General features: G+C 45.2%; 1 protein-coding gene and 1 long non-coding RNA gene across 2 annotated transcripts; both read left to right on the top strand.

Moving 5' to 3' along the window:
- The first annotated feature begins 7,332 nt into the window (after positions 1-7,332).
- Positions 7,333-11,575, top strand: DUSP1 (dual specificity phosphatase 1). Its single transcript, XM_069244647.1, has 4 exons — positions 7,333-8,099; positions 8,793-8,944; positions 9,659-9,878; positions 10,319-11,575. The coding sequence occupies exons 1-4, from the start codon at positions 7,730-7,732 to the stop codon at positions 10,681-10,683; spliced, it is 1,107 nt and encodes a 368-aa protein (XP_069100748.1). The 5' UTR covers positions 7,333-7,729; the 3' UTR covers positions 10,684-11,575.
- A 21,255-nt stretch (positions 11,576-32,830) lies between these two features.
- Positions 32,831-141,058, top strand: LOC138247295 (uncharacterized). The gene is made up of 5 exons (XR_011194417.1): positions 32,831-32,998; positions 43,329-43,453; positions 44,331-44,435; positions 132,484-132,611; positions 140,590-141,058. It is a non-coding gene; the product is annotated as an uncharacterized lncRNA (long non-coding RNA).
- The last annotated feature ends 3,121 nt before the right edge of the window (positions 141,059-144,179 follow it).

Genomic DNA, 144,179 nt, shown 5'->3' with positions numbered 1-144,179 from the left:
CTATTCTTGTCTTTTCCAATGTGGGTTAATGTTTCCCATTGTATTTAGTTGTTTTTTAATTATTATAGCCGTTCCAATGAGGGAGAGGCTAACTTTAGGGTTAGTATTAGAGCTGTGGTTAGGTTTGTTTGGGTTAGGGTAAGAGCAGTGGTTTTGTTAAAGGTATTCTAAACGTTATAGTCACGGCCACTGGAATTATGTGGCAAGAGACAGACAAATGATGTGGCAGGGTTGACTGAATTATGAGGTAAGATAAGGCAAATATTTTTGGCGTAATTCAGTACATTTTGTGATAGTATTATTTCATTATTTTGTCATTTTTACAAATAATCTGGGCTTAGGTTGAATTGATACCAGTTTAACACCTACATATAGAAATATGCAACAGAAAGGTGACAAGTAAACATTTGCAAAGGGCCTTCCACTATGCAGCAACATGTGTAGCTGCATTTGTATTAGCTTTTGAACAGATTGAGCTACAAAACATATGTTTTGTTAAAATCTGCATATAATTAATTATGTGTCAAATGCAGCAATTCTATTCGTATGCAAAAAATGCCCCAGCAACAAAATCACATAATTCTGTTGGCTCTGGCTACGGCTATCACCTTACTGTGAGGACTTCTGCAGTGAACTGTGTTTAGCACCTTGATATAAAATGTTATATTATTTTTAGTTTCATAATACTTTTTGTTTAATTTACATTCTTAATTTACATTGAAGTGTTTTAATATATTTTTAAGAATCAATAAAGCTTATTATTTTCCCCTACACTTTACTATACGTAGATCTCTGTCCCAGTAGTGGAAAACACTGCCTAAAAAGAGAAACATCACTAGTGGTAACTTTACACTCATAAATTCTTAGACATATCCATCTCCTGGCATCAGGGGGTAGGGATATGTTAGTCTATACGAAGGTGTAAATCTGCCCTCAGAAATAGTGAATAGCAAAAAATTGCAGTTTTACACTGAGGTGCAAGAGCATGAATAAATATAAACATTCAAATTTCCATTTGTGGCTGGAGCGCTGAGCGTTTACAAGCAGACAGCATATGCTGTGGGAAAGATTGGTCTCAGAAGAACCTATCCCTGGGAATTTTGAGAGACTTAAGGCGAAACTGATTCATTTATAGTAGTTGGTCATAACTTGTAAAGACTCTCTAAGGGTGTGTTGCTGGGTATGGGAGTCTACATGCTAACGTGTGTGTTGCAGGGAATGTTTGTAGTATTATCACGGAAACAGCCCCTTCAGAGTGGTGGGGCCTTCGAGCTTCAGGGTGCCCTCTCAGCACAGTACCCTGGCCTGACAGCTCCTGACTGAGTCTGTGTGGTGGGCCCTGCATGCTCTTTGCAAGGTTGGCCCATAGATGTCATTTCGGGGTCGCCAAGGGTCGCAACTGCGACCCCTTTTTATGGGCGAGTGCAAAGCGCTCCGTCCCATGCTGTAATCTCTCTTTGGGCTTCCAACCACACCCATGTCACGTCAGTCACTTACATTGGTTCGTGGGCTTGCCTTTTAAAATCCGCTTGCTTTCATTTGTGAAAGGCATGCATATATCATGTCTTTTCCGGTGTTTAGACCACCTACACAGCACCGGTAAACTACTAAAAACATACAAGGCTCAATGTTTTCAGCACGGTGTCCGGACTACTTTATCTGTTTATTTTCCACAGAGCGTGATCGCGCTGCATTTTACATAGTGCGATCGCGCTGCGTTTTTTTTTCTTTACAACGCTAATAGCTCTAACTCGAGCAAATGCGAGACCAGTTGCATTGAAAATGCTTGTTTACCCTTTGCTACCCATGACACTGCCTTTGCTACCCCTGGCCTCAGAGGTGGCAAATTCAGTGCCAGGAACACAGTGGCAGCTGGGGCTTCACTCTCTTTGTTTTCTGACAGTTTTTATTACACTAATAGTTAACAATAATATATCATTCACTATTAGTGTAATAAAAAATAGAGTACAGTCAGCTGGAATATGCCCTTCCATGGCAGCTGAGGTAATAAAAAATGCTTTAAAATGTATGTTGTGTTCGTGCTTGCGGGTGAGAGTGTATTTTAGTGAGAAAGAGTGTATGCAAATCTGAATTTGTGTGTATGCGTAAGTATGCGTGTAGGGGTGAAAGTGTTCAAAGGGTGTGTGATGTCACTTCTGCAACCCCTGGCATTTCAGTGTCACGTCCCCCTCCCCACACACACATAGGTTTTGTTATGCCACTGCTGCCAACTGTAATATATAGCTGCTTTCAAAAAAAGATTTCAAGACGAAGTGCTTCAATCAGCGCTAACGTGTTTAAAGTGCCGATTTATCTAAGAATGTTACCCTCCATTTTGTGCAAAAAAAGGTGTTTAGTATGAATAAATTCTATTGCACATAGAAAAGAAGGCGGGGACTTTAGCCCAGCACACCAATAACAAATATTGAAAGTGCCTTTGACCAGTAGTCTGCTATGAAGATAAGAGTGCTTTTAAATGGCTTGGCGCTTTGCTTGACAGATAGGAGATGTGGTCCTAGCCTGAAAAAGGTTTCCTTTAATAAAGATATGTATCAACAGTTTCCAGCACCTCACAGCACCACAGCCCATGGGTACCTCCTAAACTTTTTGATGTGATGGTGTGCAGGAAATAATTTTCCCTGGGGAGAAATATTGCCCCTATGGGAAGGGCCGTGTATATATTTGTTTGCTAATGCTCTGCTTTATTTACAGGCAAACACACCTGTTCAGGTTTCCCCCGAGACAGCGCAGTCGCTGTCGCTTGCAGGACCTTTTGTTAACTTAATCATAAAGGTGGCCTAGAGACTGCCTGCTCCTTGCCTCTGGGTGGCCCCATCTATACACTCGTTTCCTTGCTTCTCATTGGACAGCATGTGACGTTTCACTTTCTCGTTGTTTGCCCTTTCGATCGATTAGGGGCCAAGTACTGATACATATCTTTATTAGTGTCCTTCTTCTGCTTGTGCTTGGATGCAGCTACTTTCTTCAGGGCACTGGACTGCTTTTACAAGGTGAGCTCAATTACGTGTTTAAGATAGTGTCTGGAAAGCAGTGACTGGATCACAGTTACCTTTCTGCCAAATTGTCTTTTAATTTCAGAAAATGCTTTTTGGGAATGTCATCTCGGTCAATGTGTAGGTCACCAGATGGAGGCCCCAGTGGCGTAACAGAAACTTGAGGCTCCCCTACCCTAAAAAGTACATGGAGGGGGCCCCTCTCGACTCACTGAGGAGGTCTCAGGCCAAGGTACTGTGCAGAGGGGGGACCTGGAGCCCGAGCCCACTCAGTCGCATGCTCACACACTGTCATTCACTCAAACAGCCACACTCACTGACGGATTTGCACACTTATTCAGCAAGCCACTTGCACACTCACTCACAAGCTACAATACTACGCATGCACATCCTCTCATTCATTCACTGTCAATCCATAACACACTCGTACAGTCACTCATTGACTGACACAGTCACTGCCACCTCAGTCTGGTGATGACTCACTAATGTGCACACTCACGTACACAGTCATATGCTCAGTTGCCTAGTCACACTGTGCCATACACAGTACAGCGCTGGATAGGCTCGAGCCCTTGACAACACCTTCTAAGTTTCATTCTGTTACATAACCTCCCTCTGTGCGCCCTTTGCACAACACCCTGTGTAACACGTCTTTTCACCACACCCCGGGGCACATTCCCTACGCAGTCAGAAACGTCATGCGGGACAGCAACACAGCGCGCACTGGGTGATTTCTCCCCGTGTGTGTTCGCATGTGTACATTTATATGTGAATAGATGTATATAGCGCCTACCAAGGTAAAATGCATCGAAGCGCTGTACAGTGGTGCGGGTAGAGATTAACACGATTCACCTGTGGGATTAAAGTGATAAAACACTGTCCTCTGGTTATACGACCAAATCAAAATGAGTGCACTTTCTGCTCTATGCCAGAAGCAGTGTCTGGAGTACTGCGGTTGAAGGCGCTATCGTCAACGCCGGAGAAGCTCCTTGACACCCGCCAATGTATCTTTGTGACAGGAAATTATAACAAATACGCCGCCTCTGTGAGACTCTCTCTCTCCCCCGTGGCCAACGAAGCGCTAAAAGTCGCTCACTATCAAGACGTGACACAGGGCCATGTACTAGGAATCTGAAGTATAAATTTGACCTTCTGGTGATCGGTAAAGAAATGATCGACCATTTGATCGGAATGGACAGGCGGGGAAAGAGACTGGTTCCCTTTTAAGGTCTCTGAAATGTTTGCTGATCTCACGGTTCTGCATTTGTGGTGTTCCTGTGAGGTGGGAAGTGCTGTGGAATTACACGTTTCCTGTGAGATCATATGACTGTCTGTGGGGCTCGTGGTCGCTAATCCGTGAAATAACACGCATTACCATGATTTGGCATGTGTTGGCCTGGGGTGGAAACAGGGCTTTAAGTGGGATGAAAAAACTAGGTGGGTCTCTCAAAGGGGCGTAGCTGATGTAATTAGGGTAAGGCTTAAAAACGTAAGCTAACATCTCTGCTTAGAATAGTGCGCTGCCCGTCTGGCATTGTGCTGCTTCTTTCTACCATCGCATTCAGATATATAATATAGCAAGTAACATTACACCTACAACGAGCCAGGACTATTGGCTTTGCCAGTGGTTATTAATTGTATAAGCTAGCAACAACAATGGCTTCGATATTGGAAATGCTTCAGTTCTGAAAAGATGTAACTGGGTCTCTTTGAAGTCATTTCAAAGGCAGCGCAGGGCGGTGGTATTCATTGCAGAGTTATTTATTTTTTAACACCCTTAGGGCGAGGGCAAAAATGGACAGCCCGATAGGAACCCGTCTCAGCACCTGCTTCTAAGCACTGGCAGAACCCCGTCCACTTAAAGCCCTGGGTGGAAAATAGCTTTTGCTCTGTTACAGGACCCAGAGGCCGAATGCGTGCACGGAGCTGGTTCTGCTGCTCACGAGCGCCGCGAGACAAGGAGCGGTGGGCGATGGGAAATACACTCTCGGGCACAACGGTACTCCACACTCACAGGGAAGCGGAGACACACTGATGCAGGGAGACATGAGAACCAAATGCATGTGATGGACACTCCGCCTTGTAATCAAACAGGAAGCACACACACAGGCAGGAAAGAAACATACACACTGATACACGGAAGCACACAGGTACAAAGTGACACATAAGCACGAACAGGCACAATTATACAGGGAAGCACAACGCTCTGATGCACAGAGCATACACACACAAACAAACATACTGACAGTGACACAGTGATACACACTCGGGTACATGAAGCACACAAAGTCAGAGGAGAGAAGTCCAAACGCACACACAGACACACATATTAGTACACGAAAGCACGCGCACATACACATTGAGGACAGCATAAACATGCACAATTTGCAGAGTTCACTCACACAAACATATACACTCTGATAAATGGAAGAACGCAAACACACGTTTATACAGTTAAGCACACACACAGATACAAGGAAGCACACATAGAACACAATACACAGAAGCACACAAACACAAAAACGTACACACTCATGCGAATTAGATTACGTTGACGCACACACAAAAAACACATGCAAATGCACATGGCCAGTGACAGAAGCAAACACTCGTACGCGAAACCACACATGCATAAACACACAGAAACGAACGCACACAGCACACGTCCTGAACACGGCTAGGGGAAGCACACATTCCTACAAGAACACGAAGGTCCACAGAAAAATATATACATTATCGTATACAGATGCCCAAACACACACAAACTGCACCATGATTCACCCAGGCTTACTTACCACTCACCTACCCATCAGTACATCTCCTCGCCACCGTACAGCGCAGCATAAACATCACCGTGAATGGAAACACACGGGGACAGTTAACATGGAGTAAGTATGAAAAGTAGACCGACGCAAAGTATCAAAAGGACGAATGAAGTTTAAAAATTACTGGGCTCAAGTGGACTTCTATTTTAATTCGCTTACATGAGAACTTTAGTTTTCTCAATTCCTCCATTACACAATTATTGTTACAAAATGTTTACAAAATAAACACTTTTCATTGTATTATAAGAAAATATTTGTGTTAAAGGGTAAACCACGAGGTTGCAGTGAAGGGATGCTTTATCCTAATTTAAAACAACTGACACGAAAAGTTTGAAAAGGCGTAATGAGACTAACATATCTATCTGTAATACGCAGGTTCAGGCCTTGGGGCATCTGGGCGCTAAAAAGAAGGTGTTTATGAGGAAGTTTCCCAGCTCAACGGTCCCTATTTCATTTTTATTGACCTCTTAGTGATGAAAGGCCGAGGGGACCCGCCGGGATTTGAACCTATGGTCAAGAGGGCAAACACAGCACTGGGGCGCAGATGCAGTAGTCGGCTGAGAAAATAGATGCGGCTGAAATAATATACATAAGATAATTAAATATAAGCAGTATGTGGGGAGGAAGAAGTCAGCTACAATTTCCACTCCTCTGTCCGCTACAATCCCCGTCATACAAACCCTATTACTGAATACATGAGTAGTTTCTGGGCGCTAAGTAATAACAGCTCACGTCTGTCAGAAGTTCAAATGTCAGTCCCACTCACATCTCGTGCGAATATTTTTTTACTGCTCCCACTCCACATTTTCATGTGTAACGTTTTATTCCCAAAAAAACACAATCCTGAAAATAATTTGACGCCTCGGCAGGGGTAGTAAGCGCAATATAAATAGAATTACACATAATTTTCACACAACCATAAAGGCACAGATTTGAAACACTCTCCCGATCGGTCACCCGAAATAAGCCTGTTGTAAACTCTGTTACGAGCTTGTTTCAACACTGAGCTGACTGATGGAGTAAAGAATGTGTACATTCCTGGATGAACAATCATATTAATTTTCCTTGTTTTGTTTTTTCATTCCCCTAATCCTCCTCACATTCCAAAATTATGTTAAAATCCCCGAGCATACCGCTTTGTGGGTGCATTTTTCTGCCGTTGGGTGACTGTCCATAGGACAGTGTGTGCCTTTAAGAGGGGCGAGCTGTCCCAGTGGGGGAGCAGGAGCTTGGGGTTACAGCAGTTTATTTCCTGCTCAACGCGCGCGCCTCTCCCCTCCCCCTCCCCGTTGTTTGCACTGAGTTGACTCGCTGCTATGGGGGAATGACGTGCATTCACTTGGCAAAGGCCCAGGGAGGCGTGTCCTCCCTCGCGCCGCAGAGCACACTGACGTCAGGCAGTACCCCACGTGGCCCTGCCTCATTCACAAAAAAACAACAACCCCGCCTACCGCTTGATTCATATAAAAGGGAGCTCGGAGCGGAGAGAAGCCAAGCCAGAGCCAGCAGAACCCAAGGGTCTGAAACTGCTAAAAAGCAACACAAAAAAGGAAACTATTTTTAAAGCTGGCTCTTGGGACCTTTAATTCACCCAGCTACAATCTATTCAAGGCATCTAATTGAAACTTTTAAATAGAAATAAGGAGAGAGGAGACAAACACCTAGAAATTACACAGCTTGGATTCCACAAAGAAGAAAAAGGAGGGAAAATCAGAGCCGCCAGCCCAGTATCTGAAGACCGAAATTCGCGTTTTCCTGGACTGTTTACACACAAGGCTTGTGAAAAAAGACAACAAGCGAAGAAGTTTTGCGGGGTTTGTTTTTCTGAACGGAGCCCTTGTGACACGAGCCCTGCGCGACCATTGCCCTCCTCGGCGCTCTGAGCTGAGTATGGTCAATATGCAGGTGTGCGCCATGGACTGCCGTACCCTGGGTGCGCTGCTCGCGGACCGGGCCGCCTCCTGCCTGGTGCTGGACTGCAGGTCTTTCTTCGCCTTCAACTCGTCCCACATCCCGGGCTCCACCAACGTGCGCTTCAGCAGCATCGTGCGGCGCCGGGCCAAGGGCTGCATGGGCCTGGAGCACGTCGTGGTGTCCGAGGAGCAGCGGGAGCGCCTGCGGGCCGGGTCCTACCAGGCCGTGGTGCTGCTGGACGAGCGCAGCGAGGCCCTGGAGGCCCTGAAGAAGGACAGCACCCTCCTTCTGGCGGCCGGCACCCTGTGCCGGGAGTGCGCCGGCAGCAGCCTCTACCACCTCGCAGGTAGGTGGCGCTCAGCACCGTGCCAGGGAGGCACCTCTCGCCGGGGTGGGAGACGGAAGAGGGTACTTTGGACTGGGATATGGGAGCCGGGTGCCTGCTCAACTTGTCCTGGGCTGGGGTGTGAGATGCGTCTGCTGCTGTGAACTGTGCAGCAGGAGCCTGCGTTGTCAATAATTCGAGTGAATGTCATTGTACAAAATATTATATGGACGAGTGTCACTTTCATAATTGAATGACACTATCGGAACAATGTAAACGAATTGAATGAATTAAGTACACCGACTAATGTTGCCCTCCCATGTACATGAACGAATGTTGATTTAATAAGTGAATCTTACTGTTTGCAATTATGGATATACTGTCCATAGGAAAGAATGTTACCTCCGTGTATGATCAAACATTACTGTTCGTAGGAAGTAGTGCACAACAAGATTAGTTGTTTGTGTACACAGATAGTTGGCACAAATTTTAAGAATGAAAGTTGCCATTTTGACGACATTCCTGCGGGAAGTTGTTATTTAATTACTCGGATGTCTGGTGAGCTCTGTCTGGCTGGTACAAACTGGCAGCCGCTTCAGCTGTTGTTTTGAGAGTCGGGGGTCTGTACGCATGTGGTGGGAGGGTCGCACAAAAGGTTTTTTTGAATTTCCTGCAGTCTAACGGTCGCCTCTCTCTTGCTTTTGTTCCTTTCAGGCGGTTACGAAGCCTTCGCCAGCGAGTACCCAGAGCTCTGTACCAAGCCGTGCCCCCCAGCCGGGCTGAGCCTACCCCTCTGCGCCCCAAGCAGCCCCCCCAGCAGCGCGGACTCAGGGTGCAGCTCCTGCCCCACCCCCCTCTATGACCAGGTCAGTACATTCAGCAGAGCAAACGCGTTTAAAAACAGATATGAAGTAAACACTGCACTACAACACGTACCCCGTTTAGAAACACCTCACAAACAACGTGGTCCTTTCTAGGGATTTAATACGGTTGACACTGGAACCAGAAATAATTTCATTTTAAACTGGGCAGTTTGCTACAGTAAATTACGTCGATCCTATTTCACAGTAGTTTAGAATTGCCCACAAAATGCTCAATTTAATTCGTTTCACTTAAATCCCTAGCTATGACTAGTTTTTGATTATTAATTATTTATCATCTCATTTTGAATATTATAATTTTGAGAGGGATTATCCATTTGAAATGCTCATTTTATAGCTACAATAATTCCTCTTGATAAATCGGTGACTTGTTTTTAGAGGCATCACACATACTAACATTAATGTACGTCTGTATAGGTACAAGGCGTGCACTTTTCAGCAAACGCCATCAGTAGCAGACTATATATTTTAGTTCATGTTTTAAAATAATTTTGCTCGAATTATATACTTTATAGTGTAGTTTAAGATACATTTGCAGGTGTTAATATGTGAATTATATAATGTTTAAATATGTCGCTTTAATTAGGGGGTTCAAACCGTGGTAACATTTATAGCGCCTTGTGAATAATGTGTATGCTTTCGCTGTTAATACCCGTGCAGCTGTATTAATGGACTGTTTCATTTTTTTGTGTTCTCTAGGGAGGTCCCGTAGAAATCCTGCCCTTCTTGTACCTCGGCAGCGCCTACCATGCATCGCGGAAGGACATGCTGGACGCACTGGGTATCACCGCCCTCATCAACGTGTCCGCCAACTGCCCCAACCACTTCGAAGAGCACTTTCAGTACAAGAGCATCCCGGTGGAGGACAGCCACAAGGCTGACATCAGCTCCTGGTTCAACGTCGCCATTGACTTCATCGGTACGTTGGAGTACAGGCGCCGTAGTCTAAAGCGCTACCCACCCCTCCACTACACCTTTGCCCAAAACAGTTATGAGAGATGGGTGCACGTTGTAGGTAACATAGTGTTACTGTTCCCAATGCCCCACTGCTGTCTCTGCCCCCCATAGCCAGAACCTGGGTTTCAGGGTGTTTTTTTGGGGAGGGGGGTGTTTAGAAGTGAAATTTATTTTGGTCTTGTAAGTCCCCAGATGTTTTCCAGCCTACAGTATTTTTCTTGGGCCTCTTATTCTAGCTCCGTCATCCCCTTCTCCAAGCGTAAAGCAGAGAAGGGACATCTTTGGGTGTTTACTAGGTCTGAGGGACACGGGCACTGATGCTGGCAGAATAAAAATCTTGTGTTAGACTGTGAAGGTGGCATAGATCTGAAATGTAACCCGCTGCACGCCTTCTTTTCCCAGATTCTGTGAAGAACGCCGGAGGCAGGGTGTTTGTCCACTGCCAGGCTGGGATCTCTCGCTCAGCCACCATCTGCCTGGCCTACCTCATGAGGACCAACCGCGTCAAGCTGGACGAGGCCTTCGAGTTCGTGAAGCAGCGGCGCAGCATCATCTCGCCCAACTTCAGCTTCATGGGGCAGCTGCTGCAGTTCGAGTCCCAAGTCTTGGCGCCATCTTGTTCGGCAGAGGCGGGCAGCCCAGCCATCTCGTCCCTCGACCGCGGCACTACCACAGTCTTCAACTTTCCAGTGTCCATGCCCGTTCACGGGCCAGGCAATGCGCTGTCTTATCTACAGAGCCCCATCACCACCTCCCCGTCCTGCTAACGGCCACAGTGCTCTTTCGAGCAGACAATTGACTCATGTTGTTCAAAAAGTGCAATAACTTTCTTGTAAAAGGTGGACGTTTTCTTGTTGTCCTTAGTGCCTTGAATGGGCAGGTCCTATCGGGCTCTAAGCACACACTCCTTTAATTTCAACGTGCTGGCACTTCTTATTAGAACGTCAATGTTAAATGGGACAATATGACATCTCTCAACCGGCCTGCTATAATTTAGCGTGGCAATGCCTGCACTTATCAGAAGAGAGCTGGCACCGCGAGACGTTGAGAACCGCTGCTGCTTTTATGTTTGTTTTTACATGCACTGGTTATTTTATTTCGAGCTTCCCCATGTTGTGGCACCAAAACAAAATGGCGGCTGCACCAGAGACGCGCGGGCGAGGTCAATAAACCCTGACTTACACCAGATACATGCTGCCAGCATGTTCGTATGGGACCAGGACTGCCCTAAACCGAGACCTGTCGGTGTTTCACAACCCCTTGAATCCTTCTCTAAGCACTTCAGTGACTCTATTTGAAAGCTAAGACTGTGTCACTTTTTTCTTGTGTCAACCCCAGTCTGTGTATTTATTTCTATGTGTGTTTGGCAGCTGTAAACCCCAGCTTGTAAATTCTTTCACTTGCAAGGAATTGAAAATACCTCAGTATGTTTTGGTACTGTATTCCTGTAAATATGTATCGGCCGAGGAACGATTGTTTCGCCCGAGCACTGACAGCAGGGCCCCGGACTTAAGGGCCCTCGTGATTTTGCCAAGTGTTGTATATTTGATATTATTATTTATGAATCCATATAATATATTTCCTTTTATGAAGGAAGATGTTCTTTTTGTTACAAGACCTGAATTTTTATACGGATAAAATAAATTATGATATTTGTAACTAAGCTCAGTGTATTTGTTTGGGGACTTAATCACATTATGGCATCCACATGGATACAGTGGGTCCTTGTGTGCTTGTCTGTCCACAGATCGCACTGCCCATCTTTGCATCTATCTTGCTCATTCACATACCCATCGATTAATCCAGCCACAAAGCCCACCGACACCTGCTTTTCTGTCCTTCATACTGCTCAAGGTCAAACATAGGGAATTGTGTCAGAACGGAAACGATGGGGCGCTCTACACCTCATATACCGCTCGGGTTTCCAGAAAAGCTGATGTGACTGGAGGGGAGTCAGTCGCATATAAGGCGGCTTGTCTCTGCCCAGGCTCGATCGCCCTTTCAGCAGTTCCCGCCTCTCATGTCTCCCCATGCAGATCCCTTCCCTTCTGGGTGACTTGTTGCAGTGCTGGGGGTGGGGCGTAACAGGACAACAAAGACAACCCTGGAGACTAATGTGGGGCCTACCGTGCCCTCGCGCGCTGGCTTGAAGAGGAGAAGGGCCTAGCGCACTTACATGCCTTTCAGATCTTTGTGTGCTTCTTGCAAGGAAGGATTATTTTCCCCCGAGAATCTTTTAGCCCATGTCAACCTATACCTCTATCAGCACAATGTATAGTAGACGTTGGCTGATTCGTCCGAAGTGTCGTTTGTTGACAACAATGTGCCAATTCTGATAGGGCACGTGCTTTTTCATATGTGGCCATATATAATAACAACGGGTCGAACAAAAGGAGGGGGGCAAGGAGATTAATAAAGGTCCAGTGTACGACCTCCCATGAACATATCAAAAAGAGTACACTGTTCCTAAGAAGCAACGATGAAAACACAGGCTGTGCACTGGGAGTTCCAGTACTAGAAGGAGCAGGCCCTCACACATCCGTAGGATGTCATGCTTCATCATAGCAGGGCCAGTCTGACGTGGAGCAGGCCCTATGATGAAGCATGACATCCTACGGATGTGTGCGGGCCTGCTCCTTCTAGTACTGGAACTGCCAGTGCACAGTCTGTGTTTTCATCGTTGCTTCTTAGGAACAGTGTACTCTTTTTGATATGTTCATATATAATAGCGGACACATTGTTTACCTATCATAAAGCGCATAATTTAGGAACATAATTGTGTCTGTCATTAAAACTAATATCTTCGCTAAAGGAGGTATTCTTAGTTAATCTAATAATCTCAGTGTCCATAAATCATAAGTCATGGGTGCAGTTACTTTATGTTTTTTTCCATTTAATTTCACAAAAATTCTTCAAACTCCAACACTGCCACCACGTGTTTTGAGGTAAACACCTCCTGTTTCAAGGCATCAAAAAGAAGCTTATCAGGAAATATCTAATGTAGAACGAGGTCATCCATTCTACATTTTGCACTATACATATATCCCCCCAATGATTGTTCTCAGGAGTTTCCCTCAACAACGTAGCAAACTGGTTACAGCACACAAAATATTTTAGGAAGTCCTTGGATAAACTCTAGTCACCCACGTTAAGAAAGATGTGAGTGAATATGCACCTCACCAATGAGATTTGCTGCTTCATATTTAAGATGCCAGGCTCTTTTTCACCTTACACCAGTTTCTCAGAACTTGCATTAAAAGTAAAGCGTGCAGAGGTGTCCGAAACGGTGAGCTAATTTAAAGGCACAGTGGTGTCAAGCAGCCGGCAAATACATCATCTGACATCTATACACCACGCCCCAACATGTAGACACGTCTAAAGGCTCAGGTTATTCTAGCCTCCATGGTTTCAAAGAAGGTCCCAGAATAGCGCTGCCCTGTAGCTCTACACCAGCACCATGTGCCTCACCTCTTTATTTTGAGTCACCAGTGGGCCACCAGCGAGATCAGTATATGGCGACTGATGCAGAGGGCTGCCATACACAGTCCAACCACAGAAGACATAGGCCCGTATTTATACTTTTTTAGCGCCACATTTGTGCCACTTTTTGACGCAAAAACAGCGCAAACTTGCAAAATACAATTGCATTTTGCAAGTTTTCGCCGTTTTTGCTTCAAAAAATGACGCAAATGCAGCGCTAAAAAAGTATAAATATGGGCCACAGTGTCTGGGTGCACGCTCGACCTTACGTGCCCTATGGGTGACAGACCCGCAGAAGCCTTGCACAGCAGCGGGACCCATGACATCAGGATGCAGGCTCCCCAGGAAGGTCTTTCCCATCCCCGCCAGCAGCGCCAGCTGCAACCCTTTTCCAAAAAATACAATCAGAAGCTATGCTTATGATTGTTTTTTTGGTAAATGGGTTGGGGCCACAGGGATGACGAACAAAGAGGGGGAGCGCACCCCCCCTCAAAGCGCATGTGTGGTTGGCCAGCCGTCTGGGCACAGGACTCTCTCCAGCCCAGCAACAGGGCTGGAGAGAGCCTTCACAGGCTCCCAGTCTGCCTGGAAGCTCCCCCAGTCAATCCTGACGCTGCTTTGAGAAGCATCAGAATTGGGCGCAGGGCAGGCTGGAAGCCTGTGCCTGCGTGCAGTGAGACGGGATGAGGCAGAGGAGTGGCACGGGAGCGCAGGTAAGTGTTTTTTTATTATTATTTTTAGTTTCTCCCCCTCCCCTGCACGCGTTGCCCCACCCCTTTTAGTCTCCCCGAGCCGCAATTGAGACTCACCCCATCACACGCATGTGATCAGCCCCCCTCGTGCACACGTGTGATCAGCCCCCCTCGTGCATGCATGAGATCAGACTCCCCATTCTACTGTGTGCAGGCTCAGCCACCTGAGAACGCATGTGACCAGCTCTGATGAATCAGTGTGCAGCCACATCCATTGTGTCGGCCCAGCCTCCAGTGGGTGGGTTTCAAACTCTTCTGTGTGCAGCCGGCCACCTGCAGGGTTCAGTCTCACACCCAGCACGTGTGGTCATCGGACCACCCAAGGCTGTCCGTGCAGCAACCTGCAGGGTGCAATCCCGTTCTCTGGTGCTTGTATTGGCCCGACCCGAAAATCCTCTGTGTGCCTCACTAGTGGCTGTCACCATAAGCAACGAGGCTGGGTCCTGGGCCTATAATACCTTTTCGAAGAGGCTGGCACTGTGTGCCTGTCTAGAGCATAGTAACCTAGACTGGTGGCGAAGCTGCTGCAAATAACAAGGCCTTACGTGTCAAAGCTTGAATGCCAAAGAATCAACACAAGCAGCAGGTCTCCAAGTGACAGCAGCAGGGCTTTTGGAATTCTTTAGAATACTCTTAAGTGAGAATAGTGTCAGAACTCGTATGTTCACTAACTCATCTAACTATCCTTTCCTGTCAGTGAATTAAGCACCAGCTTCAGATATCTGTAACCTACATGTCACTCATGGCTTAATTGCACTGTCTCGGTTAAGGAGGAAAGCTTGCACTAGTCAACCCTGCTGGACCTATTCTGCAGGATATGAAAGATTGCACTTACTGCCTTCTGTGAGAGAAGGAAGCTTGCTTTGCTGCTGCCACACTGTCACTATTCTGTGAAGCAGAGAAGCTTGCACTGCTGCTGCTGGTTATTCCTGTCCTGTGAAGGAAGAAGATTGCGCTGATGTTACCAGGGAGAAAAGCTTGCACCGCTTCTGCGCAAGCAGTGCCTGTTCTACGAAGAGGGGTGTTTCCACTGCTGTTGTCTATTCTGGTAAAAACACAAAGGATCTTTTGATAGCACTTGCATAGCATGCCTAGCCCAGGCAGAAGCTTTTGTTGGACCCAGGGCAAAAAATTGTTGTTGGTTTTGTTGTAGAGGCCCTGGTTTCAATCACCGGTTCCCAGCTTTACCAAATCATATGAACCTGGGCAATTGCTTTTCCTCCCTCTGTCTCCATTTTTATGATCATCACATTTGTGGGCACGTTGAAATAATTCAGTTCAGAATGAGCACAGCGGAAAAACCTCTCTTGCATATGGTTTAATAGACCATGATGTTGTTTCATCTTTAACCAGGGCACTGGAATTATGCATCGGGGGAAGACCAATTCAGAAGGCAATATTGCCTAAATTGTGCGACAAGAGAAGACACATTACTTGGTATATTATGGCACATTTTGTGATGGTATTACTTCATTATTTTGTCACTTTTATACTTGTAATCACTGTCTGGGCATTGGGGGCACTTCATTTGTACCAGTTAACACCCAACTATAGTAATAAGCAACAGAAGGGTGGCCAGTCAACCTTTGCAACAGGCCTTCCACTGCACAGCAATACAATGCTATATTTTCAGTAACGTTTGAACAATTTGAACTAGAAACAACATTTTTTGTTAAAATCTGCAGATCATGCAGCAGATGATGGCCTATGTGTCATAAATGTGGCCAATCTATACTTGTGTGAAAAAGGTCACAAGCCCATAATTCCAGTGGTCCTGACTATAACAATAATGGGCTTGTACAGGAGGCACAAGCCAACTGACCTGTCTCTTGGGTTACTAATAACATTGTCATCAGGACAGAAGGAGGAAAGAATGTGATATCCATATAGGATCTGAATTATACAATGTCTAATCAGCAAATCTGGTTGAAATCCTAGCTTCCAAGCTCGACCAAACAGTGCGACCCTAAACAATTACTTTTCTTCACTGCATCTTTTTTTCATCCTCCTCACTTTTGAAAGCATCTTGAAATATTTCATTTCAGGATGCGCAATGTTCGAAAATCTTGCTTGTGTATGGTTTATTAGACCCCAATGTTGCTACAGGTATAAAAATAAAGACATATAGGAGAAACAAAACATCTGACTTGGCCCTTGATTAGTTAAACAACATTGTTAGAGCAAAAAGAGTGTGTTTCACTAATTCTGATAAAGGCCACTCTGCAGTTATATATTTTAAGGTGCTAAAGCAAAACAATCCAAAATATAATTTTTCACATCAATGTTGGTACCCCAGCTCTAAATAAAGTGGCAGTCATTGACACTTGCAGCAGGGTAGAGTGTCCAACTGAGCAAAGAGCTATTTTCCTCAGCCTTCAGGGTACTACTTTTCCACATAGTGTGCAACACAGATGGGGCCGTGGAGAATTATTGAACCCGTCCGTCACCGCCTTACCAGCACTGCCCTGTTGCCACTGGTGGCGAGGCAGTAGATGCTTTAGTGCTAGGAGCGTATTTGGCGGTCTCAAGACATATGCATTCCCACAGCCCGCACCCTATAAGCTGTGAGTGTGGCTTAGCAGCACTGGCGTGGCCTTTGTTCATAGCACAGGCTACCACTGCAGCGATTGCTAGACATGCTGAGAGCCGCGCCAATAGCGTGTCACAAGGCCTCTTCAAGGAGCCGGGCTGGAGGACACTTGTCCCATTGCACCTCCTTCTGAGGCTGATGAAAATGACCTATGAAGCAGGCACTGTGTCACAATATTTGGTGTGAGGTCTCTATATATTTCTTGAGAAGACCCCTGCCTTCAATGGGGCATATACTTGAGCACAAAAACATGTAGATGAAAAAGAGAATAAGGGTCTTTTACTCAGCCCTTCTGTGTTTAGTCTTGTATTAGGGAGGCAGCGGTGAACAACATTTTTAGCTCCCCGCATACAAGTTTAATATACATCTGACAGTTCAAAAAGGTAGAACATAAATGTCGACATATGTGACATAACGTCACCCAAACAAGGGAAGCTCTAAGAAGGTTACTATACAACCAGTAAACAGTAGTACGCTCAAATTCTTCCCAGTTCAAGATATGAAACCCACTGATGAAGCATGCAATACTAGTTAGGTGAGCAGTCATCCTATACAAGTACATAAATGCACGGTAATTGCATTTTTTTTCCAGGAGTTTTTTATGTCATATATGTTTATGTTTGTTTATGGAAATCATGCAGCAGTCCTTTAGTGCCCTCACTCACTCTGTAGTGTGTTGTACTTGTCCTGTATATGTGAGAATCATGTCACTTTCCTTCTGCCACCTGTCCTTGTCATTTGTGTTAGGGAAGGTTGCGCTGCAGCTGTTCATGTTGCACTTATTTTGTGTTGTGAACTTCAGTATAACACTGCACATAAGAAACAAGTCCCATTGCCAGTGAGTAGACAAGTGAACCCTCTCTAAAAATTCTGAGTTTACTTTTAGTTTTACACCTGAGACAAGCAGTTTTTGAAATGGAGTAGGCCACTTGTAACATAGCTGGGAAGGGACTGCATGTCATGTATACATTCTCCAGCACATTCAGCTGTTTTAGATAACATCACTTTGCATGCTGTGGTTTAGAGCCCATGATGAAACTGGTAAATTCAAAACTACAAGCCTCACAATGCAACATGCTGTTGGCTGAAAAAAAGCAAAAATCAATGAGGACATCCTATGTTGCAGCGCCAAAACGCAGAGTTGTGAAATGCAAAATAAAATGTTGTTTCTGGCTTTCACCTTCTCTACTTCTCGCCTAATCTAGCACATGTGCTGACTCTTGGGACTCCTCATCCCTACTTCTCATCCCTGCTTCTCATCCATCATTCTTGCTTCTCTTCCATCATCCCTACTTCTTATCCATCATCCCTACTTCTCATCCATCATCCCTGCTTCTCGGCCATCACCCCTGCTTCTCATCCATCATTCCTGCTTCTCTTCCATCATACCTACTACCTATCCATCATCCCTACTTCTCATCGATCATATATCATCCGTACTTCTCATCCATCATCCCTACTTCTCACCCATCTTCCCTGCTTCTCTGCCATCATTCCTGCTTCTCATCCATCATTCCTGCTTCTCATCCATCATACATCATCCCTACTTCTCATCCATCATTCCTGCTTCTCTTCCATCATCCCTTCTTCTTATCCATCATCCCTCCTTCTCTGCCATCACCCCTGCTTCTCATCCATCATCCCTACTTCTCATACATCATCCCTGCTTCTCATCCATCATCCCTACTTTTCATCCATTATATATCATCCGTACTTCTCACCCATCATCCCTACTTCTCATCCATCATCCCTGCTTCTCTGCCATCATCCCTGCATTTCTGCCATCACCAATGCTTCTCATCCATTATCCCTACTTCTCATCCATCATACATCATCCCTACTTCTCATCCATCTTCCCTACTCCTCATCCCTGCTTCTCATCCATACTTCTTTTCCATCATCCCTACTTCTTTTCCATTGTTCCACTTATTCCTCATCCCTGCTTCTCATCCATCTTCCATCATTCCTACTTCACATACCTCATCCATCATCCCTACTCCTCATCCATCATCCCCACTCCTCATTCCTCATCCCTCAGTCATACAACACATTTTCAGTTTTGTGAAACACACCTTCATATTGAATGGTTGGCAACAGCCAATCAGAGTTATGAGAGATGGCTACATTCGATTTCACTGAAAAGCAGCCTTCTCATTGCATGTGCTTGGTGAAGACGGAGAAAAGAAAATGCAACTGTGTGTATGTAGCCAGTGAATTGAAGACTGTACCCACCAGGTCTATTTGCGACCCACCGGGAATCGCAAAAGAAACTCAATGGAGTTTCTTACATTTGGAATTGCGATTCCATAATTGCGATTCACATGGAACCGCAATTAGGGAATCACAATTCCAAATATACGTACATGTGGCCCTAAATCTGTAGAATAAAGAACTTCACCTGTGGTGATTGTGGCTACTTTTGAGTGATAAAGCAGTCCCTCATGGATTACTATGAAAGCATCCTTAAGGCCAAAATTATTCATCAAACAGCCAATGGCATTAGGTGAGGCAGTCCTTAGGGGGATGCCAAAGCCAATCCATCTATATTTTAAAGACTTATTAACAATAGGTCCTGGAGACAACTTCACTTTCAAATAAAAACAAGCATTTGCAATGCAATAGGTCTCACATATGCTTGAATTAGAGCTATTCGTGTTGTATATGCATACCTGGACTTTTCTTGCCACATAAATTGGACAACCCTGCCACATAATTTGGTCCTCTCTGATACATAATTCTAGTGGCTCTGCATAAAACGAACATATAACGAACGTACTTCCATTTACCTTCTTCCTCTATCTGCCGCAAAAAATGAATTTATTGCCATTATTTATTATACATTGTTTATATTATTATTTTGCCCCTCCACAACCTAGTGTGGGGACTTAGAGATGACCTAGACAGAAAGAGCCGATCATGTGGTGAGTTATGGTAAAAAGAAAATAGCAAAATGAATGTCCTGCAAACCAAGTGCAACAAATATTGTAGTTTCTTGACTGTAATGCTCAGAACAGCCCCTAGATGTCACCAGTATGAAAATAACACTTGTAAGAAGAATGGTGAGGGCATAACTACACGAAAACAGAATAGCAGAAAATAATGCAGTGTAACTACCCCAAGAGAGCATAGTGCCATACACATTTCAGGCCTACTATAATATTATTACAAACAAGGCCTTTAAAACACAAACTACTCCTAGCTGTGGAACAAAAGTTCCAGCCATGAGTGATCTTAAAAAGACACTGAATAGTGGGAGAAGTTACAATTTTGAGGTCCCCCCACAACCTAGGGTGGAGCCCCAGATATGACATAGATAGAAAAAGCAAACAATGCTGAGCAGTTTGGTGGTGGTCCCATTGTTGTAGGACCACCACAGGCTGAGTTATGGGCAAAAATGTCTTGAAAAAGAAATGCCCTGCAAAGCATTATGGGGAGAGTTTCACAAGTGCCACGAATATTGTAGTATCAGCTCTCCTGCTGTGCCTGGACAGCCGCTTTCAGGTTTTCTGTGTTTATTTGTGTTGTAAATGCTCCAGTTTGTATATTTTGCAACTGCTAAATTTGTAAAGTGGTCCTCATGTAAACCGCTCCTCTGATAGAGGCCGCGCTATGTGAAGCTTCACATAGTCATGTAAAGCGCTCCTCTGATTGAATTCACACTATATGAAACTTCAGCGCTCCTCAGATCGAGTTTGCGCTATATGAACCTTTTAAAAATGAAATATTAAATAAATTAAATAAAAATAACCCCCTCCAGCTTGCAGCCTTTGTGTACAGACACCACAAAGAAACAGCAGCGTGCCCAAAACAAGGAAGCAGAAGAAACAACATATGCCCACGAAGCGCGGAGCAGCGAGGCAAAAGAAAAATATAGGCCCAGATTTATTGTGGCCTTGAACCATTATAACGCCACATTGGTTTCATTTTTTTACGGTTATGAGGCACTGGAAGGGCAAAATAGCTGCACCATATTTACAAAGTGGTGCGATGTGTGCATTGCGCCATTTTGTAATCCCTTGCACCACATTATGCCTGCGCCCGGCATAATGTATGCAAGGAGGGTGTTCTGTCGGAAGGGGGGCATATAAATGGCGCAAGGCAATCCTTTGCACCATCTTTATCTGAATTTTTTAACGCCTGCTAAGTGCAGGCTTTAAAAAGAGGCTCCCATTGATTACAATGGGCCTCTGGGTGTTTTGTAGGATTAGCGTCATCATTTTTGGTGCTAATCCTGCAAAGCGCTGCAGTAGCATCCCAAATTATGACACTAGTCACCGTAACCACCGCCATGGTGCGCCATATTTTAAATACGGTGCTACCATGGTGGTGTTAGGGGGGGCGCTAAATGGCGCACTGGGTGCAGCGCCAATTTTCATAAATCTGCCCCATAGTGCGCCACACTAACATATCTAGATCTTAATACAATAATCCATGTAATAGGGTCAGTCTGCAAGGCATAACAAAGCAGCCTCAAGGTGGAAAAAAAGTAAAGCATTTACCTACAAAATCAAGGGAATTTTGAAAGGCAGATCTAGGAACGAATGAAAGAGACTGGCATGAGATGGGCACGGTTAAAGCCCACCAATAAGATTAAGAGCAGTGCTTATGCGCTGCTAAACTGGACCTAAAAACAAAAACGTTTGTTTTCTATTGGTATTGGATGTGTGATACAAATCATGTAATGTGAGATGATTCTGTATAATTTTGAGCTGTAAAATAGGACACAATGCATTGCAACACAACCTCTTAATAGGGTGGAATGATACACCAAACAACCATTAATTTGAGGTGAGACTAATGCTCATCTGGAAGGAGCCATTTGCAATAACTGTTAAGAATAGGTCAGGCAGAGAGCTGTGCTGGCAAACCAGACCATAAAACTTGGGGACCCTGCACAATTTTTAAAAAACAAATTAAGCACTCAGGGACTTAATTACCAGTGGTGCGCCTGTGCAATGGTACTGGGGCCCACAGGTCTAAGGAGCCCAACGAGTGCCTTGCCTGGGTACTCTTCCTTGAGGATAGAGGAGGGATTTGGGTCGAAGGTGTAGTACAGCAAAAGACGAGCGAGGATCAGAAGAATAAAAAGAAACCAGAGCAAGCAGGAGAGAAAAACAAGAAATGCCAATAGGACTTTTATTGGCTGCGAGCCTTGGGGCTTCGTCAATGCTTGTTTTCTTTTTTTTAAATGTTTTGTGCAAAACATTTGTTTGAAGAAACCATCAGGCTCTTGTTAACGTCCCCCCACAAAAAAATTGACTAAAGGCAAAAATATATATATTTTTATATGTGTATGGGCTCACATACAGTGAAGTCGGTCAGTGACCGAAGTGGACATACCCATTGCCCCATGTTGTATGCTGTGATGAGCAAAAGAACATTGGAATAACACAATAACAGACCATCAGATGAATATGACTTGCTGAAAGCCCCTCTCAGGCAGTATATTATACAAATAATTTTTGAAATAAATCAAAACGTTTTAGCTAAAGCCATACCTAAAATAAATAGCAAAACAATAGAAGAGAGCACAAAGTGAATGAAACAAGAAAGACAATGGAAAAAACAAAACAGAAATAAAGGCGGGTGCAAATTTGAGGGGCAATAAACAGAACAAAATGAGTTTGCACTTAGTTTTTCCACAGCAGTGGCTTTAAACTTCAGCACGTGGCCACACTGGCAGTAAGACACACTGGTTCACTTTGCAGCTGATGATGCACAAAGTCAAACTGAGTAACTAAAGTAGGCCTGGGAAAAATGCTCAACCCAGTCCTGCTTCCCTCTTCTCCTCGCGCATTCTCTCACTTTCCATCCATTCGCTCTCTCTCTCCTTCTTTCCTTCATCTTCTCTGATTTCATACTCTCTGCCTTCCTGCTCATACTCTCTCTCATACTCTCTCTCTCTCTCTCTCACTTCCCACCTACTGTGCTCACAGATCCAGTTAATAAAGGAATGGATTCAGACGTTGCAATCTATGATGATTAAAAGGTCCTTGGTATGATATCATGAGGATTCCTACAGATTACAGTAAAGGTTGTAAACGATGAATTAATAATCTTGCACTTGAAACATCTTTTAGGTGTTTAGAAGTGTAATTATTATTATAGTTTAGCTGTGCCATATTTGTGCAGAGACAACATTTTATTAATATGGATGCTGTTTTATGTTCTGTTCATCTTGCTCCTGCCCATTACCCCTCCCAAACAATTTCGCTCTGCGACTTCTCTCCCCACAGTCTTCGCAGAGCATAGGATTATGAATAAAACTTGCTCCATATACTTAAAGCATCATTCTGAAGGATACCTCAGCTGGAAGGTCTGATGTAGACTGCTAGATACACTAGTGTATGAGTCCTTATTTGAAAATATTTCTTATTGTGTTGTACATCCCAGAGTTGTGTTGTTGCTGTTGTCTTTTTTCCTTATAAATGGGTCAGTGGTATATTTTATATTTTTGTTGAGGCGATTTTTATACTGATTTGCTCAATATGTGCTATTACTAGTCACTCCATGCTGAATTTGCAGTTTTTGCTTATTATCTATTGATAAAATGTATATAAATACCCATGGTTATGGGGTAAACCAGAGGTTTTCCTGAACATTCATTAGCTGGGGTCTCTGTGTCTTCAATTTAAGATTTTTGTTCAGATTTCTGACTATGTACTTTGTATCTGAGCCTTCATAGCATATATTTTGCATTTCTCTGTACTGCCTATTTTGAGATTTTTTGTAATAAAACCCTTTGTCTTTTCATTGATCTAAAACTCGGTTATTGAGTGATCTGTAGCACTATTTTGTGCTCATTGTCAGGCAGAGTGTGTGGCAGATAAAGTTAGCACTTGCGGCTGCAAATTTTGATAGAGAGGAAGGCGTAGGCCTTTGAACCTTTATGAGGCATATTTAAGTGAAGGCCAACAGCCAGGTGTGATCCCAAGTTATTCCCTTGGACTGTGTTGTGCGTCAGTCAGAACTGGAGCCACTCCTGATGTAACAGACTGTCACTTGGACAAAGGGGAGTAGAGTTGAGAGAGAACTTTAAAGGAGCTGACAAGCAAAGCCTGAATTTCAAAGGATCAGACACTAAATCAAAGTTCTGTCTGGAGTTGGACTATAAAGAGGGAGAATGAGACCCACAAGTGGTTCAACAGCACTGTTCAGCAGAAGAGAAGATCCCCACAACATCCCTTTTCTGGAACCAGGACTCAGGAACAAGTTCTATTAGCCTCCCGCTTGGTGAGGAAGCAAAATGTCCTACAGGGGCCAAAATAGAGAACCACAACTTTTTAGACTCCAGCCTTTAACGATTGACTTCTGTATGGAACTGCACAAAATGTTCTGAAAAATGTCCTGTAGCTGCATACACTACGAGAGCCAGATTATGTGCAGAGCCACCCATGATGACTGAAAAAATAGTGATTAAAAATATTTTTGGGAGGATTGAAGAGGTTAACAAATGAGCTATATAGTCTGATAAATAAAATTGAAAAAGGACCAAGGGGTGGCGGTCAACAGAGGAGCAGGTGTGGGGAGGAGGGTAAAAGCAACACACGATGGAAACTGAACAAAAGTGTGGGTGGAGAAATACACAATGAAGAACAACACGGGGTGCGGGGGTCGGAGAATTTGGCAAGTAAAAGAACAAAAGAGATAGATAGAGAGCAGCACATGAGGGAGACAGCAAAACAAGATGGTGGGATAAACACACTAGGACGACAGCCATAGGGAGTGCAGCATAATTTGGGTGAGAAGCACAAGAGAGAGAGAGCACAAGCAGCACACGAGGAACAGAGTAACAGAGTGTATGGGGTATTTGGCGGCAGAGACGCACATGTGGCAGAGAGCTGGAAAGCACATGCAATCTTTTGGAGTTCTTCACAGAAAAGAAAAAAGGCGTTCTCTACAAGTGAGCACTGGAAGGAAACAAGTTAGCTAATCAAAAAAATTGGTAAATGGACTTTGGTCCAGGAGGGGGATACATACAACAAGAGGAAAGCAAGCCACTGAATAAGAAGCAAGTAAATGAGAATAACAACAAAATTAACCCATAGAAAGCAATGGGTTGGCTGTAAGTTCACAATAGGTGTATCGCAAGTAGATACCTTCCACTGTCCAGCAGGCAAAACCTAAAAAGGCTTTCCTGTGCCACCAGACACTGCATGCCCTACACCAAATGGTTCTAGTGAGAGCTTTAGGAGTGAAAGCACAATACATGTGGCCGACAAGCTGGGTGAAACACTTATGGAGGATTTCAAATTCCTTATGCCCATCAGTCTGTGATGTAAAAGGACATTGCAAAATAGTTAGAAAATGTAGAAGTGATGATTTAGCAATCTTGACAACTTTATGATGATTATAGCCAGAACTCGACCTCTTGAGAATTTCCAAGCATGCTGTCATTCTGAGGTGCGCTGACTTGCTTGATTTAGATGCAGAATTCCTTATCAGACAGAATTTGCCCTACTATTCCAGGATGTACCTGTATAAGTGGCAGCAGTAATTCAGGGGGGAGTGGATAAATACTCTCTATTCAGAGATTTAGGGCATAATGTGGGAATCGATTCCCGCATATGTTAAGTATGAGACATATTTGAGAGCTCTAGAGTTGAGACTGAAAGAAGTGCATGTTTTTACAGTGCCTGTTACTGGGTTGGAAAAATATCCAGACTACTCGACCATCTAATCCTTGGCCTCTTTGCAGAGTACAGCAAGAGATGTTGCAGATAAGGAAATGATTACCCCACCGGCCCATTCCCTCAATTTTCCCTCCTTGTTCCACACTCACCCATCCCATCTCACGCTTAGTGAGGCCAGATGGAGCATATGCTGACCAGATGACTCTTGAGACAGAATGATGGTCACATATGGGCCCATTGAAATTCTGATTCTATAAAAACTACAGCTGACCTCATTGCACGCAGGGTGACATAGAGGGGACAGCATCCTAGTGTTGCTCCCCTGCTAAGATGGTAGCTGAGCACAAGGAGCCACCACAGGTAAAGAGGGTTGGTCACCCCATAGTTTTTATTGTTTCAGGCACCAGGAGTGGAGGAGTAATGCCAAGAGGTGTAGGGCTGGCTGTACTTAATGGGAATGTGAGGGAAGCAGAGGTAGGGTTGGTTATTGCATAGTGACATCACCGAGGCTTGGCAGAGTTACATGACAATCCAAAAGCTTTAAACAACTAAAAGGCATTCATTTAGTGAATCTTGGAGCCTAACGCAATCCCTCAGGTCACTGGGAGTCATTACAGTGGGGCCTGGGATGACGTGATGGCGATTCTTAACCCCTTTAATGCGGCACACTACCTCCCTGGTGCGGGTCACGACCAGTGGCCGACACCAGGAAGGGGGTTAATAAATCCTCTGGTGCATCGCACCCGAGGTGTTTTTTTTTTAATACCCGGGAGACATGGAAGCTTTTACGTGTCTCCCCCTGCCCCCCACCCGCCCCTTTGTGACAGCGCACTGACGTCACCTAGTTGATTTCCCCATCGGAGCAGGAAGCGGCCATAAGGCCGCTTCCTGCTCCGATGGGGAAAACGGCCCCAAACGGCCATCCCCACGTTCGGGAAGGCCTCGTAAGAAAGGGGAGATTCTCCCCTTTCTTACGAGGCCTTCCTGAAAGTGTTTCCTGGCCCCCGATCGCAGCACAGCTGCGATCGGGGGCCAGGAAACACCACTAGACACCAGGGATTTCACTTGGGGGGGTCGTCCCCCTCGGAAAATGGGCCAGCCCCCTCCCCCCCCTCCCCCCCGGGGCATATTTTTTTTAACAAAAGGTAGGTGTCAGAGCGATCGCGCCCCCCCAGGGGCGAAATTTTATTTTAAAAAAAAATGAATACAAAAAATAAAAAGAAATGGACAAGGGGTCGTCCGTGGGCAGGGCGACCCCAAGTGGGGGAAATATTTTTTTTTAGTTGTTGTAGGGTTTCCCTGGGGCTCATTTTGGCCCCCATGGAAACCATACAACTACTAAAAAAAATATATATATATAGATCTATATATATAGATATATCTATGTAGATATATCTATCTTCATGTATAGATCTATAGATAGATCTATATATATATATATATATCTATGTAGATATATCTATATATATATATATATGCATATATATATATATATATATATATATAGATCTATCTATGTAGATAGATGTAGATATATGCATATATATATATATATATAGATCTATCTATAGATCTATCTATGTAGATAGATATATCTACATAGATATATATATATATATCACTTTTGTCAATACATGTGTGGTTTCCCTGGGGGCTGCGATCGTCCCCCAGGAAAACTAGACCCACATATAAAAGTGATCTATATATATATATATATATATATACATATATTTGCCACCAGTTGTCTTGCAGTTGCAGCTTGCGTCTTCAAAGCAATGCACATACTTCAACTGACGCATTTCAAATGTAGCTTTTAGGCAGCAATAGAAAAGTCAAGTAAGTATTGTGATTATGTTTCTGCTACAAAAGGATCAGACTTTTGTCTAGTGGCAGTTTTAGTGCCATAAAGAAGCGCAGAAGGTTTATATTCCTACTGCAAAGAGCAAATCTGTATTTTATGTAAATAGCTGAGTACATTAGTAAAGTCAGCCATTACCTGTGCTATAATACAAATGAAATGTATGTGCGGGGTGGGAGATGGCTATGGAGAGATGAAGGGCACTTTTGCTGGGTGGTAATGAGGGAATCCGAGGAGGAGGGAGTGGGAGCACCAATAATGATTGTTGGACTGGGCGCAAGAGGTGCTAAAGACTGTGACGAATGGTATGTGACAAGGTGTTTTTTGAGTGTCTTGAAAGAACGTGCTGAAAGAACGTGCTGGTTCAGGTAAGGTGGCCTCTACTGTTGCACGTATCTCACACACACCATCGATTTTGTGACTGTCTACGTAGGCAAGTGTTTTAGAGCAACAGTTTAGCCAATAGCAGAGATGGCATCTTGATGGATGACTGCTGCTGTCACTCGGGTTATAGAGGACAGCTCTGACATAGGATCAGAGACTGAGACATCAGATACTGAGACAGCATCTGAGGGATAGGACAATGGTGCAGACTCTGTGAGTGATTTTTCAGTCGGAGGAGTCCCATTCGATAACTCCTCTTCCAGTAAATTATGAGGGAGGTGATGAGGACAGTCCTGCTGTCCCTTCGCAAGCACAGTCTGTGCAACGGGGTAATAGTGGGTTAGCCCAACCCAGAGAGCAGGTGAGTGTGGCAGCAAGCAGAGAGAGAGAGTGCTCTCTTGGGAGTTCCCCAATTTATTTAAGCCCTAAATTCCACCGCCCAAATTGTATTGTGGAGACATCAAAATTATCTATCACAAAACAAAATAGTTTTGTAAGGCAGGCAGCTGTGTTTTTGGTCCTGGGTTCGGCCGCCATATAGAGAAACATACTAAACCCAAACATTTCTGGAAACTAGACATCCGGGGGAGTCCACAGAGGTGTGTCTTGTGTGGATTCCCCAAAGTTTTCTTACCCAGAATACCCTGCAAAGCTGAAATATTGAATAAAAACTCTATTTTTCTTGCATTTCTGTCACACAAACTACAGGAATATGCTGGGATCCACAAAATTCCTACCACCTAGTGATTCCTCACCTGTCCTGATAAAAACACTACCCCACTTGAGTGCCTATACTTAGTGCCTGCGTCAGGAATGGATCACCCCAGGGTCAACAGCTGCCAATTGGGAGGACCAACCTTGACCGTTGTGTGATCTATTCCTGTCGCGGGCACCAGGCCTACCCACACAAGTGAGGTACCAATTTTATTGGGAGACTTGGGGGAACGCTGGGTGGAAGGAAATTTGTGGCTCCTCTCAGATTCCAGAACTTTCTGTCACCGAAATGTGAGGGAAAAGTGTTTTATTTAGCCACATTTTGAGGTTTGCAAAGGATTCTGGGTAACAGAACCTGGTCAGAGCCCCACAAGTCACCCCATCTTGGATTCCCCTAGGTGTCTAGTTTTCAAAAATGCCAAGGGTTGCTAGGTTTCCCTAGATGGCGGCTAAGCTAGAGGCCAAATTCCACAGCTAGGCACTTTGCAAAAAACAGGTCTGTTTTCTTTGGAAAAATTTGATGTGTCCACGTTGTGTTTTGGGGCATAACCTGTCGCGGGCGCTAGGCCTACCCACACAAGTGAGGTACCATTTTTATCGGGTCACTAGGGGGAACGCTGGGTGGAAAGAAATTTGTGGCTCCTCTCAGATTCCAGAACTTTCTATCACCAAAATGTGAGGAAAAAGTGTTTTTTAAGTCACATTTTGAGGTTTGCAAAGGATTCTGGGTAACAGAACCTGGTCATAGCCCTACAAGTCACCCCATCTTGGATTCCCCTAGGTGTCTAGTTTTAAAAAATGCCAAGGTTTGCTAGGTTTCTCTAGGTGCCGGCTGAGCTACAGGCCAAAATCCACAGCTAGGCACTTTGCAAAAAACAGGTCTGTTTTCTTTGGGAAAATGTGGTGTGTCCATGTTGTGTTTTGGGGCATAACCTGTCACGGGCGATAGGCCTACCCACACAAGTGAGGTACCATTTTTATCGGGAGACTTGGGGGAACGCTGGGTGGAAGGAAATTTGTGGCTCTTCTCAGATTCCAGAACTTTCTGTCACCGAAATGTGAGTAAAAAGTGTTTTTTTGGCCAAATTTTGAGGTTTGTAAAGGATTCTGGGTAACAGAACCTGATGAGAGCCCCACAAGTCACCCCATCCTGGCTTCCCCTAGGTGTCTAGTTTTGAAAAATGCACAGGTTTGGTAGGCTTCCCTATGTGCCGGCTGAGCTAGAGGCCAAATCTACAGCTAGGCACTTTACAAAAAACACGTCAGATTTCAATGTAAAAAATGTGATGTGTCCATGTTGCGTTTCCTGTCGCGAGCATTAGGCCTACCCACGCAAGTGAGGTACCATTTTTATCGGGAGACTTGGGGGAACACAGAATAGCAAAACAAGTGTTATTGCCCCTTGTCTTTCTATACATTTTTTCCTTCCAAATGTAAGACGGTGTGTAAAAGAGACGTCTATTTGAGAAATGGCCTGTAATTCACATTCTAGTATGGGCACCCGGGAATTCAGAGATGTGCAAATATAACCACTGCTTCTAAACACCTTATCTTATGCCCATTTTGGAAATACAAAGGTTTTCCTGATATCTATTTTTCACTCTTTATATTTCAGCAAATGAATTGCTGTATACCCGGTATAGAATGAAAACCCATTGCAAAGTGCACCTCATTCATTGGCTCTGGGTACCTAGGGATCTTGATGAACCTACAAGCCCTATATATCCTCGCAACCAGAAGAGTCCAACAGATGTAACGGTATATTGCTTTAAAGAATCTGACATTGCAGGAAAAGTTACAGAGTAAAACGTGGAGAAAAATGGCTGTTTTCAGCTCGCTTTCAATATTATTTTATTTCAGCTGTTATTTTCTGTAGGAAAACCTTGTAGGATCTACACAATTGACCCCTTGCTGAATTCGGAATTTTGTCTACTTTTAAGAAATGTTTAGCTTTCCGGGATCCAGCATTGGTTTCACACCCATTCCTGTCACTAACTGGAAGGAGGCTGAAAGCACCAAAAATAGTCAAAATGGGGTATGTCCCAGTACAATGCCAAAATTGTGTTGAAAAATGTGGTTTTCTGATTCAAGTCTGCCTGTTCCTGAAAGATGGAAAGATGGTGATTTTAGCACCAGAAACCCTTTGATGATGCCATTTTCAGGGAAAAAACCACAAGCCTTCTTCGGCAGCCCTTTTTTCTCATTTTTTTTTAAAAAACTAAATTTTCACTGTATTTTGGCTAATTTCTTGGTCTCTTCCAGGGGAAACCACAAACTCTGGGTACCATTAGAATCCCTAGGATGTTGGGAAAAAAGGACGCAAATTTGGCATGGATAGCTTATGTGGACAAAAAGTTATGAAGGCCTAAGTGCGAACTACCCCAAATAGCCAAAAAAGGGCTCAGCACTGGGGGGGGGGGGGGGGGGGGGGGGAGGGGGGTGGGAGGGGGAGGCCCAGCAGCTAAGAGGTTAATCTCTTAAGGGACGGTTGAAATCCTCAGCAACTGTGGAGACTGGACGGGGTCTCGCTCAGACTTGTGAGAAGCATGGCAAAAAAGTAAAGAGTAGGGTGGCAACCCTTTGGAAATGAACGAGCTGTGAAGAATCTAAGGCCCATATTTATACTTTTTGACGCAAACCAGCGCTGGTTTGAGTCACAAAATTTACCGCCAGCTAACGCCATTCCAACATGCCAGGCGGGCGCCTTATTTATGGATTGACGTTAGCCGGCACTGCAGGCTGGTCAGAGTAAAAAAAAAAAGACTCTAACCAGGCAGCGCAGGCGTAGGGGAAAATGGGGGTTGTGCGTCCAAAAATGGTGCAAGTCAGGTTAGAGTCCACAATCTTGGCTCTAACCGGACTTGCGCCATTTTTTGACACACAACCCCCATTGAAATGACTCCTGTCTTAGCAAAGACAGGAGTCATGCCCCCCTGCCCAATGGCCATGCCCAGGGGACTTCTGTCCCCTGGGCATGGCCATTGGGCCCAGTGGCATGTAGGGGGCCCAAGGTAGGCCCCCCCATGCAACTAAAATATATTTTTTTAAATACTTACCTCAACTTACCTGGAATGTTTCCCCCCATCCATGGGTGTCCTCCAGGGGTGGGTGGGGGTGGCAGGGGGTGTCCCTGGGGGCAGGGAAGGGCACCTGTGGACTGCTTCCATGGTCAGAGACCATGGAAATGAGCCCACAGATCCCTTAACGCCTGCCCTCACCCAGGCGTTAAAAAACAGCGCACATCAGGGTGGGCGCCGTTTTTTAAGGCCCGCCCCCTCCTGTGCGTCAAAATGACGCGGGAGTATAAAAAAGGCGCACAGGCCTTAAAGTCATTTTTTGGACAGGAACGCCTACCTTGCATATCGTTAACGCAAGGCGATTTCCCGCATCTAGGAAATGACGCACACGGAGGAATTTTGACGTTTGCGGGGTCGGGCGTCATAGTATAAATATGGTGTAAGGCTTGCGCCAAATGTGCATGCACGTTCGGCACAAACAGAGTATAAATATGCCCCTAAGTGTGCTAGTGCTGAAAACACTGACAGAACAGCTCTAGCTTTCTCAGGATGAGTGTCAGCTGTCTAAGAACTCACCATGGACAAATGGATCACCCATAAACTAACCCAACCTGTGTATTCAATAGACTTGCAACATTTTGTATCCACAACGAGTGTCACTATCATTTATTATGTTTCATGCACTGTATTGTAATTTCAAGGGTCCTCACATTCTCAGGGGCTAGGGGTAGCAAAGCTATGAAGTGTGTACACCGCTGTAGAAGTATGGACAGCACCAAAGCAAAATATTGCATAATTTGATGTGTGCGTGCGGGAGAGGGGAGTGCTGCAACAGAGATGGCTACAACGGTCGCCAGGATTCACAAGCACCATCAAGTCTCCATGGCAGGTTCCCTGCTGAATTAGGGCTGGATCCCTCATGTGTTGGCCTACCCGCTTAATTCTGCTAGCAGGCCAAGGCCGCTCTGCGCAGACAGACTTTCTTGCCAGAGCTAAAGGCAGACTTATTTATAGCAGTGTCTGTCACACCAACCTTACTGCAGTGCCTGCCTCCCACATACACAGTGCAAACAGGCCCCTGCCTCACAATGGCGTGTGTGTGTGTGGTTCGAAGCCGCGCTGCACTCTGCACAGGCTGCTGTTGCTGACTTCTCCTGCCATTGCGTGTCGCACATTGGGTGTGCTGAGACTGACTGAGCTTTCTACTTCTGTGTTCGTGTATCCAATTCTTTTGCGCCTGGTGTGCCCCAAGCAGTTCGAAAGCAGAGCAAGTAACACCTAAAACACACAAACAACCTCGCTCCTAAACTACGGAGTGTACGTGCGCGGCAGGCCCAGTCCTGGCCTACCTTACATAACGTTCTGACTTTCCCCTTCACGTGTAACAACACCACACTGTGACGGCCCCTCCCGCCCCTCCTCCATTACAGCGCCCTGGGCTTGCACGGAAGTGCACCGCCCAGAACCGGTTCTCTCCTTTCACAACACCCCACCTCTCGCTGTACAGAGAGTTCCAGCGCTGGGATGAAGTAATGTTACCCTTAGCACAACAAAGCTGGAATGCGCCATCAATCTGCCGGCCAGATGTGGAGGAAAAGTACACCCTGGCAAGAAATTGCTAAAAGAGAAAGAATGACAACATTTTCTTTGAAAAGTGAGCTAGCTCCGCCTACTTTGCTGTGCTCTCGTTGCTTGTTATATAAGCATTTGATGGATTACGTATTTGAAAAGGTGATGTTGGCTGCGGGCCTCGCAGTGAGCGACCCTCCCGCGTTGTATGTGTCGGCACAGGCACCCCTCTCTCTTTTTGTGTCGGGGGGCTGACAACGTTTGGCTATTGGGGTGTACAGCGTGGTCCGCAGGGTGTTAATTTCTTTATGAGACTAGGTGAAAATGAGTCTGCTGCGGGATGCCTATAGTTATTTTATATTGTACTGAATATTTCTGTAGCACTCTGAAAGGAATAATGGGGAGCCACGCAGAGGCAGTGGTCTTTCCCAACAAACTAATATTACACCAGGCAGAGAGATATATCGTGGCGATGAGCCGGTTTTCGGTGTTGATTGGTTGGGTGGCGAGTGAGCAAGGACCGGTGGTCGAAGGCAGTTGAAGATGGTGGAAAAAGGATGTATGAGCTGGAGTTGGATGTGGGTGAGGAGACTTAGGATAAAAAAAGAGCTAAACACGTGCATTGCTTAAGAGATATTGGACAGACGACAGGGTCTCTCCCGGGACAGTTTGTGTGATCATACCTCACACGCAGCCTCTTAGCACTGTATGACACTATCACGTATATAATTCCTACTCAATCTGCTTCATATATCCCAGAAACAAATGTAAGAATCGATTGCATCATCTAAATAGGTCTCAACGTTTGCATGAATTTACTTCATTTTCCATTGTGTTACATTTCGGTTTTTAGCAGTCTGCATATCATAAAGGCAAGATTGTTTTTTAAATTACAACAAGCTTTTTATTATTTGTCCTTAAAAAAAGGGGAAAGACAGCCATCACCAGTGAGTGATTGTGGTTAGTGTCTGACCTTTAAAGAGTGTGATAAAACATTCTTATATTTGATAAAAAAATGTTTTGGGGTAAAACGAGAACATCATTTCAGAACGTTTTGATATGCCAATATTGAGGGGTCTTGTCCAGGATAGGATCTGGTGCTCTTCTTTTGGAACAACCACAACTTTTATTACAAAAGGGAATATCCTAGATCTCGTTCTCATTTCTATCATGTTTTATTTCACATGTTAGAATATGTTTTAAGCAACCTCAGAGGGATATCGATATGCGATAGGGCACGGGCCTGGACTCAGAGAAAGGCTGATAAAAGAAAGCAGGAGTACAAGATGAGCACCACCAAAAGGGTGGAAAGAAATGAAACTGCTTTAGCCATTGGCCATGTAACCCCAACTGATGAAGCGCAACACACTACCACATCAGAAGAAAGAATCAATGACATTAACAGCTGCTGCATAATCATAAAATAAAAAATAAAGGAAATAAAAATGATGCAAATTCTAGGTCCTGTACACCTTCTACAAAGTTTACTTGAGTGAAGGCTCACAATATTTGTAGAAACTACTCCCTCACTGCTCACCCATCCAGATTCATCACATCTGCATCCACCCTCTTGATCCCTCATTGGCCATTAAAGAGATCAAAAACTAGAGCAGATTCTGTGGTAGGCAGGGCCCTAAAGTGTGGAATACCTTCAATCCCTACCTGAGTTCTAAACACAACTACTTGTAATCCGGGAAAACAGAAAGATTGACACCTGCTTTTGAATAAAGTTCTTTGCTGATCAAGGGTCACCAAAGAAGAACATTGACTACAGGTGTCAAAACATCCTGTCAGAGTAAAATCGCCATTCCTTGTTTTTCAACCAACTGTGTGTTATGAGCTCTTTTAACACTCAGCAGTAACCTCTATATAAAACTCACATTAAATACATAAATATTTTGAGGTGCACAACAAAATATGGGACTGCAGTGAGTTGACTTTCTCCAGTTAGGAGGATTTCGTTTTTGTAGTGAAAAAAACAGCTAAAGTAGGACAAATTAGTGTGAGGGGGAAGTAGAACTCTGGATGTTAGCAGACTAAAGAACTGCCCTAAAGGTTAATCCATTTTGGGAGGACAGCGAAGCAGCCTATTAGTGGCATAAAGCACTGCCTAAAATAGCATTTTGACATAGTATGATCTGTAGACAAAGAAGGGGACACAGAGAGCCCTAGATTGCAAATGTCTTTTCAGCTCTATAAATGTGCGTTTATGACTGAAAATACCTCCTTTTACATCTGCTAGAAATTCACAGCAGGGTTCCCGACAAGCATAAGTGCATTTATTACAGAGGATGTTTTTATCTACAAATGCGAGGCAATCCACAGGTGTAAATCACACTGTAGGTATAGCGAAGTGTGGCTGCTTTGGAAGCTTGGTCATGTCAATAAACATGTATGTTCATTGACTTCCTCAAACTTCCATCAGACCCCTTTCTACCCGGGAAACGGTCAGAGATTTAACCCCTTCGCTGCCAGGCCTTTACCTCCTCCTGTGCTGAGCCTTTTTTTGGCTATTTGGGGCAGTTTGCGCTTAGGCTCTCATAACTTTTTGTTCACATAAGCTACCCACACCAAATTTGCGTCCTTTTTTTCACACATCCTAGGGATTCTAGAGGTACCCAGACTTTGTGGGTTCCCCAAAAGGAGGCCAAGAAATTAGCCAAAATACAGTGAAAATTTCGTTTTCATCAAATAAATGGGAAAAATGGGCAGCAGAAGAAGGCTTGTGGTTTTTTCCCTGAAAATGGCATCAACAAATGGTTTGCGGTGCTAAAATCACCAGATTCCCAGCTTTCAAGAAAAAACAGGCAGACTTGAATCAGAAAACCCAATTTTTCAACACAATTTTGCCATTTTACTTGGACATACCCCATTTTTACGATTTTTTGTGCTTTCAGCCTCCTTACAGTCAGTGACAGAAATGGGCATGAAACCAATGCTGGATCCCAGAAACCGAAACATTTCTGAAAAGTAGACAAAATTCTGAATTCAGCAAGGGGTAATTTGTGTAGATCCTACAAGGGTTTCCTACAGAAAATAACAACTGAAAAAAAAAAATATTGAGGTGAAAAAATCTGCAATTTTTCTCTACGTTTTACTCTGTAACTTTTTCCTGCAATGTCAGATTTTTGAAAGCAATATACCGTTACGTCTGCTGGACTCCTCTGGTTGCGGGAATATATAGGGCTTGTAGGTTCATCAAGAACTCTAGGTACCCAGAGCCAATAAATGACCTGTACCCTGCCTTGGGTTTTCATTCTATACCGGGTATACAGCAATTCATTTGCTGAAATATAAAGAGTAAAATATAGCTATCAAGAAAACCTTTGTATTTCCAAAATGGGCACAAGATAAGGTGTTGAGGCGCAGTGGTTATTTGCACATCTCTGAATTCCGGGGTGCCCATACTAGCATGTGAATTACAGGGCATTTCTCAAATAGACATCTTTTTTACACACTCTCGTATATTTGGAAGGAAAAAATGTAGAAAAAGACAAGGGGCAATAACACTTGTTTTGCTATTCTATTTCCCCCAAGTCTCCCGATAAAAATGATACCTCACTTGTGTGGGTAGGCCTAGTGCCCGCCACAGGAAGTGCCCCAAAACACAACGTGGACACATCCCATTTTTTGACAGAAAACAGAGGTGTTTTTTGCAAAGTGCCTACCTGTAGATTTTGGCCTCTAGCTCAGCTGGCACCTAGGGAAACCTACCAAACCTGTGCATTTTTGAAAACTAGAGACCTAGGGGAATCCAAGATGGGGTGACATGTGGGGCTCTGACCAGGTTCTGTTACCCAGAATCCTTTGCAAACCTCAAAATTTGGCTAAAAAACCCCATTTTCCTCACATTTCGGTGACAGAAAGTTCTGGAATCTGAGAGGAGCCTCAAATTTCCTTCCACCCAGCGTTCCCCCAAGTCCCCCGATAAAATTGGTACCTCACTTGTGTGGGTAGGCCTAGCGCCCACAAAAGGAAATGCCCAAAACACAACGTGGACACATCCCATTTTTTGACAGAAAACAGAGGTGTTTTTTGCAAAGTGCCTACCTGTAGATTTTGGCCCCTAGCTCAGCCGGCACCTAGGGAAACCTAACAAACCTGTGCCTTTTTGAAAACTAGAGACCTAGGGCAATCCAAGATGGGGTGACTTGTGGGGCTCTGACCAGGTTCTGTTACCCAGAATCATTTGCAAACCTCAAAAGTTGGCTAAAAAACACGTTTTCCTCACATTTCGGTGACAGAAAGTTCTGGAATCTGAGAGGAGCCACAAATGTCCTTCCACCCAGCGTTCCCCCAAGTCTCTAGATAAAAATGGTACCTCACTTGTGTGGGTGAGGCTAGCGCCCACAAAAGGAAATGGCCCAAAACACAACGTGGACACATCACATTTTTTCACAGAAAACAGAGGTGGTTTTTGCAAAGTGCCTACCTATGGATTTTTGCCTCTAGCTGAGCCAGCCCCGTGGGGGGAGGGGGGGGGGCAGAAATGGCCTAAAATAAATTCCCCCCCCCCCCCCGGGGAGCGACCATTGCCTACGGGGTCGCTCCCCGTGCGTGACGGCGCAAAAAAAAAAGATCCCCAGTGCCTAGTGGTTTCACCTAAAATCGGCCGATTTTCCCCCAATGGGGGCAGAAATGGTCTAAATACAATTTGCCTCCCTGGGAGGCAGATTGACCTAAAATCGGCCAATCTGCCCCCAAAGTGGGCAGAAATGGCCTAAATACAATTTGCCCCTCTAGGGGAGCGACCCTTGCCTAAGGGGACGCTCTCCATCTGTAAAACAACAACAACAAAAATCCCTGGTGCCTAGTGTTTTCTGCCCCCCTTGAGGGCAGATCGGCCTAATTAAAATAGGCTGATCTGCCCCCCTGGGGGGCAGAAATGGCCTAAAATAAATTTGCCCCCCAGGGGAACGACCCTTGCCTAAGGGGTCGCTCCCCTTATGTGAAATTCACGAGAAAAAAAACTCCCTGGTGTCTAGTGGTTTCTGTCCTCCTTGGGGGCAGATTGGCCTCATAAAAATAGGCCAATCTGCCTCCAAGGGGGGCAGAAATGGCCTAAATATAATTTGCCCCCTATGGGAGTGACCCTTGCCTAAGGGGTCGCTCCCCACCTCTAAAACAAAAAAAACTAAATTATCCCTGGTGCCTAGAGGTTTCTGCCCCCGGGGAGGGGGGCAGAAAAGGCCTTAAAAATAAATGCCCCCCCTGGGAGCGACCCTTGCCCAAGGGGTCGCTCCCTTATGTCAATTTCATTTTTAAAAAGACATCCCTGGTGTCTAGTGGGCGTGTTGACAGCCGGATTGCTTTCAATCCGGCTGCCAAAACGCAGAGAGAGCCTTCAAAGGGAAGGAAATAACTTTCCTTCCCTTTGAAGCCTCTCTCGGCCTCCCCCACGTGATCGGAAGAGAAATGCAAAGCATCCCCTTCCATCCCCGACTTGGTGGGGTGGGGGGGAACCCCACAGAGGGAGCGCTAGCGCTCCCTCTGGGCTGTGTGCCCAGGACGTAATGGTTACGTCCTGGGCACAGCAGCACTGTGCCGCAGGACGTAACCATTACGTCCGCGGCACAGAAGGGGTTAATGGAGTAAAGGGCTCTGAAGGGCAATAGATCTTCGCAACATGCATTGGGAGAGCAGGGGAAAATGACTTCCCTGTGAAAAAAAAGAAAACAAGCATTGGCTTTGCCGATAGGTTTTGCCTATGCAAGAGCTATTGGGTTCGTCAATGTGTTTTAGACGTGTTGTAGACCAGCATGGCTAAACGGTAGTGGCATAGAGGAAAGTGGGTTTGAGTGTAGTAGAGTGGCGTGGAGTAGAGCAAAGTGACTTAGAGTGGAGTGGCATGGAATAGAGTGACCTAGATTGGAGTGAAGTGGCATAGAGTGCAGTAGAGTGGCACAGAGTGGAGTAGAGTGGCATTGTGTGGAGAGGCATAGAGTGGACTGGAGTTGCATAGAGTGGAGTAGAGTGTTGTATAGCGAAGTGGCATAGAGTGGAGTGGCCTAAAGAGGAGTAAAATGTTACAGAGTGGAGTGGAGTGATGAAGAGTGGACTGGCACAGAGTAGAGTGACACAAACCAATCAATCAATCAATCACATGTAAAGCGTAACTTATCACCGGTGGGGTGTCAAGGTGCTGTTGCAGACATGCTGCTCACTTGAAAAGCCAGGTCTGAGATCCTTCCTGAACTGCTTCTGCGAGGTGGCCTGTCTGAGGTTGAGTCGGAACGTGTTTCATGTCTGGGCTGCGAGATAAGAGAATGATCTGCCTCCAGCTGTGATCTTCCTGAGTCTGAGGATGGCGGCAAGGGCAAGTTGGGAGGATTGGAGCTGCCTGGTGGGGGTGTAGAAGGTCAGGCGGTGGTTGAGGTAGACTGGTCCTATGTTGTGCAGTGCTTTGTAGGTGTGCGTCAGTAGCTTGTAGGTGATGTGTTTGTTGACCAGGGGCCAGTGCAGGTCTCTGAGGTGGGTGGAGATGTGGCTGTGGCGGGGGATGTCCAGGATGAGTCTGGCTGCTGCGTTCTGGATTCTCTGTAGTCTTGTTTGGAGATTCTGTGTGATGCCGGCGTAGAGTGCACTGCCATAGTCTAGTTTGCTGCTGAGAAGCAATTGAGTGACCATCTTTGTAGTCTTGGTGGAGATCCACCTGAAAATCTTCCAAAGTAGGCGCAGAGTGTGGAAGCAAGATGAGACAGCGTTGACTTGGTGGATCACAGAGAGTGTGGAGTCCAGGATGATGCCCAGGTTGCATGCGTGGTGAGTTGGCCAGCAGGAGTCATCCTAGGTGGAGGGGGTGGAGCAGATTATGAGGATCTCTGTCTCTTCCAAGATGAGTTAGACGCAGCTTGTTTCCATCCAGGCAGTGATTGCTTGCATTCCGTCGTGGAAATTTCTCTTGGTTGTTGATGGGTCGTCGGTCAAGGAGAGGGTCAGTTGGGTATCGTCAGCATATGATACGATGTTTAGGCTGCGCTGTCTGACAATTCTAGCAAGCGGGGCCATGTAGATGTTGAAGAAAGTTTGGCTAAGTGAGTACACTGCGGGTAATCCGCAGCATGTTTCTTTGGGTGCCAAGGTGAACGTCGGGAGTCTGACACTCTAGGTTCTTCCGGTGAGGAAGGATCACATTCATTCCAGTGCTTTATTTTGGATGCCAGTGTCGTGGGGTCTGGTGCAGAGGGTGGAGTGGGAGACTGTGTCAAAATCGGCAGAATGATCGAGGAGGATGAGGGCAGCCATGCCTCCGTGGTCCAGTATGACGTGGATGTTGTTGGTGGCTGTGAGGACGGCTGTTGAGGTGCTGTAGTTGCTCATGAATCCGGACTGGGAGGGATCTAGGACCTGGTTTGCATCAAGGAACTCCGTGAGTTGCAGATTGATGGCCTTTTCGGTTACCTTGGCTGAGAAGGAGAGCAGAGAGCTTGATCTGCAATTCTTCAAATGCTTGAGTTGGCGGAGGGTTTCTTTAGGAGTGGGTTGATCTCTGCGTGCTTCTAGGCGGATGGGACGATGGCTGGTTAAATGGAATGGTTGATAGTCTGGCAGAGCTCTGGTGTAAGGTGGCGCTTGCCAGGTTGAAAATGTGATGTGGGCACGGGTCTGAGGGTACCCCTGAGTGGCTGGACTTCAGGAGTTTCTGGGAGTCTTCTGTGGAGATAGGGGCCCAATGGTTCAGGGACTAAAGTGGAGTAGGGTCCGTGGTGGTGCTGTTGGGCGGTGGGGGCTGGGTTTGGTTCTTGAATCCTTCATATATATGACCTGGATTTTCAGGTGAAAAAAAGAGGCAAAGTCGTAGCAGAGGTCTTGAGAGGGGGGTATGTCTGAGGTGTCAGTTCCGGGGTTTGTGAATCCCTTGACTATGGTGAAGAGCTCCTTGCAGTTGTGTGCGTTGGTGTTGATGCGTTCTTGAATGGCAGCTTTCTTGGAGACTCTGATGAGCTGGTGGTGAGTGGTAACTGCGATTTTGTAGGCTATGTGGTCTTCAGTTGCTTTTCTGTTTCTCTACTTTCGTTCCAGTGTTCTGCAGGTCGTTTAGAGTCTTGGAGTTCTGTTGTGAACCAGCTTGGTTTCTTGTGGTGCTGGTTTCTGGTGTTTTTTTTTTAAGGGGCTATGCTGTTAGCACATTCTGTGATCCAGCCGTGCAGGTTGCGTGCTGAGTTGCTTATGTTCACGGCATCCAGAGGGGGGGGGGGGGGGGGGGGAGTGGCTGAGTGCGTCAGTGAGCTGCACTTCGGTGACCTTGCCCCAGCTTCTGCCGGGGCGACATGTTGGTGTGCAGTGGTCTTTGTAAAGGCGAAATTGTCGCATCAGTGGTCAGCCCACTGGAGTTCAGGGGTTTGAGAGATGGTGATGTTGTTTCCTGCTAAGAAAACAGGGCTGATGGGCTTGCACTTGACGCGCCAGAGGCCCAGCTGCGCTGCAGCCACCATTAAGAATGGGAGGGGAAAGGGAGGGGCTGGTCAGCTGGGAGGGGGGAAAGCGCTTCACAGGGAGGGGGGCAGGGTCACAAGGTCAGCGGTAGGGAGAGAGCGCGGGGAATGGCGCAGCACGAGAGTGCAAAAAGAGAGAGGAGAAAAAAACAGACAAGCAGGCAGATTGAAAAAAGAGGAAAAAGCTAAAAAGACAGAGACAGACAGAAGCAGAGGGCCACTATGCCACCAGGGATGAGGTACAGGAGGGTGCCTGCGGGTAGAGACGGGCCTTGATCTCAGAGCCGGCAGGCTCGTGAGGAGATTGGATGCAGAGGCAGCAGCAGGTGGAGCTGGGCAGGAAGGAGCGAACAAACACTGATCAAAAAGTCAATGGAGTCGACCTTCACTGAGCAGAGGCCAGCATTAAGAAGGGGAGGGAGGAGGGAGAGGATGGTCATCTGGGAGGCAGGAGGGCACGAAAAGCGCTTTGCAGGGAGAGGGCTGGCCGCAGCAGCAGCCGCTGGGAGGGAGCGCAGGGAACGGCTCAGCACCAGTACAAAAAGAGAGAGGAGAATGCAAAAAGAGAGGGATGGGAAAAAAACAAGCTGACAAAAAGAGGAAACAAAAGAGGAAAAGCAGAAAAGACAGAGACAGACAGAAGCAGATGGCCACTAGGCCAACAGGGATGAGGCACAGGTGGGTGCCTATGGGTGGAGGAGGGCCTCGATCTCAGAGCCGGCAGGCTCGTGAGGAGATTGGATGCAGAGGCAGCAGCAGGTGGAGCTGGGCAGGAAAGAGCGAACAAACGCTGATCAAAAAGTCAATGGAGTCGACCTTCACTGAGCAGTAGAGTGCCATAAAGTTGAACAGAGTGTCGTAGACTGAAATGGAATAGAGTGTCGTAGTGTGGAGTAGCCTCTAGTGGAGGAGAGTGTGAAAAACAAGAATTAAGTAAAGTGTTGTAGAGGGGAGTGGCATAGCATGAACTAGAGTGGAGTATCCTAGAATGGAGTAGAATGTCATAGAGTGAAGTGACGTAAAATGGTGATAGTATGGAGTGGTATAGCGTGGATTGGCAAGCCCGCCAAGCGGGAACCGCCGAATGACCGCACCGCGGTCAAAAGACCGCGGCGGCCATTCTGGCTTTCCCGCTGGGCCGGCGGGTGACCGCCAGAAGGCCGCCCGCCGGCCCAGCGGGAAACCCCCTTCTACGAGGATGCCGGCTCCGAATGGAGCCGGCGGAGTCGAAGGGGTGCGACGGGTGCAGTGGCACCCGTCGCGATTTTCAGTGTCTGCAAAGCAGACACTGAAAATCTTTATGGGGCCCTGTTAGGGGGCCCCTGCACTGCCCATGCCAGTGGCATGGGCAGTGCAGGGGCCCCCAGGGGCCCCACGACACCCATTACCGCCATCCTGTTCCTGGCGGTGAAAACCGCCAGGAACAGGATGGCGGTAAGGGGGTCGGAATCCCCATGGGTGCAAGCAGCGCCGCCATGGAGGATTCCCTGGGCCAGGGGTAAACCGGCGGGAAACCGCCAGTTGCCCTTATCTGACCGCGGCTTTACCGCCGCGGTCAGAATGGCCCAGGAAGCACCGCCAGCCTGTTGGCGGTGCTTCCGTCATTTTAGCCCTGGCGGTCGCCGACCGCCAGGGTTAGAATGACCCCCACAGTGGAGTATGCATGGTATGGTAGCGCACTGCCATTACAGACAGCACATTTTCGATTAAACTTATCATTCTACTTGCACAGACATACAGTTTTACTGATAAAACTATACAACACACAAATGATAATGTGTGGAAATCTGCATCACCTAGTGTGTTGATGTGTGTTGATGATATTAAAAATATGTTTACAACATATTTCAGAGTTACAAAAAAAAATCTATTTCATTTGTGCTTTCATAATTGTGATATATTCGAAACTATTTGTACAGTTCATTTATTAACATTTAAATGTTATTGTTTACTAGAGAAACCTTTTCTTTCCACCCCCAGTACCAAGCAAGTTTGTCACGTAAATCCTCTCACTTTTCAGTGAGAGAAAGAAAAGCAAACATCAACCTTCCTCAGAAGATAAAGCTTTACATGTGACCTCTGTCTTTGAATGCCCAGTAAATGTGGTAAGATAAAGCAAAATGTATGGCCTGTTTATTGCTCATTCACTTCTGAACTCCATTTTCCTAATTCCAACGCCTATGGCATGGGTGTGAAATTGAGGTAGAAGATTGTTTAGGTTATTGGTACAGTGCACTGATGAACTGGTAGTGGCAGAGATAAGTAGAATTCCTCAAGCAGAAAGATAAGAGGCAGGACATTTTTTCAAAGAAATACAGTGTGTTTACTGCTTCCAGAACTAACATCCAAGGGAGACAACTGAAAACACTTGAACTCTTGTGGTGTGCCTCATAAAAAAAGTTTTAAAAAAGTACCCAGAAAGCAAGCACTCTTGGAAAAATACAAGGAGCCAGGCAGAGAGCTGGTAAACAGGCTTTGCTCCGCAGGAAGGACAAAGGCATGCTGGATAGCCTAAAACAAATAAAGCCAGTAAAGAGAAAGCAAGCAAATGTTACAAAGTAGTATACCAAGCCAATGGTAAGCAGTGGTCAGGATGCATTCCTTTGCAAGCTTTCAGTGTGTCTCCAATATGCCTATGCAACCAAACAGCTGTGCCGTCTAGTAGGCTTCCACCTAAACAGTGTGTGTTTGCATAGAAGGTATGATTCTTAAGAATTACTCAGTGTGCAGAACCTTACATGGAGAAATAGAATCCCTCTGGTTTAGCCACATGACAGTCATTGAGGCATGCCTACAAATCTGTACCTGGGTCAAGTTTACAGGCGTACTTGTGGAATTGCTTGTGAATGGGAAAAAAACATGAAAGTAAATTCAGACAGAGATGTAAATCTCCACTATTTCCGCGAATAGGGTCCACAGTGGTTGGGAAACATTACTGGAAGACGTTATCTAAGGGACAAGTAATGATCCGTTTTACCCTAGGTTCCCGCTACACAAGGCTGTCCGATTCTGCACAAGACATTATCTAATAGTGGAGAATGGATGTCCTTTCATTTGACTGGCAAAACGTGGAATACTTCCTAACAGGTAAGCCCAACATCAGTGTCATTTTAAGGATTTTGAGGACCCCATATTGTGGGGGGGGCTTGTTTGGAGCAACTTTGATAATTCAAGCGGTATGTTGTCTAACAATACTAAATTATAGTTAAAGGTTAAGACAAAAATACACAGGAGAGAGCTAGAAAGAAAGTTCACTTTCCAGGGGGGGGCCCTTGGAAGGCAGAGGCATTGGGCTATTGCCCACTTAGCCCATGCCTTAAAACGTCACTGCCCTACATAAATAAAACTGGCTATGGACTCAGCACGTCTGTTTCTTCGGCAGGCTTTTATTTCTTAATGAAGGAATACACAGAGGTGTGTCTGTAATGCTCTCCTTTCTAGGAAGTACACCCAGGGGTAGCAGTAAACGCACTTCAGAAAATCCCCTGTTATCTCATATCTGTTCAAGATTAGATGTTGCCTGACGCAGTCAGTCTAGCTCGGATAGAAACCGGAGGTTATTGAGCCCGTGAAAAGGCGTGTACGGCAGGGGAATAACCAGTTGTCCGACAGACAAGCTTGGCTCCTATCTGCAGCTCGGAGAGATGGGAAACTCTTTTGAATGTGGTTAAAACTTTGTGAGTATAGACATTTTTTTAAAGTTTGAAAATAAGTTATATTTGATACATGACACTAACTGGTATATTTTCGCAAGAACTGAACTATATTCCAGGATTTAACTACTTAACCACATTGTGTGATCCTGGGCGAATCATTATCACCTCCCGTTTGTGTCAAAGTTCTATTATCTTCTGAAAGGAAGGGCTTTGAGAAATGGGAGGGCTTTGAGAAATGGATTAACATCAGTGCTGGAATACTGGGAGATCCAGACGAATTTCGCATCCGGCAGATATTCTTAGGCTGGTCACAAGAAATCGTCCTATTTGAGTTCAGCTGGGCTAAGAACGGAACACCGCAGCCACGTCATTGTGTAGTCACTGCACTGTTTGCTTAGCTGTGCCTTCAGGGGAGGTGCAAATGCCTCCCTCAGCAGGCCATAAGCCCCCTTTCTCTGAGTTTTGTCCTGGCTGGGAGCATTTGGGGCTCATGATGAGAACAGCTGGAGCCTAACGCCTGGCCTGGCTCGTCAGTTACCTAAAATACTCCTCTCACATGTCACTTACAAGTTGCCAAGAGATAAAGTGAGATGTGAAAGTTATTTTTAGACCTATTTATGTAGGTCTATGCATGCTATGTCAGAATGCCAGGTGTGCCTGTTTCGGAGTAAGTAAGCACACTAGTAATAACCACTTATACAATGCTCAGTACAAACTGAATGTTTGCTGCGTACTAATAATTGTTTAGTACAACCCAGCAGAATCAATGTGACCTGCAGGTAATACTAGGATTCCTGCCACACTAACTTGCTGAGATACCTTAGGTAAAACACACATCTGCTAACCAGACCCCAGCACCAGTGTTCTTTCCCTAAACTGTTCCTTTGTCTCCACAAGTGGCACAGCCCTGGCACACAGATAAGTCCCTTGTAAATGGTATCCCTGGCACCAAGGGCCCTGCAGCCAGGGAAGGTCTACAAGGGCAGATGCATGTATTATGCCATCCTGGGGACCACTCACTCAGCACATGCACACTGCCTCACAGCTTGTGTGTGCTGGTGGGGAGAAAAAGACTAAGTCGACATGGCACTCCCCTCAGAGTGCCATGCCCACAACCCACTGCCTGTGGCATAGGTAAGTCACGCCTCTAGCAGGCCTTACAGGCCTAAGGCAGGGTGAACTATACCACAAGTGAGGGCATAGCTACATGAGCACTATGCCCCCACAGTGTCTAAGCCAATTCTTAGACATTGTAAGTGCAGGGTAGCCATCAAGAGTATATGGTCTGGGAGTTTGTCAAACACAAACTCCACAGTTCCATAATGGCTACACTGAATACTGGGAAGTTTGGTATCAACCTTATCAGCACAATAAATCCACACTGATGCCAGTGTGGGATTTATTGAGAAATGCACACAGAGGGCATCTTAGAATTTCTGCGAGCCTGCCATATCCAGACGGGTTTCTGGCCACATGGGGTGAGTGCCTTTGTGCACTCTGTGGCCAGGAACAAAGCCTGTACTGGGTGGAGGTGCTTCACACCTCCCCCTGCAGGAACTGTAACACCAGGCAGTGAGCTTCAAAGGCTCAAGCCTGGTGTTACAGCGCCCCAGGGCACTCCAGCCAGAAGAGATGCCTACCTCCCGGACACAGGCCCCACTTTTGGCGACACGTTTGGAGGAGATAATGAGAAAAACAAGGAGGAGTCACCCTCCAGCCAGGACAGCCCCTAAGGTGTCCGGAGCTGAGGTGACCCCTGCCTTAGGAAATCCTCCATCTTGCTTTGGAGAATTCCCCCCAATAGGATTAGGGATGCGCCCCTTCTCCACAGGGAGGAGGCACAAAGAAGGTGTAGCCATGCTCAAGGATAGTAGCCTTTGGCTACTGCCCCCCAGACCTAAACACACCCCTAAATTGAGTATTTAGGGGTGACCCTGAACCTAGGAAACCAGATTCCTGATGACCTACACCAAGAAGAAGGACTGTTGACCTGAAAGCACTGCAGAGACGACAGAGACAACAACTGACTTGGCCCAAGCCCTACCGGCCTGTCTCCAGATTCAAAGAACCTGCACAGCGACGAATCCAGCGGGACCAGCAACCTCTGAGGACTCAGACGACTGCCGTGTACCCAAAGGACCAAGAAACTCCTGTGGACAGCAGCTCTGTCCAAACAGCAATAAAGAAACCATCTTTAAAGGGACTCCAGCCTCACTCCGGAAGTGTGAGTCCCCAACACTCTGCACCCGATGCCCCTGGCTCGTGCCCAGAAGAACCAACACTGCAGAGAGGACCCCCAGGTGACTCCAACGACATGGACACCCTGAGACGACCTCCCTGCACCTCCACAGTGACGCCTGCAGAGAGAATCCAGAGGATCCCCCTGACCGCGACTGCCCGGTAACAAAGAACCCGACGCCTGGAGGAAGCACCGCACTCGCAGCCCCTAGGCCGGAGAGTAACCAACTACCAGTGCCCTCACCCTTGCCCAGTCGGTGGCTGGCCCGAGAAGCCCCCCCTGTGTTCTGCCTGCATCGCCAAAGTGACCCCCGGGTCTCTTCATTGAGTTCAACCTAAAAACCGACACCTATTCTGCACACTGCACCTGGCCACCCCAGTGCCGATGAGGGTGTATTTTGTGTGCCTGTTTGTGACCCCCCCCCAGTGCTCTACAAAACCCCCCTTGTCTACTCCCCGAGGACGCAAGTACTTACCTGCTAGCAGACTGGACCCGGAGCACACCATGTCTCCATAGGCACCTATGCTATTTGGGCCCTACTTTGACCTCTGCACCTGACTGGCCCTGTGTTGCTGGTGCTGGGTGTTTGGGGTTGACTTGAACCCCCAACGGTGCGCTGCCTATGCCCCGGAGACTTGAAGCTTTACTTACCTGAAAAACTAACCTTTACTTGCCTCCCCCAGGAACTGTTGATTTTTGCAGTGTCCACTTTTAAAATAGCTTATTGCCATTTTTGCCAAAACTGTGTACATTACTGTTTTAATTCAAAGTTCTATATTTATCTATGCCAAGTACCTTACAAATTATGTTCTTACTTGAATTCTGAATCTTGTGGTTCTAAAATAAATTAAGAAAATAATATTTTTCTATATAAAAACCTATTGACCTGGAGTTAAGTCTTTGAGTGTGTGTTCTCATTTATTGCCTGTGTGTATAATATAAATGCTTAACACAACCCTCTGTTAAGCCTACTGCTCCCACCACACTACCACAAAATAGAGCATTAGTATTATCTGATTTTACCGCTATCAACCTATAAGGGGAACGCTTTGACTTTGTGCACACTATCTCTCACTTTGAGAGGGTATATAAATTGCCCACTTCCTACATTGGTGGATCAGCGTTGGGGTCTAAGACTTTTCATTTGCTGAACTACTCAGCTAATACCTAATCACTCAACAAAATTCCAAAATTTGTAATTAGAAATTGATTTTTGCTATTTGACTATTTTTGGAAACTTTTAAAATTCCTGCTAGGGCCTTGTGTAAGTCCCTTGTAGCATTTCTTTTTAAGTTTAAAAGTTTGTAAAAGTTAGGATTTAGGTACTAGAAGTAGTTTTTAGTTTCTTAAAAAGTAATCCCAACTTTTAGAGTCATAATGAGTAATACAGACGAGATTGTGATGGAACTCAATCTCACCCCTTACCTGCATCTAGGTATGTCAGAGTTAAGGTCTCTCTGTAAGACAAAAAAGATAAAAACTGGGTCCAACCTACCAAGGCAAAGCTCCAGGAGCTCTTGGCAGAGTTCACAAGAGACCACCCCTCTGATAGACAGGATCCTCCCTCAGATGGGGACATTAGTGAACAGGAGGATAAACTCACCCTGCTGTCCAAATTAGGGGGGGCAGGGCTCGTGGAGCAACCCTGTCCCCACAAATCATAGTCAGAGAGCCTGGTTCTTCCACAGGGGAGTCCAGTACCTCTGTAAGCATTGAGGGCAGCCTCAATGAAGAGGACATCCTTTCAGGAAGGATGGCCAAGAGATTAGCTTTGGAGAGGCAGCTCCTAGCTATAGAAAGGGAAATAAAATAAATGGGTATAACACCCATTAATGATGTCAGCAACTTAAATAGGGTCAGAGAGAATACTGATATCCTAAAAATTCTCAAAGGCATTGTAACTAAATGTGAAGAAGGTGATGACATCACCAAATGGTTCACAGCTTTTGAGAGGGCTTGTGCAACCAGAAAAGTAAGCAGATCTCACTGGGGAGCTCTCCTTTGGGAACTGTTCACTGGAAAGTGTAGGGATACGTCCTCACACTCTCTGGTAAGCATGCAGAATCCTATGACCTCATGAAGGCTACCCTGATTGAGGGCTTTGGATTCTCAACTGAGGCGTACAGGATTAGGTTCAGGGGGGCTCACAAAACCTCGATCCAGACTTGGGTTGACTGTGTTGACTTCTCAGTTAAAACACTTGATGGTTGGATAACTGGCAGTGGTGTAAGTGATTATGATGGGCTGTATAATTTATTTATGAAAGAACATCTGTTGATAATTGCTTCATTGACAAGGTGCATCAACATCTGGTAGACCTAGGTCATATTTCTCCCAAAGAATTGGGAAAGAAGGCAGACCAATGGGTCAAGACAACGGTGACCAAGACTTCCACAGGGGGTGACCAAAAGAAAGGGGTCACAAAGCCTCCCAGGGGAAGGGTGGTGAGACATCTAAGGACAAAAAAAGAGTCTTTTACAGGGCCCCAAAAACCTGCTCAGGATGGTGGTCCCGAGCCTCTTCACAATCCACAAGGGTAAAAACTTTGATCCCAAGAAGGCCTGGGGTGTCAACTGTAGGCAGCATGGACACCAAACTGGAGACAAGGCCTGTTCCAAGAAAAGTCCCACAACTACTACTCCAGTTAGCACTGGAATACCCAGACTCCAGGTGGGATTGACAATGTGCCCAGAGCAAATCAGGGTCCACACTGAAGCTACTTTAGTCTCAGAGGGTAGGGTGGATTTAGCCACACATGCTGCCTGGCCACCTAACATGAAAACATACAGACAGCAGCTCTTGATAAATAGGAAAAAGGTAGAAGCTCTGAGGGATACAGGTGCCAGTGTCACCATGGTGACAGACAACCTGGTTTCCCCAGGACAGTACCTGGCTGGACAGACATATCCATTCACAAATGCTGACAATGAAACTAAAGTCTATTCCATGGCAATGGTAACTTTAGAATGGGGAGGGGTCACTGGCCTGAAACAGGTGGTAGTCTCCTCTGCAATCCCAGTAGAGTGTTTGCTAGGGAATGATCTGGAGTCCTCAGCATGGGCTGAGGTAGAGCTCAAGACCCATGCAGCCGTTCTGGGTATCCCTGAACTGGTGTGTGTCAAGACTAGAGCACAATGCAGAGCACAGGGTGAAAAAGAAGTGAAGGGATCTGGAATAATGTCCCAACCTTCCAAGAGGAAAGGAAAGAAGACTGGGGGATCAGCTTATTCATAGCACAAGAAACAGGACCTCTCTTCGCAGAAAGATGTCCTATCCCTCTGAGGGAACTGAGTCCATGGAGCTGGGACCTTACCAGATAGAGCTCTTGGGCCCAGGTGGACCCTAAAGGGAACAGCTGCGTCAGGGACAAAAGACTTGTCCCACTCTTGTAGGCCTAAGACAACAAGCAGCTGAGCAAGAAAAAGGTAAAGTCAGTGGAACCCACAGGATCTATAGGGAAGATGGACTCCTTCACTCTGAGGCAAGAGATCCTAAACCTGGTGCCACTAGGAGAGTGGTAGTGCCTCAGGAGTTTAGAGAGTTCATTCTGACCTTAGCCCATGACATTCCCCTTGCTGGGCATTTGGGACAAACCAAGACTATTGGCTCAGTATGTCCCAGAAGGTTAAGGAGTTTTGCAGCTCCTGTGTCACCTGTCAAGCAAGTAGCAAGACAGTTGGCCATCCAAAGGCACCTCTCATTCCACTTCCATTGGTAGGGGGTCCCCTTTGAGAGAGTGGGAGTGGACATAGTCGGTCCACTTGAACCTCCCACAGCATCAGGGAACCAATATATACTGGTAGTAGTGGATCATGCTACCAGGTACCCTGAGGCAATTCCCCTTAAGTCCACGGCTGCCCCTGCAGTAGCCAAAGCACTCCTAGGTATTTTTACCAGAGTGGGATTTCCTAAGGAAGTGGTTTCTGACAGAGGTACCAACCTCATGTCAGCTTACCTGAAACATATGTGGAATGAGTGTGGGGTGACTTACAAGTTCACCACACCATACCATCCACAAACCAGTGGTCTTGTAGAAAGGTTTAACAAGACATTGAAGGGCATGATCATGGAGCTCCCTGAAAAACTCAAAAGGAAATGGGATGTCCTCTTGCCTTGCTTGCTTTTCGCCTAGAGAGAGGTGCCACAGAAGGGAGTAGGGTTTTCCCTCTTTGAGCTTCTGCTTGGTCATCCTGTAAGGGGACCACTGGCACTTGTGAAAGAAGGCTGGGAGAGACCTCTCTATGAGCCCAACCAAGATGTAGTGGACTATATACTAGGCCTCCGCTCCGGGATGGCAGAGTACATGGAAAAGGCAAGCAAAAACCTTGAGGCCAACCAACAACTCCAGAAGTTGTAGTATGACCAAAAGGCAGCAATGGTTGAGTTTCAGCCAGGGCAAAAATTCTGGGTTCTGGAGCCTGTGACTCCCAGGGCACTCCAGGACAGATGGAGTGGCCCTTACCCAGTGCTAGAAAAGAAGAGACAGGTCACTTACTTAGTGGACCTGGGCACTAGCAGGACCCCCAAGAGGGTGATCCATGTTAACCGCCTTAAACTCTACAATGATAGGGCAGACTTAACCATGCTGATGGTTACTGAGGAGGATCAGGAAGCAGAGCGTGAACCTCTCCCTGACCTCCTCTCAACTGACCCTAAAGATGGCTCAGTAGATGAAGTTGTCAACTCAGACACCCTCTCTGGCCAAGAGCAAGCTGCCTGCAGGCAGGTCTTAGAGCAGTTTGTGAGCTCTTTCTTAGACCTCTGGTCAGACACACCTGAGTACCCATGATGTGGACACAGGATACAGGTTACCTGTCAAGAATAAAATATTCAGACAGTCTGACCAAGTCAAGGAAAGCATCATAGTGGATGCCCACAAGATGCTAGAACTGGGAGTGATAGAGCACTCTGACAGTCCCTGGGCTAGCCCAGTGGTCTTGGTCCCCAAGCCTCACCCCAAATATGGAAAGAGAGAGATGAGGTTTTGTGGGGACTACAGAGGGTTCAACTCTGTCACCAAGACAGATGCTGGCCCCATACCAAGGGCAGATGCCTTGATTGACAAGTTAGGTGCAGCCACATTCTTAAGTACTTTTGACTTGACAGCAGGGTACTGGCAAATCAAAAGGGCACCTGGAGCAAAAGAAAATACAGCATTCTCTACGCCTGATGGGCATTATCAGTTTATTGTTATGCGCTTTGGCTTAAGGAATGCCCCTGCCACATTCCAAAGGTTGGTAAATCAAGTCCTTGCTGGCTTGGAGTCCTTTCGTGCAGCATATCTAGATGATATTGCTGTCTTTAGCTCCAACTGGCAGGATCACCTGGTCCACCTGAAGAAAGTTTTGCAGGCCTTTCAAGCATCTGGCCTCTCTATCAAGGCTACCAATTGTCAGATAGGGCAGGGTACAGTGGTTTACCTGAGACACCTTGAAGGTGGAGGCCAAGTTAGGCCATTACAACCCAAGATCCAGACTTTTCTGGACTGGGAAGCTCCAAAAACCCAGACTCAAGTCAGGGCATTCCTTGGCTGGACTGGCTACTATAGGAGGTTTGTTAAGGGATAGGGATCCATAGTGACACTCCCTCACAGAATTTACCGCTAAGAAAATGCCCAGAAAAGTTAACTGGACCTTGGACTGTCAAAAGGCCTTTGACACCCTGAAAGAAGCTATGTGCTCAGCACCATTTTTAAAAGCTCCAGATTATTCTAAGCAGGTAATTGTGCAGACAAAAACAACAACTGATGGACGGAATGCTGAACATTGTCAAACACTCACCCCCAGTCATAGATCTGGGTTTAATCCATCGTTCTTTTGCTCACCATGCCACCCCAGTTTGGACCCAGCCATATGCAAATCAGTCTTGACCCTGTTCCTCATGGGAACAGTCCAGACCGAACTGCCAAGCCAGGTCCTCACTGGACTGGAAACAAGCATCCTGGGACCGGTTTCGGGGTTTCACCCCTCATCAGCCAGGCTAGCTTGAATCCAGTGGCATGGGAAGCACGGGACCCAAGTCTGGGCATACCCTTCCCACTTAGGGCGACAAAGCAAAAACAACAAGTGATGGACGGAATGCTGAACACTGTCAAACACTCACCCCCAGTCATAGATCTGGGTTTAATCCATCGTTCTTTTGCTCACCATGCCACCCCAGTTTGGACCCAGCCGTATGCAAATCAGTCTTGACCCTGTTCCTCATGGGAACAGTCCAGACCGAACTGCCAAGCCAGGTCCTCACTGGACTGGAAACAAGCATCCTAGGAACGGTTTCGGGGTTTCACCCCTCATCAGCCAGGCTAGCTTGAATCCAGTGGCATGGGAAGCCTTGACCAGCCTGTTGCTTTTATTAGCAGGAGGTTACTCCCCATGGAGCAGCGTTGGAGTGCCATTGAGAGGGAGGCATTTGCTGTAGTTTGGTCCCTGAAGAAGTTGAGACCATACTTGTTTGGTACTCACTTCATAGTTCAAACTGACCACAGACCTCTCAGATGACTTATGCATATGAAAGGCGAGACCCCTAAACTGTTGAGGTGGTCCATATCTCTACAGGGAATGGACTTTGTAGTGGAACACAGACCTGGGACTGCCCATGCCAATGCAGATTACCTTTCCAGGTTCTTCCACTTAGAAAATTAAGACTCTCTTGGGAAAGGTCAGTCTCATCCTCTTTCGTTTGGGGGGAGTTGTGTAGGAAAATGCAGATTGTTGGCATGGTTACCCCTAACCTTTTGCCTTTTGTTGATGCTCGTTATGATTGAAAGTGTGCTGAGACCCTGCTAACCAAGCCCCAGCACCAGTGTTCTTACTCTAAACTGTGCCTCTGTCTCCATAATTGGCACAGCCCTGGCACACAGATAAGTCCCTTGTAAATGGTACCCCTGGTACCAAGGGCCCTGTGGCCAAGGAAGGACTCTAAGGGCTGCAGCATGTATTATGCCACCCTAGGGACACCTCGCTCAGCACATGCACACTGCCTCACAGCTTGTGTGTGCTGGTGGGGAGAAAAAGACTAAGTCGACATGGCACTCCCCTCAGAGTGCCATGCCCACAATCCACTGCCTGTGGCATGGGTAAGACACCCCTCTAGCAGGCCTTACAGTCCTAAGGCAGGGTGCACTATACCACAGGTGAGGCCATAGCTGCATAAGCACTATGGGGCTCATTACAACATTGGCTGGCGGCAACCGCCGCCCGCCAAGTTGTAACTGCTGTGTGGCCGCCAATGCGGCCGCACTCCCACTGTTCCCATTCTGACATCCCCGCTGAGCCGGCGGGGATGTGGGCTGCAACATGGGAACCGGCTCCAAATGGAGCCGGTGGTGTTGCGGCTGTGCGACGGGCGAAACTGCACCTGTCGTGCTTTTAAAAAGCAGTGTGGGGCTGTGCCCGGGGGCCCCTGCACTGCCTATGCCAAGTGCATGGGCAGTGCAGGGGCCCCCATGGGCCCCGCGACTCCCCTTCCCACCAGCCTTTCCATGGCGGTTCCTACCGCCATGGAAAGCCTGGCGGGAAGGGGACTCGTAATCCCCTGGGCAGCGCTGCAAGAAGCGCTGCCCTGGCGGATAAAAACCACCGGGACAACCATGGCGGTAAGCCGCCGGTCCCGGCGGTGCGACCGTGCCGCTTCCGCCACGGTCGCAATCCGCGAGTTTGTACCGCCAGCCTGTTGGCGGTACAACCTCCAAAACAGCCCTGGCGTTCTTTGACCACCAGGGTTGTAATGAGGGCCTATGTCCCTACAGTGTCTAAGCCAATTCTTAGACATTGTAAGTGCAGGGTAGCCATCAAGAGTGTATGGTCTGGGAGTTTGTCAAACACGAACTCCACAGTTCCATAATGGCTACACTGAATACTGGGAAGTGTTTGGTATCAACCTTCTCAGCACAATAAATCCACACTGATGCCAGTGTGGGATTTATTGAGAAATGCACACAAAGGGCATCTTGGATATGCTACCTGTACACCAGCCCAACTACTAGTGCTAGGCTGATCGGTTTCTGCCAGCCTGCCAAATCCAGATGGGTTTCTGGCCACATGGGGTGAGTGCCTTTGTGCACTCTGTGGCCACGATCAAAGCTTGTACTGGGTGGAAGTGCCTCACACCGCCCCCTGCAGGAACTGTAACACCTTGCGGTGAGCCTCAAAGGCTCAAGCCTGGTGTTACAGAGCCCCATGGCACTCCAGCTAGTGGAGACGCAAGTCCAGAGGAGATATTGAGGAAAACAAGGAAAAGTCACCCTCCAGCCAGGACAGCCCCTAAGGTGTCCTGATCTGAAGTGACCCCTGCCTTAGGAAATCCTTCATCTTGCTTTGGAGGATTCCCCCCAATAGGATTAGGGATGTGCCCCCCTCCCCACAGGGAGGAGGTACAAAGAGGGTGTAGCCACCCTCAAGGACAGTAGCCATTGGCTACTGCCCCCCAGACCTAAACACACCCCTAAATTTAGTATTTAGGGGCGACCCTGAACCCAGGAAACCAGATTCCTGATGACCTACACCAAGAAGAAGGGCTGCTGAACTGAAAGCCCTGCAGAGAGGACGGAGACGACAACTGACTTGGCCCCAGCCCTACCGGCCTCTCTTCAGACTACTAGAACCTACACAGCGATGCATCCAGTGGGGCGAGCGACCTCTGAGGACTCAGAGGACTGCCCTGCAACCAAAGGACCAAGAAACTCCTATGGACAGTGGCTCTGTCCAAACAGCAACAAAGAAACCATCTTTAAAGGGACTCCAGCCTCACTCCGGAAGTGTGAGTACCCAACACTCTGCACCCTACGCCCCCGGCTCGTGTCCAGAAGAACCAACACTGCAGAGAGTACCCCAGGTGACTCCAACTACGTGAATACTCTAAGACGACCTCCCTGCACCCCCACATCGACGCCTGCAGAGAGAATCCAGAGGCTCCCCCAGACCGCGACTGCCCGGTAATAAAGAACCCGATGCCTGGAAGAAGCACTGCACCTGCAGCCCCCAAGCCTGAGAGAAACCAACTACTGGTGCAGGAGTGACCAGCAGGTGGCCCTCATCCTTGCCCAGTCGGTGGCTGGCCCGAGAAGCCCCCCTGTGCCCTGCCTGCATCACCAGAGTGACCCCGGGTCTCTCCATTGATTTCAACCTAAAACCCAACACCTCCTTTGCACACTGCACCCGGCGTCCTCTGTGCTGCTGAGGGTGTATTTTGTGTGCCTGTTTGTGACCCCTCCAGTGCTCTACAAAACCCCCCTGGTCTGCTCCCCAAGGATGCAGGTACTTACATGCTAGCAGACTGGACCCGGAGCACCCTTAGTCTCCATAGGCGCCTAAGCTATTTGGGCCCTACTGTGACCTCTGCACCTGACCGGCCCTATGTTTCTGGTGCTGGGTGTTTGGGGTTGACTTGAACCCCCAACGGTGGGCTGCCTATGCCCATGAGCCTGAACTTGTAAGTGCTTTACTTACCTGAAAAACTAACCTTTACTTACCTCCCACAGAAACTGTTGATTTTTGCAGTGCCCACTTTTAAAATAGCTTATTGCCATTTTTGCCAAAACTGTGTACATTACTGTTTTAATTCAAAGTTCCATATTTAAATATGCCAAGTACCTTACAATTTATGTACTTACTTGAATTCTGAATCTTGTGTTTCTAAAATAAATTAGGGAAATAATATTTTTCTATATAAAAACCTATTGGCCTGGAGTTTAGTCTTTGAGTGCGTGTTCTCATTTATTGCCTGTGTGTTTACAACAAATGCTTAACACTAACCTACTGCTCGACCACACTAACAAAAAATAGAGCATTTATTATTATCTAATTTTGTCACTATCGGCCTCTCGTGGGAACCCTTGAACTCTGTGCATACTATCTCTCACTTTGAGATAGTATATACAGAGCCAACTTCCTACACCTTAACCCGTGTGTTTTCTTTGGACTTATCCTAAATCCATACGGGCTCTTTTTTTCTGTCCTCTCAACCCCCTGCTCCATTTTCTACAGAAACTGCAAAAACAAAAAAAACTGAGTGGCAATCTTAGAGTTGGGACCTGGGTGACCCTCCAGAGTAAGGGATGGAGGAGGTGAGAACTAGAAACCACAGGGGGCCGATGAGAACTAGGGCCAAGAGTTCCAGGACCAGCAGGACAAGGAGAATCACCACCAGAAAGACCAAAAGTACCAGGAACAAATAATCATGAGACTATCATCCACAGATCAGAATGACCAAGACAAGGAGGACCAGGGGAATCCAGACAAAAAATTCAGATGTATCAGGACCACGTGGACCAATGGCAGAAGGATCAGGACACGAGGACAAGGACTACGGGTGCCAGCACTGGTGAACCACGATCAGGAAGACTGGGATTCAGAGAACCATGGGGATCAAGTACAGGAAGCCCTGGATCAGGGGGAGCAGGAGGACTAGGACCAAGAGATCCAGGACTAGAAGGTTAAGGACTATAGGGACACAGCCACAAGGACCAAGACTGGGGGAACCGGGACCAGCACATAGAGGAGAGGAAGAGCAGGCTGCAACAGCCAAGAGGAATAGGAGTAGCAAATAACTCTTCAAAAATATAAACTTCCCTCTATATAGTCCTTTCCGTCTCTCTTCTTTCCTTATCTGTCTCTTTTTTAATTTTTTTTATAAACCACATAAAATACACTGAATTCACCCTTGCTCCACACCTCGGGAAGTGAGGGTGGGATAATGCTAGCCTCCTTGTCTTTGTACAGTAAACCTCTAAGAATTGCCATTTTATGTCAAGACAGGAGGCTAGCATTATGCATGTGTAAAGTCATACAGCACACATTTTGAAACATGTAGTTTTAAAATAGAATTTTCTAAACATTTCTTCTGAAGACTAATCTGCAGCCTTCAAAATAAGATCCAGATTTCCTCCCAACATACAAATCATACTTGCTATAGCTCCTCTCGCCGAATGTGCTGTGAATTTAGAGATATCCACACCAGCTTCCTTCATTGCACCTTTCACCCATCTTGCAATAGTAGCGTTTGATAAGCCTTTGAAGGGTTTTCATAGGAAATTATGAGTTGCTCAACCCCTGCTCCACTTCTTTCCAACATTCTTGATTCATATTCTTTCAAACAACGGACTACACTAATTTTTGGATATTCATCAAAAATGGATAAAATATCGTACCAGACATTGGCCCTCATTCTGACCCTGGCGGTCTTTGACCGCCAGGGCGGAGGACCGCGGGAGCACCGCCGACAAGCCGGCGGTGCTCCAATGGGGATTCCGACCGCGGCGGTAAAGCCGCGGTCGGACCGGCACCACTGGCGGGGTCCCGCCAGTGTACCGCGGCCCCATTGAATCCTCTGCGGCGGCGCAGCTTGCTGCACCGCCGCGGGGATTCCGACCCCCCCTACCGCCATCCAGATCCCGGCGGTCGGACCGCCGAGATCCGGATGGCGGTAGGGGGGGTCGCGGGGCCCCTGGGGGCCCCTGCAGTGCCCATGCCACTGGCATGGGCATTGCAGGAGCCCCCGTAAGAGGGCCCCTACATGTATTTCACTGTCTGCTGCGCAGACAGTGAAATACGCGACGGGTGCAACTGCACCCGTCGCACAGCTTCCACTCCGCCGGCTCGATTCCGAGCCGGCTTCATCGTGGAAGCCTCTTTCCCGCTGGGCTGGCTGGCGGTCTGAAGGAGACCGCCCGCCAGCCCAGCGGGAAAGTCAGAATTACCGCCGCGGTCTTTCGACCGCGGAACGGTAACCTGACGGCGGGACTTTGGCCGCCCGCCAAGGTCAGAATGAGGGCCATTGTGTTCGTACTTTTACACAGTTCAAACAACACTCCAGTTGGTTGATAAAATCTATGAGAAACTTCCAAAGCCCTTATATCTGAGACCCTTCTAAAAGATATCAGACTAAGTAAAGTAGCTAACTTCCAAGAAAGCGCTCTTTCCTCCAAATATTTATTTGCTGCCCACCTTTGGAATACAGGGAGTGCAGAATTATTAGGCAAGTTGTATTTTTGAGGATTAATTTTATTATTGAACAACAACCATGTTCTCAATGAACCCAAAAAACTCATTAATATCAAAGCTGAATATTTTTGGAAGTAGTTTTTAGTTTGTTTTTAGTTTTAGCTATGTTAGGGGGATATCTGTGTGTGCAGGTGACTATCACTGTGCATAATTATTAGGCAACTTAACAAAAAATAATATATACCCATTTCAATTATTTATTATTACCAGTGAAACCAATATAACATCTCAACATTCACAAATATACATTTCTGACATTCAAAAACAAAACAAAAACAAATCAGTGACCAATATAGCCACCTTTCTTTGCAAGGACACTCAAAAGCCTGCCATCCATGGATTCTGTCAGTGTTTTGATCTGTTCACCATCAACATTGCGTGCAGCAGCAACCACAGCCTCCCAGACACTGTTCAGAGAGGTGTACTGTTTTCCCTCCTTGTAAATCTCACATTTGATGATGGACCACAGGTTCTCAATGGGGTTCAGATCAGGTGAACAAGGAGGCCATGTCATTAGATTTCCTTCTTTTATACCCTTTCTTGCCAGCCACGCTGTGGAGTACTTGGACGCGTGTGATGGAGCATTGTCCTGCATGAAAATCATGTTTTTCTTGAAGGATGCAGACTTCTTCCTGTACCACTGCTTGAAGAAGGTGTCTTCCAGGAACTGGCAGTAGGACTGGGAGTTGAGCTTGACTCCATCCTCAACCCGAAAAGGCCCCACAAGCTCATCTTTGATGATACCAGCCCAAACCAGTACTCCACCTCCACCTTGCTGGCGTCTGAGTCGGACTGGAGCTCTCTGCCCTTTACCAATCCAGCCACGGGCCCATCCATCTGGCCCATCAAGACTCACTCTCATTTCATCAGTCCATAAAACCTTAGAAAAATCAGTCTTGAGATATTTCTTGGCCCAGTCTTGACGTTTCAGCTTGTGTGTCTTGTTCAGTGGTGGTCGTCTTTCAGCCTTTCTTACCTTGGCCATGTCTCTGAGTATTGCACACCTTGTTCTTTTGGGCACTCCAGTGATGTTGCAGCTCTGAAATATGGCCAAACTGGTGGCAAGTGGCATCGTGGCAGCTGCACGCTTGACTTTTCTCAGTTCATGGGCAGTTATTTTGCGCCTTGGTTTTTCCACACGCTTCTTGCGACCCTGTTGACTATTTTGAATGAAACGCTTGATTGTTCGATGATCACGCTTCAGATATCTCACTATTTTTGACTTTTCTGAGCCTGTCAAGTCCTTCTTTTGACCCATTTTGCCAAAGGAAAGGAAGTTGCCTAATAATTATGCACACCTGATATAGGGTGTTGATGTCGTTAGACCACACCCCTTCTCATTACAGAGATGCACATCACCTAATATGCTTAATTGGTAGTAGGCTTTCGAGCCTATACAGCTTGGAGTAAGACAACATGCATAAAGAGGATGATGTGGTCAAAATACTCATTTGCCTAATAATTCTGCACTCCCTGTAAATCAAGGACCAAACTGACATTCCAAAGTACATGATATTTAAAAGTAGATTGACATTTCAAACGAGTTCCCTTCATAACCCTGCAAATCAAAGGACTCCTACCATTGGAAGCTTCCTGAATAAGAACATGGCCTGCAGCAATAGCAGATACGTAACAATTAACTGTTCTATAAGACATACCCTTATCAAACAGTTCTGCAAAACAAATTGCTACTTGAACATCATCTGCCTCCACGGGATCCAAATTCCTTTGTAAGCACCAACGAGACCAGACTTTCCTAATACTTCTATATCTCTTTTTTGTCCCTGGAGCCCATAACTCATCCTATATCCCTGCAGCTGATTCTGAAAGATTTGTGAATCATCCTGAATCCCTGATATCCTCCAAACTAGAAGGTTAAGGGAACCCGACATCACTAGGGGATGCTCTTCGCCATCTGCCCCTGACAAGAGACCCTTGCCACATCTTATTAAAATCGGATACTCAACGGTCATCTCCATTACCATTGGAAACCAAAGCTGCGTTGTACAAAATGGAGTTACTAGAACTAACTGACATTGTTGACGCCTCACTTGCAACAAGACCCTCTATATCATTGAAAAAGGAGGAAAAGCATAACACCTCATCCTGCTCCAACCCTGCATAAACGCATCCACTGCCATAGCACCCGGGTCGTGTTTCCAACTGACATATCTTGGCAACTGAAAGGTTATCCTGGAGGCAAAAAAAAGATCTACCTCCAAAGGACCCATAGCAAGATTTATTTCCTTGAATAAAATCTCTCTTAATTTCCAGTCGCTGAAGTCCCTCATCTGACGAGAAAAAATTATATTCTTCTCATAAGGATCAACACAGCTTTCTCCAGATTTATAATGAAACCTAATTTTCCAAAAATCCTTTACTAGACACAAATGCTCCTTCAAGACCCCTATTTCCTGATTCAAAATCAGTATATTGTCCAAATAAATAATCATTCTCACACCTCTTTCTCTGAGAAAGCCAACCACTGGTCTCAATACTTTCATGAAACACTAAGGCGCCGAAGCTAGACCAAAAGGTAGGCTTTGAAACTGATACAAATGTCTCTTCCACGTGAACTGCAAAAACCTCTGACTGCATTGAGCTATCGGAATTGTAAAGTACGCATCCTTGAGATCCAATTTCAGCATCCAATCCTGCTCTTGTAAAAGGTCTTGTAAAATACAAATTCCCTCCATCTTGAAATGATTGTAAGTCACAAACTGATTCAATTTCCTCAGATTGATCATTGGTCTCCAACCCTTGTCTTTCTTTTCCACCAGAAACAAAGTGCTTATGAATCCTTTCTCTTGCTCTTCCAATCTCACAATCACATTCTTTGCCAGCATCTGAGTTATTTCAATATGAACTATCTTTTCTAAATCCTTTTGAAACACTAATTCTCTTGGCTCTATCTCCTGCACTGGGTTTTGTTCGAACTCTATTACGTAGCCCTGTACCGTCTGCAAAATCCACATATCCTGAGGGATTATTTCCCAATTTTCTTTTAAATACTTCAGTCTTCCTCCTACCCCGATAGGGATAGAAGTAGAAATAGTCTTCATACTCACCCTGATTTTGTACATGTCCAAGGCTATCACCTCTCGTTCTTGAAGATCGTGCACGTCCCCTCCCTTTCTGGGGATAAAATTGTGAACCTCCACGGTTCCCTGTGAAGAAGCCTGATTCATGATATTGGGCTCTAAAATTTGCTCGGCTACCAGCCCTCCCATATAAATTGAAAAAACTCTCTTAATTGAGAAATGAGCTTTATCAAGACTAGTAAACATGCATACGTATTTTGACAAAGCCTCCTTTGGCATTTCCAATAAAACAAATTGCTCTCTGACACTAACCCCGTAAGAGGTGCACACTCAAAGTTTTCGCTTTTAAGTATGCATCCTTCACTGTGTGAAAAATCATTCCCAAAGGACCCAACACATCAAGTAATTTGTCCTGAACCTGTTTCAAGGGCTTCTACAAACCCTTTCTTGGATCTCTACCTAACTTAAATAAATAAGTTATCATTTCTGGATCCAAATTAGGTGTTAAACACACCTTTTTATCAATCACGGGCCTAGAACACTCAACCCTCATTATATTCCTCTCATCCTTCTCCAAAGGTTTGCGAAGCCTAACTTTTATGTAACTTGCAACATGTTCCAATGGCCACCACTCTTTTCCTTGAGGATGCCTAATATCCTTGGGCTCAAACAACTTCTCCCCTAATGGATCTAATAAATACTCTCTATTTCTCGTTCTAAAATTATTTCCTGGTTCGTCCCCAAGTTCATTATTATATACCAGATCTAAGACATATACGTCATCATCTTCATTATCGAATTCGCCACTAAAATAATCTTTTTCAGCGTCAAGCTGACTCTCCATTGCACTGCTTAGGGTACCTTTCTTTTTTGTGCCACTGTGGACTCAAAGCTTATCATGCATTTCCATTAAATGCCTTCTTTTACTTAAACATTTACCTCCTTGACCTCTAAAACGGTCCTCATCCTCCGATAAAGAATAAAATTCTTCCTCATCAGCACCTTTCCTCTTGCCCAAGGCTTGCTTCACATGCTCCTGGACCACTGCTTTAACTTCCTCAGAAACAATCTTTCTAATTAAATCCTCTTCTCCAAGTTACCCTCAGACATAGTTCCAAAATATATATAAATATCTATATACTTCTTCTTTTAATAACACAATATCTTAAAAATCATTTTTCATCAAATATATGCAAACTCAGCCAAATACAACGTTTCCCTCGTAACAAACCACCAAAGGTGATAGAAACGCCTAAACAACTACAATCAGCTTTAGAAATAAGTTGAATTGCTTAGTAATATGCCCAACTCCCTCTCAAAACCAAGGAAAAAAACAGCTTCCTTAATGTAAATAGACATGCTGACCTGCTCGCGTGTTCAACCTCAACATGGACGTGCTGATCCGACAGCGTGTCCATCAACTAACCAGATGCACTGATCTAACAGTGCGTATCGTCAGCGTACAACATCAAAGAGTACTGACAGCGCGTTCACCTACAAATCAGATGCACTGATCTTACAGCGCGTCTGAAACAAAAATAGACGCGCTGAACTGACAGCGTGTCTAGCAGTAATAGACGCGCTAATCTGATAGCGCTTTACTTTTTTTTTTTTAGAAAACGTAATGTGCTTCCGGATAAAATCCGACGCGCTGACCCTTTCTCGACCCACAACAGAGGAAATGAACAAAGAACGTTCATTCCTCTACAGCGGTCGTTCACTTCAAAACAATACTTGCCTCGCGCTGACAGCGCTGCAGTTTAAATTAAATTCCCACTAACCTTTCATACAAAGATTAAAATGCCTACCCTTCGCCTGAACAACCTAACCAAAACAACTCATTAAATTACTAAAACAGACCTATACCTCTACCTTTAATTTAAAAAAATTTAAATTATAAATACTTCCTAAAAACAAATCTACCCAAATTGGGTAATAACATTAAAAAAATTAACACATACTGTAATACTATCATAAAACAAACATAACCTCCATGTGCATATACTTAACTGCTCAGAAGCAGCAAACAAAAGAGGAAGACAATGGAGGACACAGTTTATATGGAGCTGAACATTCTGTTTTTTCATTGTGATGTTGTTAAGGTTCGATTTGGATACTTTTAATGGTTTGCTGCTCAGAAGAAGTGAATAAAAGGTTATGCATAATGGTAGCCTCCTGTCTTGACATAAAATCAGGTGTAAGCCTAGGAGGACCAGCACAAAATTGATTAGAAAGATGAGGGCCAGAGACCAGGTCCAGGGAGAAAAGGACTAAGAGGACTAACAGCTGCAACAAATACCGAACAGGTCAGGACCTTGAGAATGACACAATCCAAAGAACCAAACCTTAGAAGGTTATGAGGACACACACACTATTTATGGGACTCCAGATAAATATTCTTCCATCTCTAGCACTGGTTAGTCTCAAGTAATAACTGCCTTTTATAAACTGGACGTTTATTTTTACCTTGCGGGATTATGGTGTAAATACAATCACAAATTCTGTTTTGAATAAAAAGGATGGTGCACTGCAAATATGTTAATCATTTAATAAAAATGATTTGTGTCACAAACATATAATTCCTTTAGCACATAATGCATCCAGTACCTGCTAAGAATCATTGTAGTGTTTTTGGCTTATCCACATCTGGATTAAACTAAGAAATAAGTAGGAGATGGGCGATGTACAAATTTCATCAACCTCCAGTTACACATCTTTTGAACTGTCTCTGTAAATTTTACGTGCTACAAAAAACTTTTGTACAACAAAAAAATGAATATAATATGTTGATTCTGAAAAGAATAAATTCAACATAACATATGCAGATGTACAATGAAAAGCCGTAATGCTACAGATGCTAAAATAAGTTTCCTGACTCAGTGTTTGTGATTCAGCAGCAATAAGGTGAGGGCGGCATTCAGAGTTTATTTTTAGGTACCACATACAAACAAGAAGTAGCTGGGCTTTGAAATGCAGATGGAATTACATCATCTGTTTACAGGAATTGCAATTATACCAAAAAAGGGAAAAAAGGCAAGAAGGGTTGGACTGTGTTGAATTGATGAGAAAGATTCGAATTTTACAAAACCTAGAGTTCAAAAAGAATTCGTAAACATTCTTTTGGGAAGGAGTGAAACAGCACGACGACTTGTTTGTTGTGTGAAAAAGGCCTGCTTTAATGGAACAGGTGCACCTAAACATTAAATCACCTTGGCCTGTGCCTCACAAAACTAAAGCCTCACTAGACATGGAATCACCTATCAAATTTTCTTCCCCCTCCCCCACTATAATCTCGTCCTGCCTTCCCTTTAACCACTCTCGCCTACCTAATTTTCTGTCCTACCCGCTTCTTCTGATCCTGCCGCTAATGTCATGCTCCCTGCCTGTCCGTCGCTACCTAATGCTCCTCCCCCTATAAACCAGAATCGCCTGTCATCTCCGTCCTCCGAACGAGTTTCATTACCAGCCATGCAGGTCTCACTGCTTGACCCGCACCTGCTCCAAGTGGCAAGCTAACCCCCCCACCCCCCAACCTGCACCTGCTCCAAAAAGCCAACCTGCTGTGGGAACATCCCCCGCTCTGCTGAAGTAATGGGAGGGACGAAGGGCAAAATTGACGCCCTGCTGTAAAATGCTCCGGCCACCGGGTCACCTTCAACAAAATGGTGGCCGTGAGCATAACATGTCTGCCTATATATGTCCCCCCACCCATCCTAAACTGACACCCCAGGCACCCAAACGCATCGGGGGCGTACCACCCTTCCCAAAGACCCCGGGGGGGAACTCCTTGTTTCTCCTCCCCCTTCCCCAGGACCACATTGGGAAGGAGTGAAACAGCACCACAACTTGTTTGTTGTGTGAAAAAGGCCGCTTGAATGGAACAGGTGCACCTAAACATTAAACCACCTTGGTCTGTGCCTCACAAAACTAAAGCCTCACTAGACATGGAATTACCTATCCAATTTTCTTCCCCCTCACCCCCTATAATCTCGCCCTGCTTCCCTTTAACCACTCTCACCTACCTAATTTCCTGTCCTACCCGCTTCTTCTGATCCTGCCGCTAATGTCAAGCTCCCTGCCTGTCCGTCGCTACCTAATGCTCCCCCCCCCATAAACCTGAATCGCCCTGTCATCTCCGTCCTCTGCACGAGTTTCATTACCAGTCATGCAGCTCTCATCGCCACCAGAAAAAGGCCCCTTGACTTTTTCTGCCCCCCTCCCCAAAACTAGACCTCCCTCAGCAGTGCCTTCAGGCACTCCTTGAGCTGCAAAAGATATAGCTCCATCCCCAAGAACGATAGGTGCACACTGTCGTCTCTAAAAAATTATGCATCTTCAAAGCGCAAATCTGTGTGCTCCAAGAATGTCAAACCCTTCTCCAAATAAAAACTTCTCATTTCCGTATTCAACGTATGACGCGCCCTCTCTATAGCCCCCGGCTTCCTGGCCCCCCTCCAAACCCAATGCGAGACAAAAGCCGTAAAAACAACATGGCAACCCCTCCACTGCGTCGCAATAACTTGCAAATCCTGCTTCATGATTTTCATAATATTGGGCCCTGTCGTAGCTACTAGATCATTCTCTCCCAAATGAATGCCCAAAACATCTGGGCACTGCCCCCTCACTGTTGCACTTGGCAAACGAGACAAAAGATCTCCCCAACGCATCCCCCCCTTTGCCAAACCATCGCACTGTCAGGGAGACCAGATCCTCGTGGCCCACGCACGTTCCCAACATGTCCACCACTAGACAGCTCCAAAGCTCTGATAGATATATCACAAAGCCTGAGAGAGTCCAAGTGGGGGAAAAGGGGATTAGGTAGGGAACAGCTGGGAAGGAAACCTGTAGGAAGCAAGAGGTTAAACAACACACTATCAAGATATAATCACATTGACTTTCAATAGACTATGGTTCTAAGAGTTCTTATACTGTAATCATGGATAACCTAAGAAATGACTTTAACTACACCTCAAGAAATCGAGGTACCTGGAAAAATCAAGAATGGGTTAATACAATGTTTCATATGAGCTTTTCATGAAATACCACATACTGTCTAGAAAACAAGAACCTTCTTGAATAATGTTTCAGAATAAACGTTGCATTTTTACATGAGGACAAAGGCTATCTGAACATTCCCTGAAAACAACAGTAACTGTACTAGGAACTTAATATGCACAAAGAATGTTGCGCTTTGATTTAAGCATTTTCAAAGAAATCCAAAAGCTTGGGATAAATGTGTGCACCTCAACAAACACGGCACACCAAAGTTTTCAATGTCATGAAATGATCGCGCACACTGTCGATGTAAGAGCCAAGCGTTTTATGCCAGGGTTGAATCCCGCACACTGTTGCAGATTCGAACAAGAATATGCAAATGCCATGAAATGATTGCGCACACTGTTGCTGATCTGAATGCCAAGGTTTACATGCTGGGAATGAATCGCGCACACTGCCGATTCGAACAAGAATATGCAAGTGCCATGAAATGATCGCGCACACTGTTGCCAATCTGAATGCCAAGGTTTACATGCTAGTTATGAATCGCACACACTGCCGAGTCGAACAAGAATATGCAAATGCCATGAAATGATCGCGCACACTGTTGCCGATCTGAATGCCAAAGTTTACATGCTAGGAATGAATCACGCACACTGACGATTCGAACAAGAATATGCAAATGCCATGAAATGATCGCGCACACTGTTGCTGATCTGAATGCCAAAGTTTACATGCTAGGAATGAATCGCGCACACTGACGATTCGAACAAGAATATGCAAATGCTGTGAAATGATCGCGCACACTGTTGCCGATCTGAATGCCAAAGTTTACATGTTAGGAATGAATCGCTCACACTGCCGATTCGAACAAGAATATGCAAATGCCATGAAATGATCGTGCACACTGTTGCCGATCTGAATGCCAAGGTTTACATGCTAGGAATGAATCGCACACACTGCCGATTCGAACAAGAATATGCAAATGCCATGAAATGATACTCATGCACACAGAAAGTTTCACAACTAGGCCCAAAACTCGAATGTCTTTGAGAACAGGGGTCGGGGGCCCAGCCCGACCTCTGCCTTACTGCCCTGCTCAAGGATCACCAATATAATGAGGGCAGGCCTGGAATATCAAGGTAGGCCTCTGGAACAGGAGCTCAAGAAGTTGCTGCTGCTCTGCACCAGGACCTCTGAATAGTGAGCACGTGGAGCTGGGCTGGCTCCCTTATATAAAGTCAAGCCCAGCCCACAAACCACACCCAGTCATGCTGCAGGGAAAGCTTCTAGAAGGTCCTAGAAAGGGACCACACCCTAACACACTCAGCAAGCCTGCAGCAATACCTTGCAAATGAACAGTTATTGCAAACATCATTAATAGTGTCTTTCAAGGTTAAACTCTGCAATGCAAAATGTTAACATACTGCATATAAACACAATGCATGAATTATGCTCTTGCGTAAAGACTGGGTTTTTGCATTTTTGTCGCCTGTAGAACGCGAACTGTCCTGATGTTGAACCGCACATGGTAACGAACTGGTTCAAAACCTAAATTTTCCCCAATAACAGTCCTCCGGGCCGTCCGCTGCGCCCATTTAATGAAGGAATGTCCGACCAGCCAAATGGTAATGTACGCTGCCTCAGAACCCCGCACCACACCTGCAAAAGAAAAGACAATGAATACACATATACATACTCAGGGCACCCCAAGTAGCCTGTTATACCCAAAACTCCCTCCCCCTCACGTAGCGATAAAAGCAATCCGATCTCCATCTCCCCAAAGACATCAAATCCTCCCTACCCCAACCTTTCCTCCCAGCTTCCGTAGCAACCCCAATCCGAAAAGAATGGGTGCCAAACTGCGCCGCACCTAATCCCAAGGTGCCCAGCCCCTTGCGCATAACTGCCAGCAGCTGGGGAGCAGTCACTCTGCTCCCATCGTTATGGCAAAAAAACGTGCCCCCTCAAACCCGACTGCCTTCTTCAACTGACCACCCAAAACCCTTGGACAAATCGCCACATCCGTATATCGGCGAAGATAAACCTCTGCCCCTACCCCTTTTTGGTCAGTCTTGGAACTCCGAATCCTTAATGACACACCTTTGCCATTCATGTGCACATCTTGCCATTGGACACCCGGGCTCCCCGCCAAACCCAATAATTCAGATACCCGCAGAGCTCCAAAAAACAACCATGACATCAACGTCCGGAAAAGTAAAGCCTCCCCTGCATTAAAAAATCGATCCCATGACAGCTAACAGCCTCTTTAATAAATCCAGTGACAATGGCCGCCTAATGCGACCCCCTTGTCCCTTTTCCTTTCCCCACCTTTCCAGAATCCTGTGACCCAATTCCCCCGCCAACGGTGGGTAGCCCAAAAAACGCTTACCCACAAATCCCAGCACCGCCAACTTGCCTGCAATAGTAAGCCTGGACTGACCTTTGTCAATCAGAGTCATAATGAACTGCACCACATCCTCCACCATGTCCTCCTGTCTTACACGTCTCTGCGCCCCGGATCCTACAAACTCCTCCCAAGCCTTCGCATACGCCCTTCTGGTGGATGGCGCCAATGAATTCAATACCAGCCGGAGCATCCTCTTGCGCCTATTCTCCAGAGTTCTCTCAGCATATCTGTCCTGCGCAGGTCCACGCCCATGACTAACCCATCGAACCACTCCCACTGAGAACGAGACAAAGCATCAGATATTTCATGGTTCACCCCCGGAACATGACACGCCCTAAAGAAGATGTCATTCTGTAGGCAGCATAGCACAAAAACCCGAAATAGCTGTAGCACCTGCACGTCACGTGCCAATTCACCAACTGAACCACCGCTATGTTATCCACCCGAAACAGTACATGTTTATGCCGTAGTGTGCTGCCCCATAGGCACACCACCACCACCAACAGAAAAAGCTCCAAGAAAGCTATACTGCGGCCACCATTCTTCCATTCAGACAGCCATTCCTCCGCACACCATCGCCCCTCCCAATATATCCCAAAACCTGCTGCCTCCGAGAATATCTATATATCCCACTCGCAGTCCTGATAGCTTTCAAAGGAATTTCATTAAATGTGTCCAAAAAGTGCTCCACATCCGCAAATCCTCACGCACACCCACTTTCAACCGCCCATGATAGGGGGGAGGCGACTGCCCTGCCAGCGCCAAAGCCAACCTCACCACTCGACATGCAACATTTAAGTGCCCCAGGAGCACCTGACTATCACGTACTGTGACCTTACTTTTCTGCAGCATGTCATGAATTCTCTGCATCAAGACAATCTTCTTGTCTTCCGGCAGTCGAGCTGCGCCCACTACCGTATCCAGTTCAATGCCCAAAAATGACAGTGCAGTACATGGCCCCACTGTCTTTTCAGGAGCCAAGGGCACACCATGGTCTCCCATAATCTCAAACTGTCCCAGCATCGCCGCACAATGCGAGCTGCCCGCTGGAGCTGCAAAGAAAAAATCATCCAAATAATACATCACCTGCCTGTGTTCCGTTCTCTGCGTGAATATCCATTGCAAAGCGGTGATAAAGCACTCAAAAAGCGCACAGGAACTAGAGCAGCCCATAGAGAGTGCCTTGTCCATTTACCAGGCCCCCTGAAACTGGATCCCCAGCAGCTCAAAATCATCAGGGTGAACCAGCAGCAGACGAAAAGCTGACTTGATGTCTGTCTTTGCCATCAATGCTCCTTGGCCCAGCTGCTCTACCATGTCAATGGCCACATCCACTGACGCGGAGGACCCTTTTGCCACGTCATCTGGAATGAAATCATTGACTGACGACCCCTCCGGCCACGACAGATGGTGGACCAACCAAATTTGCCTCCGCTCCTTCTTTGGCACTACACCAATTGGAGACACAATGAAATTCTGCATCGGCCAATCTGAAAAAGGGCCAGCCATGCGACCTTCTTTCACTTCCTTCTCCAACTTCCGATGCACCATCTCCTCTTTACCACGTACCGACCGAAGGTTAACCGTCCACCGCCGCACCCGTGGATCCGCGTATCCCAATCGAAAACCATATCGGAAAACCATATCAGAAACCACGTATCAGCAAGTTAGCATCGCTCAGTTTTTGTCATATCCCGTTAGGCAAAACGCTAGTCTGTCCACCTCAACCGGAGTAAGCGCCTTTTCCCGTAATGCCTTGTTTCTGTCTCTGTCCATCTCTGCCCCCATAGCCAGCTGACTGCCCCCGCCAACAGCCTCTCCTTGTGTCTCTCCCGAGGTTGACGCACCTTGTTGGCCCGAGCAATGTATGAGGGGGTGATGGCCAGAGCACTTAGAGCACTCGTGCCGAAATTTACAATATTCGTGGGAACATATTCCCTTGTAATCCCAGCACGCACCGGATCGTCCCATACTGGTAGAACTGGAGCTAGTGTGGCCAGTTCCTCCTGTCCCCACCGCTTGGGTGGGGAGCTCACAAAAGGGCCGATAAGTGATAGGCAAACCACTGGCCGTGAAAACAGTTTTACCGAACTTTGCCAGACTCATGGTGTGCTGCCATAAATCAGAATCTATCTCTCCCCACTTTACCTCCGGATTCGCCGCCATACGAGCCCTAAACTCCTCATCATACTGCCGCCAGGCATAACCCCCATAGTTGAGGTGGGCCTTGCGTTTGATGTCCATGTACTTAAATAACGCCACAGCCCTTTCCGGGAAACGTTCGCAATATACGCTAGCAAAAATCAAAAAGGCTGTTGTCCAATTTTCAATATTGACAGGTACCTTGGGCCTCTTGGACAGCTCTCATTCTTCCTCTTTGGAGCCCTCCATCACGCGGATCTCCCTATGTAGCAACTTCGAAATGTCTACATACTCACCTTTCCAAATTTTGTCTTTTGTTGACTGCATCAAATGAGCCCCCAACGGTTTTGCTGTGCCCATGTAGGGCAACTTCACCCTTTTTATGGCAGGCTCCTCCTCCTTTTCCCCTTTCTTGGAATCTGTCGCTACTCGTCTGTCCGTCCGTCTTGGAAACCAACTTACGCCCCTCCTCTTAGGCGATTTATTAATTCCCCACTCTCAGTTGCCACTCCTGCATCCTGCACCTACACGCCCTTCGACAAACGCACCTCATCCTCTCTCGCCTCGGTCGGCACCGAAACCATCGAGCTTGTCAGCCCCCTACCTGGAGACAACAACGGGGGCTGCTCCTGAACTGTCCGTTTCTCCACACGGGGTCCACCTCTCTCCCGTCCAGCAGACCGCACTTGCAACTGCTTACCGCCCTGTAATGACTTAAACACATCATTAGCGACCCCCGCCCCTACCGCACTCCCACCACTCTTGCTCGTCACTGCCTTCCACCAACTCCCCTTCCTCAACACTACTCCCTTCTGACCCATCCACCCCCATAGATTCCTACACAATCTCGCCGTCACATCCATCAGAAAAATCCGCTATCGACTTCTCTATACCTGATGGGCCCGGACGCTGCTCCCCCTGTGCGGCAGCCTCAGCGGGCGCAAAACCCGTACTACCACACCGCTCAGCGGAAGCGTCCGCAGCCTTGCGCCGTCTTCTACGCACTCCTGCTGATGCCATCCGGCAGGCCGCCCCAGGCCCCGCCTTCTCTTCCCACCAGGGCTCCCGAGCTGCAACTGCTCGCCTGGCTCCTCGTCCAAATCCAAGACCTCCTGCCAAAAAAGGTCTGATGTGCCAGGTTGTAAAAGTGTCTCCTCGCACACCCCTTCCGATGACCCCCTATCTCCCCCTGCCTCCTCCTCTTCAACCTGCACCTCCCACTTACCTCCCCCTTGCCTCACTGCCTGTGACCCACAAACTCACCTTTGCACCTTAATATTAAAGATAGTTGAAGGGTCCTCCTCTTCCTGCCCCCTATCCTCCTTTATCCCACCGTCCTCCTCCTCCTTACTCCCACTCCACTGGAATATGGTGGGCCATTTGCTCGATACTGGCACCTGGGGGTCCTTCTCCTGTGCCTGTCCCCCTCTATCTCACTCCACTTCCCTACTTGCGGGCTGCCCAAACATGCCTTTTTTTGTTGGCAGGTGAAAATCCCTCTTATGAATGTCCCCCCCCCGGTCCCCACCCCCCGTAAGGGCCCCGACTCCCTTTGGGGTAGACCCCACCCAGCTCCACACCTCCTTTTTCTAGTTGCCGGACCGTTCCTTTGATGTCGCAGCCTTGCCGGCTTTTCCCCCCTCCCCTACCACCCTCCGTGGGCGTCGCGCAGGCCGCGCCTGACTCGGCTCCCTTCCCCCCACCCCCCACCTCACTCCGACCGCGGTAAACTTCAGGCCGACGGGGATTCCCTTTTGGGCCTGCCCCTGCTGGCCCCACCTCACACGCACCTCCCGCCGCCCAGGCCGCACCCTTCCTCCACGGCCCCCCCTTGCCCCGCCCACCCCTCCTCACCTGTGGCGAGACCATTCTGGTGGTACGCGGAGGCGAACACGCCATACCCGCAGCCGCCACTCCTGCAGACGCTCTGCGCGGCAGGCACAGCGGCCCCAACGCCTCCTGGCGCACTATATCCATGTGCCCGGCCTGCTCAAGCAGAGCCAGCGCTTTCCGAACCTTGTCTTCTGCCATTCGCCCAGGTATTGCGCGCTGCAACACCGTGCCTGCCTGCGTTATTGGGGGGGGGGGGGGGGGAATATACTTAAAACTAAACACCTTGTTTGTATTTTACTGTACGCGAACAAAAACCGCCACTACAAAATTGACGCCGTGCTGAAAAATGCTCCGCCCACCGGGTCACCTTCAACAAAATGGTGGCCGTGAGCATAACATGTCCGCCTATATATGTCCCCCCACCCATCCTAAATGGACACCCCAGGCAACCAACCGCACCGCGGGCCGTACCACCCTTCCCAAAGACCCCGGGGGGGAACTCCTCGTTCCTCCTACCCCCACCCCCGGGACCCCATTACAGACAGTGCTCTCAGACATCATCTTTTTCTTTAACTTGGCTCATCTCTCTACCAATTTTGACATGCCAGATCTCCGGGCACCACTTACCTCCATACCATCCATTAATACTCAGTCTGTGTCCCCACACACAAGCTACGCTTAACTAGTCCATCTTTTTCTGGATCAGACCAAAGATAGGTTACAAAAGTGGGGAATGCCACTTTATGGCACAATGTGCTCCTTTGTGTGAGGTCACAAGAGAGAGGCAAATGGTTTAGGAAAGGCCTAAACATTACTGTTTAAGCAGTACATTGGTTGGTAACGGATGAACTCCTCTTCTCACCCTTGCAAAGAGGGACTGTGCCCTCAACATGCTCATAACATTATACTACATGCCAAATTCCAATAGCGCCCATTCAGACTGATTGCTGAAATTATGCTTAGCACGACCTGAATGATATTAACTGGCAATAAAAGCACCTAAGAGCACTTGCTAAGGTGAGCTGCTTAACAGACGTATACTTTTACTCTACAAAGATCACCAACACCAGTGAGGAACTGAATACGCAATTTGGTACACTTACCACCAGTCTCACCCATCAAAAAACGTACAACTCATTCAAAATGGCAGATTCATCCGAATCCCCACACACCTCCAAAAACCTAACCAGACCGGAGTATGCAATGGTAATGTTTTGAAATTTTGCAGAATTGATTTCCTTTACAAATCACTGTGTTTCTGTTCAAGTGTTCAAGAAAGAATCCACTAAATCTAAGCTAATATCGTTTCAAATGCAATCTGTTCAACAAATTGTCAAAGGGCGGGTACATGGAAACTATGGAGACAGAGTGAGTGAAGATAACAGGGAGGCAGGAGGTCTGGGAAGATCTAGGGAGAAGGAAGAAGAAAGGTTGCTCTGCCTGGTGTTTCAACTGTTGTGAATTGGGGCTCTGGAAGAAAGTTGTCCGAACCTGCTCCAGAGTTCACTTAAACAGCCTGAACAAACTGACTACCTCCATCCCCGCTGGATTGATACGTAACCGTATAGGGCAGTTGGAGGAGAGATGGCAGCTCTGTGAATGCTTTCATTCCTGAAGATCAAAATGAGACATACGCAGGACCTGTTATTAATGGAAAGCCCCTCTTTCCTTATTGATGATTGTGGTAGTCATTCAGTTCCGAAACCCTTAGAATTTCCTACTTTGTCCTATTTTTTCTCTATCGGGCAAAACTATTGATGCAGTTGGCTTTTTTAACATGCGTTCCTAATTGTATTTTTGCTAATATATCCATTTCTCCATGCTCAACATTCGTTCCTCTGTTGTGTTCTAATTTGGCAGCAAGCCCCCTGTGATAATGCAAGCAGATTTGTACTGCATTGTGTGCCTGTGATGGTGTTTCTTTGCATGTACTCACAGAAAAACATGCTGATTCAATTATCCTGTGTGAAAATAAAGAACCATGGGCATTAAGAGCCATGATCCAAAGATAGCTGTGCTGGCCCAACATGAAGAGAGCACCAAAAAGGCCATGCAGATCAGGGAGCGTAGCACCATCTGCATCTTTGTAGCAGCTTCAAACAAATTAGCACAACACTTTTTTACCTGGAGGGACTGGAGAGGACAGGCAACAGAGGGGGAGGGAGTAGATGGTGGACAGGGCAAGCACCAACAAGGCAAGGGAGGGGCAGAAGAAGGAAGGGGTGCAAGTATGAACAAAAAAGTACATTTGGAAGCGGTGAGCAGTAAAAGGACAGTGGGCAAGGGAAGCTGAACTTGAGCCATGTCCAAGTTAGAGACAAACACACAAAGAAGTGAAGCCAGCACACACTAACCAAAGTCAACAAGGAAATCTGAGTGATGATGAAGCCAACTAATGGTAGGCAAAGGATGGGCTTTGAGTCACCTGTAAGTAAACAAACTATGAAAAGTCAACACTACCCGCCAAACATACTGAAGGGCATAAAACAACCAACAGTGCCTCAAAACATTTAGGCTTGCTAGAGCGAAGGCAGAAGAGTGTTCAATGAAGGGGCCGGCATGTGTTCTGCCTTAGGGAAAACAGCTTTTGTCATGCAGCCAGTACCATCACAACATCTACCCTGAAGGCAAGTACCACAAAGCTACATTTTTGTACCTTTACGAGGAAGTACTTTACCATGCAGGCGTTGGACCTGGTCCTCTCTGTAGGGACACTCTCAACTTTTTGCCTTTACCCCTCCTATTCTGCTGAGTTTGTTTTAGGGCTCAGTGCACTTTACCACTGCTAAGCAGTTCTTAAGATCTTGTGTTGTCTCCTTTAGATAAGGTAAAATTGGCTCACATCCAATCAGCACATTTAATTTACTTATAAGTCCCTAGTAAAGTGGTACTACCTGTACCCAGGGTCCGAAATTTAAATGCTACTGTGGACCTGCAGCACTGATTGTGCCGCTCACTTAAGTTGCCCTTGCAACCTGTCTCTGGCCCACTATTTCAGCTTGTATGTGCAGTTTCAAACTGCCATTTCAACCTGGCAAAATAAACTTTTTGCCAGGCCTAAATCTTTCTTTTAAAAACTCATAAGCCCCCCCCCCAGGGATGCCTTAAACAGCTCATAGAGCTGGGTGCAGTGTATTTAAAAAGTTGGACATGTACTTAAAGTTTTATATGTCCTCTTAGTGAAAAACTCTCAAATTAATTTTTCAGCATTGCAAGACCCATCTTCCCCATTAGATAACATTAGATTACCTTACTACATTTTAAAAAGTTTACTTTTGATTTGATAACTTTTGTTTGGCAGAAGGTAGGAAAGTCATGTTTGGTTTCTGAGGAATTGTAATTTAAAATCGTCTTTATTGATACTTTTGGATTTTAAGTTACAATTCTGAAAATTCCACTTTTAGAAAGTTGGCATTTTCCTAACCATTTTGTGCCTGCAGCCTGTTCCTGGGTCAGATGACTAGGTGTGGTTGGCAGTTGGCTTTTGTGTATCCCTCCCAGGAACCATCACAATAGAGGGTCAGGAAGTTGGCAGGATGGGCAATCTCTGGCAGACTGGGGACGTGAAGCTGTCATTTACCACCCTTGAACTTTAAAGGGACTGACTCAACTCACACACAAAGGGCTTCAACTAGACTATTGTGCCCCCAGACAGGCTGGGACCATGGCAGGGAGGCAGGAAATTCCACACACCTCTTTAGGGGGGAAACTCCAGTTTTCCTAGTTCAAATGGGGCAACAGGGTAAAAACAAGTATGCACAATGCAATAAGTCTCACATTTGCTCGAGTTAGAGCTTTTAGTTATATAAATTTCTAACTGGACTTTTCGTGCCACTTAAATTGTAAAATGAAAAGTAAAGCAGTTGGCATAAGTGAGCTGATTCAAAGTGGCATGGCTGACATGAGCGCAAAGGAGAGAACCAGGAAGGGAAAAGATGTTCGCTCGCAGTCAAACATATCAGCAATCGTGCAATTATCCATGTAATAGGGGCAGTCTGCAAGGCGGTAACAAAACTGCCCCAAGGAGGGTCAACGTAAAGCAATTACCAATGATAACAAAGGATGTTTGAAAGGCAAGCCCATGAACGAGTGAAAGTGATGGGCGTGAGGTGGGTGTGGTTAAAAGCCCACAATACTTACAACAGACTTAAAAAGGGATCCCTTAGACCTACTCTTCAGTACGCTCCTGGACCTGTGGATATTAAAGAAGGACGCCATGCTGCTTGAGATCTGCCCCACCTGTTGAGAAGGAAGACTGGATCTGAACCCTTCATCCCAGGTTGAAGTGACTCCGAGGGTCATCTAACTGATCTCTTGTTGAGAGCTACAGGGGAACAACAAGCTCCAAAGGCCTCTCTGCAACTGCCCAGCTGGCTTGCTGTAACTGGATGTGCCTGGACCTACAACTAGACCTGTCTGAGTCCTGCTGGCCTCTGCTGGAGTGAGTTCCTGATCCCCAAGAGGGGCCTTCACGGTCCTGTACCTTTTGTGGGGAATTAATTGAGCGCCTCCTTGAAGAAAAGATGAAATCCTGAGGTTTTCGGTTCTTCATGGATGGACCCATAAGTGCCAAGATCTTGCCACCTGTGCTGACTGCCAACACAAAGCTCCTGTGAACCTGACTGTCTATAGTGACTGCCAGCAAAATCTGCACTTCGTGCTACAGCATTGACAGCCTGCTGTGATCACCAACCACTGCATGCAATGCCTGACAGTATCTTTGCACTATGGCGATGATCGTTCACAATGCTGAGCCTGCTCTTCACGCTACAATAACAACTATTCGTGACACTCCCAATTCCGTGCGACCGCTCCATCACGAACTGGACTCTTTGTGCTGGACTTTAAAAGGTGACTTTTTCACCAGGACTAACCTGGTCCTTCTATCCAGTCTGTGCTCGGTCAGCCTGAACTCATGACTTGCTCCCGGTCTTGCACGATCAGATAACCACAAGTGGCACTTTGCTCTTTAAGACATTATACTTACCTCAAATTTTTGTAATTGCATATTTCCAGTTCTACTGATTGAGTTTTTGTTGTTTGGTGTCAAATACTTTATTGAATTGGACTCTATTTTTCTAAATTGATGTGGGATTTTTCTTGTGATTTTCATTACTGTTTGAAGTGGTGTATAAATACTTTACACATTACCTATACATTACGCCTAACTGCTTTTGTACAAAGCTACCAGACAGTGAAGCACAGGTTAATTTAGCAACTGTGTGTGGTTTTCCCTGACAAGGATTGTGGCTGATGCACATCCACCTCAACCAACAACCAAATTTCCCACGGCAGGTAAGTATTTTTTCAAAATAACTGTTTATGTTATTTAAGAAATGAAAAGTGGTTTAGGGATGTGTAGAGTTAAAGTAAAGTGAGTGTGATTTGAGGGTTCAGGGGTGGGTCGAGGTAAAGGGAGGTGAGGGTGACCTGAGGGTTCAGTGGTGGTTAGAAGTAATGGAAGTCAGGGTGGCTTTAGGGTTCATTGGTGGATAGAGGTAAAGAGAGATGAGAGTGTCTTTAGGTTTATGGGGTGGGTAGAGGTAAGTTGTGATGAGAATGAGTTTAGGGTTTGGAAATTTGGAGAAGTAAAGGGATTTGAGGGTGACTTGAGGCTTCAGTTGTATGTAGAATAAGGGGAGGTGAGGGTGACTTGAAGGCTCAGGCTGTGTGGGTTCAGGTAAAGGGAGCTGAGGATGGCTTGAGGGCTCAAGGATTTATTAAGGTTAAAGGGAGGTAAGGGTGAGGTGATTTTTAAGGACTGGGTGTGGGTAGAAGTAAAGGAAGGAAATTGTGATTTTAGGGTTCAAAGGTGGGTAGGGGTAAAGTGAGGTAATGGTGAATTTACGGTTCAAGAGTGGATAGAGGTAAGGGTAAATTAAGCTAGTGTGGGTAGAGATAAAGGGAGGTACAGGGGATTTTAGGGTTCAGGGATCAGAAGAGGTCATGGGAGGTAAGGGTGATTGTAGGGTTTAGGGTGGGCCGAGGTAAAGGGAGGTCAGGGTGAACTGTGGGCTCACTGCTGGATAGGGGTAAAGGGAAGTAAGGGTGACTTGACGGTTCAGTGATGGGTAGAAGTAAAGGAAGGTGATGTGGCTATTGAATTATGGGGTTGGCAGAGGTAAGGGGAGGTGAGGGTGACTTGAGTGATATGGGGTGGGTAAAGTTAGAGGAAGGTGAAGGTGAGTGTCAATGGTGAAAGCCTTGAGGGTTGGGTAGCAGTAAAGGGAGGTGAGAGTGACTTTAGGGTTATGGGGTGTGGAGAGGTAAAACGAATTGTGGGTGACTTGAGGGTTTAGGATGCTTAGAGATAAAGGGAGATGATGGTGACTAGAGGGCTTTGGGGGTAGAATTAAAGGGACAAGAGGGTAACTTAAGAGTTCAGGGGTGCGCTGAGGTCATGGGCGGTGAGGGGGACACGTGAGGATGACCTGAGGGCTCAGGAATGGGTAGAGGTAAACGGAGATGAGTGTGACTTGAGGGTTCAGGTATGAGTAGATTTAAGGGAAGGTGGGAGTAAGTTGAGAACTAAGCAAGGGTAGAGTTATATGGCAGTGAGGGTGACCTGAGGGCTCAGGGCTTAGTAGAGGTAAAGCCAGATGAGGGTGGCTTTAGGGTAAAAGGGTGGGTAGAGGATAGGGAGACGAGGGTGGTTGGTCAGGGTGGCTTGAGGTTTCAACAGTGGGTAGAAGTAAATTAAGATGAGGGTGATTTGATGGATGCGTTGTGGGTAGAGGTAACTTGAGGTAAGGGTGATTTTAGGTTTGGGGTGGGTTATATTATTAGAGAGGTAAGGGTGATTTTAGGATTTAGGGGTGGGTAGAGGTAAAGGGGGATGAGGCTGACATGAGGGTTCAGGGGTGTGCAGAGGTAAATAGTGGAGATGACTTGAAGGTTCAATGGTGAGTAGAAATAAGGGGAGGTGAAGGTAATCTGACATTCATGGGGGGGTAGCAGTAGAAGATTGTGAGGCTGACTTGAGAGTTCAGGCATGGGATGAGGTAAAGGGAGTTGAGGCTGACTTTAAGGTTCAGGGGTGGATAGAGGTAAAGGTAGGTAAGGGTGAATTTAGGTTTCAGAGGTAGGTAAATAGACGTGAGGTTGACTTGAGAGTTCAGTGGAAGCTAGATGTAATGGAAGGCGAGTGTAATGTGGAGTTATGGGCAATGGTGAGCGTGATCTGAAGGATTGGGGTGGATAGAGGCAAGGAGTGGCAAGAGTGGCTGGTGAGGGTCCCTTGAGGTTTCAGGGATAGCTAGAGGTAATGGTGAATTTAGTTGTTCAGAGAGGGTAGATGTAAAGGAAGGAGGTGATGTTAGGGTTCAAGGGTGACTAGAAATAAAGGGAAGTGAGGGTGATCTGAGGGTTCAAGGTGGGTAGAAGTGAAGAGAGGTGAGGGTGATGAGGGTTCAGAGGTGAGTAGAGTTTAATGGTGGTGAGGGTGACTTGAGGGTTCAGAGTGTGGTAGATGTAGAGGGAGGCCAGGGTGGCTTGAGTCCTCAGATCTGAGTAGATTGATAGGGAAGTGAGGGTGACTTGAGGGTTCAGTGGTGGGTCGCGTTAAAGAAAAGTGACAGTAATGACCGATGTATGGGTTTGGTAGTGGTAGGGGGAAGTGAGGGTGATTTGAGGGTTACAGGGTGGGTAGAGGTACAGGGTGATGAAATGTACTTGAGGGCTCAGGTGGATGGAGGTAAAGGGAGGTGAAGGTGGCTGGTGAAGATGACTTCAGGGTTGAGGGATGGGTACAGGTAAATGGAGGGTAGAGTGACTGGTGAAAGAGACCCAAGGGCTAATGGGTGGATAGAGCTAAAGGGAGGTGAGTGTGACTTGAGAGTTCAGTGGTGGCTTGAGGTTAAGGAAATTGATGGTGACTACTGAAGTATTGGGTTGATTGAGGTAAGTGGAGGCAAGGGTGTCTTGAGGGTTGTAGGGTGGATAGACTACTGGGTGGTGGGGATGAGTTGAGAGTTTAGGGTGGGTAGAGGCAAAGGGAGGTGGTTGTAAAATATGGAATGTAGGGGTGCCTTAAGGATTCAGGGGTGTGTAGAGGAAGGGGGAGATGAGGGTGAAGAGATGGTTGGCGAGAGGTAGAGTTAAAGGGATGGGAGGTTGCCTTGTGGGTTCCTGGTTACGCAGAGGTAAAGGGAGGTGGACCAGACTTGTGGTGCTCGGTGGTAAGTAGAAGTAAAGAGAGGTGAGGGTGACGTGAGGGTTCAGGGGTTGGCAGAGGTAAAGGGAGGTGAGGGTGATTGATGCTGACTTGCTGATGGGTGGGTGTAATTAAAGGGAGGTGGCAGTGACCTGCGGGTTCAGGAGTGGGTGAAGTTAAAGGGACGTAGGGGTGATTTTAGGGTTGAAGTGTTAGTAGAACTAAAGGGAGGTAATGGTGATTTTGGGGTCTGGTGAGGGTAGAGGTAATGGTGAGTAAGGGTAATTTTAGGGTTCGGGTGGATAGAGGTGAATGGCGATAAGTGTGAATTTAGAGTCTATGAGTAAGTAGAGGTAAAGGGAGGTATGACTGATTTTAGAGTTTTGTGTGGGTAGAAGGAAAGGGAGGTAAGGCTGATTTTAGAGATTAAAAAGTGTGGGTAGATGTATAGGAGAAACATACACGTTTTGAAATCACTGCATGTTATATGATAAATAAAACCTCAAAATTATAAAAGAGGTAACCAACAAACAAGTAAATGAGACATAGTGGCAAACATTAATTCAGAAAAACCCACACTGTATGCCAACTGTTTGAAACGATGAAAGTATGTTTATATCTTCATCACCAGTAAAAGCGAAATACGCCATAAATGTTTGTTTCAGAAATTGGTTGCATGCAAAGTTTAGTTGTTAGACTCATTGTTAGCCTTCAGCTCTTGGAAATACTGGGAAGACTGAACTTCATCTCTGGTGGTCTCAAGCTTTCTTGCAAGGAAAAGGGAAAAAAAGAAGAAAAAAAGTATCACAAACCCTGCTGAAGCAGCGTAGGAGAACAATAACTAATTAAGAACTCGATCAGTACTTGGTCCGTGCTCCAGGGAAGAAAAGAAATATGTGAGAGAAAGTGAAGTGAACAGGCGCTGACAGCCTCTAACCAATGAAAACGAAAAAAACAGGAGCAACAATGACGCCAGCCAATGATAAGTAATGGATGGGCAAAAAGCCCATTTTTCGTTGTTTTTCTTTTTAGAAACAATAGATCGTCACAAGGGACAGTGCATGCGGTGTCTCGGGTGAGTTCTTAAAAGGGGAGTGATTAGAGAAGGCCTAGTAATCTATATGGCAACATGCACCAGGCAGAGATTGTGCTGAATGAGTAAAAGGATGCTTAAAGGGCAAGAATGGGGATTGGTAACATGAGCTGTATCAATGCACATTTTCTTAATTTTTATAAAGCAAATATACTGCCTGTTGCTGAATAAATATGCCCCACGGACGAGGAAGGGGCAGAAAAGCAATTAGAGCTAGAAACCTGAATATAAACTACACAATCTGGAGAAAGGCCTAGACTTCACCTATGGATGCCAACGTTCAGTTGTTATAAGGATGTTTACACTTGCCTACCACCTCCCACACCAACACCTGGTCATCGTACTTCTCGTGTCTCTACTCATGCACCTATGCCTTGCCTCTCGTTCGTCTTCCCTATCTCCAATGACCATTTATTTACATCCTTGTTTGTTGTCTGCGTGTCACCCTTCCTTTATTTCACTGCCCATCACCGTGCCTTACACAGTGCTCCTTATCTTCTCTTTCTTCTGGTCTGCAAATTTTCATTTTTATTGTCCCTCCTGCGACCAAAGTAGAAAAATAAGAAAAAAAACTTCTGTGATGCAGGTGCCTTTTTAAACTTGTTTCTTTTTAACCTCTCCTTCCAGTATTAATTTGATTATGTTTTTCTGTTTATCCAGACAATTCGTATTATCTTGGTAATTGTAATGTATTTTTATCGTTAAAAATCCCCACCAATAGAAATACTTTCTGTTTAACGACTCCCTGCATTCTTACTCTTCACCTTCGCCCACCACCCTCCCTGACAGACATAGTTCTCTCACCCTGACATCTCCAGCTGAACTGATCCCTCCTGTGCTCCCTCTGTTTTTATCTCCCCCAAAACGTATTTAAAAAATAGACTAATCTTCTTCTGTCCCACGCCTTTTAATTATTTACTTCATGTCTACTATATGGGTGGGGTGCATCAAATATCCTGTTGCCCACGTCTTATTAAACAATCCCTGGCAAAGCCGACAGGTCTCTCCTATTGGCTTTGCAAATGTATTTTAGCCATTTTGTACACCAGCTACTGTTCAGCAGGGTTAAATGTTAGTGGCATAGAGTGGAATGTTGTGGAATGCAGTGTCATAGAGTAGAGTGGAATGGAGTGTTGTGTAGTAGAGAGTCTTGGTGGGAATTGTCATAAAGTGGAGTGGCGTAGACTGTTGTAGAGTGGGGTGGCATAGAATGGAGTAGAGTGTTGTAGAGTGGTGTGGCATTGAGTGGACTAGAGTACCACAGAGTGGAGTGACATAGAGTAGAGAAGAGTGTTGTGTCAAAGAGTGAAGTAGAGTGTTGTACCTTGGAATGGAGTACGGTGTTATATAGTAGAGTTGTGTACAGTGGAATAGAGGGTCGTAGAGTTGAGTAAAGTTGAGTTTCACAGTATAGTGGTGTAGAGTAGCATAGATTGTTGTAGCGTGTAGTAGAATGGAGGGGAGTAGAATGTCGTACAGTGGGGTGGGGTGGAGCAGAGTGGAGTGATGTAGAATGTTGTAGAGTGGAGTGGTGTAGAGTGAAATCCATTGACATAGGGTGAAGTGGCATAGAATGTTGTGGAGTAGCAGAGAGTGGAGTAGCAGAAAGTGGAGTAATGTCATAGAATGGAGTAGTGTCGTAGTGTGGAATGGCGTAGAGTGCAGTGTTGTGGAGTGTTTTAGAATGTTGTGAATTAGAGTGGAGTGCTTTAGAGTGTAGGGGCATAGAGTGGTGTAAAGTGATGTGAAGTGTTGTAGTGAAGTATCATAGAGTGGAGTGGTGTACAATTGAGTGATGTAGAGTGGAGTGGTGTAGAGTGTCATAGGGTGGTGTGAAGTAAAGTTGTGTAGAGTGGTGTAGAATGGAGTGGCACATGGTGTCATGGCGTGGAATATAGTGGAGTGTCATAGAGTGGAGTGCCATGGAGTGAAGCTGTCTTGTAGAGTGGAGTGGTGTAGAATGGAGTTGAGTGTCATAGAGTAGAGTGGCGTAGAGTGAAATAGAGTGGCAAAGAGTGGCATAGAATGTGGCAGTGAGGAGTTTCGTAGAGTGTAGTATTGTGGAGCAGAGTGTGGTAGAGTGGAGAGTCGTAAAGTGAAGTGGAGTGTTGTAAAATGGAATTGCATAGAGTGTCGCAGATTGGAGTGGCATAGTTTGTCATTGAGTGGAGTGTCGTAGAGTGGAGTGTTATAGTGGAGTGGAGTGGCGCAGAGTGGAGTGCTGTGGAGTGTCAGAGTGGAGTAAAGTGTTGTTGAATAGGCTAGAGTGGCTTAGAGTGGAGTGACGTAGAGTGGGGTATAGTGGTGTAGAATGGAGAAGAGTGTCACAGAATAGAGTGTTGTAGAGTGGAGTGGCCTAGACTGAAGTAGAGTGTCAGTGAGTGGAGTGGCTTAGAGTCGAGTGGCAAAGAGTGGAGTAGAGTGTCGTGGGGTAGAGTAGCATGGAGTGGTATAGAGTGGAGTGGCCTAGAGAGCAGTACAGTGTCATAGGGTGAAGTGGTGTAGAGGGACGTGGCATAGAGTGTCATAGACTGGAGTAGCGTAGACTACAGGAGTGTAGAGTGCTATGGAGTGGCACGGAGTGGTGTAGAGTGGAGTAAAGTGGCATGGGGTGGCATGGAGTGCTGTAGAGTGGAGGAAAGTGCCATGGAGTGGTGTGAAACAGATTGTCATAGAGTAGAGTATTGTAGAGTGGAGTGTCATAGAGTGGAGTGGCGTAGAGTGGAATACAGTGTCATAGTGTAGAGTGGTGTAGAGCGGAGTAGCGTGTCGTGGAGTGGCACAGAGTGGCATAGAGTGTTCCAGAGTGGAGTAGATTGTTGTGGACTAGAAGTGGAGTGGCATAGAGTGGAGTAAAGTGGCATGGAGAAGCTTAGAGTAGAGTGTAGTACAGTGGAGTGTTGTAAAGTGGAGTGTCATAGAGTGGAGTGGTGCACAGTGGAGTAGAGTGTCATAGAGTGAAGTCACAGAGAGTGGAATGGAGTAGAATGAAGTGGTGTAGAGTGGAGTGGCACAGAGTCAATGTGAGTGTCCTAGAGAGGAGTGGAGTAGAGTCTTTTAGAATGGAGTAGCAAGAATGGGGTGGGGTAGAATGAGGTAGAGTAGAATGGCATAGAGTGGAGTGGCATAGAATGGAGTTGAATGTCATAGAGTGGAGAGGTGTAGAGTGTCATAGAGTGGAGTGGCAAAAATTGGCATAGAGTGGTGTGGCGTAAAGTGGACTAGAGTGGAGTGGCATAGAGTGTTGTAGAGTAGAGTGTTGTAAAGTATTGCAGAGTGCAGCAGAGTAAAGTGGAGCAGTGTGTCATACAATGGAGTGGTGTAAAGTGAAGTAGAGAGGAGTGGTGTAGATTGCTGTGGTATAGAGTGCGTAGAATGCAGTAGCTTAGAATGGAGTATAGTGGCATAGGGTGGAGTGGCTTAGAGTGTCGTAGAGTGGAGTGGCGTAGAGTGGAGTAGTCTCATAGACTGGTGTAGAGTGGAGTGGTATAGAGCGCAGTGGAGTGTCATAGAACAGAGTGGCATGGGGTGGTGCCACAGGGTCGTAGAATGTGGTTGAGCGGAGACGCTTAGAGTGGAGTGCAGTAGAGTGGTGTACAGTGTAATACAGTCTAATGTCATAGAGTGAAGTAGAATGATGTTGAGCGGTGTGGTGTAAAGTGAAGTGGATTGTCATACAGTGGAGCGTTGTGAGGTGGTGTGTCAAAGAGAAGAGTAGAGTGTCCCAGATTAGAGTTCCATTGAATGTCTTAGTGTGGAGTAGCGTCGTAGAGTGGAGTGTTGTAGTAGAGTGAAGTGGCACATAGTGGAGTAGCATGGAGTGTCATAGAGTGGAGTACAGTGTGTGGAATATTGTGGAGTGGTGTAGAGTGGGGTGGCGTAGAGTAGAGCAAAGTGATGTGGAGTGGCTTAGACTGGGCTTAGAGTGGAGCAGAGTGTCATATAATAGAGTGTTGCAAAATGGGTGTGTCATAGAGTGGTGTGGTGTAGAGGGTAGTAGAGTGTCATAAAGTGGAGTGCCGTAGAGTGGTGTTGAGTGGCATATATTGGTATAGAGTGAAGTGGTATAGAGTAGAGTACAGTGTCATAGCATGAAGTGGTGTTGAGTGCAGTAGAGTGCTGTAGACTTGAGTAGTGTAGAATGGAGTATAGAAGAGTGGGGTTGAGTGTTGTGGAGTGACGTGGAGTACAGTGGTGTGGAGTGGAGTGGCAGAGAAGTGGAGTAACGTATCATAAATTGGAGTAGCGTCTTGTAGAGTGGAGAGACATAGACTTAAGTTGAGTGGAGTGGTGTAGAGTGGAGTATAGTGGAGTGCCGTAGAGTGGAGGAGTGGAATAGAGTGAAGTAGAATGGATTGGAGTAGCATAGAGTTTCATAGAGTGTACTGACCTAAAGTGGAGTGACGTAGAGTGGAGAAGAGTGGAGTGAATAATAGAGGGGTATGCATAGTGTGGTAGCACACTGCCATTATGGACTACATATTTTCTATTGAACATTACGTTATCACAGACATGCAGCTTTACTGATAAAAACATACAGCATACAAACAATAATGTGTGGAAATCAGCATCATCTACTATATTGATTTATTTTGATCATATTCAAATTCTTGTTTCCATCACACTTCAGAATTACAATAAAATATGCTTCATTTGTGCGTTCCTAATTCTGATCTATTCTGAAATATGTGTGCAACTAATTTACTGGCACTTACGTTTTGTTGTGTGCTATTAAAAAAATTACATCCCACAGCATTTCCTTTCACCCACAGTGCGCAGCAAGACTGTCTCATGAATCCTCTCCCTTTGCAGTCAGAGAGAGAAAATTCAATACCAACCTCTCTTAGAAGACAGGGCCTAGTATTTGCCCTCTGTCTTTGAATGTGCAGCAAATGTGACAAAATAAAAATAACCTTTAAAGCAATGTGTATTGCCCATTCACTTCTGAACACCGGCATGGTTGTTTTAGGGGTACTTTAGCACCCCTGCCCCCACACTCCCCTACTTCCGGTGCCCAGAGCATGAAATTGGAGAAGAGGTTTGTTTAAGTTAAACTATTGGTAAAGATCACTGTCCAAATAAACAAGCTTGTAGAAAGAACAATGTCCCTCACTGCCATGTTAGTTTGATGAACAGGTGATGGCAGAGATAAGGAGAATCAGTCAAGGAGAAGATTGGAGGTAGGAAATCTTTTTAAAGGCACACAATCCGTTTACTGCTGTGAACTAGCATACAAGGGAGACATCTGAAAACACATTTACTGTCCTGGAGTGCCCCACGAAATTTGCCAGAAAGTGAGCACTCACGGAAGCCAGTCAGAAGGGTGGTGATCAGGCTATGCTTCACAGAAGGGACAAAGACATGCAAGACAGACTAAAACAAATAAATCCAGCAAATGGAAAACAGTCAAATGTGGGTTACAAAACAGATAAGTCAATGGTAAGCAATTGGTGGAATGAATTCCTAGGTAAACTTTCAGCATGTCCCCAATATGTCTTGCAATCAGACAGCTGTACTTTCAGGTAAAAAGGATGGACCCTGCATGCTTACTCCCTTTTTGCTCCATAACTCATTAAAAGCTAGTGTTCAATCAACATACCCATTATCCTTTAACCCCACAGTCTTCTGTGATCTGGATGCTTCAAATTCTGCTTCATGGAAAAAGCCCTCGTGCATGTCTTGTGTCCACACATCATAGTTTGCCATTCTCCCAGACTTCATTTCTGCTATTGACACTGTTGACTATTGCATCATGCCCCATTGTCTCCATTGGCATCACTGACACAGAACCTAATTATTTCAACCCCTGCCTCTTTAAATGCTCTTTTTCAGTCTCTGCATATTCTTTGCATATTCCTTGTTCTCATTGTCACCCTCCTGCGAGCTGACATCCTCAACGATGAGAACTGGGTTCTCTCCTGTTGCACACTACACCAACTTCCTTAGAAATATATATCGTTTACCCTTTTGGTTTCTCGTCTCATTGAAACAGATGGTTCACGGCATAATCATGTATTCCCTTCCTTTCTGCAAACAAAATGTCAGACTATTTGTTGACTATTAGACAGAGAATGGCATTTTGCTTCCTTGTTCTTCCTTAAGGCCAAAAATCTACTCCTGAGCTTCATAGTTCCTTCATACTATTCTCTGTTCTGTCAGTATCACTAGCAACATCCCTGCACAGACAACAGCCAGGAAGCTTTCAGTGTAGTGCGGTTAGCCTACTTCAAGTCACATGCCTGCTACCCTTAATCTAGTATTGTCACATTGCCCACACCTCATTTCATAGATCACATTCTCCCCTTCTTTGAAACCATACCTCTGCAGCCTAAGAAGAACCTATTCGCTCTAGCCTATCCATTCATCTCACCAACCATTTGCAAGAGCTCTCTGAGCCCCACTAATTATCAAGTATAACTCCTGTTCATCTAATCTTCCACAAAGAAACTGGGGTAATAGCATGGAATGATTCCTTGAGAGCACAGGGCTAATCCCAATATTTAACATAATCAGTAACCACTAATCTTGAGCTCCGGAGTGTGATGCTTCTTACTTTAAAGCACTACAAAGCACCTTGATAGAAGTAGTAAGCACTATATAAGTGCAATTCCCATACAAATATAATAGGAGTGTGGATGCCAAAACAAACGCACTCCCTCGGTGTCTATAATTCTTAGTTTCTCAGCTAAGGATAGAAAATAGTTGAATACATGCACAGAGTTTTTGAGAGGAGGCTGTTTGGATGATCTTTGGGCCAGTAAGATAAACGGGGAGGCAGAACAGCCAGAGGCAGGTAAAGTGGCAGGCGTCTTACTGCAGGCCTATTCATTTCTAAATTCCTCAAGAAACTTAGCAGTAGTCCAGGGAGAAAACTCCAATCAAGTTTTTCCCTCTCTAAAAGTCTCCTCTTAAAAACCCAGAGACCTGTAAGTGGGCTCCTCTATGCCTCAGAATGTTTTAGAATGTCGTAGAGTGCACCAAAGTAAGGTGGAATACTGTGTCATACAACGGATTGCTTAAAGTGGAGTAGAGTCGGGTCCACCTTCCTATTCAATGAGAGCCGAGGAAGGTGCTAAATTGAAAAGAAAGCACTAATCACATCACTTCATTGTCCATGCCCTGTCACCACACAGAGTGACTAAGGAAGCCAATAGAGGTCCAGCGCTTGTCCTTTCTTTATTAACCAATGCACCTACACTTTTATGAAAAATGGCCTACCAGTGGCTGAAGCTAGCCTTGATCCGGGGCCAAATCAGTCACCCAGGAGCCTACACTGATGAGCAGTGGATTCTACCTGTGCCAGCGGCTGTGGGCTACGCTGGGGCCTGTAATGGCTCCCTTTCTACCTGCCCTCGAGACCAGAGGCTGGCGTAGGTGCACATCCTGCCTCTCTCCTGAGTGGGATACCGAAGCTACTGTGCACGGCAGCCCAGCTGTAGATGACAGTGGTGCTTCTCTTCTTAAAGGGATGGACATGTGGAGAAGTGTCCAAAGCAGACCTGTGCAGTGGCAGCAAGGGATGGGTGTTTGGACTTAGCCCAAAGGCACTTGCACATAAACTGGACCAATCATTATAAGTCAATGCGCTAGAGCAGGTGGGTTTACGATACAAATCGCTGGTAGGTTCTACATGTACTTGGGAGCCAGATAAATGTCCAGAGACGCAGCTGCCAATTTTCTTTTGTAGACCTCGTTGTATTCATCCTTGTATCCCACGTCCTGATTGGAGGTGGAGTTATCACTTGTCCACTCCTGTCCCACACAACCTAGCTGTGCACCACACATACACAAAACCAACTACCTCTTTGAGAATGGGCGGTTACTTCCTTTTCCGAAGGTCTACTGTGCATAAATAAGTATTTTACTCCCAGAGATCCTGTCGTTGATGTCATTTTTATCAAGGAACAGTGAACACTTCCTGGTAAAAAGGTACTGGGCTTATATTTGTTTAGGAAGTAATCCTCTCTCAGCCGCTGTTGTGTTCAAGGCCAAAGAAAAGAAAGCGGTCTTTGTCTTGCCATAGTTGTAAACTTTACTATCGCATTTCAGTGTCTGTAGGAGCCCCACCCGCTCAACAGTTTTAAATCTCTGTACATCCCAGCACGCAGGTGAGTTCAGAGGTGTACTGTGGCTTTAAGATTATGAAATCTCTGTAAAGATATGATAGGTTCCCACGGCAACCGCTTGGAGTTTCCCCCGTTGTGAGGAAGGAGCTTTTGTGGCTTCCTGATGCCGACAGCTAATTTTTTGTCGTTAAACAAAAAAAAAATCTCACGCCAGTAACCAGGTTGCAAAACATAAACAAACACTTGAACAATGGCATTTCCACACAATTTTGATAGTTGCATGCAGGAAAGAAGTGCATATTCACGAGTCACGTGACTCCACGTGCTCCTCATTATAAAGTGAACCACCAGGTGAGGCCAAGATCACTCTCAGCAAGGACCCCGCATTGCACTAGCAGGCCCACTCAAGGCAGCCTTAGGATAGCTCTACAGGCAAAGTGATGTCATCATCCTCCAGATTTGTATAGTGCCACACACCCATAGGCTTAAACTAGTGAGTTATATAGTTCTTTGTGGAGGCTCTTGGAAAAAAAATCATATGTTAATCTTTTGGAAGTTCAGTGAAAGTCACTGGTCATACCAGGAAAGGTAAAACCTCCCAATTTACTTTTCTAAACTTTAAAGTTTAATCATGCCTACAGGTTTAATAAGGCCTCATATTCTTAGGACAGTAGTCTGTCTTTGATTAAATCTGGGGCAGATCCAAACTTGATTTCCGGACTAAAGCGAGTGTCTAAATTAACTCCTTTTTCTGTTTCACCTGAGACAGCATGCATGCACTAACACTTGCAACGATCTCTTGTTACTTATAAAACAAAAAAATCTAAAAGGGGGATACTAGTTTATTCATTAGCTACTATTGTTTGGCTTCGTCGTCACTACATTTTTTTCCTTTTCACTTGATGAGCATGTACAGCACCTTTCAGCTTCACTGTGTGTCCTTGTGTTTCTTTTCTTCACTGGAGCATGGACCAAGTACAAATTGGTTTCTTGATTAGTGTTCTTCGGTGATGCTTTTGCTTGGATTGTGGTCCTTTCATTTGCTTTTGCTTATAGGACAACTTGAAAACATCAAAGTTGAAGCTTGCGTTTCCCTGTATTTCCAAGAGCTGGAGGCCTCCCTCTGTGCCACTTTTACCTATGTGTTGGTTACCTCTTTTACAATTTATAAGACATTTTATTCATCTTTAAACCTGCTGTGATTTCAAAATGTGTATGTTTCACCTTTACCTCTGCCTACCCCTAAACCCTGAAATCATCCTTACCTCCCTTTACCTCTAACCACCCTGAACTCTCAAATCACCCTCACCAGACACACTCACCTCCCTTTCACCTCTACCCACCCCGAACCCTCAAGTCACCCTCACCTTCCTTTACCTCTATCCACCCCATAACACACAAGGTACCCACATCTCGCTTTACCTCTTCCCACCCCTGAACCTTGAAGTCACCAACGCCAGTCACTGTCATATCCCTTTACCTCTACAGACCCCTAAACTATCAAGTCACTCTCACCAGCCACCCTCACCTCCTTTACCTATATCCACCCAAATGCTCATGTCACAGTCACCTTTTTACCTCTACCCGCCACTGAACCCTCAAGACATTGAGTGGGGATCGTAGTTTAACAGACCACTTTTTATCGAGCACAAAGTCTAAGAGCAGTAGAAGGGGTTAGCTGTGAGACACTTTGCAAGTAGACGAAAATGTTGGTTCCAGGTTAATGGCTAGATTCTGATTCCTCAGCAAACATGAGTTTGTTTTCAAAGGGATTGGGATTATGACTTGTGTAAAAAATGTTTACACCCTTGTAGTTTTCTCCTGATAGACTACATAAAATCAAATATATGAAAACCTATTGTAAGAAAAGGCCTGGAAAGGAGACAAAACATGTGAAATTCAGTGTGGAAAAAAGCAAAATATGTGAATTTAGGTGTGCTAAATAGGGTAGACGGAGCTCGTAGAGATTCACTCCCTGGAATTCCATGAAGTTAAGGACAAACAGTGCCAGATTCTGAGGAATTCTGGCAACTAGAGGAAAATATGCAACTGCGTTACAACTTAGGTCTGGTAGAGAGAGCAGCACTGAAAATAAGCGTGAAGGGCACCATGCGTTGTGCAAGAGCTGATGGCCATTCGAGATGATTTTGCTGCCCCATGAGTAGAAAATCTGTTTGAGCGGCAGCAAATCTACTTGAATGATAACCTTTTGACCGCGACCTCTTGTCAATGCTGGCAAACTCCTGCTTTAGAAAATTGCGCAAAAAATGCGCTAGGGGAGAATGGTATTTAAACATTTAGGGAAAATATAGGCTGTGAGAGCAAGAGAGAGGAGAGTGAGATTTAAAAAATCCACACAGAACAGGATATGAAACAGAAGACGGACCTGTTGAAGCATAAGGATGTGGTACTACGGCTGGGGCTGACAACTTTGAAGCTGGGGAACCAGGTTCAAGTCGGCATCACTCAACATCATGGTGTCCTGGGGAAATCACGTAATTTCCCCATGGAATAAAAAATTATTGTGTCCTTGTGTAATGTAACTGGTGCTCAAATAAAGTGCTCCATTCCCTTCTGGTGGAGTTTGCACTATATAAAAATGCAAATAAATAAATAAAACTTATGGAGTGGCCGTTATAGAAAGGTTGAAAAAGTGGCTTTTGGAGCAGAAAATGGTCCAAGTAAACATGCGTTGGTATTTCCTTCTCATGAGCTCTGTATGTGGAAAGGAGAATGTGTGATTTTCCATGCTGCGTACGATACATTTGTTAAGGTTGGCCTGTCTTTGGGAATTGTACTTTTAAAGCAAAGTATTGCGGTGATACACACCAATAAAAGAGACTGCGCAATTCTGTATGTTTTACCTCCAGCCTATTTTTCCTGTGTCGTGTCACGATTGTGTGGTATGGTCGAGCGAGTTCTGCTAAATGTGTCAGCTTTTTTTCCCCTTACATTTCTCAACATGATCTAGCACGTGGCTCGCTGAGTAAATCAATCTGGGCATTCGTGAGAAAGGCGCCAATGCGAGCCTTCCGCTGTCGCTCATCTCAAAATACGGCAGCACTGACAAAGCCAATAGTTACAGCATTTACATATCGAAAAGGCTTTAACAAGGCTGGAAATTGGCAGAATGGTATAATTACTCATGGGCAGCAGTAGTGCAAGCTTCTGTTTCGTAAAGTACACAGGACCAGATGTACGAAGCATTTTACCGGTCGCAAACGGTAAAATGCATTTCGTCATCTAGAAAAGCTAAATGCAACCGGGTAACTTGTTACCGAATCGCATTTTGCTTTTGCTATTGGGTATTAGGAAGTATAAATGTTTTGCAAACGGAATGCGGTCGCAAAACATTCATACTTTACCGACTATGTAGAGGAGGTGGTAACCCATTCACAAACTGGAAGGTGTCCCCAAGGGACCCCTTCCCCTTTGTGAATAGGGGTGGCAACATTTTTTAAGAGCAGGCAGTAGTAAAAAATGAAAACAAAACTTTTCATTTTTTTGTTTCAAATCTATCCCATTTTCCTTTAAGGAAAACGGGATGCATTTCAAAAATCAAAACTGCTTTATTAAGAAGCAGTCACAGACATGGTGGTCTGCTGACCGCAGCAGGCCACTATCCCAGTGAGTGCCGGCCATTACCAATGGGTTGCAATTTGCGACCTGCCTCATTAATATTAATGAGGCAGGTCCCTTATGACCCATTTGGGATTCGCAAACGTTGTCTTAGAAGCAGTAGTACATTAGGGTTTCTGAATCGCAATTTGAGAGTTGCTAAAAATCGTAAATTGAGAGTCACAAGCACTGAGAGTCGTACATCAGGCCCATGGAGTGGTGCACAGGGTAGGCAGCAGTAGTGCACGGTCCATTACGGATTATGGACATTTCCAAGCGCATCAATATGCACAATGAATAATCCCAGCATGTGCCTGCCTGGGATTTTACGTAGAAGTGGTGATTCTGGTTTAATAACATTGCAAATGCACCTATCACACTGCACACCATATTGCACGTAGGAATTGGTCATGATAAAACGAAAACAGTGTATCTAGGTCAAGAACGAGCATGCATCTTAAATTGCAAGATGTCTGGATCAGTGAGGAGAAGCAACAACAGATGTGTGACACGTTAAATAAAAATGATTACAAGCAAAGGAAAGACATTAAATCAATATTACGGGATAATTCTCACAAATTGACCCTTGAGTGCCTGCCTAGATAAACTAGGCAGACACAGACAGAATTTATGTTTTCCAGCATCACACTATTTGATCATATATGGAAGCTGGGATTTCAGCCTAGCCTCTTGGTGCTGTGATGTGTTTCTTAGCAGCTGAATGGCATGTCCTACTACTCGACCCTTCCGAAGAATTGTAATGCTATCCCTCCACTTTCTACTCTCCTTGAAAAATTTGTGAACATTTTAGAAATAATTTTAAGGGGTTCATTTTTTTGTGACGGCTTTGTAATTCATATGCTAATCCAGATATTTAAGTAGCATACATGCATCTAACGTGAACTTTTTTATATATTCTCCATGTATTATTTCGTATGTTTTGTTTAGTTTATTAAAGCTTTCTTGTTAGAGAGGTATAAAGTATTGCATTGAAACACAGTCATTTGAAAGTACTGTTGATTTTTCAATAGCAAGTTGCTTTCACACTTGGCTGGACTTTACCTGTGACTAGTGAAGGAAATCGACCTTGCAATTTCTTAACGTTCATTTATTAAGTATAAAAACAATAGGCGTTTTAGGTTACTCTAAAGATGGAAAGAATATGGCAACTAAGTCATTGTTTGATCCATAAGATAATTTCAGGCATTTTTTAAATATTGGGAAAAGAGGGTGGTATTATGTAAAAGGGATCTGTAAATATCCACTTTACTACTTGCGGGAGTGTGGCTGTAATGGCTGTGGTGTAATTCCTGTTGTGTGGTCCACCCTACGCTTCACCTAAGAATCCAGAAAAAACACCGCAGCTACCCCGGGGTGCTTCTGAACAGTGTGCCCTCGTATAGCGCACTGAAATGGTTGTGTTCTCTATACCATGCAGCCAAAATAATAACACTAGACCCTAGCTGACCTTCTGTGCCCTGTCCCTTCGGTTCCTCCCACTACAAAAATGTGGGGTATAAATACCCCCTTATCAACCCTCCCACCTTCATTCCTACACCCATGTGTTAGTTGGAAACAATAAGGCCTCAAATCGTGTTCACTGCTCAGTTGCCTCTGAAAAGCTGGAAGGGCTGCACCATCCAACATGAACAGAAATGCAGCGCCAATAGCGCTACAGAACAGCCTGTGTTGGCAGTAATTAAACATACACAAGCTGTCCCATGCGATTGGGTCAGTCTGTCGCTGTGAGAAGTGCTCGGTGGAACCTGGCAGAGCGAGGGATCCCAGTCTGACAGTTTCATCTTACTATCCACATTCTGTCTGGGTCCCACAGACTTTTGTCACAGCTGTTATGGAAACTCTGGGAGTGGAAGACGTTGCATTTGACCAGGGAAACACCTCATCTGTTGGCGAAGGCCTCCTCCTCTCTTCTGTCCTCAGCACCAGACACTCATGATGCCCCAGTCACATCACAACTGGAAGTCTTGCATCTTCTCACCATTGCACCTATTGATCCCCATTCTGTAATCAGTTCAGTGTCTCTTCTCTCCCTTACTCTTCTGTATGATGAGCTGCGGCCATGCAACGAAAGCTTACTCTGCGAAGCAGAGAGGCAGACTTATCTTAGGTACAATATAACACAATAGGTATTTTAACCAATAAAGGTGAATGTTCGACCATAGTTATTTTTTTAAAGTAATTTGTCTTTTATTCAATAATTTAGATGGTAACCAGCTAAACTAGAACATAATCATGGAAACGTAGTGCACAGCACTCAGTGTTGGGGATTTATACTGCCACCTATACTCCAATTTTGCTCGAAGGGGCCAAAGCACAACTCGCTGTATAGGACTGGTGTTCGGAGCCCTTAACAGCGGGCTTGCATCGTCATGTTATGATGGTCTTAACATTTTCAAGTAACACTCACGAAAGGGAGCAGAGTGGTAAGAGGTGGAAGCACAGTCTAGTAGTAAGAAAAGCCTTGGCTTACCTTAGTTCAAAGCAGTCTAGCAAGTAAGGCTTTTACGGCTGGTAAAATCAGAGTTGTTGAGGCTACTGGGTTTTTACAGATACCCCGGAAACTCCTTCAGCTCAACAGTAAAGTTTTAGGCTCCAGCTTGGACTTCAAGGCCATTATTTGGGACATATAATTGTGGCTGAATATTTCTGCTTCACAGGTCCAAATCTTGAAAGAGTTAGTCACACTCTACATTTTTTGAGACCTTGAGGTCCATGAAGATTGTAAGTTCAACGATCTATATCTCAGGAAACACCCGTGGCAGTAGGAAAATGCTTTTGTTAATTGCCCTTAAGAGGCTTCATCTTGTTTTCAAAAGGGTCTGAAGTCGCTGGGTGCAATAAGTCCTTCTAGCATCCAAAACATGTGAAAAAAACACAGATCTCACTATACAGAGCTCGCACCAATAGGCAGATGTTGCAGGGAAACTCTTTTTTCCAACGAGGATAGCAGCAGGAAGAGGAACTCTCACAAAGTATGGTACATTAGTCGACAGTGCAAACATATTTCAATGTAAACGTCTGCAGGTCCACAGTCAAAGTTCTCTCTGGATCATTGGATCAGCATTTCCATCACTGTCCTATGTAGCTTGCTGGTGCAATGTCATTGATGCACGTGATCTGGGATGACAGTCTTGGCTTTTCACTGGCTCTCCTGGAAACTTTTCACCAGGCACCCGGAAAGTCTGTCTTCTTCACTGGCTCTGTCAGAAACTTTTCACCAGGCATCCAGAAAGTCCATCTTGCAGAACACCATTACCATTGTCTCTGAGCTGGACTTGGATTAGCCCTAGAGTTTTTCACGTAATCAAGGACCTTACACCAGCACACAATTCACACAGTTCTTTGTGTGGTGGCCAGGGCCTCCAGGACACATTGTGTTTTCAGGAATAATTGATCAAACTTGGAGATCTGATTAGGTTCTATTCTGGGTTAAAACTGTGAGGTGAAAGCCGAACAGAGAAAACCATGGATTTGTAGACTGTTTTCTGAGTTTTTCATGTGATGGACTGGCTGGAGGTTGATTCCAGCACTAAGTTGCACAGACGTGGCCAAAGGCAGCTGTGACTGAAAGTAATAAGGGCACAAGAACTACAGAATCCCTTCCTGGACTGTAAGGACAGTCATGCGCAGCAGTGATCCCACCAAGAATAAACACAGGACATGATGCTGAACACACTCTAAGAAGGGGTGTTGAAAGCCTAGAAGTGTGGGGGGATGCACAGTCTTGTGCATCCACCCCTCATCCAGGGGTCATTGCAGCTGAATTATGTGGCGAGCCAGCACATAACCATCTTAAGAAATACATAAAAGCTGTTGAGTATTTTAAATTAGTGTGCCACCAAGTCCATCAACCATTGCCTCCGGAGATGTTACTCTCTGGTGGATAAAATGAGGTTCCAATTTGAGGATTCCATCGCCTGGAAGAGTCTAACTCCTGCAGGTAAACCATCAAAGCTGGCATCTGTCTGGGTCCTGGACTGCCAGAAGCGGCAAGATAGTCAGGCACACAGTGCAGTCATATCCCAAATAATATAATTTAATATATGTAAAATAATATATATAAAATAATATAATTTACTTGCGGGCCTAAAAGGGTAGTAATTTAAAGCTCCCTCGAGGGATACACCATTAAAAAGACTAGTTTCAAAAATATAGATCACCCCCCCAACCACTATCTCCTCAGAGATCAAACGGGAATATAGTGCACCACGAGCTCCAGGGGCCTCCCTCAGCACAGCACCTGGCCTGAGTGAGTCCGGAAGTGGGGGGCCCTCTATGTTCTTTGCAGGAGGGGGTTCAGTTCTGTTACGCCATTGTGCAACAGTTTGCTAGTGTCTACATTTATACTTATGCCATTTTAGCATTCCTAAACAAAACCTTAAATTAGAAAATCAACATCTAACTTCTTTCCCTGAGCACTGCTAGCAGACTTTTCCAAAATAGATGCCTTCGTGCACAAGTTATCGGATCTGCTTCGAGGGACCGGGACCGGATGACAAGCCTCGAGCCTTCATTCCTTCCCTCTTTCGGGGCCTGCTCTCCGTCAGCCAGACTCCCAAGGAGAGCTTTACGTCACTCCGCATGGCCTGCTGCACGCCGCTGCTGTGGCACGCGTGTCTCCTAAATCCCTGGAATCTGAATGCTCGGGCCAAGCGCGGCGTGGGAGTAAAATGGGGGAGGATTGGCAGTGGAGTCTGCAAAAGGGGAGAACTGCATGACATCGGCAGACAGACGTCGACGAAGTCCTATTAGTGGCGCGCGCCCCACTCTGGTCATGTAGGGCCTGGGGTCGGCCGCCCCTGCGCCCATTGGTTGGCCCAAACGCGCGCTTGGCATCAACGCGGACAGCAGAGCCGGGGTCAGTGATTTAAAGATGCTATTTTTGCGTTGCTGGACCGGGTCCCGAGAATAGCTCATTCTATTCTCGGAGCAGTGAGAGAGGCCTGCAGATTTTCGGATATGGTTTTGTTTTTAATGTGGAAAAAACATGGTTTTGATTTTAACCTAGCTATTCAGGTTAACTGCTTATTTTTATGTTTTCAATAATCGTAAAACCGTATTATTCTCCAAGGCCACTGCTGATAATTGTGATCAGATTTGGCAACCATATTTAAGAAGGGGTATTGGCAGAGAAAATAAGTGTGCATGCTCTTTCGGAAATGAATTTAGTTTGCCAAAATGGTAGACGTCAAGAGTGAGACAAGGGTGATATCGCTTACACACCACAACCCAAGCAGCGGATGCTCTGCGATGGCGGAGGAGCGTAGCCACGCTAGCAGTAGCAGCTGCAAAACTATAAAACAATGCTAAACTATGTTTATTACTGTTTTATTTTTCAAGGGGGCGGGGCCATGGGAGATGACAGGCAGGGAGGGGGAGTGGTGTAAACTTCCCTCAGTGCACATGTGGGTTTGGCCAGCCGCCTCAGGACGACCAAACCTGCATGCGCACTGAGCTCTCTCCAACCCGAGCAGTGTTGCCGGGTTGGAGACAGCAGGCACAGGCTTTCAGTCTGCCTGGGAGCGCAAATCGAGGGCTGTCAGGCCAATCCCGATGATGCTCTCATGCTGCCAGCAGCATGAGAGCAGCATCAGGATTGGCCACCGGGCAGGCTGGGAGACTGTACCTGATAAGCGGCGATGCGCTGATGGGCAGGTACGTTTTTTTTCTCCTGTTTTGTGCCCCCCTCCCTTGCCCCACCACTGTGCCCCTACACCAGCTGCGACTGCACAACCCATTTCACTGTTGCTTATTTCAGAGAAGTGCATATATTCATCTCCTTTCTTTAGAATAAAACAATATATTTACTTTCATTCTCTCTACTGTTTTTGTCATTTTCCTTGTTTTTTCACTTATTTTTCTGTCTTCTGCTTTTATTCTGCATTCACTTCCTCCTTGTTTCATTTATATGTTTATGTGAATTTGTTGGTTCTATTGTGCCATTTCTTTCCTTCTGTTTTCTTTCATATTGTCATTTCCCTTTTTTTTACAGTGGTCAGCAGTGTTATCGCCAGTCACTTTGATACTTGGCGGCGACATCCTCTGGGGAGATAAGAGCAGACACTAATAACTGTTGGTATTTCAGGTCACTCAAGAATGTAGACTTGTAGATATCAATGCCATCCTCAAAAAGCCTCAGCTGACCCAAATCCAAATGCTCCATAGTCCAGCCAAAATGACTCAGAAGGGCATCGACATGCAACTCACAACCCGCCTGAACTTCACCATCTTCTATACAAAACACAATCAGGATTCAGAAAGAGCTGCAGTATTGAAACAGCACTCATATTGGCCACTGACAACATTCGAATCATCCTGGACCAAGGAGAAACAGCAGACCTTTTCCTGCTTGTCTCTCTGTGGCCTTCAACACTGCCTCCCATAAAACCCTCACCTGAAGACTATATGAGATTGGAATACAAGGATCTGCTCTCAAATGGACCTGTTCTTTCGACATGGGAAGAACCCAAAGGGTCAGGCTGTCACCCATTACATCAGAAACTATGACATTGAGATGCAGAGTCCCACAGAGATCATCCCTCAGCCCCACCCTTTTCAACATATACATGAAACTGCTTGTCAACATCATCCGATCACAAGACATCACCGTCATCACCTACACCGATGACACCCAACTCATCCTCTCCCCGATGGACAAGACAACCACCACCAGGACCATCTTTACCAACTGCTTGACCATGGCAGCAGACTGGAATGCGAACCGCCTGCTTGCAGTTCAACTCCAACAAGACAGAAGTACTGTTATTTGACAACCACACCTCCCTGTGGGGCTCTACCTGGTGGCCGTCAGAGCTAGGACCAACACCCACAGGCCACGCAAGATATCTAGGGATTATCCTAGATGACAAACTCAACATGATGGCTCAAGTCAATGCAGTGTGTACCTCCTGCTTCCTAATCCCATGCAAGCTACAAAAGACCTTCAAATGCATGCCTCCAAACACCAGAAGGACCATCATGCGAGGCACTCATCACCAGCAGGCTGACTACAGCAACAGTCTCTACGCCAAGATCTTTAAACAATTCTTACAGAGACTCCAGACAATCCAGCACACCCTACAAGACTCCTACTCAACCTCTTACACCTCCCCTACATTACACCACTCCTCAAGAAGCTTCTCTGGTTCCCCTTTCACAAGCACAGCCAAATCAGACTTCTCATGCCCATATACAAAGCCATACACAACACAGGACCAGAATACCTGAACAGCTGAATACACTTTCACCAACCAACCACTTACACTCTCCCTCACGCTCACACATTCCTCTCATCTGCAAAGGCAGGACTGGAGGTTACTCATTCTCCAATATCGCAGCCAAGACATGGAACAACCTCTCTCAACACATCAGAACCGCCTTCTGACTTCTTGAGTTCACAAGAAGCTGAGGTCCTGGCTCTTATAGCAAGCATCTCGAGCAGTTCACACCTACACACCTGTCCAAGCACTTGGAGAACCTCTCCGCTGATTAGTGTGCTATACAAATCAATATAACACATAACATAACATTTGCTGATAAATGTGTTTCAAGTCACAGTCACTCATTGCAGCAGGTACTTCAGGTCATGGTAACTTGTAAATGTAGTACATGGAAGCAGATTTTCACAGCAGGGGTTGTGCTTTTTGCAGGATAAATGACTTACTTGAGATAAAGAGGTCGGGAGAGACCCTCTCCGAATCTGGATCTTGGCCTAACAGTCCTGGGCACAGTGGATCCGCTTCTCCTTCTTGACAGTTGTGTCCCTGCAGGAGAGAGACACTCCATCCCCTCTCTCAGCATGCCAGCAGCTCCAAGATCGCAGGCAGACCCATAGCTCCTCTAAGCAATGTTGCAGGCTTCAGGTGATGGCCCTTCAGTTCTAGTAGACTGCCTCTTCTAGACATCAACCCTGGATTTCTTCAAATATCCTATAGAGTACCTTCTCCCTTGGAGACATGAAAACAAGTGGGAAAGTTTGGGACCCACTTTTATCGTCATTTTCCAAACAGTACATGTGGATCCCACTGTCAAAGACTTGGAACCAATTTGGAGAAGATCCTTTTCTTTGTGTATTCCAATTCCATGAAGCAGATATGGTCTTAGTCTCTAGTGGGGCTCCTCTCAGTTGGTAGTGACTAGGATGTTGCTAACAGGAGCACCTACAATGACAGCACAATTAAGTGTGAAGCTCTGCACCTGACTGGTAACAGCTCTTTATGGAGTACCACTACTAGGGAGACAGGGCCGGGCAGGCCCATCCAGAAAGATTCCCATTATACCTCAAAATAATCTGCTGACTCCCTTTCCCTTGCCCACTATCAGCCCTGACCACAGACAGTTCTTTGAGAGATGTTCTGCAGACCCTCCAGCAAATAGTCCCTGGTGCATTTCTAAACCAATACTGTACATTCACCCACACTCCGTTGTCTGCAACTGTTCCCTTGATTGCAGGAATGCAAAGAATACACTTTCTTGTCTTTGTGGTATAAGACAAAACTTACATCTTGTACTAAGTTGTATAAGCTCTGTCCTAAATGTATTCGTGTTCTGCATAAACATATACATTTTACATGAATCCCAACCAACAGCATCTCATACACAAAGTCCAAGCGCACATACACTCTGTTTGTCAGGCAGGGTTTGAGGACTACATACAACCGGAACTTTACAAGAGTGGGGCTGGTAGGCATCACAATTTCCCTATATCGGAAAAAGGCCTGTTTATGACTATCAATTGGAAAATATACAGTAGGCTCTCACCACCACTTAATGTGTGTGTCCTAGGACACAGGCAGTGGTCTGATGTCAGCTCGAGTGCAAGATTGAGGTGCACCCCAGACCACAGAGCTAGGCTCTTGGTTTCTCAACTTTGAGGATTGCCTTTGCCACAGTGTGCATGCATGTTTATTGTGTGCACCGGGCCATAAGTAAAAAGTCTGGACACAAGAGACCATGCATCTTAGTTACTCAGGGAAGGGATTGCTATGTGGGTGACAGTCCCATTCCCTCTTTCCTTCCATTTCTTCTATCTTCCACCCTATTCCATTCAGCATTTCCTCCCTTCTGTCTATTCTATATTCACAATGCTATCTTCCTTTATGTTTTCCTTCATTCTATTAAAGGTATCACCTTTGCTCTCTACGTTCCTGCTGACACCACAAAGGGAAAAAGTTAAATATGGAACTTGTAGCGGACAAAAAAAAAGGAGCTACATATTACAACTTCAGACTTTTGTCCTATAAGCTTTTGAGTAGTGCCAGCTTGTTGGGGAATCTCCAGATTTTACGGGGTGTGCCACAATATAGATCTACGCAAAAGGTAGAGACTTTGCCACATAGTTTAAATAGTTATGTTTGCTTTACAGTTCATGTGCTTGTTATTTTAGATTGCTCCTATTGAATTCGGAGTGGCAAGTACCCTTCTATTTCCAAGGAGTACACATAAAGTGGTGTGGGCATGTGGATTCAGCCCACGAGCTGCTCCAAGTTTGCCTTTATTTCACTGTAATCACCAGATGGCAACCGTGGTGCACGCCCTATACTAAGCCAGGGTGTGTCCCATTGTATGAGGCCAGGTAGTAACAAGACTTTCCAGGTGTGTGAAACCCCTGGGAGTCATCCAAACGGTTTAGGCTCCAGACAACACCTCAGCATCCCTCACGGGGAAAGCCTAGCTCATCTGTCTACTCGGAAGTGAGCAACCACCACAAACACAATAACTTATTTCAAACTATAGGCCGCATGAAGAAGGGTGCGAGGCATAGATAACTCACTGGGAGAAGAGAGACAGCACGGGGGTAGGTTGGGAAGCAAGTAGAGAAATAAAAGGAAAGTCAGTGAAGGGTTTGCAGCGAAAGAGAGAAAGAAGAGTTAGGTGGAAGAACGATGTATTGTGAAAGAGTAAAGAAGTGATAAGTGAGAAAAAGAAACAAACATTTGCAATACAATGGGTCTCGCCTTTGCTCAAGTTAGAACTAATAGCGTTGTAAACTCCTAACCTGACTTTTCTGGCCACATAACTTGAAAATCAAAAGTAAAACAGTTTCACATAAGCGAGCCGATTCACAGCGCCATGACCGCCATGAGCAACAGCCATAAGGAGAGACACAAAAGGAAAAAGAAGTTTGCTTGCAGTCAAATTTATCCGCAAAGTGCAGTTGGCCATGTAACAGGGGCGATAGCCAAGGCGGTTACAAATAATGAGTGATAGTGATGGCCGTGCGGTGGGCGTTGTTAAAAGCCCAGATACATACCAACACGTCCGAATAGTAGCGCATGTGCGCTGCTATGCTCGACCTAAAAAAAAGTGAGACTAAGTCAAGAAGCGTAATGGAAAGCGCGAGAGACCAGAAAAAGGCAACGACTTAGGACAAGCATTGGCTGCGGTGTAGCTTAGGAGTGGTGGGTGGGAGGAGCATTTGGGGTGTTACACCCCCCTTAATAAATGTTTTTCTGCTAAATAGTTGGGCACGTGTGCTTTCAGTCGGCATGTTGAGGTGTCTGTTTTCAACAGTAATTTTTACATGCACAGTGATAAAAACGCATGCACATTTTTTTCCCTCTCCGTTTTGAAAGACTTTAACAAGGTTGGTTATTTTACAAAATAATTTGTATTCCCTTTCCTATCCCTTCCAATCCGCATTCGTCTCCCACTGCCCCCTTCAGACCTTTGCATGTGCCCTACATGTCACATAATGTATTTTAACGTTGTATGTGAAAAAGCTGAGGATCTTACAGACCAAGCTACGGCCCTGAAAAGGAGAAGGAATGAAGAGAAACATATATAGGCCTGTTAGGAGAAGGCGGAGATAGCCAGCCAGACCGAGGCAGCTAGACCATGGCCGCGCCGGTGCCAGGCCTAGCAGACAGTAGTTAAAATGAAAGCAGGACTGGAACAGGCCAAACTCGAAGCTGGCAACACGAGATCACAGGAGGGGTGCAGGAAGATAGGGCGTACCTTTGCACACTCCAGTCCTGGGCCCCGAGCAAGGCTGACATGAAAGGGCCCGTTCTGGTGCCGCCCCGCCCCTTTCCCCTGTCGAGATGTGCTGCGGGAGGCGCACCCCACAGGCCTGAGAAGGCCCTGCCGGTAAGGCCTCAACCGACAGCAAGGCGCCAAAGGCAAGGCCTTGCGGGCTGAAATGACACACCGGGACACCGCACCTCACTCATCCACCTTTCCCGACACATTCATTGAGAGCTTGGTGCGTAATCCGTGAAAATACCTTCATGTGGCAAGACCATGACAGCACTTTCCGAAATACGATCGTTACCGAATACTTTCGCGCATAAATTAGCACTACACCAGAGGTAAACTTCACTAACAATCATAACGATGGCAGAACAACATTCCACTGTCAGCGTTTACTTCCCTTCATTGTTTGAGCAAAGTGCATATTTACCATCTGCGCTGTTTCTGCGTTACACAATCGACCATAAACTTGTTATAGCACATTTGAGTGCAAACCTAGAAAAGATTACTGCGTGACCTGCTAAAATGTACATCATCACTCCTAATGATAATAGTAGTTGCCAGCAGTATGTTAGTAAATGTGAATGTGCCTTTCTTTTTGCATTTATTGAGGATGCTAAGAATTTTTCCTTTCCTTTGGGTGATGGCATATATATGGGATATTTTCACCAGATTTTGTGCAGTTGGACTGCATTAAAAGTTGTGGTTTTACGGTACGAGTTATTTTGGCATGTTGGGTAATTATCAATATTGTTTCATTTTGGGTAACACGGGCAGCATTTAAACTGGGATATGCTGAAAATTCCGGTGGTGGTTAATCACCACGATCCTCTACAGGAGGATTAAATTGCTTTCTAGAAGGGCATAAGGTCGGAAGACTTGTACCAAAGGCCTGCATATCTACACTTCCCTTCCCTAGTAGACAAGCTCAAGTTACAAAGAATCCACCTTTATGTCTGAAGAATGAAGCCTACACCCTTTGTAAAGTGTAAATGCCATATGGATGCCCTGCTTTGTTCTCTTTTTGGATGACACATCTCAAACACATGTATGAGTATGTAAGAGGGTAGATGGATGGTATCACATATTAAGTCTGTGGAGTTTGTTTTCTCACTGTATTTGCGCACATTAAACAACAGTTAGAAGTAACATTTACTCCCCCCGTGAATTACGTCAAGCTTAGATTGCTACTGCTTTTCCCAAGCTGATTAGGGTCGAGCACGCAAGTGCTCTAGCCTGCTGTAATCTCTCTGTGGGCTTTTGACCACGCCCATCAGTTTTGTTTGTTCGTGGGCTTGCCTTTTAGAAATCGCTTGATTTCATTTGTGAAAGGCATGTATATGTCATGCCTTTTCCAGTGTTTAGCCCTCCTCAAGTGCACAGACCAACTACTGAAAACATAGGCGGCTCGATGTTCTCCGCATGGTTTCTGGACTACTTTTTCTTTCCTACGCAGCACGATCTTGCTGGGCAGTACCCGAGCGCTATGCATGACATCGACCCTGTTACATGGATAATTGCATAACTGCTGATACGTCTGACTGCTAGAAAAGTTCTGTTTCCTTTTGTGTGCTCCTTAACGCTCATGCTTATGGCATGGCGCTTTAAATCGGCTCGCTTATGTAAAACTGTATTACTTGAAATTTTCAATTTATGTGGTAAGAAGAGTCTGGTTGGGACTTTACAAAGCTAATAATTCTAACTCTAGCAAACGCGCGACCCATTGCATAGCAAATGTTTTTTTTTTTTGTTGTCAGTGATTTTTTCCAATCTACTTAATGGTTGGTTCTGGACAGTAATTGACATACATAATTTCTGTAAGATATTTCTTAATACTATATAAATGCAAACACAAATAATAACAGCTGTTCATCCAACCACTATATCCCTATTGTTATAGCTTTCAATGTCACAAATCGAACTCGAAATAAACTTGCCATAATTTCAAAATCTGGGATTTGCAGCACTATAGGGCTGGAGGTTTGGGGAAATACAAGGTTCAGCAAGGGTTTGCTGCAGTTCAAGTCACTCTATATAGATTAATGCATGTTTTACCATGCCCAAAAGCGGACTTCAGCACCTCTGTCTGAACTCCTGCTTTCCGGCAGCAGATGAACGCAAAGTGGCGAAGCTAAATGGCATTGACTTGCGCTTCCTTGGCTCCACAGCACACTGAAGCTCTGAAGGTCAGTGTGCTATAGTGGAATATGTAATATGAACAGCACAGCCTAAGGAAACGTGCAAAACCAAAGGGAAAGATGTCATACTGTGATCCACGGAAGTCTGTTGGGATAAAGGGCCGTTGGTCCAATCAGGAAATTAAAATATTTCCAGGCAGGCCACTGCCTCTGAAAAGACAGCAGTGCTGGGAAACAGTATACATTCCAGGTAGGACTCTGCAGATAGGCGGCGAAGACTCAGACAGGGACAATCACACCATTTAAACCTTTCTAGTAGCTAACTTAAAGCTTTACCCAGCACACACTCCAGAATCCTTATACATTCCTGCTCGGTTTATCAGAGCAGAAGACTTTGCACCCTGCACCATTCCTCTTTCCTCATTCCGATCTTTGCTAATACACAACACTTCAAGTGTTAACCCCAACCAGGAAATGTACACTAATGGCAGAGGTCTGAGGACCCAAGACCAATTGTGCACCAGGGTTTGAGAGTTTTAACACCTTTATCGAGGGTGATTTGTCAGCACATTTTGTGAGTTGACACAGATGACACTTGATAGAGCGTTCCGTCCTAATAACTTACCTGTATCTGGACGCTCTTGGGTCGATGAATCTTTTGACCAAGTGGGGCTCTCTTCACCCGAGATTAATCAATTTAATCAAATCAATAATCAATAACGAACATAAGCAATGCCCTGATCAACATAACACTTCACAATTAATCCAGAAAACATTTCGGCGAACCATGACCTTCCGGCCATGAATAACCACACCAGTTTATTCAAAGTTAATGAATTTATTTCCCTATATTAACAAAGCTAGCACGATATAAATGTGTCTCAACACCAAATGATATATGTAAATGAACATTAATAGCTGTCCATAATGGCGAAAAAGATGCAATCTATGCAGCATTTGAATAACGATGCATTCGATGATAGCAACGCAAACTACTAAAACTATAATCTGAAATGGGCTAATTGCATACATTAGTCAGCATAACAAGGTCTCAAATTGCATCGTGCAACAAATGAATCCTCATCTAACATCAAATTAGCATCGGCATGTGGGATTTCATGCAAAAACAATTTAGCAACATTAATTTGGAAAAACTCCTAACTAGGGCTCTTATCAAAAATCAGCAGTTGGTTACCTAAAAAGAAACACAATGCAATTGTACATTTTCCTTTCATATTTACCAAATTCAATCAGCATTCAAGGAAGTCTTCGTCTCACAGGTACCGGTTTCGATCAGCATGGGACGGGGGCAAAGGGGCAGGGTGGACGGGGCAATTGCCTCACAGCGGCAAGATAAAAGGACAAAACTACTATTTTATGCAAAGGGGCAAATCGAAGTTAAAGTCTCTAGGGCGAGAATTATTTAAAGTCTCTTTCTCTCGATTAGAGAAAGCATCAAAGTCTCATTCAAAATGGTGTCGAACATCAATTAGCATCGTAGACGATGGCAAAATGACGAGGTCGGCAAGATAGGCCATAATGTCTGCAATGTCTAATGTCCTCAATGGGTGCAATGGGTAATGGCCAATAATGTCTGCTTTCTTCTTGTGCACCAGGTTTAAATAATCAACAGTTCAAATCCAGTAGGGTCTTCCATTGGAGGGTTCATAGGTTGGCTTCAAATTGTCCAATCAAAAACAACAATTCACAAGCTTCTACCTAGGCATACATTATCCTTGGAGTTGGGAACGTAAGTTGCAACATATTTTACCAATTAACTCACCTTCAGAGCTTCCATTGTCTGCACCTGCAGATTGACCTTGGAGCAAAGAAGAAGATGCCAGGCTGGCACGAAACCTTAAAGATAAGCATGTGAACCGATCTCACTGGAAAAGTACAGCTTCAAGCAAGAATACACGTTTTATTAGCACATTAGAAAAATACGAGCATCTAAACCGTGAGACAAGGCAACTAGGCCGAAGCCTCCACTAAAGTTATGCTAAGTTAAAACATTTCAAACAAGCAAATCATGGCACACGTTTACGGTTATATCAGATTAGTACAATTCTAATACATCACGTTATATAAAGCACGCTTATAAATGTTGGCGAACTACTCTGAGGGCACATTTGTCCCCGTACAATCTATATTAGTTCGGTTAAAGTCACACTTGATTATTGCAGCACTACGTTTATGCGCTAATAAATGTAAAACCTTCGTTTCTGCGTCATCAATTCCTCCTCTGATGACTATTTGTCATCACACAAAACCATTCCCACAAATTTTATTCCATTAAAATTCTGTCAGTTCTCTATGCCTTTTAGTTCCCCTTGTTCTTGCCTTGTATTCTTCTGCCATTCTTTTCATCATTTTCTCTTCCTTCCTCCTCTTAATTCTTGCCATGATCATTAGTATTCCCCTCTTTATTCCCCAAATCCCAAAAATGCAAATTAGTACTATTAGTATTCCCTGTATTATTTTTTGTAATATTCCATTCCAAATGCCACCAAGCCAATTTCCCACTGAAGCAACTCCCTTTCCAACCTTCTCCCAAACTCCTGGTTCTTTCAATTCCTTCAAGTCTGCACTCTCTTTTGTTAGATTTGCAAGCATTGTTTTAATCTTCACACTGTTGTCTGGTATATACGTGCAACAGTGACGCGCACCAAGCATTTTGCAAACGCCGCCATCCTTTGCTAAAAGAATGTCTAGGGCAAGCCTGTTTTGAAGAGTCATAGCTCTTTCTGCTGCAAGTTGAGCATCCATCAGGATTATAGCACCTGAAAACTTTGTCAACATGTTATCCACTATAGTAGACAACTTTCTTATTTTGATGGAATTCAACACAACTCCCAATGAAGGAATCATGGCTCCAAATATATCTCCTACCACAGCAGCTGCGGTCTCCCTTTTCTGGATACGATGAGATCCAGGCGTCTTTGGAATCACCGATAGGTCATCCAGTTGATAAACCTTTGGGAACACTATACCCAAATAACATCTCCCCCACCATCCCTTTGGAAGACGATAATAGGCATTATGCCCACAAATGTAATATACACCAGGTATGACAGGGTCAAGTCCGTTCAGCATGAATGTCCATTTGGCCTTAAAGATAAACGTATGTTTACATTCACTCGCTCCCACGAAAATGTTATCATAATAAGATTCACCACGATATATACAAAATTTCCCTACATGCCAAGCGTCTAAAGCTATTTTTCCTTGTGTTTTTATTGCTGCAAAAGCATAATTATCTACTGAAGTCCTCTTACTTAGCTCCTTTTCTAATTTCGCATTCATTTGTGCCCTTCTATCATCTGTGCGATTTAAAAAGCTTATTTCTACTGCAGAGAGCGAGCCGGTAAGATTTTCCCTATGAGCGTGAGCTGTTTCAAAAGGTTGCATTGGCTCGAAAAATTCCCTCATTATTTTAGCATCCCAATCTTTAGCAATCTGGCTTAGTTGCGTTATTATAGGAACATATGCAAAGGTAACATCATAATTGGAATAAAAATACTGTATGTTAGTTTGACCATAAAATCTAGAAGTTACTAAACTACATGTAATCCCATATGTAAGAGGCATGTGGTGATAAGTCACCCCTTCTGTTACCGATGTCGGTATCTGTGTACACACATAACAATCTTTCGCATCCATAGTCTCAACATATTCTGTTAGTAGGCGATAGAAAACATTATACGAAAGTTCCTTCTTATCATGCAAGTGTCTCTCATCTAATTCTAGTCTTTTCAATGCGGTTAGTTCAGTGACAGTAACAGGAGCAGAAGTAGAAGCATCAATTTTCTCATTCTCACCCTTACCACGCGTTGCAAGCACTATTGCCATTATTATTAGTACACATGCAGTTATCAAGCCTATACACGCATATTTACAATATTTCACTCTACTGTTTTGTGTAGCGTACTTAGTAATGATCTGTATAGAATCAGAGAGCTAGAAGCACTTATAAAAAAACGATTTAGCAATTAGTTACAAAGCTGAACGAGCGCAATGTTCACACAGTTTTCTTCAGGAGCCCAGTCACTTATCGGTTAGCAGCATTTGTCTCAATTCGGCAATAACTCAGTCTTTTATCAGTTAGCAACGTTGTCTCAAATCGGGTTTAAGAGTCAATCAGGTTATCAAAGTCTTATCAAGTTAGCAAATGTCTCATCCGGTTTAGCAATGTCTCAGCTGGTTGTATCACGTTAGATTATAGCAAGCAATGTCATTTATCAGTTTTTCAGTCAATAGTGTCCATAAAACTTTTCTTTTCTATTGGTATCTCTTCTTCTTCGTTCTTGAGGCTAAGAGATACAAATTCATCGGTCCAATCGTCATTGACTACATATGCCCATTCTGGACCGGAATATCTCCTGTTTGGTATCCTTTTCCTTTTCAATTTTGCATCTCTCTTTGATTCTGCCTCACTGGTACTTTCCTCTTTGGCCAAGTCTTTTTCTTCACTTGATGTTGGTATCACGACAGACACTTCCTTTCTTTTCTCTTTCACTCTTGGCCCTTCACTGTCGTTCAACTTTTCTCTAGTTCTTAGTTTTACTGGTGATATACTTGGTCTTCTCTTTGCACTGTGTCCACTTGATGGACCTGCGATCTCTTCTGAAGAAGTTTGAACAGTTTCGTTCTGTTCTGCCTTATCCCCTCCTTCTGGGGAGTCAATCAGGTTTTCCTTTTCTTTTTCTGTACCGTCTGCTTCTGGGAAAGCCCTCCTCTGATCAGGCTCTCCTGCTTCTTCACCTCTTTCGAGCCCTTTGTCACCGTTACTTTCTTCAGGCTCTTTGTCACTTTCAGCTGCTTCAGGCTCTTTGTTACCTTCAGCTGCTTCAGGCTCTTTGTTACCTTCAGCTGCTTCAGGCTCTTTGTTACCTTCAGCTGCTTCGTCGCTGTCTGAGGTTTCTCCTTTGTCTTCCCCAAGTGAATCTGTTATTTCGTCCTCAGAGAATATTTCTCTCTCCTCTATTTCTGCCTGTTCGCTTCTAGTTCTGTTTTGCTGTGTCTCAGCGCTCGGCACTTTGTTATCAGGTACTGGCAGTTTCAGCGCTTCAACTTCCTCATCTGTGGGACACAACACTTTCTTTGTATGACTGGCGTGAATCCAGTTGGGAACTCCCGCACACTTCACAGCGGTAGTGGTCGTCAGGATCACTTGGAAAGGGCCTTTCCAACGGGGTTCCAGACACGACTTCCTCATGTGCTTCTTTATCACGACCCAGTCACCTGCTTTCAGTGTGTGTCCTGGACCTTGGATCGGTGGCAAGGTGGTTGCTTCCACCTGGTGAGAGAAAGAGCGAACCACGTCAGCCAGACCTTTGCAGTAGTCTAACACCATATCATCTGTAATATTCAAAAGCGCGTTTGCGGGAACTGCAGGAAGTCTCATGGCCCTGCCCATGAGAATTTCGTGCGGGGACAATCCAGTCTTTCTGTCAGGGGTGTTTCTCATTGACATTAACACCAAAGGCAATGCGTCAGGCCATTTCAAATTTGTCGATGCACATATTTTCGCCATTCTTGATTTCAGTGTACCATTCATTTGTTCCACCAGTCCTGAGGCTTCAGGGCGATAGCTACAATGCAGTTTTTGCTCAATGTTCAGCACTGCGCAAAGTAACTTTATCACCTCGTTATTGAAGTGACTTCCTCTATCTGATTCTAAAGAGATCGGGAATCCGAAACGTGGTATCAACTCCCTCAACAATAGTTTTGCAACTGTAAGGCTGTCATTTCTACGTGTGGGGTATGCTTCAATCCAGTGACTAAAAATGCACACAATCACCAACACATACTTCAGACCTCCATACACAGGCATCTCAATAAAGTCCATCTGCATTCTGCTGAACGGGCCACTCGCCCTGCCAATGTGGCTCATGTTCACAACCGTTCCCTTTCCTGGGTTCATCTGCTGACAAATGACACAACGATGGCAAACTGCTTCTGCAACTTGATGGAATCTGGGGTTAAACCAATCATTTTTGAACAATCTTATCATGGCATCTCTCCCTAGGTGAGCCTGCCCATGATAGAACCGCGCTAGCTGCGATAAGAGACCATTTGGTAAAACAAATTTTCCTTCATTTGAAACCCATAACTCATCTGGTCTCCTTGTACATTGTGACTTAATCCAGGAAGCTCTTTCATCCTCCCTGACGCTAATCTGCAATGCTTTTAGTTCATCCATTGTATCCACGACCTTCAAGGCAAATGCTTCAGCTGGTTCGAGCTCTGGCTCACTTATCAAATTCCATTCATCCCTGAGCAATATACAGTTCAAGGCACAAAATCTTGCGACTTGATCCGCATATGCATTTCCCAGGGAAACATAGTCCTGTCCTTTTGTATGAGCACTACACTTTACCACTGCAATTTCGGCTGGCATCTGAATGGCGTGTAACAATTCCCTTATTCTCTCCCCGTTTTTCACTGGAGACCCTGAAGAGGTCAGGAAACCTCTCTGTGACCATAGTTGCCCAAAGTCGTGCACAATTCCAAACCCGTACTGACTGTCAGTGTAAATGGTAACCTTCATCAATGTAGACAGTTGGCATGCTCTTGTAAGGGCTACAAGCTCTGCTACTTGTGCGGAATAGACTCCTTGAAGCCAGGACGCTTCCAAGACACCTGTTACAGTACATACAGCATATCCTGCTTTCAATATTCCCAATGCATCTCTTAAACATGACCCATCAACAAAAACAATTTGGTCATTTTCATCAAGCTTAGTATCCTTAATGTCAGGTCGGGGTTTTGTGCAAAATTCAGTCACCTGAAGGCAGTCGTGCTCGACGTCTTCAGCGTTCTCAATTTCAGCATTTTCACCGGGAAGCAAGGTTGCTGGATTCAACGTAGTGCACCTTTTCAGCTGCACATTCGGTGAGCCCAGAATTATTGTTTCATACCTTGTGAGTCTTGCTCCAGTCATGTGTTGCGTTCGGGAGCGGGTCAAAAGTATCTCAACTGAGTGAGGGACCATGACTGTTAATGGGTGTCCCATCACTATTCCTTCACTCTGAGTGAGGCTGATACCAACTGCTGCTATGGCGCGCAAACACCCTGGCAGTGCTGCTGCGACCGGATCCAAAGTAGCTGAAAAATACGCTACTGGTCTGTTTATGCCACCATGGGCTTGGGTCAAGACAGACAAAGAACATGCATCACGTTCATGACAAAACAATGTGAAAGGCTTTGTGTAATCAGGCATACCTAAAGCTGGAGCCCTGCACATGCATTCTTTCAATTCAATAAAAGCATCCATCTCATCTCCTTTCAGCTCAATTTCATCCAAGGCATCCTTCTGGGTCAGTTTCAGTAAAGGCTTTGCTAGAGTTGAGAAGTTGGGAATCCACTGGCGACAGTAGCTCACCATCCCCAAAAACTTCCTCACCTCCCTCCTCGTCTTTGGTGGACTCATTTGAAGTACACTTGTTATTCTTTCCTTCATTATTCTCCGTGACCCTTTCTCTATTTGATGACCCAAGTATTTCACTTTCTTCTGACAGAACTACAACTTTGAAGGAGACACCTTGTGTCCATTCCTTCCCAAGTGGTTCAGTAGAGCAATGGTGTCGGCTGTGCAGCTACTTTCTGTCTTAGATGCAATCAGTAAGTCATCAATGTACTGTACTAGGGTTGACTCGAATGGCAATTCTAACGCTTCCAAGTCTTTCTTTAGAATCTGATTGAATATTGACGGTGACTCCGAAAACCCTTGAGGAATTCGACACCAACTGTAAACTCTGTCTAAGAATTTGAAACAAAAGAGAAATTGGCTGTCCTCATGAAGAGGCACCGAAAAGAATGCTTGTGACAAGTCGATGACTGAGAACCACTCGGCATCGCAAGGGATTTGAAACATTATCACAGTTGGATTCGGTACTACAGGGCAGCATTTAATTATGATGTCATTTATTTTCCTCAAGTCCTGCACAATTCGGACCTTTCCACTCGGCTTTATTAGTCCCATGATTGGTGAATTACATGGACTGCTTAACACTTCTTTCAGTACTCCCTGTTTTACAAACTCGTCAATGAGTTGGGCGACTTTCATGAGGGTGTCTTGTGCCATGTGGTATTGTGGGGTCTGGGGAAAGGTTACATTGGGTTTTACGGTCACTTTCACTGGTTCCACTCCTTTCACCAATCCCACCTCTTTTCCTGTCATATCCCACACTTCCTTTCCGACTGTTTCCCGTAATTCAGCTGGAATATCCTCTTCAGTTATCATCGGAAAAAGGTTAATCAGAGGATATTCTTCATCGACAGTTTCCATCTCATCCCCTTCTACACTGTCCTCTTCTTCCCCATCACTGCTCGTCTGAATTCTAATTCCATCGTTCGAACACATAATCGAACATCCCAATTTGCACAATAGGTCTCTCCCTAACAGTGCTATCGGGCTTGAGTCACATACCACAAATTTATGTGACCCTTGATAGTTACCAATTCTGACTGGTACTGGATCTGTGATTGGGTTCGTCAGGTGCCTGTTTGCTACTCCCACTACTTGAACTGTTCTCCCTGAGAGTGGCAAATTTGGTACTCCAATGCTCCTAACAGTTGAACGTGTGGCTCCTGTGTCAACCAAGAATGAAACACGATGACCCATAACTCTTCCCTCCACATATGGACCCTTTTGATCAACTTCCAAGGATGCTGCAAGCACACAATTTCCCTCCTCATCTGAACTTTCACTCTCCCATACATTGTTTATTCCATTCTCACTGTGTAATGGGAACTGTTGTACTGTGCCATTTGTATTCATCACCTGACCCGAGACCTGTGGAGGAACCATCACTTGCTGCTGACTCACTGGTGCCAAAGGTATTTGCATTTGCTGATTAGGTACCATGGGAAACTGCTGTTGCATTGGCTGCATTTGCGTCATCTGCATACGGGGCATCTGCATCTGCTGCGGCTGCATGGGCTGTAATCCCTGCAGCTGATTTATGGTCTGAAAATTTGGGTTTGGACCTCTCATTTTCGGTCCCCTCATTGTCTGGAATGCATTGACATGATTGTTTTGCTGACCAACACCTGCACCTTCCTGCACCACCATCGGACACTCGCGTTTCCAATGTCCGACGATTCCGCACACGTGACACGGCATCACCCTTTTCATTGCCTGCACACCGTTCGGAATCGCAACAGTGTTCAAATCCGGACCATTACTCCCAAAGCCTCCTCTGCCTCTGCCTCTCGCCTGTGGCTGAAACACCATATTTCCCTGCGGCTGCGGCTGCGGTATCTGCTGTTGGAACCCTTGCAACCCTTGCAAACCTGTCTGAGCTGCTTTAAGTTGCATCATCATCACTTTCTCTTTCAACCTTTTCTGTTTCACTTCAATTTCGTCGCTACAGTATTTCGCATAATTCAACACCTCATCAATAGGTTTCGACTGCCCACAAATCAAATGCGTCTTTATCATCTGACTTATCTCTGGTCTCAGCCCTTCCACAAATCTAAACACAAAATGGAGCATGTCCTTCGCCTCTATTGTTTCCGTGCCACTGTAGTTCTTGAACGCCTTCAACAACCTCTCATAGTAACCATGAATCGACTCTTTAGCCTCTTGGGCAGTTCGATCAATCTTCTGCCAATCCACATTTTTCGCGGCAACCTTCGTCTTCAAATGCTCAATCACCTTATAGTACAAGCTCATTACCATAGGTGATGGTGCACCCGTATCCCTGTCTCTCTCTGGTTCACTTGTCGGCCAACCTACAGCCCTTTTGCAGTCTTCCCACAAATCTGCCGGAACCACAATCTCAAAGATGGTGTTCAGGTCTTCCCAAAGACATTTTGCAAGCTTCACAAACCTATCAGTCTGTTGATACCATTCAATCGGTTTCTCTCTCAGTTTGGGAAAATCATCCGTAAAAGACTGAATGTCGCTCCTGTGCCACGGTACATGTATTAATTTTCCCCCTGCTGTCTCCCTCATTGGTAACATGGTTATTGCATCACTACTCTGTGGTCTTTTCTCCTTGTGCTCTGGGACACTGTCTTTCCTCTTTTCCTTTTTCTTTGCCCATCTGCTTTCCCATTTGTCTAAGCACCTCCACACTTGTGCACTCTGCAGCAATTCTCTAAGGTGCGTTTTCATGCCTGCTGACCTCATGTGTTCGAAGTCTGTGGTCCCGAAATCCAATCTATAGCTCCTGCTCAAGTGTTTTGTCTTGTCTATCTCAACCCCGTTTTTGTCAGCTATTTCTTGCAACCTTCTATGTACCTTGTTCACTTCTCTCGTAATCCTGGGACATAGATACCTCAGCTCTTCTTCCGAGTAGGACTCTAACCTATTCAAACCCATAGTCCCTTCCACCAATTAGTCTGCTTCCATGTTCAACCTGACCCTATTCAGATAGTCTTCTCCCTTCCCACTGGCTGAGCTTTGTGTGGAATTCAGACTGTTGAACCACTGCGTCAGCTGTTGCGCATTCAACCCCATCAGTGTAGCATTCACATCGACTGCCGTTGATGGTTGCGGCAACTTTTCAGTGTTCGATGATAGCGGTTTCATCAGTGGGGGACTCGACCTCACCACTGTTGACTGAGCACATATGGGACTAAACTCCATCAAGGACCCAGATCCAGTTGGCTGAGCCGCTATCGGAGTTGTCTCTGGAGTGTTTTCTATGCACCTCCTTTCCGTCCCACTCTGCACCATTGATCCTTGACCGCTCATACCTGAGTTAGGCTGTACGTAGAAAGGTACCGGTGGACCTACAGTAATGGGTAGGGATATCGCATCTGGGTTCTGTCCATTCCCCAGGTTCTGAGGCATGTTCATTCCCACACTATGGGTCATCATTGCCGGCATGCCCGTCTGACTCCCCGTCATCTGAGCATGTGCGGTTCCCCCCTGCATCTGCTTTTGAGGCATCAAAAGCTGGGTTGACTCAGCTTGTGCCAATGTTGGGTTGCGACCATTCTGTACTCCCATTACGGTTGGATCTAGAATCATTCCCGTACTGTTGTCACTGCTGTAGTACCTTGGGACCTGCGGCTGATAATTTTCTGCTGTTTTCAACATAGGCACATCTGGATATATTCTCCTAACCTGCGGTATCTGCGGGGTGAACAGTAAACTCGGGTCCTTAGATCCCGATGGCGTTTCTGAATTCGGAGTTTCATTATTCTGTACCGGTGCCGGAGGGGCAGAACTGGTACTTGGACCTTGTTCACTCTCTGCATAAGGTGGTGGACGGTCGTTCAGCAATTGCATAATGAACTCCTCATCCTCTGACTCGTCCTCTCTATCTTTGGAACACCTCCTGTTTGTCTTACAAGTAGCTTTCTTGCCTGTCGCCTCTTCTTCCTTAGCAATTGCGGGAAACAATTTTATCCTCTGCAATATATCTGACCTCCACACCTTCTGTGCATTATCCCACCTAGCGTCCGCTAGTGTCTTTTCCACCTTTCTTATCCTGGCCTCGAACTTCTTTTGCTGTTGCTGTCTAGCCATTAGTTCCCAAATCGCTAGAGCCTCAAACTGTGCTGGCCTTGGAGGTACCTTCATGTCGTACATCGCGAATCTCAAATTCTCTAGGATCCTTATATTGAATGTCCCATGGATCGGGAACGCTACGCTCCCATGTCTCTCTGTCAGCTTGTGCCATTGCTTTAGCCAAAGGCACGGAGCTACCCCCCTTTCCTCCATTACAATGTAAGCTGGTGTACCTTCGGGTGGCGTCTCCTCTCCTACGCTCGCTTTAATGTAAGACTCCCCCTTCATCGCACTCTTTAATGCTTTAAAAAATTTCATTTTCTCGTCTTTTATTTCACAAAATTTGTAATCAATAAGTGACTTTAATTCCCGGAATACTCGTCGCTTGCCTTTCCCCTTCCAATCGAGCCCCACGGACTGCGTCCAATCCGTGCGCGACCCTTCTCTGCAACCAACCTATCCCAGCGCGGCTCCTAGTGACGTCACACTCACACACACTGCGGCTGACAAAGCCTCGCGGCTTGTCCTCCTTCACTCAGCTCCTCTCGTAACAACTTCTGGCATGTATCGCGAGCAACCAAATAATAATAAAACAGATCTGTCGGTTTACTACAGGAAGGGTAACACAATCGCTTCAGGACCTTAGGGATTTTTCACTAGCCTCGGCAGTTATTCCATCTTTCTCGGTTCCCACTTTCGCAAGCAAATTCTGACCCGCAGACTCTGCTCTCAACTTGTCAGTGATCTATTCTAGTGCACTTAGAATTTGTCAAAGCCCGAAGTCGAAGTTTTCTTTCACTCCCTTAACACACGTACCGACTCGTTGACCACGCCCGGTCAACCTATTAAACCGACCAGACCACAACATAAAACAAGTGTCTCATACACTTTTCAACATACTCCGGAGTCTCTTGACCTCGCAGGGCCCGTCTCAACAACAACAACCACGTGGACCTTTTTCTGCACAAAGCGCCACATGCACATGAAGTTCGACGACTTCCCTACTCTCACACTCGGAGTCGCACCTCCGCTATTCTCTAAAATCCTCGCAACCTTTTCAAACAATCTGCGGCAATAAGCTGTGCAAGCGCAAAACCCTAACTTCACTCATACCGTCACTAGTACCGCCAACGCCGATTTCACACCTCCATTCTCTCCATTCGCAAGCTCCGAGATCCCGGGAAAGTCGCGGGGGACTTAGGGCATCATCATTCTCTCAATCTGTTTTACCCAAGAAAAATCTAATTCAACACCATATACCTCTCGAGTGGGGTCCCAAAAGTCGAAACCGTCAATTCAATACCATATACCTCTCGAGTGGGGTCCCAAAGGGCGCAACCGTCCTCTGCTACCATCTACTGATAGAGCGTTCCGTCCTAATAAATTACCTGTATCTGGACGCTCTTGGGTCGATTAATCTTTTGACCAAGTGGGGCTCTCTTCACCCGAGATTAATCAATTTAATCAAATCAATAATCAATAACGAACATAAGCAATGCTCTGATCAACATAACACTTCACAATTAATCCAGAAAACATTTCGGCGAACCATGACCTTCCGGCCATGAATAACCACACCAGTTTATTCAAAGTTAATGAATTTATTTCCCTATATTAACAAAGCTAGCACGATATAAATGTGTCTCAACACCAAATGATATATGTAAATGAACATTAATAGCTGTCCATAACGGCGAAAAAGATGCAATCTATGCAGCATTTGAATAACGATGCATTCGATGATAGCAACGCAAACTACTAAAACTATAATCTGAAATGGGCTAATTGCATACATTAGTCAGCATAACAAGGTCTCAAATTGCATCGTGCAACAAATGAATCCTCATCTAACATCAAATTAGCATCGGCATGTGGGATTTCATGCAAAAACAATTTAGCAAAATTAATTTGGAAAAACTCCTAACTAGGGCTCTTATCAAAAATCAGCAGTTGGTTACCTAAAAAGAAACACAATGCAATTGTACATTTTCCTTTCATATTTACCAAATTCAATCAGCATTCAAGGAAGTCTTCGTCTCACAGGTACCGGTTTCGATCAGCATGGGACGGGGGCAAAGGGGCAGGGTGGACGGGGCAATTGCCTCACAGCGGCAAGATAAAAGGACAAAACTACTATTTTATGCAAAGGGGGAAATCGAAGTTAAAGTCTCTAGGGCGAGAATTATTTAAAGTCTCTTTCTCTCGATTAGAGAAAGCATCAAAGTCTCATTCAAAATGGCGTCGAACATCAATTGGCATCGTAGACGATGGCAAAATGACGAGGTCGGCAAGATAGGCCATAATGTCTGCAATGTCTAATGTCCTCAATGGGTGCAATGGGTAATGGCCAATAATGTCTGCTTTCTTCTTGTGCACCAGGTTTAAATAATCAACAGTTCAAATCCAGTAGGGTCTTCCATTGGAGGGTTCATAGGTTGGCTTCAAATTGTCCAATCAAAAACAACAATTCACAAGCTTCTACCTAGGCATACATTATCCTTGGAGTCGGGAACGTAAGTTGCAACATATTTTACCAATTAACTCACTTTCAGAGCTTCCATTGTCTGCACCTGCAGATTGACCTTGGAGCAAAGAAGAAGATGCCAGGCTGGCACGAAACCTTAAAGATAAGCATGTGAACCGATCTCACTGGAAAAGTACAGCTTCAAGCAAGAATACACGTTTTATTAGCACATTAGAAAAATACGAGCATCTAAACCGTGAGACAAGGCAACTAGGCCGAAGCCTCCACTAAAGTTATGCTAAGTTAAAACATTTCAAACAAGCCAATCATGGCACACGTTTACGGTTATGTCAGATTAGTACAATTCTAATACATCATGTTATATAAAGCAAGCTTATAAATTTTGGCGAACTAATCTGTGGGCACATTTGTCCCCGTACAATCTATATTAGTTCGGTTAAAGTCACACTTGATTATTGCAGCACTACGTTTATGCGCTAATAAATGTAAAACCTTCGTTTCTGCGTCATCACACTCCATCCTTAAGAGACCACTTCATTGCGTCAAACCTTCATTGCCCCTCACGTAAGCCAGAGCTAACAATTTTTGTTGCGTCTTTGTCTGAATGGGTTGTATGTCAGACTTTCAAATGCAAAAATATTGTTATGCCTGTTTGATGTGTTGGACGATCATGTTGTACGGAGAGAACATTCGATATCCTGAGCTTCCTTATTAGTGATGGACAGACCTGATCTCCACGATTATGGTCGCCTGCCAGCGTAAAGTGTGCTGCAGGTTCTCAGCCTTGGCAGTGAATTGTATGCCTGAAACTATGGTGGCCTCAGGCTGGCTACCCCATATGGAAATGGAACGTTTCCAGACAGACTGCTCCCTCTGAAAGGCCAGATGGCCTTGTTTGGACTCTAGTAGAACACCACGAATGGCAAATACACCAAAAGGATTATGGAGTACACACATGCATAATATGCACACACTGCCCAGGGAGAACCCACATGGCTGGGACATGTAGGTCCACTTAGGTGTAAAGGAAATTGGGCTGAAGGCGGCATAGCATCTTGTGCTTTGGTACGCCTTATAAGTCACAAAAACCTGTACCTTTCCAGGCTGCAGCCACAGTGTTGAACTTGTCATAGCTCTGTATTATGATGGTTGGAATGTGAAGGCAGGCGGGTGCAAAATATATGTCCTTGGCATTCCCTGGTGTGCAGGACTTTAGTAGTTTACATGATGGGTCGCACACTCCATCCATAACCTGCTGCAAAACATCATATAGCAAGACAGAAGTGCTTTAACGCACTGGGCACTAGATGGCCAGAGGACAGAGCAACATTTAACCTGAACACTGGATGCCATTCCAAGGGTCAGTCCAAGACATATGGATATCATGGTGGGTGCAAACTTCCCAGAAGTAGAGGAACCAATGCATTGGTGAGGGCAGCAAGAAATAACAAAGAGGTTAAAAATATTTCCCATCTTTGCGATTTTCATTACATATAGTTTCAGTAACTTGTCATGAAGGTTTCTGAATTTTAACTGTGAGCCAACTGCCGTATGTTCTACTGCTGAAGAGGTAAGTGGGTCATTGAGGAGGTTTGACTCAACCGAGGTTTGTTTTGAGACCACCGAAGATTTGTAGTGCATCAAGGATGTCCTAAAAATATACAGCTCTACGAGATATTGAGAAGGGCTTAAGCCTACATTCATTAGATGTCAAATTAAATAAAATATATTTGAAAATACTTCAAGCAGACCTAAGCAGTATTGTCAATAGCTCCCATGATTCAGATGAATACCACCACAATGTTGAGTTGTATATATAATGGTAACAAATATTGTGATCTATCTATCTATCTATCTATCTATCTATCTATCTATCTATCTATCTATCTATCTATCTATCTATCTTTATAAATGTAGACACACATACATATTTGTGTGTGTATATATGTATATATATTTATATATCAACACTTGATTCGGCAATTCCCTCGCCGCACCTAACTGCCAATGGTGCCTGGATTTGACGCGCACCACTGCGTCTAACATGAGAGCAGTACCTTAAACATCAATAAAGCAACCGGCACTCCGTGAATGTGAAGATTAGGTTTAATTCAAACAAAACAGGAAAGCGTTTCGGCGTTACCGCCTTTCTCAACCTGCGGGCCGCCATTTTGGCCCCTTTATATATCATGTGTGATGTGTTACAATTGGTTCACTTAAAACAACATAGTGAATATAAAATGTAGTGAATATAAAATGTGAGATGTGAAAAAACGGCCCATAAATGAAATATATGTGTAAAAAACAAAATTAAATCCGAATTATTACATCATATCTATGTGACATATTTATCATCTGTTTAGTACTTAATCTAGAAATAATTGTAATTGATACTGCCAGCAATAGAGATTAATAATTAAACTACAATGAACAAAAATAATGATTTTTGATGTTCAATTTTTGTCGATATCTAATCTCCAGGGATTGTACTGATCTATTACAGACTTTATGTACAAAAAACATACAGATAAAGTATGTCCGTTATCACAAACATAATTCAATGCTATGTTATCATTTACTGATATACAACTATTAGATCGTGGGTGAGAAACACGTGTTAGCTCAAATGTATATATAGTTCCTCGCTCAAATTCAACCCCACTGGTTCTCTTGAATCTAATGTCAGTATGTATCTGGACTCTAATTTTCTCAAATTTTTCTCCCTGTCACCTCCACGAGCATCTTTACTTATCCCATCAATTACACAGTATTTGACATCTTCTACTTGTCCCCCATGGAACTCGTGTACATGTCTAGCAACCGGATAAGAATCGTCTTTGTTGACGATTGCCCTAAGGTGTTGTAGTATCCTTTTGTGTACTTGTAGTTTAGTACTACCAACATATAATTTATGGCAGCTGCATTTTAAAATGTAAATAACGTATTCACTCTTACAGTCATATCTGCCTTTTATGATATGTACAGTTCTATCTCCTTGCCTAATAGTTTTGATGTTTTCCCCATTTTTGCACGGTTTACATTTTGTGCATTTGAAAAATCCATTTTGTGATTTAAGCCAACTGGTTTGGGAAGTTTTATGTTGTCTCACCTCACTTTTCACCAGTACATCTCTCATGGATGCCCCTTTTCTGTATGTTATCGTTGGCCTATTCTTTAGTTCTGTACCTATAACAGGATCACTTTTCAGCATGTGCCAATGTTTCTGTAACAACTTTCTTACTGATTCATGTGCAGTGTTGAAGGTGGTTATAAATCTCACATTTGCAGTGTCCTTATGTGTATCGCTTTTCTTACTCACAGTTACCCTTCTGATCTGAGGTAAATAATTCGGATTTTATTTTGTTTTTTACACATATATTTCATTTATGGGCCGTTTTTTCACATATCACATTTTATATTCACTACATTTTATATTCACTATGTTGTTTTAAGAGAACCAATTGTAACACATCACACATGATATATAAAGGGGGACAAAATGGCGGCCCGCAGGTTGAGAAAGGCGGTAACGCCGAAACGCGTTCCAGTTTTGTTTGAATTAAACCTAATCTTCACATTCATGGAGTGCTGGTTGCCTTATTGATGTTTAAGGTACTGCTCTCATATATTTATATATATGTATATATATGTGTATATATCTATCTATATATATATATATATATTTATATATATATTTATACACACACGCACGCATATATATATATATATATATATATCAAAGGCACTTCTTTGCATGCCGGAAGGTTTTTGTGCAGAAAGGGACAACTTCCTGTACAAGAAATAATCAGAGGAGGCATTTTCCTCTTTCATTTCTCCTCATTGCACCTGCCTTGGGAGGCGTAAGATTTTGATGCATATACAGGTTTACGTTGTCTTGTACATCTGGGAATGCGTCAAAACCCATGGTTGTTGCATGGGAAAACCTACATAACGCCAGTGGAATGCCCACATGATGCAATGTAAGGTAATTCAGTGACTTGTACTGCGTTGCCTTACACCATACCTACGAGGCCATGAAAAGCCACACAAAAGAGGCTTTCCGTGGCCTTGTAGACATGTATCTGCAATCTGCACTGCCGCTGCATCAAAAAATCTGATGCATCAGTAGCACAAGGGTCTTGTTGCCTGCTGGAAACCTTTTCTGCAGTACCAAAAAACTTGTGTGGAGTATAATGAACACAAGTCGGCTGTCACCTGCAAGCGGAGTTACTCTTCAGTACTAACATAACTTTTCAATAACTCTACTCACCTATGGTGCATTAGGAGCACATGCGTTTTGGAAACACCTATACCGATTAGCTGGACACAGGCTATATAAAATTAGGTAATATGGGTGTTACTCATACTATGTAAACTATAAAACAAAGTAGCACACTCATTGGATGATGTCATCAATGATGTTATTTGAGATGTCATAAGTGATGTAAATAATGTCAGAACATGTGACGAGAGATGTCATGTCAGGTAATAAGGAGTGCATGCCGAGGACGCAAGTTAAAGTAAGCTCTGTTAACTATAATTGGTGAATTTCTGTATTTTATTTAGTTCGAAACTTTAATGTTGACATTGTCACTGACAAATTCAGGTATAGCGTTACCTTATCCTTTGTTCTTTTCAGTTAATTACTAAGGTTTTTTTTTTTAAATAAAAATAAATCTTTTTGTTACACCTAACTATAACGTTCCCTTAAAGTTTTTTAATGAATATATATATATGTGTATATATAAATATATATATATATATGTATATATATATATATATATTTATATATACACACATATATATTTGTGTGTGTGTGTGTGTGTCTATATATTTTTGTATATATATATATATATAGAGAGAGAGAGAGAGAGAGAGAGAGCGCGAGAGAGAGAGAGAAATAGATATATCTTGAGGATATGTAACATTTTAGTTCTTCATATTTAGGCCACATTATATGAACATCACAATATTTGTGTACTTGATATTCTGACCTATAATTGAAGTCAGAAATGATATGCTAAAATGTTAAAACTTTAGCAGAAGTAAATGTATCACCTGTTTCAAAACATACACAGTGTTGCAGGATGTTACCTACACGGAGGAGACTATGAACTAGTGAGAAGGAAGCGAGAAATGTTTCTATCCATCCAGGGCCTCCTTTAGGGCAGTGATACTGGTTTGGCTGCAATGGGTGCTCACCTGGAGTGGTGGGGGTACTGGGTGGGAGGGCACTTACCTTGGCAGGGGGGCATGGTGTGTAGCAATACGTTAAAAAAGGCAAGATAGCTCTTGTGATTAATATTCCTGCTAAAGAGAGATCTAGCTTTGTCTAGTGTCAATTTTGACTGGCCTTATAGTAGCGCAGTTGGTTGATATGCCTACTGCAAAGAACAGATTCGCATTTTATGCTGATAGCTCATTGAATTAGTAAAGCCAGCATTTACCAGTGCTTTAAAACAAATCAAATGTATGTTAGAGAGGGGTTATCGAGATAAAGGGCACTTTTGCCAGATTGTAGTGAGGGAATCCGATGAGGAGGTCATGGAAGGCGGAGACACCAGATAAGTTTGTCACACCAGGCGCCACCAGCGCTTAAGCCGCCCCTCTATCCAGCTACCGTTGAACAGAAACCAAGCTTGGCTTCAAAACCGGCATTTGGAATGATTTCAGCATTTGCAATGATCAAAAACAGTTTGGCCTCTCTGGATAAATGGGCACTTTCTGACAGGCCTCTAAAATGCCAGTGGGTGTGGTTGCACCTGAACCACCCTGGTTCATCATGGCCTGCAACATTTCAGTACAGACGATTAGTTTGTTTTCGTGCACCTGCTCCGTTGTCCAATCCTCCCTGAAAGCTGCAGATGGAAATGTTCAAAGACTTGAGTTCAAAGTGAGACGCAGGATTTTGCATCATCTTTCTTGTGCAAAACCCACCCGGATGAGGCGGAAATTCTGCAGGTGATGCTGGCTTCTATGCTTAGATTCGTGCTTTGAACCTGTTACGTGCTTACCCAATGCACTTCAAAGAGGTTTCTCTCCACCCCAAAACTGGTCTGGCCATCCTGGACACAGGGATAACCCATGTTAACTGCAGGACAGGGGCATGTATGGGATGATTTTTCCTCAGGGAGAAACCTACAGTTTTCTCCGAGGCACGTGCTTGATTGGCTGCTGCAGATAAATGATGCTTCTGGGTAGTGAAATAGATTGACTTTTTGTCAGAAATAGCTGTAAAATGTTTAAACCAATATATTTGAAAATATGTGTTTTAAAAGAGTCATTTTTCCTAATTTTTTACATTTAAAAAAAATAATTCTTGCAGGGATCACCCCCTTCACGTCTCTATCGATAATACATTTTTGGCGAGAATCAGACGAGCTCACCACCCCCTCTCACTATGTGTGACAATTGTATGGTCACGGGTATGAAACATTTTACAATGCTGCATATATATCTTAACCCTGTCCTGGGTGAGTTCAAGGCATGAATTACCTAGTAATTTCCACCCAGTGCAGCTCTAGCTGGAAAAGCTTGTCTGCAAATCTGGAATGCTAAATTGATAACCAGGACGGCAAATATTTTTTGACACATAACACTCTATTTTAGTATATTGTTCTTCAGCCTAAAGTAGTTTAGAAGATATAACACTCCAGACCTAAAGCTACTCCTATGACCAAGGAGTAAGGATGAAAAGGTTCAAAGAAGGAGTATTTGGCAAGAAAATATGGTGATGGTCAATGGCCTATTTACACATTCATTACAAACCAATGTAGGTAATGAGGAAAGATTGTAAAGGGTCCTTATCAGTTCCCCATTTTATAAACTTATAACCAAAAGGAGAGGGATACCGAAATCCTGGATGTGAGTCGCCTGGACTCACAAGATCAAACTGTCTTCGCTCAGATTATTGCAATACAATTGAGGGAACCTTAAGGTTTTGTATATATATATATGTATGTATATAGATGTATGTATGTATGTATATATATAGATATCCAGTAGCATGCTCTATCAAGGGACCTCAGCCAGATGGTACTAATGGGTGGGCTGTACCAGTTTTGTGGGAGCTCCTTACATTGCAGGGACAACAAAGATTGTGTTTAAAATATCTAAGGTATAATCCAAAGAACAATTCATAGTCAAATACATAGACAAAAACATACAAGTAGATGTGCACGTTTATAATTACACCTACACATTCATACAAAGAAACAAATGAAACTCAAAGATCACTCAGTGCAGAATAACCATTGAATTAAGAAATAATGCTTTCTCTGGAGATATTTAATTTTGAAAAGCATTGTATGGAAATCGCTGACTCAGTATTGAGGAACATGAGTGATCCAACAATAAATCACCCACATTTGTAAGGGTAGACATCAATCTCTATATATTTTATTGAAACTTCAAATTATAAAAAAAATAAGTGATGTGTTAAAGTCTTGACTGCAAATGGGCAAATAGTGCATTGAGCCACAAATAAATTTGTATGAATTCATTTGCAAGTAAAACTTTCTAACAGAAGGATTCCTATGTGAAGTTTAGTACACAGAACCTTTGCAACGAATAGTTCAATCCTGATCATGTAATTTACAAAACAAGCCAGAGCATGAGCAAGAAAAGAAAACTCTCTGAAATTTGAAAAAATTGTGGGGTTCTTCATTTGCTGAGGCATAATTCACAACCGAAATTCATTCTTTAGCGAATTTAATGCAAGTTATACACTTTATGTCATCATTGGCTAACGTAGACCAGGCAGGACGTTTCTAAAAACATGGAAAAGCGGAGACTACTTTGAGGCCTAGCACATCTTTGTCAGCATTCCTCTTATATGACCCTTAAGCAATCCAAACCGAAATTGGCCCTAATCAAGCCTCCTGTTCCAGGCATGTTACACCTCAATACCGTATCCTCAGAGGGATCTGGGTGCTTTGTGTTCATGGATCACTCGGTGTATTATCCAGTGGATCAGCATGAAAGTTTGAAACCATACCTGACCAATTGTTGAAAGCCACTGAAACCTTACCAGAGTTCAGATGAGGTGATAATGCTGCTTGTGATCAGCCACCACCTAGATCTGACATTTTGAATTCTCTGTAGTCAGGTTAGAACTTTTTAGGGACCCCACAAACAAGAGGTTTCAATAATCAATCATTTCCTATGATGGCCCTGCCCTGTAGAGCACGGTGTAAAGCAGTTCAGTCATTCAAGGCACACACCAGCTATTTGCTGTAGTTGGTTCGGTCGAGTAAGAGGCCATGGTCACCTGCATCAGATGCAGCCAAGAGGAGAACGGAAGAAGTGGCACTGTCAGCCCTGTTTCACCACATGCAGCTGCCTCTTCCTCTCTTATTCATTGTCCTCTGACTGGGGTTTCAAACCTCAACATAGTACTCTCAGGAGAGCTTTCTCCTTCGGATGTGGGTGACCTGCTTAGTTACCCACTTTTCTAAGGTTTTAGTACCAGAGGGTTTGGCGGTACACTTCTGAGGGTATTTTAAAGAGAGGAGAGATCGAGCCATGTACTTACTCTCAGATGGAGGCACTGGCGCTCTCCGTTGTCATTACAGATAGATATGTTTAATGAGGATGGGCATTGAACTCCAGGGAAATGTAGTTATGAAACCCTCGAGCTTAAACAACCGCTTCAGTTAAGTAAAAAACAAGAGGTACGAACTTAACCACATCCTCCCGTTCTGATGGGACAGAGTACATCTGGCTTTTAGCCTCTCCTTAACAGCCTCATCTGATGTAATCCTTTCCCAGATCAGGGACCTTAGTCTGAGCGGAATTCCCAACAGCCTAGACTGTCTCCACCGCTTGCTAGGGCAGGACTGGCATTCCCTGTGATCATCTGGACATATTCTTTTCCAGAGAATATAAAATATCTCCTTCCAGTTTCTGGACATCTAGAGCCAAAATCCTGCGTTTTCTTGACGCCTCAGTATCACACTTACAGATTTTCCATTTGCAGCCTGCCTCTAACTTATACCTCTAACACTTTTTAGCGGCAGCGTGATTCTATTTGTCCCAGCTCATTGATATACCAATTTTGGAATATCGTTTGTGTGTGGAACCACGTGTTTAGGTGGAGAAAGGTGGTCACAGAAAACCTTCAGGGATAGATTATAAAACAGGAACTGCCACCCACTCTTAATAGTAGCAATGACTATAAAATCTCCATAGGAAAGCCTGAAGGGACTGCAGACTTAGTTTCCCTTTATCTCACTTCTTCACTCCCCAAAAGCCACATAAACACGTCTTTCTACCTCATTTGAGTTCACAAGAGATGATACAAGATTAGAGCTTGCACAAAAATCTGTTACTAAGTTTGTGGGGCTGCGTTAATATTGATGTGGGGTGCAAGCCTTTTTAGGTCGAGCCTTCCAGACAGCACAACACTCTGGTTGCAAAAGACATACTGTGGGCTTATGCGGAACATGCAGGGGCTTGGAGTCCACCTATTGCTTAACATTGGCTGGCTTACACCATAGGCAACTAAGTTTACATCTACATAATAATCACCATGACACCCTGCATCACAACAGAAATCAACAGAAATCAGTATCACATTCTTTATACCATTCTGACGCATAAACCCTTCTTCGTTCACTGATCCCTCCCCCTCCTCTCTTTCTCTCCCTCCCTTCCTCCTCCCTTCCTCCTGCGCCTTATTACCCCCTTATTCTACCATCACACTTCCCTCCCATCCAACTTTATTCCACCCCTTCTTTTTTCCCCTCCCTCACATGTCTCTTTACTTTATTTTATTTTATATTTTATGTTTCGTATCCTAACATACAATATATATGTTTTATCTCTGCTAAAACAATGGACATGTCAACTGAGAACCTAACCTATGTCAAATTCATATGGAAGTTGTCCTGTACTGCGTACAGCATCTTGTATTATTTTGTATCTTTTCTCAATTCTCAATAAAAAAAATTATTTAAAAAAACAAACAAAAAAACATTGGCTGGCTTTCCTGTCACCCTCATTTGCCTAGTTCTTATTAGTGTCCCAGCTTTTCAGTCATGTGTTTGTCAGTCCCTCTTATGGAATACAGCTTCCGTACAATCTGTTTTGATTGGATGGCTTTTACTCTTCCTCAGCTTGCTTAAGAAGCACTACTGTTTTGTTCTTTAAGCACTTCACAAGAGTACATGTGTTTTTCAGCTGTCTCACTCGTACTTCTTTTCCCCTGCACTCCGTGTTGGTCTCTCTCGCCTGTGTGCCTCTCCAATCCCTCTCCGTGTTGCGATCTCTCTTGTTTCTTCCCCAGTTGCTCTCTCACCTGTGTGCTTGTCCCTCATCGGCTCCAAGTTACTCTTTCACCCGTTGCTTCACCCTCAAACCCTTGACCTCCGTGTTCCTTTCTCCACTCAGTCCCTCCTTCTCTGTTACTCATTACTTTTCATTCCTGCCCCCACCCTCCGTGTTGCTTCATCCACCATTGCCCTCCATGTTGCTTCTCCTCACCCACGTGTTCACTCTGTCTCCCATTTGTTGGTTCTCCTCCCCACCCCCTTCTTTGCTTCGTTCCACCCACAACCTCCATGTTACCCCACGTGTGCTCTCCATCTTTCTCCCCTATCTCCCAGGCCCTTCATGTTGCTGCTCCTAACCTAGGCTTCAAAAAATGACTTCATGCCTTTTTCGGTTACACCTACAACTCACATGCGCTGTCAGCAAAAGCTATTGTTCTTAAAAAAAATTAAAAGAGGCTTAGAGCCCGGTTATTACTTACCTTCGCTTACCATTGGTTGGCTCCCACATCACTCTTTTTTCCTTGCATACTACGGGCAGAGCCTTCTCCCCGCCTCCAGCTTCCACCTGGGCTTCAGCCTTCGCCCCTTCGTGCTCCTGCCTTGGACCATGGGCCTAGTACTGCTTCCTGTGGCCAGTGTCCTTCTAATGGTGACAGACTCCTTAAGGTATTCGTTTTTTCACTTATTTACTTGTCAGTGCCCCTCTTGTTCTCTTTAACTCACCCACCTTTTTTCTCTTGTTGCTTTTTAAAATTTGTTTTCCACAAGTTTTTAGCACTAGACCCATAGTTATTGCAGCACAATTTACTTTACACAGGCCACATTCTTTTTTTTTAGCCTGGGTAGTCTCAGTGATTTGCCCAGAATCACAAGATGTTGAACCAATGGTGAGAATCGAACCTGGTCCTGCAGATCCAAAGGCGGCAATTCTGGCCGAAACACCGCATCCTCTTTAAAAGACATTAACAAACCCAAAATAGCTCGTGCAGAGCTCTTTGGATTTGTTAATGTTATTTTAAAGATGTTACACAATGGCACAGAAATCTGTGCAACACGACTCAAAGTAAACAAAACAAAGTGCTATGACAAGGTCAACGCTGGCCGATCTGCAGCACTTTGTTTTTAATCTTCTTTGGGTCATTTTGACAGTAGCCCTAGTTGATGTGTATCATATTTAAAAAACATTGACACTCCCACCAGCTCTCACATAGGCGAAACCTTTAGGCTCCGCCAATGCTTGTTTCTTTTTATTTACCAATCCAAGTAAGATTGGAAAATAAAAAGGAAAATAAGTGGCCACATCCTTTTGCAGCTTACACATGACCGGTGCATCTGCCTAAAAATTGACTCAGGTGGCCTGGTTAAAGGCTTATGTTCTTAACCCCTTCGCTGCCAGGCCTTTTCCCCTCCTGTGCCGAGCCTTTTGTTCGGCTATTTGGGGCAGTTTGCGCTTAGGCCCTCATAACTTTTTCTCCACATAAGCTACCCACCCCAAATTTGCGTCCTTTTTTTCCAACATCCTAGGGATTCTAGACGTACCCAGACTTTGTGGGTTCCCCTGAAGGAGACCAAGAAATTAGCCAAAATACAGCGACAATTTCATTTGTTTCAAAAACATTGGAAAAAGAGCTGCAGAAGAAGGCTTGCGGTTTTTCCCCTGAAAATGGCATCAGCAAAGGATTTGCGGTGCTAAAATCACTATCTTCCCAGCTTTCAAGAACAGGCAGACTTGAATCACAAAACCCCATTTTTCAACACAATTGTGGCATTTTACTGGGACATACCCCATTTTTACTATTTTTTGTGCTTTCAGCCTCCTTCCAGTTAGTGACCGAAATGGGTGTGAAACCAATGCTGGATCCCAGACAGCTAAACATTTCTGAAAAGTAGACAGAATTCTGAGTTCAGCAAGGGGTAATTTGTGTAGACCCTACAAGGGTTTCTTACAGAAAATAACAGCTGAATTAAAAAAATATTGAAATTGAGGTAAAAAAACCAGCCATTTTTCTCCACATTTTACTCTGTAACTTTATCCTGCGATGTCAGATTTTTTAAAGCAATATACCGTTACGTCAGTTGGACTCTTCTAGTTGCGGGGATATATAGAGCTTGTAGGTTCATCAAGAACCCTAGGTACCCAGAGCCAATAAATGAGCTCCATCTTGCAATGGGTTTTCATTCTATACCAGGTATACAGCTATTCATTTGCTGAAATATAAAAAGTGACAAATAGGTATCAAGAAAACTTTTGTATTTCCAAAATGACCACAAGATAAGGTGTTGAGAAGCAGTGGTTATTTGCACATCTCTGAATTCTGGGGTCCCCATACCAGCATGTGAATTACAGGGCATTTCTCAAATAGACGTCTTTTTTACACACTGTCTTACATTTGGAAGGAAAAAATGTAGAGAAAGACAAGGGGCAGTAGCACATGTTTTGCTATTCTGTGTTCCCCCAAGTCTCCCGATAAAAATGGAACCTCACTTGCATGGGTAGGCCTAGCGCCCACGACAGGAAACACAAAATGGACACATCACATTTTCAGAAAGAAAACAGAGCTGTTTTTTACAAAGTGCCTACCTGTGGATTTTGGCCTTTAGCTCAGGCGGCACCTGGGGAAACCTAGCAAACCTGTGCATTTTTTAAAACTAGACACCTAGGGGAATCCAAGATGGTGTGACTTGTGGGGCTCTGACCAGGGTCTGTTACCCAGAATACTTTGCAAGCCTCAAAATTTGGCCAAAAAACACTTTTTCCTGTCATTTCGGTGAAAGAAAGTTCTGGAATCTGAGAGGAGCCACAAATTTCCTTCCACCCAGTGTTCCCCCAAGTCTCCCGATAAAAATGGTACCTCACTTGTGTAGGTGGGCCAAGTGCTTGTCACAGGGAAGAGCCAAAAACATGTCGAAATTGAGGGGGAACCAAAGCGGGCCCAAAAGGGCAGTTTGAAAAAAAAAATGTTAGGCTGACAAGGGCAGCAGAATGTTTATCAGTATAGATGAGACAATACTAGGTGGTATGAATTTGGTGGATTCCTGCAGATTCTGGAAGGTTCCATCACGAAAATGTGTGATTCCCAGCAAAGTTGGAGGTTTGCAGGGCATTGTGGGTAAAAAACATGGAAGCACACCACCCTGGAATCACCCAGATGTTTAGTTTTCAGGTGTGTCTAGGTCTTGTGGATTTTTCTACCTGGCAGCGTCCCAAAGTCCATAAAGTGAAGCCCTCACCATTACAAGTGGGACGATTTTGAGAGTTAGCCAAGCTCTCATGGCCCAAATGTAAAACCAAAACCCCAAATAATCAAATGTCCTCTTGCTTGCCGTGGGATAAGATGTTTTAGTGTGCGGGGGAGAGCTGAAAGACTGTTACCCCCTTCAGTTGGGGTGGGGGCATAACCAGGCCCACACTGGTTGGTAGCCACCACCCCACTATTTCTTTTTTTAATTCCCTGGCATCTAGTAGACTTTCTGCCCCCCCCAGGGTGTGGATCAGGGGTAATTGCCCAATCTGCCCACTGGTGGGCAGAACAACTTTGTCCCCATTTATTTGGGATGGGGGGCTATACCCCTATATTTTGAAAAAAAAATTCCCTTGTCTCTGGTGGGCTTTCTGCCCGTCTTGGGGGCAGATGGGCCTTCCAAAAATAAGCCAATCTGACCCCAAAGGGGGCAGATATGGCCAACAGTGATGTGCCCCCATGGGGAGTGACCCTTGCCCAAGGGGCTGCCCCCCAAACAAAACACAAACATACACACACACCAATCCCTGGTGCCTAAGTGGTTTCTGCCCCCCCCGTGGGCAGATTGGCCTAACAGAAATAGGCTGATCTGCCCCCAAGGAGAGGAGAAATGGCCTAAAATAAATTTGCCCTCCCCTTGCGTGAAATTGACGCAAAAAAATAAAGATCTCTGGTGTCTAGTGGTTTCTGCCCCCCTTGGGGGTAGATTGGCGTAACAAAGATTGGCCGATCTGCCCCAAAAGGGGGCAGAAATGGCCTAAATACAATTTGCCCCTCCAGGGGAGAGACCCTTGCCTAAAGGCTCGCTCCCCATCTGTAAAACAACAACAACAAAAAATCCTCGGTGCCTAGTGGTTTCTGCCCCCCCTTAGGGGCAGATCGGCCTAATTAAAATATGCCAACCTGCCCCCAACGGGGGCAGAAATGGCCTAAATATAATTTGCCCCCTAGGGGAGCGACCCTTGCCTAAGGGGTCACTCCCCTTGCGTGAAATTCACATAAAAAAAACTCCCTGGTGTTTAGTGGTAAGGGGCAGATTGGCCTCATAAAATATAAAGGCCTTAAAAAAAAATGCCCCCCCTAGGGAGCGACCCTTGCCCAAGGGGTCGCTCCCCTTATTACAATTTCTTATATTCTGGTGTCTAGTGGGCATTTTAGCAGCCGGATCGCTTCGCAATCCAGGTGCTAAAATGCTCAGAGAGACTTCAAAGGGAAGAAAATTCCTTTCCTTCTCTTTGAAGCCTCTCAGGTCTCCTCCACGTGATCGGAAGAGAAATGCTGAGCATTACTCTTCCGATCGCGCATGGGAGGAGGCCTCTGTGTGGTCAGCGCGTGAGGTCAGCAGTGGATGTCGGGGGTGGAAGGGGTAGGGCTTCCCCTTCCATCCCTGCCTTTGGGGGGTGGGAGGGAACAACACAGAGGGGGCGCTAGCGATCCCTCTGGGCTCTGTGCCCAGGACGTAATGGTTACGTCCTGGGCACACGAGCACTGTGCCGCAGGACGTAACCGTTACGTCCGCAGCACAGAAGCGGTTAATTGGTTATGCTGCACAAAATTGGAATGTTGTACAGCATGAATAAAAAACATTGGCAAAGTCAACAGGTCTCAGAGGTGTGGTCTATTGACATTCCTAATGCCTGTTTTATGTATGAGGTCTATTATCTATAACATTAACCTCACCACGCCCTATGCTGAGGTTAGGGATGGCTTAGGTTCCTGTTATTTCATAGATTTTTTCAGAAAATGTCTGGTCAGAGCCAATGTGACGGTAGTTCAAAATCATAATACGAACGCCTGACAGTGCCCTATGGAGAACCAGTGCAGGACCCCTCCAAAAATCCAAAGGCTTAGGGCCTCATTATGAGTTTGGGATGAGATGACCCCCAAACCTCTGGGGAGGATGCTGCCGTCATGACGGTGGCATCTCCCCTGTCGTATTCCAATGTTCCTGCCAGGCTGACAGGTCCCCGCCATGAAAAGGCTGGTGGAAAGTTGAGTTGTAATCAGCATGACGGCGCTGATTGCAGGGCCACCGTGGCTGATCGGAACTCAGACCGCCTTCAGCCCATGGAGAACCATGTTCCTGGTGGGCACGGCGGTCCGACTGCCAGGGTCGTAATGTGGCGGTTGAACCGCCTGCAGTGAGGTGGTCCGACCGTCACCACGAGGCTGGCGGTCTCATGACCGCCATCCTCGTAATGAGCCCCTTTGTCATGCTTTTTTCGTAAATATGGCAAATACTAATGGCAACAAATCAAAGTTGGATAAAAGTGAAATTGTTTCAGGGCCTCATTTACAACTTTTTGGTGCAGGGCAGTGCCGCAAAGCTCCTTGCTTTTTGCCCTGCGTCAGAAAAAAGATCAGGAATGCACTGTATTAATGACATACACCACATTCCTGTCCTTTCTGCCTGGGCTGACACCCAAATTGATGCCTAGCACCAAAAAGGGTGTTTGTGCTGTGGCACCATTATTTTTGTGCAGGTATGGATGCCATGCTGCACAAATACAATCAATGGAGGTGTTTTCCTCTTTCTGTGTGTGCTGCAGAATGCTCCGGCGGCGCCGGTCTCTTGCAAATTAGACCCTCGGTTTATGAGGACCTCCAAGGTTTTTGCCAGACGCAGAGGAATTTTCCATTTCCCCTGGACTTCTGAGGTGCTGGAGGAGCTTCCTGTTTATGATAGACAACTCCATCATTAACAGTGTCAATATCTCAGAAACGGATGGTTGTGGTGAAAAAAAACTCCAACCATATGTTCTCTGGAGCAACTATTTTATCTATTGTCTCCCTGCAAGAAGTAGGTCCCTCTACATGCAAGGATTGTGTATCTCCAGTAATTTAGGTGCTGGACTCTGGATCAGTAGTCCTGGGTTAAGAGGGATTATTTCTCCTAGAAAGGGGTTAGGGATTGCTCTAACATCAGGCTGGAAATATGCAAGCTTAAATGGGGTGAGATCACAAAGCAGTCTTTGAAGTCACGTAGAACAATCTTAGGATCTAGAGCCTATGGCCTGTAGATAGCTGTATCACTTCACACCCAATAGAACCGAGGGGGGCCCTACTTCGATATAAAGACATTCTTCTGTCAGCTACTCCCAAAGCTGTTTGGGGAGCTACGCTCACCAGTTGCAGGGCAAAAGTTATTGTGTGGTAGACATGATACAAGAAGAATCAGGTAATTCCTTCCTTGATCAAAATATCACTTGATGGCTCATGGCCACGTGCTGATCAGTCACCACTTTGCAGATCAGCTCTTCTGCACTTGTTTGTTTTAACACAGCTCTCCCAAGTCTCTGGGAAGGCACTCGCTTGAGGGCAGCTAGGCAATAAGTGGGTTTATTAATGTCTCCCTCTGCTCCATGGAGGTCCGCACAAGGAATCTACAGTCAGACAAGCAAAACAGGAAGGCTAGAGGCCTATTTCTAGGCTTAGATCCAGACTAGGGGAGCTACAATGTACCCTGTCTATTATGCAGGAAGTACCAGAAGTCTAAGCAGTGCAGGTTCGAGGGTTCTTTAAATTGAGCATTTCACGAGCAGTGATGCCGCATGTGGGCTATTAAGAAGCCTCTGGAAACGAGGGTGTGGCTACATATAAGGTTTGGACAACAGACAATTAAGTCATAGAGCATCTAGACTTTTTGAGACTTTGGAGAGCTCGAATTGGCTTAGGCAATGTACGTGTATATTCCAGACAGAAGCCAGACATGAGATAAACAATTAATCATATGCTGGTCACGTTCAAAGAGATTATCTTGCACCATAAGGCTTCACAGAGCAGAAAAAAGAGGGGAACGGGGTTGGGGATGTTACCATGCCACATTGCACACATGCACCATTTACAGGCACATGCGACTGTTTTCGAAGTGGTACATCTCGCAACCCACAAACACTCATGTCACTAAAAAGAAGATCCTCTTTATTGAGGTTACTATACTTTTACAGGGGGAGTCAGTAGGCTGCATCTGGGGGGTACAACAGGACTGTACTTCCAAAATCTGCCAATGGTACGGAACACCCAATGGCTTTAAGTTAAGTGAAGAGAAGTATTTTTTTTTAGTTTGGTGTTTAATTCGACAATACTAAGATATAAGTAAGGAATGACGGAGACACCAACCTTCCATATCTTTTCTCCTCCAGCAACCATCTCAAAACAAATCCCTCCTCCCCACACCTTCCATATTCTGCTTCCATATTTTCATAACCTACAATCCACATGCAAGAGCGCATTACCATAGTAAGGAGGTTGCACAGTCATACACACTGACGAGTTTCATTGGGATTCTTTCGGCTGTACTCCCTTCCCCCAGCACCACGAGCATATAGCTCTGCTAGGAATCACTGCTGATGGTGGCCTGTGTATTCCTGGGGTTAGTGGCCACATGAACGATAAAATGGGGGAATTGTCATGTTGAACATTTTTAAAAGGACTGGTCATGACACTATTACAAACTGCTGCACCTACAAACTTTGGGCCGTATTTGACTTGGGTGATGGGTTACTCCATCACAACAGTGACGGAAAGCCCATCCACAGAGATATAAATCCCATTATTTCCTATGGGATTTATATTTCGTCAATGGGCTGCCACGATTGTGACGGAGTAAACCATCAGATGACAGCTAAATCAGGCCCTTTGTGAAGCAGGGGAATGCTTTATGTCCTCTGTAGTGCTATAACACATCAGAGAAGGCTCTTCATGTATGCTTAGCCCTCATGTACAAATAACCCCCGTTTCCGGGCAAGGATCAGGCAACAGGATGCACTGGCAGTCTTGTTCCTGTGAATCGTGAAATTAGTATCCATTACCCATGAGCTGACCTCGTATCCTGAAAGTGAGAGAGCATTTTTACTAGAGAAGAATAATAATCATTAACCTAGTGCGATGTGTTTAGTAGGCCTAAATCAATTACTGCACATAAACATGGCTTTGCATTCAAAGCTTGCAGAGAGGCATGCATTTAGTTTAGACTGCTGACAAATACACACTTTTCACTTTTTTCTTGACTCTTCCTTACCTCTTTGTTAGTTCGGACCTTTGTCGTGGTCATAAGTGCATTTATTTTCATGATGCAAATGTCTTATTGCAACAGTAGAATGAATAGAGAGTGTGTTAAGTCTTAGCATTTTACCCATTAAAACCATGTAAAAATGTCTGCAATGTTAGATTAATCTTAAAAGTTGTTTCTTTATGATTAGGCTGTGTCACAGAAGGCATAGTGATTTCATTGCGGAATTAACTGTACTTACCTTGACTTGTTTTTGTCTTATAGAGCTTAATGATGGGAGAGAACAATAGAATATCGATAATGTTGCAATGAATAGTTAAATTTATTTTGTATTTAGGGCATTTTTTGTTAAACTTGCAGAATCAACAGACAATTTACTATTCCCTTGCAGATATCAACATCTCATTGACTGAAACCAGAAGTTATCTCTGCAAGACTTGCAACTTGTTTCATTTTAGTGTTGTATACATGCTCTGTTCCCAGGCTAGACGATATAAATGCCAGCGGAGGGGAGATGTAGATTGAGATTTTAGATGAGGGAGAAGAGAGGAGGATATGCCAGACGAGAGCCCCTACCGCATATTTTCCTGAGAGCATTTCTACTCAAACACATCCCAACTTTGACTCTTTGCTGACGCATCTCAGATTCACTTTGAGAGCTACTACATTTCTGTTCCAAATTTTTGCCGTTTGTGACTCTGTTGAGTCTCTTGGATTTCTGTTTATGGGGAGTTCTATTACAGCTCTAATGCTTTCAATTCTTGAGGCAAAAACGTTTTATGCGTTCTGCTGATGTTTCTTAGAATAGGGATAAGATTTTATGGAACATGCTTCATGCATTGTTCTGTAATTGTATTGAGAAATGGCGCATCACTAATAAAATAAATTAATTGCTAAAGCATTTAATAAAAACGTTATTAACATAATCAAACCCTCATTATTGACTCCTACGAATGAAATGTTCTAATTGATATTGTTGATTTGCAGTTCCTTGTTAATTGTACATACCCCTACGACTATCTCCTCCTGGGCTCAGTGGAGTGGGGGGACTTCGTACCACTTATTGAATCTAATACTAAATAATTGAGGTTGCCAATAGGCTCCAGGACTGGATTAGTATAAGTGTTAGACCACTAGCACTGGCTTTGAACTTACACTTTAAGTGGTTAGAGCGCCCCCTGTGATCATGTGGTCACTGTTCAGCACTCTCTCTCAGGATGTCTGCCTTCTAATGCCATGTTCATCAATGGGTGTCCTGTCAGTGATTGCGCTCCCTCAGGCATATGCTTTCATAGAATGTGCTCTCATCCTAGTTTCCTTCCGGAAGGTGCAGTTTGGTTCCAGCACTGACTTCTTTTAGGCTTCAGTAGTGTGCCTAGAAGGCCTTTAGAGAGCCCTAGGTCTGTCAGTATGGAAACACTCATGCTGTTTCTCATTAGGCAACTTTGGGATCCCCTTGTTGTCTTCCCTACGTACTCCCCTCCCTTTGAGATCTTGGCTGAGGTGGATGCTGGCATCCAGTCTCTTAAGGTCTCAGTGTGGGAGAGGTCCCTATAAGTCACTTGGTGTCTCTACAACCTGAGGCTGGTGGTTTGCCATCAACTTTGGAGTTTTTCTGAGAAGGTGGCTTTGTATGGCCTATCTGAAAGGAAAGGTGGCAAGGCATGCTTTTTAAAATAATTTATATGAAAAAAAAGTATAGCCGCTGAGTGTCTTTCATAGGAGGTGTAGACTCATCTCTACTCAGTAATGCCTGGGACTGAGAAAGCGTCCCTTGGATATTTAAAGTAAAATTGCAATTCTTGATCATCCTTGAAAAGATGTCCATCAAGCGAACAGTTTTGGTAAAATGCTTTTAAATTCATTTTCCAGGGTTAATTCATCAATATTTTCAGTAATTCCTCAATAAACCAGGAGTTTCAGTAGGAATTATACTGTTGGCTCACCTGGTAGTTTATGTGCTGCTGCTGTATGACATGACACTAACTTGCTCTCAAGTGGTCCTTGCAAAGCCTTCAGCAGAAAACTTTCCATTTGACAGCAGCCGGCTTACAGCTGCACTATGGGGACAACTGGAGGAATTGGAGAATGTTACATACAGATCATTTTATTTTTTATGGAACAACTTGACAATTGGTTGTGCTCAATGAATTTCTTCTTCGTAGAATTCAATGCAGGAAGCATGTAGTGGATGAGGCCTCTATTTCTTCCCTAATCTAACATAGGCAATTCCAGTAAAATTCTAGCATTATTTTCCAAATCAAAATGGAGGATTCAAGGAATTATGGCACACCTTCCACTACATAAGGAGAAGTAAGTCCCCTGGGCCACATTGCTATGTGAAAAGTATTTTTTGTCACTTTCATTTGACCCAGACTATCTTTCTTCAATTTTTTTTCTGGGAATGCCACTGATTTTTTTCAAGGATGTTCAAGATCCAGAGAGTTAGTTGGTCTTGCCATCATTCATCTTCAACCATCTACTTGGAAAAAGTTCCCAAGGCAATTCCTTCTTGCTGCACCGTCTTGACAGGAGGTTATTTGCCAACTGGCTTTTTAGGTCGAGCCTAAGCGTACGACCTCTTGTATACTTTTAAGTATTCTTCTTCTGTGGACTTCTAGCTATTTCCTATGTTACTTTCAGTGTCATTTAAAAATCCTTGCTTGCTAGTGGTCAGTCATGTATCTTTTCCCCTCCTTCTGTGTGAGAGCAGGGAACAACTACTGTGTAGTTACGCTTTGTCCTGTTTATCTGTTCTATAGGGGACCTTTTTTTAACTTTCTTTTCTGCTCCTCTCCAGGGAAGCTACCCTTTTCATTTGCAAAGCATTCTTGCTCTGAGCTTAGCTGTAAACAAGGCTATAAATCAGGCTGTTATTTTGTTCACATTTGGTCTTTGTGGGCTCTCTGCACCCCTCTCTCAGCTGCCAGGCTCCCGCCCTTTCTTGGCTTGGATTTTCTTTACCAAGTGTGCCTGCCTGTGTGGTGCTGAGAGCCGGGGCGGAGGATTGCTTGTAATTGCTTATCCTTAGAGACAGTGCTCACTTCTGCTCCATACTGGGATCCCACTTGCAGCTCCATCAGTGCACCTTAGTTCACACACTCCAAGCCCTCAGTCGTGCCAGTGCCAGGAACCCCACATGCACTGTCTGCCAGAGCTCCTCAGTTCTTCCAGTCAGTACACTCTGCTGCTCCAGTACTCTGACCTCGGGTGCAGCTCCATCAGTGTGCCTCCGTTCACAAAATCCAAGCCCGCAGCCGTGCCCGGAACCCCACATGCACCGTTTGCCAGAGCACCTCAGTTCTTTCACTCAGTACACTCTGCTGCTCCAGAACTGGGACCTAGGACGCAGCTCCATCAATGAGCCTCAATTAACAAAATACAAGCCTTCAGCCATGCCAGTGCCAGGAACCCCAAACGCACAGTCTGCCACAGCACCTCAGTCATTCCAGTCAGTACACTCTGCTGCTCCAATACTAGGACCTCGGACGCAGCTCCTTCAGTGTGCCTCAGTTCACAAAATCAAAGCCCTCAGCTGTGCCAGTGCCAGGAACCCCACATGCACTGTCTGCCAGAGCACCTCAGTTCTTGCAGTCAGTACACTCTGCTGCTCCAGTACTGTGACCTCAGGGGCAGCTCCATCAGTGCACCTCAGTTCACGAAATCCAAGCCCTCAGCCATGCTAGTGCCAGGAACTCCACATGCACGTCTGCCAGAGCACCTCAGTTCTTGCAGTCAGTACACTCTGCTGCTCCAGTACTGGGACCTCTGGTGCAGCTCCATCAGTGCACCTCAGTTTACATACTCCAAACCCTCAGCCGTGCCAGGAACCACCCACACACCGTCTGCCAGAGCACCTCAGTTCTTGCAGTCAGTGCACTCTGCTGCTCCAGTACTGGGACCTCGGGCGCAGCTCCATCAGTGCACCTCAGTTCATACAATCCAAGCCCTCAGCAGTAACAGTGCCAGGAACACCGCTCG

The sequence above is a fragment of the Pleurodeles waltl genome, chromosome 7, assembly GCF_031143425.1.
Source record: "Pleurodeles waltl isolate 20211129_DDA chromosome 7, aPleWal1.hap1.20221129, whole genome shotgun sequence".
NCBI lineage: Eukaryota > Metazoa > Chordata > Amphibia > Caudata > Salamandridae > Pleurodeles > Pleurodeles waltl.
The sequence above is the reverse complement of the archived record's forward strand: the minus strand, read 5'-3'. Positions and strand labels throughout refer to the sequence as shown.

Excerpts from the sequence above, each read along its gene's own strand:
- DUSP1 (XM_069244647.1), top strand. The coding sequence starts at position 7,730 with ATGGTCAATATGCAGGTGTGCGCCATGGACTGCCGTACCCTGGGTGCG. Across the intron at positions 8,100-8,792 it reads CAGCCTCTACCACCTCGCAG|GCGGTTACGAAGCCTTCGCC; the intron begins GTAGGTGGCGCT and ends TGTTCCTTTCAG. Across the intron at positions 8,945-9,658 it reads CCACCCCCCTCTATGACCAG|GGAGGTCCCGTAGAAATCCT; the intron begins GTCAGTACATTC and ends TGTGTTCTCTAG.